The following is a 144,179-nucleotide window of genomic DNA, read 5'->3' on the forward strand; positions in this document are numbered from 1 at the left end:
TTTACAAGAGATATATAAAAGGAAGCAAACTCAATCGTGTCATTTTATGGTTACAAACATACATATATATAGATAATAGAATTGGATTTCAAATTCTGAATTCAAAAGAAAATATAAACAATAAATTACATAATGAAGATATGTCACTTCCACTTCGTGGTGGTATATCACTGCTTGGTGATTGATGATACGTCACTTCTTCAAATAATCTATAGTAGATCGGTCTATCTTGTCATTTGATATTATTTTTTAATGATTCTTTTAATTTTTGAAATATATCGTCAATTGAAAATTCAAGAATATCTTCATATGGAACTTGAGCATCTTACATTTGCATTAATATTGCAAATTGGGTATTATTGTTTTTTAAGTATTGATTTATCAAATTTTGAATCCGAACATCATATGTTTTTATAGAGATATTTCTTCATTTCTTCAATGTATAAATTACTTATTTTTCTTTTGAATATATCTAAGTAAATTTCTGAGTAATGATTTTGAAGGGACTGATAGAATCTTGTCATTTTCTTGTTTTTTGGCAAATTCTTATTTATATAATCATATTTTTTCTTCCAGGTTCTGGAATGTTTCAAAACTATAAAGCTTTCCTGTTTCAGGATCATATCTGAGCATTTTTTCCCATAATTTTATGAGATTATACAAGGAATTCCATTTTCAATATAACCGAATTCTGGTTTCTATTTCCAGATCTATAGAATACCAGATTCTATGAAGAATAAACACAGTTTTACCATCTATCTAACTTTCAGAAAACTGTTTTTGAATAATTGGAGAAAAAGAAATCTATTCCTCCATAAGTTTTTTGAAAGGCTCTAGCAGAATTGTTGTTGAAGCACCAAATATTTTCCACCAAACGAAAAACCAATTTGGAACTGTGTTTTGGAAAAATTTTAAAAACCAAGAATGTTTTATTTTATGATTTTCATAGAATAAAAGTTTTATTAAAACTTTCAATATAATCTCAATAATTGAATTTGAAACTCATTTTATGAGTTTGAAAGTAAATTTTTCTCTGTCAATGGAGATATACAACATTCTTCAATATAAATAATTTTCTTTATAATAAATTTTGATAAGCTATAACTTCTTTGTTGTTGAATATTACTGTAAAAGTGAGTAATTTCTACACTTTTAGTAGATAGTAGATGATTTTTATAAAATCTTCTTTGTTATCTGAACAATATATATATGATGTATTGATTAAGTATATTTCCATAATAATCCATGAAGTTTTTTCTCATTGAATATCTTTTTCTTCTATTTTTCTTCTATACAGAAGAATAATATCTCGATATTTTTTTTCTCTATAAAGGACTGAATCATTTTCTTCATCTTTAGTAATATTGACATATGATCTATAAGAATCATAATTATCATCTTTTTCTATTTTTATTTTAAGAATTCTTGAAATTCCTCATATAAAGGATCATTATTACTGACGGGTGAGCTAGATATGTCATGGGCTATAAGCTTCTGTTTTCCATGTTGTGCTATAATATTACGGGATTTTCTCCTTCCTTTTCTGCCTCTATAAGAAGAATAGTTTCCTCGGCCACGTTGACTCATTTCTGTAAAATTTTCACGAGTCAAGAAATCTGGTAAGTGATTATCTTTATTTTTTTTCCTAAATTATTTCGAAATCGAAAGGGGCTAAATGAGCATGCCAACTATCAAACATTTGTTTAAAAATATCATGCTTAAAATATTTTTGGAACACAAACTTCAAAGATTTGTAATAAGTTTTAATGATAAATTTATGATTGTATAAATAATCTTGAAATTTTAATATACATTTAACAATAGCAAAATCTATTTAGCTACCGTTGAATAATTTTTTTGATCATTATTTCATTTCCCACGATAAAATTTTAATAAATATTCTTGTTTTATTGAATGATCGATTAGTTTTAAAATTCCTCTAAAATCTATATCAGAAGCATCTGTTTCAACAATTTTTTTCCCTGGAGGGATTAGCTACTTTTGACAAGGAAGAGTTTTAACATTTTCTTTAATTATTTTAACAGTCACACTATACTTATTAGTCTAAGGTAAAAGATTTTTTTTAAGTCTGTCATATAAAATAACAGAATCATCATTAAGATTTTTTTTACATAAGGAAATATATAATTTAAACTTTCTAAAAATCTCTGTAACTGAATTTTATCTGTTACGATATCAGGGAATTTAGAACCAAATTTAATACTTTTTGTATATGAATAATTTTTCCTTTATTAATAATATGACCAAGAATTTTAATCCTAGGCTGAAATAAAGACATTTTTGGTTTGTATATAACTAAATCATTCTGAACAATAATTTTTTTAAACATATCTAAATGCTTAAAATGAGCTTCAATATTGTCATAAAAGACCAAAATATCATCGATATAAACGATGATAAAATTACTATAATCATAAAAAGATATCATTAATGATTTGTTGAAATTCTGAAGGAGCATTCTTAAGACCAAAAGGCATAATTGTCCATTCATAATGTCCAATAAGAACATTAAAAGCAGTTTTATATCTATCAAATTCTTTAATTTGAATTTGTCAAAATCCTGATTTTAAATCAAATTTGAGACATGAATAAGCCTATCGAATAGATCTTTTTTTGTTAGGCATATGATGTTTTATCATTTTCAAAACTTTATTAAGAGGTTTATAGTTTATGACTAATCTAGGAACACTATGTTCTCTTTCTGAATGTTTATTAACATAGAAAGCAGTACAAGACTAAGGAGAATTAGAAGGAGCTAATAGCTATTGACTTTTTATTTAACAAAAAATTTATTTCTTATTTACATAATTCTAAATATTCAAAATTCATTTGACATAATTTTGTTAGTGGGAATATTATTTTCATTAAAATTTTCTTCATAAGGAAGAGATATAATATGTTTATTACGATTCCAAAAAGCATTTGAAAGATTACTACATATTTCTAATGAGAATATGTTTTTAATAAATCTGATTTTTACCTATAATTTTAGGATTTAATAATTTTTCCTCAATATTCAGAAACTTAACTTCTTCTTTTAAAGAATTAATATAGAAAATTTTCTCTAGATTTTTTCTTGTAATTCATTTAATATTCTGAAAACATGTTTAGTTATAAAATGGAAAAAATTGGCTTTCCTTCAAATGTTCCAATAATACCTTTTTCATTAACAAATGTCAAATGATAAATTTTATAAATGAAAGAAAGACCGAGTATAAATTGATCTGAAATATCTTTAGCTAATAAAAAGTTAAGTGAAATATAACTTTTATCTTTACAAATATAAACTTTTGGTAACTTATAATTTTACTTCCAAAAGTTTCCTCCAACATGTGTAAGATTGAGTAGTTTTATAAAAATATTTAGTATGAATCATACCTTCTTATATCACATTTAAATCATCACAACTATCAATCATGGCTATAAAATCTTTTCTATAAAAATAATAATTAATAATAACTATCATAATATTATTATTATAACTGCTATTATATTATGATATCAAAAACCTAAAGCCCACTCCTACATGATGAGCGCTCTCCAACATGATATCTTGGGCATGGTCCTACTCGAGCCGCCCACACGACGTAGCACATCAAGCATACTTCTTGCAATAAGCCTCACTTGGAATCTCGACAAGCTGAGTCGACTCGACTTCCACTCATAAGTTTGGCCTCAGCCTCTCCTCCGTCGCGAATTGGCTCAGGCCGGTCACTTCAAACACATGGGTTCGGTCAATTTTAGGACAATCAAATCTTTATTTATTAGCAATCTATTCACATCTCGCATATTGAATCTCACGGTTCTCTACGAAAACAAGCCACCAATGAAAAACTTGAAGGCACAAATTTATTCACTTTTGTATGAATCAAAAGGATCATAAATATTCCAAGAATTCAATCGAAAATCAATCAAGAAATGCCTTTGACTGTATAAAACTTTCTACAATGTTAAGCGAGGACATATTTGCTTGACCGACTCCGAGTTATCGACAAATTTGAATCTTTTAGATAGTTTTTTAGTCCTTATGACAAACATCAAATCCTCCCCGTTACTTAAAACATAGTCCATATTAAGTTCTTCAATCCGGGCAGAAAATGATTCTTTGAAGACAACGTAAAACATATATAGGATGTTAGCCATACATAAAAGTTTACACTATACTCTATCTTACAAGGACATGAATATATTTCTATCCGCAACCATTTGATTTGTGAGGAATTTGACTTGGGGGACGAATTTGAACGGTAAATTGCAAATGAGACCAATCTTGCACACATTTGAAATTCATCACAATTCTTACTGAAATTGTATAACTTGACATGAGTACACTTTAAACGGATTCCAAATCCAGTTTATCTTAAGGTATGCAATTTCAGTTGTAATTGTGGTTGATTTCAAATACGTCCAAAATATATGTAACTTGAAATTCATCTTCCAAATCCAATCTCTCGCCAAATCAAATCCTCTCATTCAACCGCAACCTATAATTATTTGTACTATCAAACTATACCCGTGTGTAAAATTGTAAGTTACATTCCAGTGCAATATTAATTATGTGTAGATAATTTTTAGTTAGAAAGCTACATGTCATAATTTTTCTTACAATGTTTAATCACCTTCTGGTCGACTAAACATTTATCTGGTTGTCTGACGATGTAAATTTGGTCTCCAAATTTGTTGTACATGTCTTGATTCCGGTACCATGTCCACAGGGCGTGTGTCTCATTCTTCACCTGCAATCAAAACATATAAGACATGCGGCTTTCCTTTCCTTTCCTTTCCTTTTTCAAACTAAATCATACCACGAAGTGTAGCATTCAAGTTGCTGGATTTTATCATGGTACTAAGATAACATACATTACGTGGTTGGCCCGCTCTTAAGATCTACATCTAAGAGACGTATATCCTCAGACTGAAACTTATTTTTATCTCTTAACATAAATTATAATAATCACTACAAATATACAAGGTATCCAAAATTTTCAATGGAACTAAAGGATGCATAACGTGCAAATAAGTGAAGGGTTTTTTATGATTTCAGACATAGATGTTTTTACTTCAAGGAATCTATATGGTGTATATATCACTGAATATGACATCCAGCCAGTCGCAGGGATTCAAAACAACTAGATCTTAATAGAGTATAACTATGCATTGATAGGGATATACTGATATTTTGATCAACAAACCTCAAGAACTTTCAACGTTCAACATCCCAGTAAGAAGGTTCGTAGGAAGTTACATTTTTAAATGAAACATATATAAAAACTATTATTATTGTAGTCAAGGTTAAGGCCTGTGTCAATGCTAGGGTTTACCTCTTACACAATACTATACAACAAACACATTGCTGAACTTGAAACGGTATATGTTACTCTATATCTCACCCGAACTATCTAATGGATAGTACTCAAATTTTTTCTCATAATTTTTTTTGGCAGATGCTCATGAGCATAAGAAATGAGGTGAGGGAACAAATACCTCAAGAATGCCATGGCCAAAGCTAGTTTCCCTGTATGCGCTATATTCAGGTTGTCGATCCCAACAGAAATTACCAGCTGCTGGTCCTGATGTAAAATTGTGCGCACAAAATCCACCCATAAATTGGTCAGGCGTGGTGGACGGTTCTGGACAGTTTCCTGGCTCGTCAGCATGCTTGATTGACATTTTCTCTCGATTTCCACCATCGCCGATCACTATATAGATTGGACCGCAAGGATCCAGAGTATAGTTATATACTCTATTTGACCTCTCATAGGCATGAACCTGAATATTTTCACATATTTTACCATTCCAAAATTATAATGGAATGGAAAGAGAAAAAATTATGGCAAGTTGGCAATATATATCGACAATAGCATGTGCTAAAGTTTTGGCAATGGAAATAACAAGGTCCTTGAAGGAACTTGATTTGTTTTCATGTTCATGAATGTAGTGAATTGATAAAGAAGTTCATGGAAAAGTCCATGGTTTTTCATGAGATATTAACAGGTCATAGCATCTACATACCAACTTAGCATATCCTAGAAAGAAACAAGTGTTTGAAAACAATGAGAAGTTAAAATAAATAAACACTTACATGTCCATTAAAGACTATGTCCACTCCATACTCATACAACAAACCTTCCATCGCTACCTTCATACATTCAGCTTCTCGGTAGTGAGCCGTGTATGTGGCATACCAGGGTGGATGCCAAGTAGCTATCAACCATGGAGTAACATCTCGATTAACACTCTCTAGATCTTTGTGCAACCATTTATATTGATCATCTGCAGTCAAGACGTTACAGAAAAAGTCCAGCCAGGTATATTTACCAAACTTGAACAAATGTTTCAGTTTCAAGGTGACCATCTAAGGTTTGTTCATATACCTGATTTATTATAAGCAACATATGCCCCAAGGACTATAAAATGTATGCCCCCTGCATCAAATGAATAGTAGAATGGGGAAGAAAATCTACTTTCTTTTGATGGGAATGCAAATCTAGAGATATAGGATGCAAACGTCTGATTTTTAGCTTGTTCTTCAATTTCATGGTTGCCTTGTACCATCATGATTGGAACTTTAGACACCAAAGGCTTCATAAATCTGAAAAATCATGGAGCCATAACTCATTGATTGCTTCCACACTCGTGAACATGTTCAAAGGAGGACAGGTGCCACAAAAATGGTAGCATGCCACAAATCATAAAGATTTTGGGAAAGAAAAGCTAGAGGAATCTCATGAACACAAGAAAATTTTTCATTTTCATAACTCAAGTTACAATCATCAGGTGGAGGTAAAGAAAGAACAGAGAAAGCAGTAATTTTAGACAAACTTCAATAAACTCACATAAGAGTCACAGACCAAACCTACAGTGTTAGGGCCCTGCAAACAATACGCACCCCAAACGGCATCCCTAGAGATACGTTTTACCTGAAGCAAGTGAAGAATCTAATTGTACTCAAATTTCAGCCGAAGTACGTCTTTGAATTCAAGTGGGCCATCACTAATTGCTTCCTAGTAACAAAATCACAACTAATAAAGATTAACTTAAAGAGAGATGCAGAATACGAGTCATCACCTCCCCCAGTAATCCCACCGAGGTTGATAAGTCTCGTGTATTGGAGTATCGGAAAACGAGCAAGAATAGCAATCAGAACCAGTCCCATTGGTAAGATACAAATTAGCATAACATACATCTCCAACTAACAGAATTAGATCAGGATTATTGCTCCTCAAATGGTCGATAGTGGAAGTGGTGTTGTATGTGAGACCTAAGTCTCCAACCAAAGCTATCCTACTCGGATAACTCCTAGGACCAGAAACCGGCATTGTCTTAAACGAGTGTATAGCACTCATTAACTGTTTTGAAGGATCTCCACACCGATAATAATATAGAGTGTTCGGTTCCAGACCTGCAGAAGATGTTACATACACCATCTATTTGAGTAGAACCACATGCTTCTATCTATAATAATTTGGCATTGCGAAGATTCAGAAAAAACATAATGGATTTGCCTAAACAAAAAGATCTCGGACACGCAAAAATCTCTTCGAATACCTGTTAGACGTACATGATGAATAATTCCCGAAGTGTAATTTTCGAGGCCCTCGAAAGGATAGAGCTGGCTGTACACAAGAGACTCTCCAGTAGCTTTGTGAATCATAGGAAATCTCAACTTGCCATAATGAACAACACTTGCAATGGTTTTCGGATCCAATGGTTTTATATTTCCACCCATTTGGAACTCCCCTGCACCAAGAAATGCCCCTTCTAGATCAGCAAACTACGTTCCGAGAATAACATAGAATCTCATAACAAATTAGAGGGCATAAAATTTTTAGAATCGGCCACAGTATGATTGAATCGAAGCAAATCCCAATAGATTCTTGACAAAAAACCTGTAATCCATGAAATCCAGATAGAATCATGACTGGAAGAAAGGGAGACTGAAATTTGCTCGGGCTCAAACCCTTTGACATCCCTCTTCACTCTGGGATCAGTTTCAGGTAAATCAATTGCATGACCCCTAAAACTCTCATCCAACGGAACAGTTACGGGCTTAAAGGGTCCTTGTAAAGTTGTCGGAATCTCACCAAATACTCGGAATAAATTTAGTAAAAGGAAACCGAACACTGCTACCACTTGAAGAACCATAATTTCAAGAAACCCAGGAAACTGAACAGTGGAAACAATTTGAGGTGCTTTTCAATAACCCTTTTATCAAATCCTCAGGTGGCGAATTGAAAATCCCCATGGCATCGGATTGACAATATGACGTAGGATACTTGAGAGTGGAGAATATACTCCACTGATTCCCTTTCGATCCTCCATCGAAATTGAAATCTGCGTTTATTTAAATCAAATTGAAGTATTTAACCACTATTATTTTGTTTCAATCAAAAAACTAAATATTCACCTTAAAAAGATACAAATAAATACAAATAGAAATATCAACTAACAAACAAATTATGATCAACAATTACAAAAAAAAAAAAAAAAAATTCATGAAAGATCATGTAATCGATTAATTTTGTAAAACAGCTCTCCTACATTAACTCATATAAAAAAATGATAAGTGATTTCGTCGTATATCATAATCTTATGTGATTTGGACAATGTTTGGACAACATAGTAGACGATAAAAATGCTAATTAAAACTTGTTGAATGTTTAGACTGCTAGACAAGCTTGCAAAACAATTAGGCTGGTAGATCTTTCTCAAGCTATCCGAGCTAAATGAGAGCCTGATGAATTGCTTGAAGTCACCCGCCGTCTTGCCAAGCTGATAGATCAATATTTTGAACCTTTACGAATAATAAATATAGACTAGCGGACAAGCTCATGTGTTGAGTATGTAACGTATACCATGAACATTATATATTCCATATGTACAACACATTTTGTTTTAAAGTATTTAATTTAGTTGTGAGAAAAAAAAAAATTGTTAGTCGTTTATTTGAATCGGATTTGACATATAAGTAATAGAATACAACGACAAATTCCTCCTTTGTTTATATGAAAATTTTATTTTATTTGTTTTGAGGTTTATTGTTGATATCTAAGATTGTTTGTTCGAGGTCTAAGATTGATAACTTCTTTTTCAATCTCTGAAGTGAATGATTGACTTGATGGCCTGATATAAGGATCTGGACCATCAATTTTTGTTTGGGCATACTCATCTAAAGACGATATCGACTTAGTACTTGTGTTAGATGGTACTTGAACACCTACTCCATGTATAAAGCTTTATACTCGAAAAAATCTCTTTTTGAGAAGTCGTTGATTTCTCAATAACTTGGAATATAAGCTTTTGTAATACAGATCATAACTGAGTATAAACATGCAAATAACCAGTAATGAGATTAGAGACAGTATTTTATCAACTTGTTGTAGCTTACCCGTAATTTCTGCATTTAGGGCAAGCTTATTTAACTATTTTGAAATATTTCAAGGCGTTCATTCAAATGCCTCTTCATGATGACATCGACATTAGTGTTGTCCATTTCTTATTTGAAAATCTACAAGAATATTTTCATGAGATATAATTATAACAATATCAAAAAATATAATTTTGACATAAATCTTTCCATCTTAATAATCTAGTCTTCTCGAGTTTAGATTCAATTATATTTTTAGATAAAACTTTAACTTATGTATTACCAAATTTAAAAGTAAATTTATTAGCAAATAGAAATAATAGTCATTTTGCAAAAGCTCTTCTTGCAGCATAAAATTATTTTTTCGTTGATGTGTCATTGTATAGCTTATTGAAAAATTTTGTACCTTTTACACAATGTGTTCTTGAAGAATTATTCTGAACTCGTCTATTTATATTCTAAGGTATTCAATTTTCTTTGTAGATATGATTGTCTTCTTTTCAGATATGACAAATCATTCTTGTTTACATTTTAGAGAAAATCTATAAATGTTTAACATATTCATCCATATTTTTAGATGCAATTAAAATATCATCAATATAGACAACACACAAACTCAAGATAATATTTAAATATATTATTCATCTTTCTTTGAAATATCTGAGGTGCGTTAATCAATCTCATTGGTAATACTTCCCTAATATAAGACCTTGTGGTATTGATAAAGTTGTGAATTGATTGTTTTCTTATTTTATCTGAATCTGGTAAAATACAGACTTACATGCAAATTTAGAGAACATTTTAATGTTGTGTATATAACTAATTGAATTATCTATATTAGTTATAAAATACACATCAAACTCCGGAATTTTATTAATTTCTTGATAATTTTTTTACTAACATGAGTTTATTTCTTTTGATCTCACAATAATTTACTACCAAAAAACCTAGACTGCTGTATGATGATATTCTTATTTTGATTAAGCCAAGATCCAAATGTTCCTAGATAATAATCTATATATTCATTCGATCAATTATGTTCATTGTGATATGTTTGCATCTAACGAACTAATATTCTTTGTCTTTCTTAATTTTAAGATTGGTTTGGAATTTATTCCTTTTTCATCATGCCAAATGATTTTCAATGTAGTTTTCTTTGATTGTTCTCTTACATATTCTAAGAATTTTTTTTATTTGAACTCTACATTTTTTGGTTTAAAGTTATCTAGGGGAATTAAATTTCCTCAATTAAAGGTTTTGTGATGTTTTTTTTATTTGGATCATTGTTTCTCAAAACCTTATAAAATATTTCAATTTTAGGTGTAAAAATTTTTCTTCATGACTACGCTTGCTGTGAAACTATATCGACATTTTTATGTAAAATGTTTCTCTTAGTCACTATGACTTGATCGCATGGTATTCTGCACACTAATTTTCTAGTCTCATTTTCTTGTGTATATGATTTTAAAAATTTATAAAAAAAAATTGTTTTTAAAACAAAAATCTACTTCTTAATCATAAAAGTAAATCGGTGGTATTTTCACCTTGTACCAAGGCGTTTTTCCTACACATTCGATTAGTATTTCTTATTTTTTTAATCTTTTAGCATAAGATTAAGATTCATTTTAAGAAATCTCGCAAGCTTTTTGAAAAATTATTCATCCCATTCTTTTGGAAAAACTTCTCGCTTTGAAATACAAATTCCAGCTCCTGAATCAATATAAGAAGCAAAATATTATACTTTATATTGTTTATATAACATCTCCACTATGACATATATCGACAATAGACTTGTGGTCAGTGGATTTTCCACACTCGATCCTCTGCCATGAATTTCATTCCGTTTTCGAGTCGTTTTCAAGGTTTGTGTTCCTCGAGAAATTCTAGTCCAATAATCAATTGATCAGGTTTTTTTCCTGAAATTTCTTTGATATAAACCTCCAATTCTCCAATTTTTATCATTCATTGGTAGGTTCCTATCATAGGTTGCTCCAAATAGTTTATGTATTACAAAAAAATTGATTTTTTTCCTATTATATCAAATACTACTTCGACTTCTCTCAATCTTTTTGGATATCTAAACTTTCCTATTATTGCAAAGATTTTTTGGCGCCGATTGGGTTTATTGGGCAGGTGTTTCACCCATATGTGACTCACGATTCTATATACTTGGAAAGATAGTTTTTTAGGTTTCAATCTAAGACTTTGATTTTTGTAGAATTGGGTTGTCTTAGATCTCAATATCTATTTATTTTTATTAGAGAAAACTCTATTTTTTAGAGAAATTGCCTGAGTAACTTTCTCAAATATTTATGATATTTCAATAAACTCATTTTTAATAAACAATTTTGAATGATGTGTATTAAACATAATATATGAAACGTGATAGGTAATAGAATATGATCTATTACCTGCTTCTTTCATCGGTCTTTTTTCTTTGAAATTTTGATGCAACATCAAGGCTCGACTAAAATATAGGTATGTCAGGTTGATGCTATTATTGGATAAATTACTCTGAAAATTTATCCTACACAGATATTCCCTATGATAATTCTCATTATTGAACCTTGAAGATTAACGATTCATTTACCTCATATAGTAATATCAATTGTTGAATCTATTCATTTTTTAAAAGTAACTTTTATCATTATCTATGCTGCTCCGATGTGAATCCATGACATGGTTCGTGCTACTTCTAGCGTGAAATTTCTGTAATTTTTTTTATTTTTTCAAAAGAAATTAATTGAATCTCTATCTGGATTCATGTAAGTTCAATTGGATTGTCATTTCCCTTCTAGAAACTGTATAGATTAAAGGATGCTTTTTTTTGTTTCTTAGGCCAAGATTTTCTAAGAATTTTTTCACATGACCTGCGGATAATATTTGATATCTCAATAAGCTAGGGTTTTCTCTCATGATATTTTGGACTGTTTTATGAGATATGATTGTCTGGATAAAGAAATCAAACAAATATTCACGTGTTTCATGTCGAAACATTTCGTCTTTAGTCAGATTCTGATTACGTTTATCGAACTCTTCTTGACTCGAGACTTCTTTTTCATCATATATACTCTCTTTTTGACGGATATCTTCAAACTGATATACTTTAACTAGGTCTTTGTAATAAACTGTTTTTTTCAATATCAAGAATTGGTTCAAAGTGCCTTATTATCTTTCTATCATTTTCTGGACAATTTGTCGAAATGAGACCTTTTGCCCCACATGTCTAGCAATTACAATCTTTAAAAATTTCATAAGCTCTCGTGTGAAATATTTGAAAGTTTTAGTGTTGGTATTCGTCCCATGACTCAAGATGAGTTTGATGCCTGAGAATACATCATACTTCTTGATGGTCTACTTCTTTGTTCAGATTTGTAAGACATGGCTTTTGTCTAGACCATATTGTTTTTGTTTTTCAAGAACTTATTTCACTTCTGGCATAAGGAAGAGATATAAAGATCTTCCTTTTCTAACCTTGTGGTTTGCTTCTAATAATTGTTATAATATCATTTTCTCTACAACATAAATGAGTACATTTGTTTATACCCCTTAATATTTTGCATTTTTTTTTTTGCAATGCAGTTAAATGACATAATTGTGTCAATTTTCCTTTTTTAAAAGTGGCTTTTTTGAGTAGAGTATCTAGGTTGTCGGGGATGTATTCTTTTATTAGCATCTATTTTCAGGGACTTGGCATTTTTGCGAAGAAAAATTGCATTGCTGTGCTTTTTCTTGACTCATGAATTTCACATATATTTAATGAATAACATAATGTGAAACGAACAGCTGAAACGACATCGATTTTTTTTAAAATTCATAAACTCGAAAGTATTAATTAAAATAACTTAACATTTTCATAAATCATAATAATTTAACACTTAAATCTCAAGTGTATCAAAATATTCCTAAATCATCGATTAACCAAAAATCCTATGTCGACCTTCAAAAAGATCAATTAACATAAAATTAAAGCATAAAAATATCTCTAATAAAATCATTAACATAAATCTTTTAAATCTTATATTTAACAATCTAGCGTGGAAACATAAAGGTCCATCGGGAGTGTACTGCTGCACTCGATCCACTCAATCGTCAGCGTCTTCCATAAAATCATCAAATCCTGGATCATACAAACTTAGTGAGTCTAATGACTCAGCACGTTCTAAACATGAGTAGCAAATAATACATATACAATCACATGCATAAAAATCATACTTTTATTTAAAAATAATCTTTTGAACATAAATAAATCATTATCATTTAAGCATAAATAAATCATTTAAAAAGCTTTTAAGCATAAATCATGGATCATAAATTATTTTAATCGTAAAGTTTTCAATCATTTATCATTTTAGGTGAAATTTGATCCTTGAAAGTGACTAGCTTTTATCATTTGGTCGACTGACCAGTCTTCAGCTCCACATGGTCAATGGGGGTGGGCACTAGGCTTCACCGTGGAAATACGATCGTCGGGGCTCCCTCGGGGGCCATCTCCCATGGACGGGCTACCTCTGGGGCATTTTTCCCTCACAACATCCCCACAAAATCATATATAATTTGTCACAGTCAGTTCATATTCCTCAAAACATTTTTCATTTTCTTTTAAAAGTATAAAATATCACACTTTCCAAAAATAGTATTTTAAACTATATAAATTGCATAGTTTTACCATAAATCATACAATATCATAATTTCATTAAAATCATCATTTTAAATCATAAATTATCATTTAACATGCGTTATGATCCTTAGGGACGCTGCCAAGCTTTTACATATTTTCCAAATGTAAAATTACCGTTTTGCCCCGAGACGTAAAAATTCTCGATTTTATCTTTTTCTTGCTTTTAATGACATGAGTTTATTCCAAATAATTATTTAACTTTAAATATAATTTTTCATAATTTTATTCGACTTAATTCGAGCCTTTTCAATTAATTCTTTAATTAATTATTCGAGAGGCGATTAAATCCCGGATAAATTCAAAACTCATTATTTTCTTCCCAAATTTTAAAAATAACTTTCTAAATACCTAATATACCTTTGTAAGCCATGAACCACACCCGTGGACCCATGGTTCCAATTTTAGTTCATTAAATTCGAAATATGACCCTCACTCGAACACACCGAGCCATCTCCTTATTTTCTCGAGCCATGGTCGAGCCATGGTCAAGCCACCTCGAGCCAAACCCGAGCCAATCCACCTAGGCACCCTCCTGACCAGCCTGAACCAAAGAACCATACCCTAACTCGCTCAAACCCTTCTGCCCCTCAACCCGATTGCATGCATGTGTGTATGTGTGTATCCTAGTTGCACTAGGACTCCTAGTTAGCCTAGGACTCCTCCAGCCGAGCCACCAGCGAGCCCACCTGACCCTAACCGTCCTTGGACCACGCCCAGACCCAACCAAGCCCAGCACAAGCCACTTAACCCATGCAGCGAGCCACCAGTTCGGGAACCCAGTAGCTGCGCGAAGGTGCTTTCTCACGCTCCAATCGAGCCAATAGCGAACCCAGCCGCACCAACCCCTGGCCCAGACCTTGACCCTCTTCCTTAGATCCTATAGGACCAACCACGAGCCACCCAGCCCTAGCAGCGAGCACCCATGGCCGCTGCTGCCATCATAAGCCGCACGAGGAGTCCTTGCTCTAGGGGATCCCTCCTAGGCTGCAACCAAGGAGTCCTAGCCATGCTAGGACTCTTCCTGATCCTGACCCTGACCCATGTCTAGCCCAGGCCCCAACCCAAGCCTTATCCAAGCCGTGAGCCCCCATGCAAACCCACGAACCAAGGAATCAAGCCAACAAGAAAGTTGCACCTTAGAGCACCCCTCGGTCCTCTCCTAGCCTTCCTTCGGTTTTCCAGCTTGGTTTACCTTTAATTTTATCATGTCTTAATCACAACTCATTCATATAACATCCTACGTTGGCGGCGTGTCCATTGGATTCATAACGCTTTTCATATAAACGTAAAATCGACATGTTTTTGAAAATATACGATCTACCGTTAAAATAATCCCCCAATCATATTTTTCATGCATAAACAGTTAAATCATGCATATTATGATTTGTATGATGTTTTAAAAAGTTTATAGAACGTGCATTTGCGTTTCAAAAGCTCGAATAACCGATCGTTGGCGAGGGTGCGACGTTGGACGATCGGACGACAAAGAATCCTAGCCTTTCCTTCCTTCCTATTTTTCGAAAATTGTGGTGTGTGTTGAGAGTGAATTTTCGGCTGATTTCAAGTGAGTTGTGGTGTTTAAAAGTCCCTGGTAACTTATTTAAAATTTAATCAACATGCTAATGAGCTTTGGCTTTGGGCTTGCAAGATTAAGGGCAATTGAGCCTACTTTAAATAATTAAATTGAGCCCAATATTATTTATTTAATTAAATAATAAAATTTTATAAAATTAGTTTCTCAAAAAGAATATTTTTGATCTTTTAAAACTCATTGTTTGCCCAAAACCGTTTTCGGGTAAAATCCTTCAATTTCGTGAAATCATGTCATATTATCATTTAATCATGCAATCATGCATTTAATCATTTAATAAATGTCATGCAAGCATTTAAAATCAACTAAATAAAACAATTAAGCAATTTAAAAAAAGTTTGCATGCATGTGGTTTACATATGTTTGATTTTTCGGACGTTACATAATGTATACATATACTAAACATATGTTATGTAATTCAAAAGTATACATATATAGCTGATATATTTTCTTTTATTCTCGGTATCTTGACTATTCAAATAATCCACCCTATAAATTGTTCCTTAAATAGGGTTGCTATTCTTCCAAAATATCTCGTTAAGAGATTATCCAACTAAGATTGAATCTTTTATTTCGACCGAAGTCATATCCCAAGCGATTTTAATTGATCCCAGGAAACTCATTTCTAAAAGTTTAATGAATCATTCTCTGTTGAAATAATTTGTTCCTGTTACGATTCTCATTTTCGATGTTCAATCATCTATGAGATCTTCTTTGTTTTTGTAGTCCAGTACATCAAGGTTAAGTATAACCCTGTAAAGATGTATTGGTTCTAAAACAGTCTTCTGTAGGGTGTTTGATGCAAGGGAATTTGATTTCTCCTTGACAATGTTCCAACTGGGAATGATTCTCCACCAACCTGGAAATCTGTTTGGGGTCCTTTCATGTGTGTATCATAGAATCCCACAATTTCATTTGATGGTTCGAGAAGGTACTCTATTAACTAGGGATTGTTCATCCTCAGTTGTGTTCATTTTAATATCTACAACCAAAGTTTGCAAAAGATACAAAGTCTTTAACATCATTGAGATCAATAATTTCTATATTTGTCATCAGATTATTTTCTTTGATAAGAATTTTTTTATATATAAGATTTATCATTTTCTCTTTGTCGGTTTAATGTTTTTGCACTACTTTGATCTTCCTTTTTTGATAACCTTCCTCTGGAGTTCCTATAGCTAGAACTAGGTAGTTGTCATAAGGTTTGGATTCTTGTCTGAATATTCTTCAATGTTCCAATAATTTTTTCTTGTTTTTCAAGGATTTTTTCAATTTTTTCGTGATATATAATATAACTGGTTGTCATAATTTTGTACCTTATTTTGGATTTTTCTAAGATCTACTGATAATTTAAAGGAATCCGAGACTATTTCTAAGAATATAGTATTTTGAATCATATTATACCTTAGTAGTTTGATTCGTTTCTGGTTATTCATGATTTTTTGTTAAATTTCTTTGTTTCACATATTCCAAAATATTGGAATGAAACCTAAAAATAATAAATCTCGAATATACATTCAGATCCATAATTTAAGAAATATCTCATATTCTGCCAGATAAGTTACTTAAGAATAATAATTTTATATGTCTGAAATAAAAACCTAGACTCTGATATCATTTTCGCCCGGGTCCCCAACTCAGAGCCCAAGCTTTTAAAGGCATCTTATGAATTTTCTGTTAGACATGGTTATTTTGGATATTTGTGAAAGACTTTTAGCTTGAAATACTAAATTGGGCATAGTTTGAAAGATTAAGGACTAAATTGGGACGACAAAAATCGAATTGACACTTCAGCTAAATATTATGAATCAAATTGCACTACCCCGTTTATGATCCCTTGAAAAAAAAACAAAGAAACTCGAAATTTTAAATATATGTAGATTTAAAGTATCGAATTCACAACCCTATCATTTAGGATTCTACTTTGGAATAGCTAGTATTAATTATAACAAGAAAATGTATTTTCTTATTCTACAATCAATTTTTCAAAACTTTATAAGGTGAGGTGGTCACGCCTCAGTCCCGTTGAATATTTCTAGCTACTTTTATATGATTACGGATGTATATAATATTTGAATTAGCCAAAATATAATGAGTAAGTCTCTTGTGAGACGGTTTCACGAATCTTTATCTGTGAGACAGATCAACCCTACCGATATTCACAATAAAAAGTAATACTTTAAATAAAAAGTAATATTTTTTCATGGATGACCCAAATAAGATATCCGTCTCACAAAATATGATCCCTGAGACCGTCTTACACAAATTTTTTTGCCTAATATAATATGATACTGATAAAAAATTATAATATGAATCCAAAATTAATGCAAGTTGATGAAAGTCCAACTGGTAATTAATATAATAAAGATGGACAACAAAAAATTAATGGCGTCTTCTTTTAGACTAGCACTAGACAAAAAATTAATGCAGGAAATTGTCTCCATGATCCACAATCTTATTTAAAATATAAAAATTATTTTAAAAAACGTAAGCCACCGTGAGTATTATTGGTATTAAACAGTTTTAAAGTCGAAAAAGCAATCGTAAATCGTTCGGTATGATTCACGCTCTCAATTAAAGATTAAGTATATAAATAAATGAATAAATCGTGATTTTATTTGTGAAAATATTTTCGAAAGGGACCCTTTAAGTATATGTGACCATATTCAAAAACGTTTTCTGATTTATTATCTTTTTTTAATTCTTCTTATTTTCCTTTTTTAAATCCATAACCTTCATATTTTTTTTTTAAAAAACAAGGAACTACATGTAGCATAAATGCATAATGCTTAAAAACTACATGGTTCCATTCATTGCTTATGCTATCACGGGTGCTCCTCAGAAGGCAGCGTGAGATATGTTGGAGTTAGCGGCAGGACCAATTATGAAAGGATGAAGCAAGAAGTTTAAGAAAGCTCTTCAAAGGTTAATGGCAAGCTATCAAGAGCCTTCCAATCAAGTTTGGAGCTAATATAATGTCATTCAAGTGTTGAAGGATAAAAAAATAAGGCATCCAAGTCGAGACAGGTGCGCCAGCGCATATTTCCGCCCGCCCCGACGCCCAGAGCCTAGATAGGCGCGCCCAGCGGAGCTTTTCACCCACCACAACGCCCAGAGCGCACCCCAGCGGAAGAAAGTAGCCGACCCAATGCGCCTTCAGCACAGAATTTGTGAGACCAGGGCGCTCCATCGGCCAAAAATCTCCACCCTAGCGCGCCACAGTGCATGATTAAACATGAAAACCTTAGATTACGAATTTTAGTATATTTTTTTATATAAACAAAAGTTGTAACTTTTAGAAAGTAAATTTTGAAGATATTATCAAATTTTTGAGTTTTTCTCTCAAATTTCAAAGTTTATTTGCTTTGTTCATCCAAAATCAAATTTATCAAAAATTCGATCTTTGTAGCGTTCGTCGATTATTTTCACGTGGATTGTCAAAGACGAGTTCTTTGAAAGTTCATCTGAAATTAGTTGTTTATTCGTGATTATTTGTTGCTAAACTTTTCATAGCTTAGGGGTGAATATCACAACAACAACTTGTTTCAAGAATATCAGGACAACACAACAGTTCTTCATCTCTTTGAATCGAAGGCATGACTTCGTTCTAGATCACGTTTGAAGGATCATATCAATTGCACCGGTGGATTTCTCCAGAATTCGGATCGAACATGCATCATAGATTTAAGTTTTTTTTTCGATTTGTCAACTCTGGATACAATCAATCGCCTTTGATTCACATAATACACATATAAATCAAAATTAATGCATGAAAAGAGATTACCTTGGTCGTGGATGATTTGCCGGTCTTTTCTCACTCTTATCCCAATGATAGACTTTGCTTCGTAAAAATTAGGTCCATCAATCGACTGGATCTATCGGATTTTTAGAAACAAAAATCTTATATTCTCACATCATCAATATATACACAATTTTTTTTTTGAAACATATACACAATTATTTTAGAAACGTCTAATATCTTGTTTAAAAAAAGGAGGTCATTGTAAAATTAATTTTTTTATTATAGTGCCATAAATTACCATTCACAAAGTGTGTGTGTGTGTATATATATATATATGTGTGCGCGCGCGCGCGCTATCTGTACTATATTGTAAAAATGAAGCACCTTAAAGTAACTAACAAAGTATGACCACTTAATAATTATGAGTATCACTGTTATTAATTTGTAATTAATTTATTAATTATTTATTTGATAACTTATCTAACAACAATGAGAATAATATATTTTTATATTAATTAATTAAATAAATAGTTATAAAAATATACTAAAGCACTTGAAAAAAAAGAAGTCGAGAGCTTTCATGAGGAAAAAAAAAAGGATTATATAAACATATATCGTCTAACAAGTAATGATCTTACTTAACTAATTTTTTTTTTTAAAAAATAAAGCAATCGTAATGATTGGTTTAACACATCTTTAACGTCGAAAAAAGACAAATCATTGTCATCTTATTTACTTATTTACTATTACTAAATAAAGAATTAATCGTGATTTGCTGTACTGATAAATTTTTTTTTTTTTTAAAAGTGGTTGGTTGTTTCTCTAAAGTGGACTTGATATTCCCATTTCTATATAAATCACATCGCAATATATTTTGTAAAAGAGAGAGAGTGAGAGAGAGAGAAATGGCGCAAAGCAATGGAAAGTTGGAGAATTCTGTGAAGATACCTGAAATAAAATTTACGAAGCTCTTCATTAACGGAGAGTTCGTTAATTCCATATCAGGTTCTCAAATTATTATTACAGTTAATCTATGTTTCTTTTTCTTATTACAATCTGGGGAGGAGGTTTTTGTTGTTCCAACCTCTAGCTTATCTCCCATGGCTGTGAATGATTTTCGGAAAACTCTAAAATTAGTTAATTAAATCGGTTTATATAAATAAACCTTTGTTTGTTTATATTTATATATATATATAAATAAGTTGTTATTGTTGTTTCTTTTTTCATACTAAATTTGAGTTTTTTCCTTCCCAGAAATCTTAATTTTATCCATACATAAGTTCATTTGTTATGTAGTAGCGATGTATATGCGTATATAATTTACTCTCAAGTTATCGTTTGGTTCACTATATTATTTATCCACACTTTTATCCAATCTAATGTTATGTTTGGTGCACTATATTATTTATACATCTACCAATCATTTAACCCACTTCAATTCAATCATTAAATCAAAATTACAATATTAACCTTAATAAATAATATTATAAATATTTTCAAAAAAACAAAACGATAATATCATGTTATCTCAAATTTAATCAATCAAATCAAAAATTATATCAACTATCATTTTTATATATTTTATTATTAAAAAAAATATTACTCATTTCTATACTGTTTGTCTCATACCACGAACCAAACGATATCTAGCATATTATATTAAGACATCAATATCATATACTATATAGTAAGCATGATGTCCAAATATAATCATAATTTATATTATTATATAAATATATGCTCATCATCATCATGATGATGAAGAAGGGAGAAGCAAAATTCATCTTGTAAAATGGTTTTTGAATGGGTCAAACTTGGTTTCAATTCAATAAATTGGTTTCTTTTGTATTTTTGGTGGTTTTTTTTTTTTTTTTTTTTTTTTTTTTAAAGATAATCGACATGACACATGCTGCCCTAAATATATATAGTGCCAATTATAGATAACACGTAGACAGCATGTCAAAGTTCCAGTGAGAGGTAAAAAGTTAGAAAAAATATCGTTTACTTGCAATTTAGGTTGGGGAAAACCAAACCTGTGAAGTAGACGGACCGACCTATTTGACAGTTTCAAATATTTTTAATATTAATTAATGATCAAGTGATACTATCATATGTGGTCTTATATATTTTATATAAATAATGTATTTGTATTTTTCAAATAATTAGATTAGTTATGATGTTCATATATATAAAAAAATATCCTAAATATTTGATTTAATGATGATTTTTTACTTCTAAAATAATATTTAAATAAATTGAAAAGTTATTTATCCTATATATAATAGTTAGTTGAGAGAATTTAAATATGAAATAATACAATGACAATTTAAAAAAAAAAATTGATATCCTTCCAATAGGCTCAATTATTTTATATATTATAGTATACATATATATATATATATATATAACACGAACAACATGTTGAGCACTCATTTTTCAATTTTTTTTTGTTTTTCTTTTTGTTTTTTGGTTTTTGTTTTTGTTTTTGTTTTGTTTGTTTGTTTGTTTTTTTTTTTTTGTGGTGAAGGGATGTTAGATGTTTGGCTTAAATGTGAGTTTAAAATGAACAGGAAAAACATTCGAAACAATAGATCCAAGGACAGAACAAGTGCTAGCACAAGTCGCAGAAGGGGACAAGGAAGATGTTGATTTAGCTGTGAAGGCTGCCCGTCAGGCTTTCGATGAGGGCCCTTGGCCTCGACTGCCCGGTGCGGTGAGTAATACATATATACTATACTTATTTTCATCTTTCGTGTTATGTCATGAATGTCACATCGATCTCTTATTTGAAGAGCTAATGGTTTGAGTCACCGTCTCGGGCCGATGTTCGAGTCTTCTATCTAGGTGTTTAATAACCTCTTATTTTACTATTTCATCGAAAATTTTAAACATTTTAATTTATTTAATTGAACTATTAAAGTGAATTATAATTATATATATATTACAAATTACATAGTTATTCATTTCATACGAGGAAAGTGAAAACCAATCCATCATAGCCTTTACAATTTAAATTTAAAATGACTAAAAATGGGTATCTTTGCTTTAAAATATGGTCTATCTTTCTAAAGAGACAGCTCTAATAACATATTTTTAGTCATTGAATGATATCCAATATTTGGTGACTGAATTAACTTGAAAATTCTTCGACAAATTTAGAGATAGCGACGAACAATGAGATATGATTTTGATTGTGTAGAAATGAAAAAACAAAATATCACGAAAAAAACAATATAATGTTACACTTATGTATATAACATTTAAGATATTATTTGACTCGTAAGATAACGTTGGTCTCACGTGCGGAATTTGAGATAATAAAATCCGAAAATAAAGAATAAACTGGACACCGAGATTTACGTGAAAAACCCCTAAAAATTATTAGGGTAAAAACCACGGGCAAGATCAAAAGAATTCCACTATAATATTTTATGGTGTACAACTCACTCACTGTATTTCCAAAGAGAACACACACTCTCTTAATACAGGAGAACAAACACCTCACAAATATTATAGAACTAATAGGATGAGAGAAAACTCAAAGAATGGATAATTTCATAATGAAGGGGGGAGCTCTATTTATAGAGCCCCTGTCAGTGTGAAAACGCATATAAAAACGCGTTTTCTCTTCTATTTGAAATTTCCACGAAGCTTCCGTCAACCACTTTCTTTGACTGGATGAGCCGAAATTTCTCCCACTTGGAGATTTGATTGAGAATTAAACACATCTCCACACATCCTTTCAATCTTGTCATTCCTTACTCCTTATGTTTCCGCTAGACCACTTGAGGATCTACACCACTCAAACTTATCAGTGTTCACTGGCTTGGTCAGAAAATCAGCTATGTTGTCCTTCATATGGATCTTCTGCATATCCACGCTTCCTTCTTCTACTACTTCCCGTACAAAGTGAAATTGGACTCTAATGTGTTTCGTCCTGGAATGAAAGGCTGGATTCCTTGCGATGTGCAAGACACTCTGACAGTCACAAAACAAAGGAACATTCTCTTGTTTGTGTCTGATTTCCTCCAAGAACATTTTAATCCATATTGCCTCCTTGCAAGCTTGAGTAGCTGCCATGTATTCTGCCTCTGTTGTAGATAACGCCACAACTGTCTGCAGTTTTGAAACTCAGCTTACTACTCCACCTGCAAGTGTAAAAACATAACCAGTAGTAGATTTCCTCTTATCAGGATCTCCTGCATAATCTGAATCGACATAGCCCCTGAGTGTAAAATCTGATCCTCCGTAACATAATGCAGCATTGGAGGTACCTTTAATGTATCTAAGGATCCTCTTAACAGTGCTCCAAAACTCTTGTCCAGGATTCGCCATATACCGACTAACTGCTCCCACTGCTTGAGCAATGTCCGGTCTTGTACATATCATGGCGAACATCAAACTTCCCACTGCTGATGCATATGGTACTCAAGACATCTCCATCCTCTCTGCTTCACTGCTAGGACACATTTCGGAGGATAACTTGAAGTTAACAGGAAGAGGGGTAGAAATTGGCTTACCATCTTGCATGTTGAAGCGTTACAAGACTTTCTTCAAATAATTTTTCTGGGAAAGCAAAATCTTTCTGTTACTTCTGTCTCGGTAAACTTGCATCCCTAGAATCTTGTTTGTTAGTCCCAAGTCCTTCATATCAAATTCTCTAGCCAAATGTGCCTTCAATCCTTGGACCTGATCTTTGTTGGGGCCTGCTACCAACATGTCGTCCACATACAACATCAAACTAATATAATCATCACCAGACTTCTTGAAATATGTACAAGGATCTGCATTCAATCTGTTGTATCCAAGGCTCATGATATAGGAATCAAATCTCTTGTACCAACACCTCGGCACCTGTTTGAGACCGTACAGAGATTTCTTCAACTTGCAAACCAAGTTCTCTTTGCCTTTTTCCGCAAAATCTTCTGGCTGGAGCATATAGATTTCTTCTTCAAGATCTCCATGAAGAAATGTCGTTTTCACATCTAGCTGTTCTAGATGTAGGTCAAACACCACACACAATGCCAACAATACTCTGACTGTTGTAAGCCGAACCACAGGTGAAAATATTTCATTGAAGTCAATGCCTTCTTTCTGAGCATATCCTTTTACCACCAATCTAGAACGATACCGCTCCACTTGGTTATTGCCATCACGCTTGATCTTATAGACTCATCTGTTTCCAATGGCTTTCCGTCCTCGTGGTAGTGTAACAAGATCCCAAGTTTTATTCCTGTCTAATGCCTCCAACTCTTCTTGCATTGCTATCATCCACAAGGATACATCCGAGCTTTGAGTAGCCTCGTGGAAACTCGATGGCTCACCATCCTCTGATAATAGATAATATGCAATGTTACTTTCAGTGACATAATCTGAAAGCCAATCTGGTGGTCTTCTGTCTCGAGTTGACCGCCTCACATTAGAAACCTCAGACTCAACATGTTCTTGTTCTTCGTGCTCTGGTACTGCTTCACAAGAAACTTGACCTTCGTCCGTCTTATTTTCCACCTGTAATATAGTAGTTTCTGAATTCAATGTGTCTTTGTCTCCCTTTATTTTATCTTTCTCGAAGATAACATCCCTGCTGATGACAAGCTTGTGAACAGTAGGATCCCACAAGCGAAACCCTTTACTCCATCAGCATAACCCAAGAAGATACATTTTCTGGATTTCGAAACCAACTTCGATATTTCTTGATCATTATACAGAACGTAAACTGGACTTCCAAATGTATGCAAATGAGAATAATTTGTCGGCTTCCCAGTCCACATTTCATCGGAGTCTTCAGATCAATCGCCACTGAAGGAAAACAATTGATAATATAACAAGCGGTTTTGACTGCTTCGCCCAAAATGACTTGTCTAGACCCGCAGTCCTCAACATAGATCTTGTTCTGTCCAACAAAATTCTGTTTATCCGCTCCACCACTCCATTTTGTTGAGGTGTGTAAGCCGTCGTGAATTGTCTTTTGATGCCCTCATGTTGACAAAATGCATCAAACTCGTCACTGGTATATTCTCATCAATTGTCAGTCCTCAAACACTTTATTTTCTTTTCAGAATCAAGTTCAACCCTCGCTTTGAAATATTTGAAGATCTAGAAAACATCTGATTTCTTCTTGATTGGGTACACCCAACATCTCCTAAAGAAATCATCAATGAATGAGGCAAAATATCTCGCATCTCCTAGGGATACAACTGGTTCTTGCCAAACATCCGAATGAATCAGTTCCAATATGCTTTCGCTCCTGGCAGTAGATGTGTCAAACTTTAATCTGTGTTGTTTACTGGTAACACAGTGCTCACAAAAGAGTAGTGACACTTTTGTAAGTCGCGGCAGCAGCTTCCGTTCTGAGAGAATTTTCAAACCCCGTTCTGACATATGCCCAAGCTTTTTATGCCATAACACCGTTAATTCTTCTCCTGAACCAATTGATGCAACAGCTAATTGCTGCCTCTTTGTGTGTTTCTCCCAAAAGTACATACAGATTTGCAGCAACTTTTTCCGCCTTCATAACCACAAGCGCACCCTTCACAATTTTCATGATCCCATTCTCGATACGAGTTTTACACCCGATGTCATCCAATTGCCCCAAAGACAAAAGATTCTTCGTCAGTCCTTTCACATGTCGTACATCCTGTATGGTGCGAATGGTGCCATCAAATATTTTAATTTTGATAGTACCGACCCCAGCGATTTCCAAGGCATGATCATTTCCCATGAATACAGATCCTCCTGAGACTGGTTCATAATGATTAAACCATTCTCTTCGAGACGTCATGTGCCACGTCGCTCCTGAATCCATAATCCATGTATCACAAAATTTGTGTCTGCCTTCTACAACTGTTGCCGCTTCGCTAAATAATATTTCACCACCGCCTGAAGTACTAGGCCACATTTCCTTGAGAATTCTTCTCGATACTCGTACACTCTTTCTTGAAGTGTCATTTACCTCCACATTTAAAGCAGTAAATATTTTTCTTCTTATTTCTCGACTTTGATCTACCCTGTCTTTGGCTCCCATTGGAGTCACGGTCCATAAATCTTCCTCTTATCATCGGTAAGCTTCTGCCTGCTTCGATGTTACCAACCTATCTTCCTTATTCTTGCGCCGGCTTTCTTCTCTAAGAACCGCAGTTAAGACATCGTCGAATTTTAGAAAGCCCATAAGAATATTGTTGGTAATGTTGATGATAAGTTGATCGTATGAATCTGGTAGACTTTGAAGTAGAAGCTCCGCACGTTCATTTTCCCCTTTTTATGCCCCATGGAAGTGAGTTGAGCAAATAGAGTATTTAGTGTGTTGATATGGTCGGTCATCGATGAGGATTCCGCTATCCGAAGAGTATAAAGCTTTCTCTTTAGGAAAATTATGTTGTGTAGCGACTTGACCTCGTATATCTTTGTCAGAGTATCCCAGATAACTTTGGCTGCTTTTATCTCAGAGATACTTGACAAAACTTCGTCAGCTATAGCCAAGTGTAAATTGGCAACAGCATTATCATTCATCTCATTCCACTTTTCATCGTCCGTAATTTCCATCGGTCTATCTCCAGTAGCCGCCAAGCAATTTTTCTTTCTTAAAACTGCTTGTATCTTTATTTTCCACAGCATAAAATTGCTTATGTTGAACTTTGCTATCTCGTACATGCCCGCCATTATGTCTACAATAATTTAGTAGACTGAACAAAATAATTACGCCTTAAATAAAAAATCTCAAAAAATCTTTTCTGATGTGGAAGATCAGTCTAGGCTGCAACCACATAGCATACTCATAATTTTAAGAAATTTTAAACCAAGGCTCTGATACCATTTGTTGGTCCCACGTGCGGAATTTGAGATAATAAAACCCGAAAATAAAGAATAAACTGGACACCGAGATTTACGTGGAAAACCCCTAAAAATTATTAGGGTAAAAACCACGGGCAAGATGAAAAGAATTCCACTATAATATTTTATGGTGTACAACTCACTTACTGTGTTTTCAAAGAGAACACACACTCTCTTAATACAGGAGAATAAACATTTCACAAATATTATAGAACTAATAGGATGAGAGAAAACTCGAAGAAGGGATAATTTGATAATGAAGGGGGGAGCTCTATTTATAGAGCCCTTGTCAGTGTGAAAACGCGTATAAAAACGCGTTTTCTCTTCTATTTGAAATTTCCACGAAGCTTCCGCCAACCACTTCTTTCACTGGATGAGCCGACATATGAGATGATGAATGATATAAGGATACGATAAATCAATATATATGGATAAAAAAATGATTTATAATTATATACTTTTGTATAACTTCAGTCAAATGTTAAATGAAACAACTAAACGGTGTCATTATATATAATAACTTTTGAAAACCGGTTTTAAATTTATTGGATTCGAAACGAAGAAACACAATATGTGTATTATTTATCATTCCAGGTGCGTGAAAATGTGTGAGACCTATACTAAATACATGCGGGAACACTATATTTGACGATATATGATCATACACATGGAATATTTCTTTGAAAGTGGCATAGACTAAACTTGAATATGGTATACATGTTAAATATTTATACTGATCTTGGCAGGAAAGGCGACGGATAATGCTGAAATTTGCGGATTTAGTGGACGAAAACGCTGAGGAATTGGCAGCCATAGACACAATGGATGCTGGGAACTTGTACAGTTTTGCGAAAGGCCAGTATATCCATGGTGCAGCTAACCAAATAAGGTACTATGCTGGTGCAGCAGACAAAATTCACGGGGAGACATTAAAAATGTCGAGAGAATTACAAGGGTATACATTGATGGAGCCGATCGGTGTCGTCGGACTCATAACTCCATGGAATTTTCCGAGTACGATGTTCGCAATTAAAGTTGGCCCTGCACTAGCTGCTGGTTGTACTGTGGTTGTCAAGCCTGCTGAGCAAACACCTCTCTCTGCTCTTTATTATGCTCATTTGGCAAAGCAGGTAAACTTATATATTTTATTTGATATTTTCAGACTTGGTCTTCCATCTTTCATTTCTTTGACAATTTTAATCCTTTTTTCCGCATGAGAGCTTACGTGACACTACACAAGTCAGCGTCGTGTCAGTGCCAATACAGAAAAAACTAAAAAGCAAAAAAAAAAAAAACGAATTAAGAAAAAAATTTGATGACAGAGATACAATGACCAAATTGAAAATTTTCATGTATTTTTTTAGTTCGTGTTTTCAGCAGAATTTCTGTGAAAAAATTTGAAACTTTTGGGAGTAATATAATTATGCAACCTTACTGTTTTTCACTTCTTAAATGGCTATCTATATGTAGGCCGGAGTTCCGGACGGGGTGATCAATGTAGTGACAGGAAACGGATCCACGGCCGGCGCAGCCATTAGCTCACACATGGACATAGACATGGTTAGCTTTACGGGATCCACCGTGACAGGGCACCGCATAATGCAAGCCGCTGCAACGAGTAATTTGAAATCCGTATGCCTTGAGCTAGGAGGAAAGTCCCCATTCATTATTTTTAAAGATGCGGACGTTGACAAAATTGTTCCTCTTGCTCTCATTGGATGTCTTTACAACCAGGTGAATTTCAAGCTTTACATATATCGTGACATGAATAAAATCCAAACTCGAAAAATTCCTCACTTGTAACTTTTATAATGCATCAGGGCCAGATTTGTGTTGCTGGTTCTCGGATTTTTGTTCAAGAAGAGATTTATGATACATTTCTCTCCAAGTTGGAGGAGCATGTCAAAAATTGGGTTGTTGGGGATCCTTTCGAGCCAAATGTTCACCAAGGCCCACAAGTACGCTACAACATCTTTATTCATTTCCATCTTTGTTACTTTCTCTACTTTAAGTAGTTCACTATATGTTCATATTCACGTTTTTTTAGTCAAAGACTTCCTTCGACACAAAAACTATTGTGAAATTGTTTTACGGATCAATTTTGTGAGACAGATCTTCAACCCTACTCGATTCATGAAAAAATATTATTTTTTGTGTCAAAAGTGTTACTTTTCTTTGTCAATATGGATCGTGTCGACTCGTCTCATAGATTTAAATTCGTGAGATCGTCTTACAGTACTAGATTTAATTTTAATTCAAAATATACAGAGGTGGTACAGAATTGAAATCCCTTTTGTGTGATTTCTTGTTTACAGGTTGACAAAAAACAATATGATAAAGTTCTGTCATACATCGAACTCGGCAAGAAGCAAGGTGCCACGCTATTTAGTGGTGGCAAGGCTTTAGACAGAAAGGGATATTACATCGAGCCAACAATATTTACTGATGTCACGGTAAGTATTTGATCTAAACAAATATAAAGAAATTCACAAAAATGGTCCCGTAAGTTGATATATTTGGATTTTATCCTTTAATAAGTTGAAATTTAGTTTTTCAATACGTTGGTCTTTTTCTTTTCTTTTTTCCACTTTCAGTTTTTGATGAAATGCTTACATAACATCGAATGCTACCTATATGACGACAATAATTGCCAATATGACGTCAAAAATTACCACAAATAACTTAAGTAAACAAATGGCTAATTTGTTTAACTAAGACCAAATTTCTGAGTACCTGATGTTAAAACCTTAAAATAGACCATCAACTTACAGACTTTTTTGTTGTTGTAAAATCTGCATAGTTAAATAATGTAAACAAGAAGTTTAATTTTATTTTTATTTTTTATATTTTATTTGTAGGATGATATGGCTATTGCTACTGACGAAATATTCGGGCCTGTAATGTCAGTCATGAAATTCAAGTAAGTCCTTATTTTAATTAAATTTCAAATCTAAGAATAAACAATTTATTTTTGTTCTTCTATGATTATCACTTGAACTAGTCATGGATATTATTCAAACCCTTGTTACATCATGCATATCAAATTATCATTGAAAAACAAGTTGATCTTGACCTTATTATCACATTAATTATATATTTTCAGTTCCAAAAGATACTTAGAATAGTTACATTTTTTTCACCTCGATTGTTCGAGGCTAAAATAATTCTGATTTTTTGTTTGTTACGATGTAACAGAAAGGTCTGTCGTAATTATTTTATAATTGAACTAAAAGAAAATGACATTGCAGAACTGTTGAAGAGGTTATAAAGAGAGCTAATGGCACAAAATATGGGCTAGCTGCGGGCGTAATGACGAATGATTTGAACATTGCTAACACGGTTTCAAGATCCATCAAGGCTGGTACAATTTGGATCAATTGCTACTTTGCTTTTGACGATGACTTAACTATTGGAGGCTACAAAATGAGTGGGTTTGGCAAGGATATGGGGATGGATGCTCTTCAAAAATACCTTAAAACCAAATCTGTTGCCACTCCCATATATAATTCACCATGGCTCTGAGTTTGTCCAATTTCTGAGTTTGAAAATATGTTTGTAATAAATTTTACTGCAGTCACTCTGTAATAATTTATCGTTGGTGTTTTGTTTCGAATTTTCTGCGTGCTATGCTTGTATATCACATGTATGTTATAATAATATATTTAAAAAAAATTTATAATTTCGATCTTGTTATAATTATATATTTTTATTGTAGATGATTATCTTATTTAGTTAGATTTGAAAGATTTGTAATCAAGATAAATATGACAAATAATATATGTGAAGGTATCTATGTTGTACTCTTCCCCTATAAATAGGGTGATTGTGTTAAATGAAAATTGCACTTGAGTATTGACTCATTCTCTCTTTTCTTTTAGGAATTATCTCTTCTCATCTATCATTCTTTTATGTTTTATAACAAGTTATCAGCACGATGGTGTAAATAACTGAGAATGAACATATTTCTCGTTCTATTGATGTTATTGGAATATCACAACGGTGTTGTCAATACTAAATTTTATGAGATATTTGTTAGTGCTCTGGAAGTAACACAATTATAATTATTGATATACTTTGCCCATGAAATATCATGATGTTGATGGCTCTAAAATAGCAAAACATGATTTTACATTGAGCGAAATTCATGATTAAGATATGATATAAGATTAAATATATTGATAATCTAAATAGATTCGTGATTATGATATAATATGTTGAGAATATAAAGAAATTCATGATACATATATGATTTATGATTTCATATATTGAGAAACTAAAGATATTCTCGGCTGATATCTGATACCAGATCCAAGATCCATAAGTATTACTGAAAGATATAGATCTATGCCAAAGTATATCAATATTTATGAAGAAATATTGGTCAAAAGATCAAAAATTTGTTGATATTCATTAAGAATATTTATATAAGATCCAAGATTCGACAATATTCTTGAGGAATATTAATTTAATGCTCTCTTGGTTGAATGTTTTTTGAGAATCTTATAAATTGATAAATTTATTAAAATTTCGTTTAAAAAAATCGATATAGGATCTGAAATTGTCTATATTCCTAAAGAGGGTGGTTAAAGCTCTAAGATCTATCAAAAGAAAAGGCATGATATATTATTTGTCACTATTTTATTATGTATAGTGACTTCGTCTTCAATGATGAACTGAATAGGCTATTTGATAAGAAAAATATATATGAATATGTGGCAGTGAAACCACAATGTTTGAAAGAAAATATATGGCAGTGAGACTACAACATCATCAATCGAAAAGAAAATAAATTGTAAACGCAATGAATTGATATCATCGTCTATATTAAATACCGACAATTATGGTAGTCTATACACGATCATGACAGTGAATTAAGCTTTGAACATTCACATATTTCTCATCCATTGTCACCGATTTTCAATTCCATGTATCATTGCATGTCATTCTTATGTTAACTAATATGCTTATATTATGTTTTTTTTCAAGTTATAACACATCAGCATATATAATTCTTATGATAAATTCTTAAAACATGGCATAACCACGTGAATATGAGTAATTATCCATATTTTGTTTTCTTTTAATCTAATGTTATTTAATGAAACTTTATTTATATGGATATTAATGTTTATTTATTGATGAATGTTATAAGATTTTAAGATTTGAAAATATAGCCAAATCACATTAAGAAAATAATTGATTTCCTCATTTTTTTATTGTGGATATAATTTTGACTAGTCTCGAAATTATTTGATTAAAATTATTTTTATTTTAAAGTGCTAATAAATGATAAGATATTGTATTACATATTGTTGTTTTATATGTTTTGCAAATGTAGGAACAAAAATCTAATGTAGAATGACATTCATGAGAGACCGAGTGTCATTATTTAAGGTAAAAGATATACTTGGTACATGTAAGAATTTGAAAAAGTATGTAGAATTTGAAAATGTACGTTCAATTTTTCAATTTCAATATCTTAGTTATAATATTTTGTTTATTCAAAGAGAAATCAAAGAAGACAATTATTCAAAGTTGTCTAATTAATGTGACCCATTCTATAAGATGAATGTGACAGTGTTAATGAACACAATTCATATCAAAGAAAAATATATTATCTCAAATGAGATATAAATTATAAAATTGGCACAAAATATTGAAATATACATCAATCTCGATATAAAGTTTTTGGAAGCCGATGATGTCTACCCAAATTATATTTTCGTCGTATGTTTCTATGAATGTATTAAGGATCTAGAAGCTCGTTTGATTGAAGATGAAAAAAAAGATGATATGCTTGATACAAAGTATATGTATTTGTGACTTCAAGGTCAATATTGATTCGATATAAATAATATATTACAAATTAATAGTTCTAAAAGAGCTAATATTCTCCAAAAATATCGTCGATACAAATATTTTTGGAGTTTAACATAATCGATTGGGTTGAGCATTCAAATTATATAAATAATTAACAAACTATTGATAGTGCACAAAGATGTTAATGATGAAGCCAAAAATTCTTGGAATCGATAAATATGAAGATTTTTTAAATCAAATATCCAGAAAATTTTATGAATTCTTATTTATGGTTTATCAAATTTGATTCCACTATCATAAACTATTTTGGGGATCGATTAAGAGTTTAGAGGAGGGGGGAGTGAATAAAATCGTTCATTTTTTTTGATGTTTTTGCAAAGGTGCTAGAATCCTGTTAGAGATTATAGCTTATCTTGTTCGAATATATTTCCAGCATATCACAATAACTTGTGCGGAAACGATCTGATGGTTTGAGGTGAAAATAATAAAACAATAGGCAGTAGACAGTAGTTGTTTCTGGAAGTTCGAAGATGAAATCTTCTATGTCTCCCTTTTTCTTCTGTTTCCAGAAGGTATCACTAAAAGACTTTGGTTTTTACAATACAGCTCTTGTACACACTCACTTCAGTAGGACTTATCTTTCGTCTACTGAAACTCTTAGTTTCACAACACAATATGAATGAACACAATAAGGTTATGGAAAAGAATCTTTTCCAGATTATAAACTCTTCTCAATAAGTTGTAATAAGGTGAATAGCTTGTGAAGAGATAAAGAAACAACAACACAAGACGATCTCAGGAGATCAGATATCTGCTATAAAGAGTGTGCTGCTTTTCTGCATATTGAGCTTGAAGATAAAGAATAGTTCTTGATTGCTCAAAACAACGTTGGAATGATAGACAAAAAAATGTGTTCATTGTTAATAATAATCGTTGTTTTCTATATTAGATTGATCCTTTAATATATAGAAACCTTGAATCCAATGTCTATAAAAAACGGTTTCTTTGACTTTGAGTGAATCATCTTTACCACCGAAAAAGGGTCCTGCAGAAAGCTTCAGAATAACTAGTCTTTGTTTTATACCAAAACCTAGTAAGGCGTGTTAAATGTCTTCGTTCATCGTTAAATGGTGCAATTAATATTAGTACTATGTAAGGTAACAGTAACATTAAGACTTGTAACGATCAAACGAAAGACTTTAAGTTTTGTTTCTTCTTTAGCTACGTTTTGGTTCTGCTTAGGCTACGTTCTGCTTCTGCTTTAGCGATAGAGTGCTTTTGTTATTTATATTTTTCTCTGTTTTTACTATCACCACCTACTGGTTTTGACTCTCATGACCACAATTAAAGTAAGTCTAACAATTTTTCCCTTTGTGGTGATGCAAAAACATAGATGTTAGTAAATCATCCACCCGGCTAGTAAGGGTATGAATTCCATCATTTAGCATCTCCAGATAAGGTGCTTGGTTGGAAACTCGTTCAGTAAGAGCATGAATATATTTGAGATTGGCACTCAATCTTGACATCAATAAGTTCGAGCTTCGAATCCATAGCTGCAACGTTGTTGGATACTGAGAGAATAGAGGAATCATGGTCGGAGACAGTTTTGGTTATCTCAGCCTGACCGAGGAAAATGTTAATTTGATTTGTGAAAACAGATTTCCAGAAGATACTTGTTTCAACATTCAGCTTGGCCAAAGATTCTGCCGTGCGAGTGACTTCCTTAGAGATATGGTCATAGAAGAATTTAGTAGCACTTACTTCACCAGCATATTCATGAGACAACTGTTTTACTATCTATGAGAGATTGTTAAGATTTCTTTGCAGAACATCTATCTCAAATTCAAGAGCAAATTCTTCTTCTGGGGATGGAGATTTCTCTTGAATACACTGCTTGATGTCTGCAATTTGAGCAATGTGAGCAGTTGAACCAGAGGGAGGGACAATCAATACAGTAGAGGGGACAGCTTCTGGTTGAGCAGTAGATGGAGCTGTTGCTGGTGCTGCAGAAGTTCCTTCAGAAGCAGTAAGTTGTTCAAGTGCTGCATTGTCTTCTAGTTTGTGCGTATCAGTAGCTGTTTTGGTGGTTTCCAGGGGCTCAACAGCTGGATTTGGTTCAGATGGAACATTCAACAGATCTTCCATTTCTGCTTGATGTTCATCAGAAAATTTGTCCACATCTGGTAGTGAAGAAGATGGAGCAGCATCTGATTTTTTCATAGATTTTTCTGTTGGTTGTGCTTCTGGGTTTCCTTCTGGAAGTACCAAGTCGACAACCAGAGATGCTTCTGGTGCAGTAGGAGTTGGAACAATCGATTGAATCACTTCATCAACGGACGCCAGGTCATGAACATAAATTAATGATGAAGATTTAGTAGGCGTCGTCGTAGATGCAAGAGTACTGGAAACTTTAGCTCAGAAAGAGCTGAAGTCTTTTCCTCAACTGGCTTTATCTTGAGAATATATGGGACATGACCTACTCTGTATTGCAGAGGCTGTGAAAAAGCTTGTTCTTGAGCAAGAACTTTCTCATTCAGGAATCTCAACCGGGCAGTCAAAAGTTGGATGACATCTTGATCGTGAGCAGCAGTAGGGTTCATGGAATCAAAATTTGACTTAAGAGTCTTCATAACAGAATCCAGCTTCTGAAGCTTGAGCTGATCAAGAATGTAGTTTCTTCTGTTTATAGCTTCAATGAAATTTCTGGTCTTAGCAGAAGCAAAGACTTGCTTCTCATTCTTCACCATTTTGGCATAAGAACCTGGAGTTCTTAAATATGTGATGGGGTAGAAAACCCGAACCTTGAGCCAGTCATCGAAGAACATCATATCCTCACTGGCAGATTTTTCGATTTCATCCAGGTGAAGATCAAAAGCAGTTTGAACAGATGATTTGACACCATGATTGTGGGGCTCTTAACTCCTAATCGTTATTACAATAAAATTTGATTAGAGTTTGTTAATTACAGCGGAAAACGAGTTATAATTTTCTTTACAATGTAGCCCAAAATGTGTCAACTATAATTATAATACTGAAAATAGTATGTATATATATATATATATATATATATATATATATATATATATTTACATACATATATACAAAGGCAACAACAGCCCTCTCTGGGGTGAGCAAAGCTTAGTATGAAATAACCACAATATATGCCACAAGTATCTAAACAATGATATATGGTATGCAATGCATGTATATCGTGAAGGTATGAGGTTAATTCTCATCCACTGAGCATATATCAGAATCAATCGAATCGCTATCAAATCAATGCTCGAGCTGGAACACTGGCCTCAATCAGGGATACTCGTATGATAGCGTCGGCAAAGCGCCATCAAATCCCAAATCTCAATCAATCATTGGGGCCACTAATGACTATGTTTTAAGGGCCACATAATGTCAAACATAGCATCGTGTTCACAAACCCCAGAATCAAATCCAATCATAATATGTATCCAAGGATCATAGCTCAACGTGTATATCATGTACGCCACATCAACTCAACAAATACGGCATATAGACATATATTCTCAATCAAATCAATCAAACATATATCATATGATACAGATACCTGTCGTATGTTACTCGGTCGCAACATACCTCAATTCTTCATTCTCAATCAATGTAGTTTTAAGATTTCGGTATAGGATTTTTATCTACATCAATAACATATTCATTTCAATCAATAAATTCATTCAAATCAAGTTTCAAAATCCTTTGAAACTTTGAAAATTCATATCAAATTAAAATCATAACATAATTCACTTCCGACTTCAACACTTAGTTTCTTGTTGGTTATTCCATCATATATATAGATCTTGACTTCAAATACATGCTATTCCGGAACTTCAATAAATAAAGGTACTGAAACTAGAAGAAAATTACCTCAAAAGAACGCTCTCCACACGAGGATTCTGAATATATAATTTGTTTCGCGTTTGGATAACGTTTCGAGGTAGATTCGAACGATAGAACATGAATTCCGACTTTTCCCTTTGAAGCTTCAAAGGAAGAAAGTGATATGTACTGAAAAACTCATTTGTATCACTTCTTAAATCATGTGCAACAGCAGTACGCACGCGGTGGCGCCAGAATTCACGCGGCCGCACGCCTAGTGTTGTCCCGCATGTGCGGGTTCTGCGCAGGTGCGCGGCTTGTTCTGTTCGAAACGTTAGTTTAAGTTTCGAATTAGCAAAAGTTGTCAACATGAAAGTTGTAGATCTATATCCTGGCTTTCATTTTCCACCAACCTCACTCAATTTGGATATCGGATGCGATAGTTATGCTCATTCTCCCAAAATATGTCACTGTAGGAAATACAACGCACACAATACACTTCGGGATGATTTTGCCCCTATTTTCAATTGGATTTGGACAAAACTCAATACATGAAAGTTTTAGTACTATGTATTAGCTTTCTAATGAAATCGGTCTCATTTCATTTGGACTAATACTCAGATATTTATGCTAAAAACCGTAACATGTGTCACTTTTCTATCGCGATTTAGCTTACTTTTCAAACACAAATCAATTTCTAATATAATCTTTCATTATCACCACCTATTTTATCACTTTCATGGTCAATTATATACTTCATACACTTAATAGCATAACAATTTCATAAATTATCGATAATCAACATAGTATTTACGATAATATGATACACGGTACTTACAATGATCTTTTGGTTCTTCAACGAGTTTACCTTTGCCTTTGTCTGAGGAGGCAGGTATCAAAGGTCGAAAAACAGAAGACCCTGCAGATATTCTCTAATTACAACTCCAGTAGAGGGTCTGAGGGTTTGAAATGAAGCTGAAGTAGTTTCAGTAGGAATGGCTGCGGGGTTTGAAGAAGGGATAGAGACTGGTTTGGATGAGGTGACGGTTGGAAAAACTTGTCTCAAAGGAACAATATCAAGATCAATAAGGGCTGATGTCTTCTTGATATGGATTGTGGTTCGTGGTTAATTTTTGGTTGGAATGGCTGGAGTGAGGCTTTGGTGGGGGCAGCGGATTCTTCAGATATGGTTTTATAAGAATCAGTCAAGACAACAACTCTTTTCCGCTTGACTTTCTTCTGAGGTTCTTGAGCCTCAGCTTGAGTATCACCAATCTCCTTTTTGATGGCAACAAATTCTGCCATGGTTGGTTTTGGCCTTAATGCGAGCACGTTTTCAGCATCGGCCATGGTAACATACGATCCATCATGTTCTGACGTAAGCGAAAAACCAACATCCTTCAACAACTTGCTGATTTGGACAACAAAACCAGTACCCTTTCTTAAAATCATGTCCTTCATGATTTTGAATAATAAGCGACTCCAATCAACTTTTGCTTCAAAAGTGATGGCCATCATCACTTGGACCTTTTCCTTGGTCAATTTATCGAAAGTGCCAGCTTTTACCAGAATTTCCTTCGCAACAATATCAGCGAGTACTTGGTACTCAATTTTCAGATGCTTCTTAAAACATGAGGGAGAAAGCTCATTTCCAGAAACCGAGAAGGTGGTAGGAGCAACAGACATTTCCTCCTTAGTAATAACAAATCATTCAAAGTTACCTGAGAATGAGTGAAAGAATTTTGATCCCAGAAGTACAGCATCGATGGTTATTGACGCATCTCCGTGAGAGTATACGATCTTTTCATCCTCAATGGTTGCTTTTGCATAGAAATCCAGGAGGGTGGTCTTGTAAATAATTGCGGGTGATTCCAGAAATTTTCCAAGACCAAATTTCTCAATGGCCTTGAACATTTTAACGAGATTTTCATCCTTGATGGTGAGTACCGATGCGAAGTTGACTTGATAAGAATTGAGTGTATAGGCTCCAGCCATTTTCCTGTAAGTGAGAAGGATTCGAAGTAGATTTTGTAGTAGAAAGAAATTCGAGAGAAAGCAGTAGCAAGTATACAACAATCTATAATGTAAAAATGAAATGAAAGAGAGAAGAGGCGGTTAAATTCAAAATGTACAGCCGTCAGTGAAAACATAGGGACACGTGTCAATATGTTTACGGTGAGATTTGAAAAGTTAAAAGATGAGTGTCAGTTGAACCAATGATTTTAAAATTTAAAAATCAATAAAAGACGGGCTGTCCAAAGCGGTTACTAAAAATTCAGAAGAGAATTTGTCGTTTTATGATAATATCTACTGTAGTGATAAAGTACTGAAATATATCCAGCACTTTTGACAAAGTCCAGTAGACACATTGTTCTATCGAAAAAACAAATCTCCTTCTGTTTATGACTTGAAATGGAAATATCAGTACAATTAAACAATGTTCCCCCTAAATTAATGCAAATAGACAAATATTAAATGCGAAGATTGAAGATCGGAGAAAATAACAGATGACCCTTGATATTCTTCCAATAGGAACACGCAGGAGTGGAATAGTGAAGTGACTCTTCAACTAGCCCGAGGATAATTACAAATACCTGCAAAGACACAAACTAAGTCATTTTATTAAAACATTTAACAAATGGATAGTGCAAGCAGTTCATCAAGAGTCTGCTCCGGAGTTGGATAAAGCAAGGGAGTTGCAAAGACAACTTGCGGCGTCCCGTAAGAAGATGTTTGAAGATATCGTTCTTAATGGGATGAAGACTTGAAACAAAATTCTGGATCTGTAGTCTGAATAATCAGTTAGATTATTCTATACTAGTATATTTAAGCTACAGAATTATCCCCTTCACAAACCATGATCATGCAAAGACAGGGGGATGATTCTAGTAGGTTCAAGTTAGGATTTCTACTGTAAATCTCAATACTGTTGATATTAACAATCGTAATTGATTATCTAGTGTAACGCATTTGATTTTATGAATGAAACAGTTCATTTTGTTACACTTCTTGTACTACTTTTACTTACGTTATCTACTGTTTCTACTTAATGCATAAAAATTAGAATGTAGTAATCAGTAGTTACGACAAATCAATTAAACCAAGAACATTTCGAAAATAAGAAAACTTAGTCTCATGAAGAGGTTTTGTAAAGTTATCTGCTGCTTGTTGATCAGTATGGACATATTCCATACGAATGTCATTCTTCTGTACATGATCTCTAATAAAATGGTGTCTGATGTCAATATGCTTCGTTCTGGAATAAAGTACTGGATTGTGTGTAATTGCTATAGCACTGGTATTGTCACAGAATATAGGTGATTCAGAAGCTTGAACTCCATAGTCCTTAAGTTGTTGTTGCAACCAAAGTAATTGAGAGCATCAACTTCCAGCAGCAAGATATTCTGCTTCTGCAGTAGACGTGACTATGGAAGTCTGTTTTTTACTGAACCAGGAGATCAACCTATCACCAAGAAATTGACAAAAACCACTTGTGCTTTTTCTATCCAGTTTGCAACCTGCATAGTCAACATCTGAATATCCAATAAGATTGAAAGATGAATCATTGGGATACCATAGACCGACATATTGAGTACCCTTTAAATATTTCAAAATTCTTTTAGCACTAATAAAATGTGATTGCTTATGATTAGACTGAAATATTGCACAAATACAAACATCAAACATAATATCATGTCTACTGGCAGTAAGATATAACAATGAGCCAATAAGACCATGATACTGAGTTACCTCTACTGAAATTCAACTTTCATCTTTATCAAGTTTAGTAGATGAACTCATTGGATTGGAAGCAGCAGAGCATATTTCTAAATACCCACCGAGTTCCAATAACTACTTGATGAGATGGTCTAGGTACAAGAAACCACACTTCATTTCTTTTAAATTGATTCAGCTCTTCCTGCATAGCTTCAATGCAACTGGGATCCAGAAGAGCTTCTTCAATCTTCTTTGGTTCATCCTGAGAAATAAAAGCAATATGCATATATTCATTTATCATTTGCCTTCTGGTTCTTAATGGAGCTGCTGGATTTCCAATAACAAAAGATGGAGGGTGTGATTTTCTCCAAACAAAAGGGTTTAGAGTGATTTCTTCCTGATTTAATGGATTTGGATCATGCTAAGGTAAAGCAGTAGTAGGTTATGGAATGTCAGCTGCTGGTTCTGTTACATCCTGTGTCTGTACAACTGGTTCTACCATATGAATGTCTAGTTCTGGATTTTGAGCATCTTTGACACTTGGTTCTGCATCATCTTCACTATCCAGTTCCAGATGAATTCTGTCTAATCTGTTATTTAGATTTGACATGTTAGAAATTTCAGGAGCACTGCTATCTTCATCAAAGACGACATGAATAGATTCTTCAATGTTAAGAGTTCTATTATTGAAAATTTTATATACTTCGCTTATTGCTGAATATCCAAGAAAAAGTCCAACATATGATTTTGAATTAAATGCTGATAAATAATTTTTACCATTATTATGCACAAAACATCTAAAACCAAACACATGAAAATATGATACATTAGGCTGATTATCTCATATTGTAAGGCCCGAGATTTTTATTACTGTAATCTGGGATTAATTTGAAATGATTTATTTATTAATTGAGATGATTATAGACGAAACGGATCAGACCGGGAGAGCCGAAAGAAGATTTGACATGAGGTGCAAGAAGAGTCCCCGCGCACATGCGCGACATGTATGGATGCACATGCGCGAGAAATACAGAACCATGCGCGCACATACGCGGCTTGAATGCGCGCACATGCGCGGAACGTCCAGAGAGTTCGGCGCACATGCACGGCTGAAGGCGCGCATATGCGCGAGTATTGAAATGCCGAGACAGTAGGTCTCGCGCATATGCGCGACTTATGTGCGCGCATATGCGCGAGCAGTCTAGCAGCTGATTTCCGGATAGAACTTCCGGCGCATATGCGCGGGCCTTGGGCGCGCATATGCGCGCGACATGCAGAACAAGAACAAGCCATTTGTATTTTTAGGTGCAACGTGTATATATATATATATATATGTATATATGTTACAATTCAGAAAAATTCAGAAAAAGGAATCCGAAGGGAAACGCTGGGAGAATTGATATTTCTTTTGCGACTGTGCAAAATCCGTCCGTTCGATTTTGAATTCGAGTACGGTATCGAGTTCCTGGCGACGACAACTACAACGGGACGTAAGTTTTGTTACGTTTAGATACGATTTGAAATTATGATGTTGTCAAAATTGAATAGGAATCATATATGGTGTTTCTGATACAGTGGACATCGTATAATCGAAGTCAGATTAAAGAACAGACTGGTTATGTAATTGTTATGATTTTTGGAATTGATTGATTGAGAATCGATATCAGATTTATATCATCGTTGAGATTCTGATTTCTACCGATATTAATTATGAGTTCTGGTATTATATCTGTGATGTTGAAATTGACGGGGTTATCGAGATTGTATTATTATGCCGTCGAAACATCAGTTGATTGATATTGAGCAGATTCGGTATTGATTTAGATGGTATTGTGGTATCATATGTCGATTGGCATTGATCCGATTATGTTTTGATTTGAGTATTGATCAGAACAGGTTTTGAACTGTGTTATGTACTGATAGTGTATCTATTCGATTGTCATTATCAGATTGGGTATGGACAGAGTTGAATTCGAGACTTCGTCTTCGTCGGACCGAGAAGATAAAGGTATAAATTAATGTTGAGTTGGGATTGCACAACTCGAGTGAGGTTTGGCTCGAGTTTCCCTAAATCACATGCTTTACTTTATTTGTATTGATTTGATTGATATACTTGTTCTCTTGATTGATAGATAGCAGGTATTAGACGAGTAATCTTGTGACAGAAGCGCCTGATAGTGGCGGGATCGCCACGGGCGCATTGCACGATGTCACAAGATAGTGCATTGGCGATAGTGCCAAAGTCTGTCACCGGATGTTTGGCTATCGATGTGGATAGAAATGTGACTTCTTCTATTACTGGTGATCAGTACCGTATCGATGTGGATAGAATTATAACTTCTTCTATTACTGATGATCGATATTATATCGATGTGGATAGAATCAGAGTTTCTTCTATTACTGGTGATCGATACTATATCGACTGTGGATAGAATCAGAGCTTCTTCTATTACTGGTGATCGATACCATATCGACGTGGATAGAACTGAAGTCTTTTCTATGACTGTTGGTCGATATGGGAATACCCACATCTGGAACCGGGATCCCTAGACTAGGATTGAGTCTAGTCTAAAATGTGGAGTCATGAGTCTAATTGACAGTTTATATTGAGTTACGTTGATTATGTTCCTGAATATGGTGCATGATGAATTATGTTCCTGATGATGGTACATGTTTAGAATATGATTTATTCTTGATATGGATTTATATTCTGATCTGAATACATGTTGGAAATATCTGTTATATGCTTTTATATTATTTTTATGATTGCATGTATACATGATTTATACTGAGAATGTAATTCTCACCGGAGTTATCCGGCTGTTGTCTTGTTTGTATGTGTGCATGGCAACAGGTGGGATGGGATCAGGGTCAAGAAAAGAACGAGGCTGGACTAGATAGCGTGGAGATCCGGGCTCTGAGGCAACTTAGGATTCAACACTGTTATATAGTTGAACCTAGTTGAATTCTTGTAGACAATACAAGATTTGTATGTTTATGTTTAATATGTAATTTGAATTGAATTACATTACGTTTCCGCTTTGTATTTTAAAAAAAAAAATTAGACCCTGTTTATTATAATTGTTTGAATTATTCCTAAAGACGATTAAGGAATGAATTAGCGTCCGGGTCCCCACAACAGGTGGTATCAGAGCATTAGGTTCCAGAACAGTAGGTTCTAGAACTGTATGTCCTTGAGACTGAGATAGAAGAGAATGAGCGGGGGTAGATTGAGTTTTCTTTTCCTGCTTTTGATTGCTAGCATGTGATATATTATACTGTTGACTTACGTTGTGTATGCTAGCATGATATTATGTTTACTCTTTTTAAATACATGTTACCTGAATACCTGAGTTGATTTGGTAATATGTCTGATTTGAAAATGAATCGGAACTAATTCTCGATCAGAGGTAAGCTCATCAGAAAGGGACTGAGATTGATTTATCTCATGTGATGGCTAACTCTTGTGGTAAGCAGATATACCTCCTCGAAGAATTCCTGAAAGAGGTAGTACTTCAATTGATCAGATGGATGAGACAGAAACTTTGATGGAAACACAGATGAAGAGGTTTCAATCGTTTCAACCGCCGATTCTGAAGGGTAATGAGACGTCAGTGGAGTGTGAGAATTGGTTAGATGATATAGAGATACTGTTTGATTCACTTGATTATCCAAATGAACGGAGAATTAAACTGTTGCCCAATCAGTTACACGAGGTAGCTAGGAGTTGGTGGATTACAACCAAAAGAGTATTAGAACAGCGGGGTACGGTGATTACTTGGGAAGTCTTTAAACCTGAATTTTATTGAAGATTCTTATCAGGATCGTACCGAGAGGACAAGAGAGCAGAGTTTGAGAATTTGAAACAGGGCCAACTGAATATTGAAGAATATGTTGCTAAATTCTCTACTTTACTGCATTTTGTTCCTCAGATAGCTGAGAATGATGAAGCTGTAGCTGATCAGTTCATCAATGGATTAAATTCTGAGATAATTGCCTTGATAAAGGTAGAACGACACCATCAGTTTGTTGATGCTTTGAATAAAACAAAAAGAGCTGAGGCGAGTCTGATTAGACAACAAGAAAGGTTGTGTGCAATGCAACCCCAGACACAACAATTCCCTCTCCGATTGGATAGTGGCAGTACGAGTGGGAAGCAAGATTTGCTGAAAACTCGAAAGAAACAGTTCAAGAAGTTAGGGAGCGGTTCATCTAGCTCCAGCGGTTCTAGCCCGAGTTACACCGGAGTTTATTGTAGAACCTGTGGAGGAAGGCATCCAACAGAACAATGCCGAGGTGTACTTGGTAGTTGTCATGTTTGTCGACAACCAGGACACTTTGGTAAAGTCTTTCCACAGAGAGGTTCCCGAAGATTTCAGGGAGCAGAATCATCTGGTGGTAGTGATCGAGGAACAGACCCAGGACACACGTGATGATATAGTGGCAGGTAATAATCTTTTATGATTATGTTGCATATGTATTGATATATACTAATGCATTCCCTACGATTATCTTTGACTGAGTTGTATTGATATATGTTGTACCTGCTGGGTCTGTATCACTGTAGTATTGATCTTTGTACCTTTTGGGGAGAGGAATTGATATCAATGAATTCTGTGATATATTGTGTACTGCAGTAAAAAGAGAATGAGATTGAATTAGATTGTATTGTACTTGTGTTATCTGATTCTGACTACATTATTGATATTAATATGCTAACAAGTACAGAACTATTATAGATTCTTGCCAGGAGATGGTAAGATTCGAACCTGAAATGGCCAATGAACGAATGATATACAGTAAGAATTCTCGATTTTGAATTCCTTGATATCCGTATTATGTATGATTCGATGATTATCGAAAAGAATGGAGTAATTCCTTATGTATTCAGTTGATTACTGAAGTTGAGCCTATCTGGGAATGATTTGGCCGTTAGTGATTTAGTTAAGTTTAGAAGTCGTACGAGAATTTACGGTGCGATGTGCCAAAGTGACTCTCGAAAGAGCGTTTCATGATTTTGGCCTCCATGCACAATTTTCGTGTATTACAGCCCTTGATATATATTTTCCAGTATTTTAGGTGTATTTTAATCATGACTAAACAATGGTTCGATGTTGTTTCGGGTTGGTACGGAGTCATGGTTAGATACTAAGTTTGTTGGGCGTAATTGTCTCGTTTTTGGTTCGGCTATGATATGTTGGTCAAGTTGAGATTATTTGCATGTGTCTCATGCTAGAATTAGGTCGCAGCAAGCCTGGGAACGATCCAACTCCTTCGATATAGAAAATGTGATTTTAATTATAATACGTGCATAAAAATAGAAAATGTTTATTTTTGAGATATATGCGATATGTCTTGTGGCCACCTCGCGCTTATGGGATTCAGCTTATGGGATTATTACTTCACCCGGTGACTTATGACCGGTTCATGTTCATGTATGGGTACGGATATCCAGTCCAAGGGCTGTGATGATCTCTACCGCCCAGTATAATGTGGTTTAGTCTGATCAGACGTGCATGTTATGTTATGGGCCACTTGCGTAGAACATTATCTCAAAAGAAAATTATGATATGCTATTTTATGACAGGGCTCTATCGAGCAAATATTTTACGTACGATTATCAATTATGCACGTATTTATAATTATCCATGACACGATTTTCACCTTACGCTTTACGATACGATATTTTTTTATGTCGCGTGAAATTTTATGATATATTTTACTTGTTATTCACGATATATGCATGCTGAGTCTTTAGACTCACTGGACTTGATTGTTGTAGGTACTGATGAGGTCGGGACCGAGGGCGGGGACCAGTGAGCTAGCTTGGGTCGGCAGTAGTGGGAACCCGAGTACCTCATTTTTATCATTTACTATTTATGCTCAAACTCAGTTTTTACTTTGACGAATTATTTTTAAGTTATGGTTTGAAAACAATATTTGCTTCCGCTGTTACATTAAATATTAAATCTTTTTATCAGTTTATTTTATGAATGAGGCATGTTATTTATTTTTAATAGAAAATTTTAAAAAATTCCGCAAATTTTCAAATACGAAATACGGGCCTCTACAGTTGGTATCAGAGCCTATGTTCTTGTAAAAAGGTTGTACTACTACTGACCTCGAGAAGCTCACGAAGTCACGTCTTCGGTCTGTAAGTTTTACGTTTACGCATTTCGTTTAAAGCATGAAATATTTTAACATCATGTTTTCATGAAATATTTTATGTCAAGATTATGAATATGCAGTATTTATTTAAAATTTAAAGAAATAATAGTAATTATGCATGTTAGTTACGTATGGATAATGTATGGAACAGTATGCCTCCTAGACGCATTCCTGAGCGCGTGAGGGATGATGAACATCGTCATGAGGACGGTGAGGATCATAGGCAGGAGAGAGATTTACCACCACCCCCTCCACCGGACATGAACGCCCAGATGCTAGCCAGAATGACTCAGTTCTTCGCACAGTTTGCGGGGAACAATGCTGGGGTAGCCAGGCAGACGGGGCCTGAGGCTACCTATGAGCGGTTCATGAAGATGAGACCGAAGGAGTTCTCAGGGATGACAGATCCCATGATTGCCGAGGGCTGGATTAAGTCCCTCGAGGTTATCTTCGAGTTCATGGGGCTTGGAGATGAGGACAGAGTTCGTTGTGCGATCTATCTGTTTGGAGGAGACGCCCGCTTATGGTGGGAAGGAGCATCCGTAGCCTTGAATGTGGCTACTCTGAGCTGGACGCGCTTTACAGAGGAATTCTACTCTAAATATTTTACTGACGAGGTGCGTGCCAGGTTGACCAGGGAATTCATGACCATGAGGCAGGGAGACATGACTGTTACGGACTTTATCCGTAAGTTTGAGAGGGGTTGCCATTTTGTGCCCCTAATTGCCAATGATGCGGGAGCCAAGTTGAGACAGTTTCTGGATGGTCTACGGCCGATCTTGCGCCGTGATGTTAGGGTGGCTGGCCCTACTACTTATGACGTCGCTGTCTCCAAAGCTCTAGCTGCAGAGCAGGACCAGAATGATATAGAGAGAGACCGCCAGGGCAAGCAACCAATCCAAGTGCCGCACCGCCCTCCTCAGCAGCAGCATCAGAATAAGAGGCCTTTCCACGGCCCACCCAGAAACAGAGGACAGCAGCAACAGCATGGATGGGCAGTCCCGAGAGCTATTGAGTACCCAGTCTGCGCTAAGTGCGCGCGTCGTCATGCTGGAGCTTGTATGTATGGCTCAGGAAAGTGCTACAAGTGTGGGAGTCCTGACCACTTGCTGAAGAATTGCCCTCAGGGGAGTCTGCCTACTCAAGGCAGAGTTTTTGCTCTCCATGCAGCGGAGACGAACCCAGAGACCATGCTCATGACAGGTATCTTAAAGCTTTAAGTTTGTATTTGAAATTCAATGTTTTGAGAGTCTGGGTTAAGATTTTGAACTTAGAATTGCGATAGGATTGCATGCTATAATCAGTGTTACTTTCGGGAATTAGGTTAGCAGAACCTTAACCTCCGCATGTTTATAAGTTTAGTTCGTGTGATTATTGGGTTCAGCTTGGTATTCCAACCTTTCAGGGAGAATTTTTATAGCTGGTTCAGCTATGAATGGCTTGATAGATTCAGGGGCTACTCATTCGTTCATTTCAGAGGTCTTTGCTAATTTCCTCAAGGTCAAAACCATTGGGCTAGATGTGGCGTATTCAGTAGTACTGCCTTCTGGAGAGAAGCTGACAGCCACTAATGTGATCCGAGACATAGACCTCGAGCTTCATGGCAATCTTGTTTATGCGGATCTTATAGTGCTGCCGATGCCAGAGTTCGACATCATTCTGGGGATGGACTGGCTATTACGGAACAGAGTTTTGATTGACTTCCAGCGGAGATCTGTGCTAGTCCGACCGCCAGGGAGAGAGCAGTTCTTATTCGAGCCAGACAGGTATTTTCCTTTACCGCGCATTATACCTTGTGTCCAGGCTAGGAAGCTCATGCATAGAGGGTGTCGGGCGTTTTTAGCGATTTTTGTATCCGTTCTCGAGACACCCAGTCAGTCAGCCTCCGATGTCCCAATTGTTAGGGATTTTCTAGACGTTTTTCCTGAGGACGTCTCTGGTATGCCACCCGAGTGAGAGGTGGAGTTTTCTATTGAGCTTATGCCAGGTACGGCTCCGATCTCAAAAGCATCATACCGATTAGCACCGACAGAGATGGCAGAACTTAAGAAGCAGATTCAGGAACTTCTTGACAAGGAGTTCATTCGCCCAAGTTTTTCACCATGGGGCGCGCCAGTCTTGTTTGTGAAGAAGAAGGATGGTACGATGAGGCTCTGTATTGATTACCGGGAATTGAACAGGGTTACAATGAAGAACAAATACCCACTTCCGCGGATTGAAGATCTATTTGATCAGTTACAGGAAGCTTCAGTATTCTCTAAGATCGACCTGCGTTCTGGTTATCACCAGTTGAGGGTGAAAGACGCCGATGTTCTCAAGACTGCCTTCCAGACTCGATACGGCCACTTCGAGTTCCTTGTGATGCCGTTCGGTTTGACGAATACACCAGCGATCTTCATGGATCTCATGAATCGCGTATTTCAGTCGTATCTTGATCAGTTCGTGATAGTATTCATAGACGACATTCTCGTGTGAATCACGAGGAGCACAGCAGACATCTGACCGCAGTTTTGCAGACCCTACAGAAGCATAAACTATTCGTGGAGTTCAGTAAATGCGAATTCTGGTTAGAGAAGGTGGCGTTCTTAGGCCACATCGTTTCTAGCAGCGATATTGAGGTAGACCCAGCGAAAGTTGCAGCAGTCAGGGATTGGGTTGTGCCGCAGAATGCATCAGAGATCCGTAGTTTCCTTGGGCTAGCAGGATATTATCGGAAGTTTATTCAGGGATTCTCCTCTATCGCAGTTCCACTCACGTCATTGACAAAGAAGAATGTTAAATTTGTGTTGACCGATGAGTGTCAGAGGAGCTTCGATAATTTGAAGCAAGCTCTTATCTCAGCACCAGTGTTGGTCATGCCGTCAGGGCCCGGAGACTTTGTCTTGTACACCGATGCTTCGAAGCTCGGTTTAGGCGCAGTATTGATGCAGCATGGGAAGGTGATAGCGTATGCTTCTCGTCAGTTGAAAATCCATGAGAAGAATTACCCTACCCACAATCTAGAGTTGGCAGCCGTAGTTTTTTCCTTGAAGATTTGGAGGCATTATTTGTACGGAGAGAAGTGCCAGATCTTTACCGACCATAAGAGCCTCAAGTACTTCTTTACGCTGAAAGAGCTGAATATGCATCAGAGACGTTGGTTGGAGTTAGTGAAGGACTATGACTGTGACATTAGCTACCACCCTGGCAAAACTAATGTAGTTGCAGATGCATTGAGCAGAAAAGTCGCAGTGATGGCTCATTTGGTGATTTCGAGACCCCTTCAGTTTGAGATACAGAGGTTTGATCTAGAGACATATCCTCGAGGTAGAGTTCCCCGTCTATCTACTTTGACGATTCAGTCTTCTCTTCTAGACCGTATTCGCAGTGGACAGTCAGCAGATGAGCAGTTGGAAAAGTGGAGGCAGAGAGATGAGGCCAAGGGCAGTATCTTGTATACAGTTAGCGACGGTATTGTGAGATATCGAGACTAGAATGTGGGTTCCGAGCAGCGATTCTATTCGAGCAGATATTTTATCAGAGGCCCATATGTCACCGTACTCTATTCATCCTGGGAGTACGAAGATGTACAAAGACCTGCAGTTGTTGTATTGGTGGCCCGGAATGAAGAAGGATATCAGACGTTTTGTATCCGAGTGTCTGACGTGTCAGCTAGTGAAAGCGGAGCATCAGAGACCAGCAGGTATGCTCAAGCCTCTTCCTATTCCTGAGTGGAAGTGGGAGAATGTTACCATAGACTTCGTTGTCGGTTTGCCGAAGTCAGTCAGAGGATCAAATGCTATCTGGGTGATTGTTGACCGTCTTACCAAATCAGCGCACTTCTTGCCCATTAAGACGACTTTCACCATGATTCATTATGCAGAGTTGTATATCCGATAGATAGTCAGACTTCATGGTATTCCTGTTTCTATCGTGTCTGACCGAGATCCTAGATTCACTTCCTCATTTTGAAAGAGTTTGCATTCGACTATGGATACTGAAGTTGTTGTTTAGCACAGCTTTCCACCCTCAGACCGATGGGCCGTCAGAGAGAGTTATCCAGATTTTGGAAGATCTTCTCCGTGCTTGTGTCATTGATTTCTCAGGGAGTTGGGAGTCGAAGTTGCCATTGGAAGAGTTCACCTATAACAACAATTTTCAGTCGTCTATAGGTATGGCTCCGTATGAAGCACTGTACGGTCGTAAGTGTAGATCTCATATTCATTGGGATGAAGTAGGGGAGAGATCAGAATTGGGTCCGGAGATTATTCAGCAGACTACCGAGGTAGTAGTCAAGATTCGTGACAGGTTGAGGACTGCTCAGAGTCGACAGAAGAGTTATGCGGATCAGAGGAGGAGAGATCTAGAGTTTGCTGTTGGCGACCATGTTTTCGTGAAGATAGCACCTATGAAGGGTGTCATGCGGTTCGGGAAGAAATGAACGCTTAGTCCGAGATTCATCGGACCATTTGAGATTCTCGGCAGGGTTGGGACGCTAGCTTATCGTGTTGCTCTTCCGCCGAATCTGTCCGGAGTACACAATGTGTTCCACGTCTCTATGCTGAGGAAGTATATGGCGAATCCTTCGCATGTCATGAATTTTGAACCGTTGCAGCTCACTCCGAACCTGTCTTATGAAGAAAGACCACTGCAAATCTTAGGCAGACAGGAGAAGAAGCTTCGGAACAAACTGGTTAAGCTAGTGAAGATCAAATGGCTTAATAATTCGGAGGAGGAAGCTACGTGGAAATCTGAGCTAGAAATGAATAGTCGGTATCCCGAGTTATTCGGTAAGTTTTAATTTCGGAGACGAAATTTCTTTTAAGGGGAGAGAGTTGTAGAACCCGTTAAATCAGACTATGTATTAGCCATGCATAATTACTAATATTTAAAAATTAAAATGATTTCTTTTATATTTAAAGCATTTTAAAATTTGTTTATTCATGATCATTTATTTTAATCGCAGAAGTTTAGTTCTTGTCTTTTCGGTTAAATAAGAGAGGTCGGACTGGAGTTGGAGTATTGAGATAAAATTTAATGATAAGAAAATATTCTTAAATTTAATTTAAGTCAAAGAATAAGTTATTTTAATGTAAAAGAATGTTTAAGGATTTATTTAATTAATTAGAGATAAGTAGTAAATAAATTCTTTTATGTCCAATAATTTAATTAAAAGCCTAATTTAAATGTGTAACCAATTGGGATAAATTAATTTAGGCCTATTTTAATTAAGAACTTCCAACTTAATATGTTAGTAATTTATTTTAAGCATTAGCCATGCATGCAAGATAATTACCATCCTAAATTAATTTACTATTTCACTAAAATACATAATTAGTGTTTAAAACTTTAAGGAGATAAAATTCAAATAATTAGCAATATTTTTCCCTCCATTATCTAGCAAAATTCAGCCACCACATTTAAAAGATTTGTTATAGTTGGCAACTCTCCATCTTTGGTTTTTTTCCTTATCCCTTCATGGTAGAATAATTCACTCACATTTAATCATCAATAATTAAGAATTAAGCAATATTCCTACTCCATTTTGAAAGATAAAATCGGCCACACCTCACCATTAAATCTCCCTCAATCAAATCATTACCTTGTCTCTCAAACTTAAGGATAGAAAAGTTTGTATCTTGCCATTCAAATCTCCAATTATCTTGCAACATTCCCATTCATTTCCTAGCCCTCCCTCACCATTCAACCGAAATTCAGAAGAAAACCTGCAAGAAAAAAAATCGTGAGCCATCAAGGAAAATAAGAGGGAAAAACAAGAAAGAAAAGAGAACTCCGTCTCCGCCGCGCCGCGTTCGTCATAATCGTTTATTTTCTTCCAAAACAAATTCAAGGCATGTATATATCATTCTTTTCTCTTCAATAAAGTTATATAAATACTTTAAAACATTATATGTACATGAATCATGAAGCAAAAAACGAATTTTTGGACAGCAACATCTCGAACAAAACATGCAGTATTTTCGGCCCTTTCATTTGTGCCTCACGGTTGTTGCTTGTTTTTGTGGTTTCAGAGTTTGGCTCGATTCCAGACACTCAAGGCTGTATTTAGACACGATATAGGGTGTGTTAGAAAGGTGTTAGTCCATTGGTTTCAGTCCCTTCCCCCCCCAGCAACGAGTTTTGACAGCAACTCTCCATGGTGCAATTTCGTGTCTCGATTTGCATGGTTTATGGGCTAAGGTGAGGGTTCGGATCTTGGCTGTCCTAGGGGCTGTAGCCATGGTTCGAACCCCTCCTTGTCATGTCTAGAGGGTGACCAAGATGAACTTTCATGGCTTGGTTCATAGTCCCATCGGTTTTAAAACAAAACAAGACAAGCGCCCCCCTTCGATCCCCTTTCTTTTCCTACGTGTGTGGTTTCGACTTTTGGGGTTTGTGTGGATCTTGGTTGGCTTTTTAGCCCTTAGCCATGGTTCACACAATACCTCATGATGTCTAGATTGAGCCATGGTCAATCGTATGGCCACTAGAACGATGAAAGACAGCAAGCAAACCAATGCATCACAGTACAGATTTTTGGTGTTCTCCATTTCAAGTTTCGGTTGCCTTGGGTGTTTGCTTGGACTGTTGTTGGCCTAGGGCCCTTAGCCATGGTTCAAGCCACACCTTAGGATGTTGGTAAGAGGTTCTGGCCGGTGGTTCAAGCCCCAATGGCCAATAGCCTCGTAAACAAAGCAAGGAAGCACAGCAGCTGCTGCTGCATTTTTTTTACAGCAGCTTGGGCTTTGGTTCAGAGGCTTGTTTCGAGTTCTTGGTTGGCTTTTAGCCTATGGCCTTGGACTGGACAGTACCTCATTGAGTTAGAAAGGTCATGTTTTTGGCCGTTTGTGATTTGGTTAAGTTTAGAAGTCGTACGAGAATTTACGGTGCGATGTGCCAAAGTGACTCTCGAAAGAGCGTTTCATGATTTTGGCCTCCATGCACAATTTTCGTGTATTACAGCCCTTGATATATATTTTCCAGTATTTTAGGTATATTTTAATCATGACTAAATGATGGTTCGATGTTGGTTTGGGTTGTTACGGAGTCATGGTTAGATACTAAGTTTGTTGGGCGTAATTGTCTCGTTTTTTGTTCGGCTATGATATGTTGGTCAAGTTGAGATTATTTGCATGTGTCTCATGCTAGAATTAGGTCGCAGCGAGCCTGGGAACGATCCAACTCCTTTGATATAGAAAATGTGATTTTAATTATATTACGTGCATAAAAATAGAAATTGTTTATTTTTGAGATATATGCGATATGTCTTGTGGCCACCTCGCGCTTATGGGATTCAGCTTATGGGATTATTACTTCACTCGGTGACTTACGACCGGTTCATGTTCATGTATGGGTATAGATATCCAGTCCAAGGGCTATGATGATCTCTACCGCCCAGTATACTGTGGTTTAGTCTGATCAGACGTGCATGTTATGTTATGTTATGTTATGGGCCACTTTCGTGGAACATTATCTCAACAGAAAATTATGATATGCTATTTTATGACAGGGCTCTATCGAGCAAATATTTTACGTACGATTATCAGTTATGCACGTATTTATAATTATCCATGACACGATTTTCACCTTACGCTTTACGATACGATATTTTTTTATGTCACGTGAAACTTTATGATATATTTTACTTGTTATTCACGATATATGCATGCTGAGTCTTTAGACTCACTAGACTTGATTGTTGTAGGTACTGATGAGGTCGGGACCGAGGGCGGGGACCAGTGAGCTAGCTTGGGTCGGTAGTAGTGGGAACCCGAGGACCTCATTTTTATCATTTACTATTTATGCTCAAACTAAGTTTTTACTTTGACGAATTATTTTTAAGTTGTGGTTTGAAAACAATATTTGCTTCCGCTGTTACATTAAACATTAAATCTTTTTATCAGTTTATTTTATGAATGAGACATGTTATTTATTTTTAATAGAAAAATTTTAAATAATTCTGCAAATTTTCAAATACGAAATACGAGCCTCTACAAAACAAGTCCTTATGCAATAATTACAAACATCTTGATGTTGATTTACTACCTTTATTCTTAAAGCTAGATCTAACTTGTTTGCCAAGTTGACATGTAGAAATACATGATTCTTAACGAAACTAATATCAGGTAAACCATCACTATATTCTGCTTCTTGAAATTATTGATTGACTTGAAGTTAAGATGATTCAATCTCTTGTGCCATAACCAATGTTTATCAGTTAGGGAGGCAACTAAACATGTAGGAATATTAACATGATCTTTGTTCCATGATACTTTGTAAGTGTTGTCTTCTCTCTTTCAGGTTAATACTATATACTCATTAGCATCTTTAACTGTGCAGGTGTGCTTCTTAAAAGCTACTGAGTATCCATTATCGCATAGTTGACTAATACTAATTAAATTATTACAGAGATTTTCAACTAAGAGCACATCATTTATAGTGATATTACCATGGATAATCTTACCCTTACACACAGTTTTACCTTTCGAGTTGTCCCCAAAAGTTATCTTTGGTCCATTACAACTCATTATTTATGAAAGTAGACTATTTTGCCCAGTCATATGTCTGGAACATCCACTGTCCAGATACCATGTAGAGCTGCTTATCTTGGCTTTCCTCTCTTGTTCCTGCAAACACAAGTTTTAGTAACTGGTATCCAATCTATTTGGGTCCAAGCCTTATCAGTCCTTTAGGAACCCACATTTGTACAATTTTAGGTGATCTTGTACTTCGGTATCCCCAGAGGTGCGTGCAACAGAAGGTCTATTAATTTTATTTCTAACAAAATGCATTTTAGGATGTTGTTCTTCCCTTCTATTTTTATCGTCTGGTCTGTATCTCTTCTGAACTGGTCTACAATTATAGTACTGGTAGTTTCTAACCTTCACAGAGGGTTGTCCTCCTGAGTTGAATCATCTACTGGATCCAGGACTCCACTCTTAGGTTCAACGTAACCTAGACCATAATGTTTACTTCTGTTTGTCTGGTCTACAAACATCTTCAATTTGAACAGTTGATACTTCTGGTTTATGTACCATATTAAATTTAACAAAGTGAATGTATTTCCCTTTGCACATGTCCAGTTTTGGCTTTGTATTTGTTTCATAAGTGCTTTCATCATTACTGAATCCGAGACCACTCATGTCTCCAGATTGCTTCTGTAATTCTTGCATCTTTTCTAATGAAACAGAAGACTTATTCCATGCATTCACCTAGTACCGATAGCTTCTGATTTTCAGACATCATCGTATGGTAATATGAATTTACTCTGTCATTCTCAGCTATCAATTTACTTATATTAACTTCTAGATCACTGGAGCTGTTTTCTTGCAAGCAAGTGAATTTACTGATTTGATCTTTCAAGTTTTGATTTTCAATTTTAATTTCTTCGAATGACTGAGAAAGTCTTGAGTACTCGTCTACCATATCATGCAATGCTTTAATTAAATCATTTCGGATAAATTCATCAAAATCAAAATCAAAATCAAATATCTGGTCGAGGATGATTCAGTGTTCGCCATGAGACACTTGATTTCTTTTTCATCACTATCGCTGTAATGGTCATCTGAGTCAGAAGACTCAGAGCTAGAGTCTGCCCATTTGGATTTATTTTCTTCAGCAATCATTGCTTTGCGGTCTCTTCTAGATTTCTTATCATTTCGCTTGTACCCCTTCTTCTTTTGGTCATCTTTCTTAGGTTTCGAGCAGTCAGCAATAAAATGTCCATTTTTCCACAGTTGAAGTATGCCATATCACCAAGTGGTGATTCCTTTTTGAAGTTTCGATTTGGACTTTGGTATGCTCGGTGATTCTTCTTCAAGAATCTTGAAAATTTCTTATCGAACAGGGACATTGCATCATTGCTGTTTGTTCAGGAGTCTTGTCAGATGTACTTTCAATAGCAGTAGCAGGTGATACACTTGAAACAATTGCAGCAGTAGCAGTAGCTGCAAGAGCTTTGGTAGATGGATTCGACAAAGGGTTCTTCTCCATTTGTTACTTCCAATTCAAACTCATAAGCTTTCAAATATGCAAATAAGTCATGTAGTTCCAACTTGTTCAGATCTTTTGAGACTCTCATAGTCATTGTCTTAACATTCCATTCCCTGGGTAAAGCTCTCATCACTTTGAGTGCCACTTCTTTATTGCCAAGTTCCTTTCCCAAAGCCGCTAGTACATTTACTAAGCTGTTGAATCGGTCATCAAATTCGCTTAGAGTTTCTCCAGCTTTCATCTTAAGATTTTCAAACTTTTTCATTGCCACAAACAGCTTGTTTTCCTTTGTCTGTTCATTTTCTTCACAAATTTGGATGAGTTTCTCCCAGATCTCTTTTGTTGTAGGACACATTTTGATTTTGCTGAAGGTAGTCTTGTCAAGTGTTTTGTAAAGAATATCCTTAGCAACATTGTCTAGATTTGCTTTCTTCTTGTCCTCGCTTTTACCATTCACTTCTTTGTTTTTCAACCATTTGTGGTGCACCTTCGGTAATAACAATAGTTGTATTAGGCTTTAGAATTTTCAAGGGACCATTTGTGATGATAAACCACATAACATCGTCTTGGGCTGCAAGATGGGCTTGCATCCTAATATTCCAATCATCGAAATCCTCCTTTGATAAACATAGGGACTTTGCTGAAATGTGCCAATTCTGTTGTAGATTTTCAGAACAAGAATAACCAGCTCCGATACCACTTGTTGGGGATCGATTAAGAGTTTAGAGGGGGTGAATAAACACTTTCCTTTCTTTGACGTTTTTGTAAAGGTGCTAAAATCTTGTTAGAGATTATTTATTATCTTGTTCAAATATATTTGTAGCATATCACAATAACTTGTGCGGAAACGATCTGATGGTTTGAGGTGAAAACAATAAAACAGTAGGCAGTAGGCAGTAGTTGTTTCTGGAAGTTCGAAGATGAAATTTTCTACGTATCCCTTTCTCCTGTTTCCAGAAGGTATCACTAAAAGACTTTGGTTTTTACAGTACTACTCTTGTACACACCCACTTCAGTAGGACTTACCATTCGCCTACTGCAACTCTTAGTTTCACAACAAATATAATGAATACAACAAGGTTCTGGAAAATACTCTTTTCCATATTACAAACTCTTCTCAATAATATGTAATAAGGTGAATAGCTTGTGAAGATATAAAGAAACAGCAGCACAAGAAGATCTCAGGAGATCAGATATATGTTATAAAGAGTGTGCTGCTTTTTTGTATATTGAGTTTGAAGATAAAGAATAGTTCTTGATTGCATAGACAGAGAATGTGTTCTTTGTTAATAATAGTCGTTGTTTTCTATATTAGATTGACCGTTTAATATATAGAAACCTTGAATCCAACGTCTATAAAAAACGGCTTCTTTGACTCTGAGTGAATCTGCTTTATCACCGAAAAAGAGTCCCGCAAAAAGCTTCAGAATAATCAGTCTTTATTTTATACCAAAACTAGTAAGGCGTGTTAAATATCTTCGTACAACATTAAATGATGCAATTAATACTAATACTATGTAAGGTAACGGTAACATTAAGACTTTTAATGATCAAACGAAAGACGTTAAGTTCTGCTTCTGCTTTAGCTACGTTATGGTTCTACTTAGGCTACGATATGCTTCTGCTTTAGCGATACGAGTGCTTCAGATATTTATATTTTCCTCTGTTTTTACTATCACCACCTACTGGTTTTCACTCTCATCACCACAATTAAAGTAAGTCTAACAAACTATAGTTGGCAGAAATTCTAGAATTATCTGGAATAAATAAATAATATGGGCCCATGAATAACAGCTTGATGTTTGCGAAAACATACGTTTTGAGAAAAATTTCGAGAATATATAATCAAGACAAGCTTGATTAAAAGAAAGAATATGAAAATCAATTTTATGATTATAAATACGTTGTTTTAGTTGATTTATTCTGCCTCCAATCAACTATTGAAACCATTTGATTTTGATAATAAATACATCATATTTTGGGGATATCTGAAATATATGTTGTATATATTATGCCAACTGATAATGTATTATGTGCGACATATACACTATAGTAAATCTCTTGAAGTGATTGTAGATATGTTGGAAATAATTTGAATCTTATGATCAAATATTTTTTGAGCAATGAGATTTTTATGACGCAATTTCTCATTTTGTTACTATTGTAAAACAATATTTCCAACATTAAGGGGAGAAAATAGAAGCTAAAAGAATATTTTTGAGATCGGTTCCAAATGTAATATAAAGTGAACATGAAGTTCCGAGTTTAAATCTCAAAATGTGTTATTTGATCTTGTGTATAAGATCGATTATACTATTTAGCTTTATTAATGTTATAGTTGAACAATGTATACAATTCGTCTAAAGTGACGAAGAACCCCTTTAAAAAAATGAATAAATATCTCAATGTCAAAAGAATAATGGAGATTAGTCGTTAATAAATTGATCTCCTGCAAGACATATCTTATGTTACTTGAAAGTAAACATAAAAAACGCTAAAAACGTGATAGATCAAATATTTTAATTAATTCAATTTGGATGATGTTATTCATGAAGAATAATAAATATATAAAAAGATGAGATTTCACAAGTTATTTGATATCAAAATGATATAATTATTAATGTGTTTTTGCTATAACACAAAATAATGATTATCTTGAAATACAATTTGTAATGATTGTCAATAAAAGTGATTGACAAATTATATGTGAAATATGAAAACACTTTAGCTCAGAGTTTCTGACTCAAAGTCGGTTATGAGAAAATATTTTCAGGTTCCATGGATTGGTTAATTTGACATTGATATATATAGAAAATCCTCTTAGAATTTTGAGATATCAAATGGATTTAGATTCAACGTCAAAAAATATTATTTCAATATAACATGTCATTATACAAATTAAATGATCATGGTACATGTGAGACTTTCAACTTAGTACTTTTGAAGAGTTTACTAAAATGGACAAGTAATTGAAATATAAATTTGCGATGAAATATTTGAAAAAGACAAAATTTTGTCTACGATTATAGATTAAATATTTTCAAGAAGAATATATGTACATAAGTTATAGTACATAGAAAATATATGAAAATACTTTTATAAATTGCATCAATTTGTGGTTTGTTTGATCATTTGATGGTCAAAATATCCTTTTCGCCAACTTGAAAGATGAAGAAAAGATATTTGGTCTCGAAGCATCACATATAGGAATTTATACCTCATCATATATCACAAATTACACTAGTGATGTATATCTTTTCTCCAAAGAAGATAGTGACAACCAGAAAGACACATGACTGGTTTTCTTTGCAATATCATGCAGACTATTGATTTACATAAAGGGATTATCAACAAATGAATATAATATGATATATCTTTTTACAAAATTATCACTCACGTCAACTTTTGGCCAATCAATGTACAAGTTCGGAATACAAAGATTTGATGATTTCAAGTTATGCTTGCAATCGAGAGAGCAGTCAAAGTTGTACGCTTTTTTCCTCATCTATTATATTTCCCATGCGGCTTTTCATGACAAGGTTTATAATGAGGCCATTAACAATTAGCGAGAGATGCCGTAATCTTTTTCATTACTAAGATTTAGTCATACTGAGTTTTTCCTAACAAGATTTTAACGAGGCACATCTATCATCGGGAAGACATCCAAAGAAAATATTTATTGATATACTATTTTTCTTTCGTTCGAAGTTTTCTCAATGAGTTTTACTGACAAGGTTTTAATGAGACAACATTGAGTCCCGATGAAGTTTCTAATCATCCATCTTGCCAAATGGATATTTGATGAATCGATTGTTTGTGCAAATAATCATCTAAGAGGGAGTGTTATAAATATATTTTTATTGCAGATGATTATCTTATTTAGTTAGATTTGAAATATTTGTAATCAAGATAAATATGACAAGATAATATCTATAAATATTTGTATGTTATAATCTTCTTTACTTATCTCTATTTCTTTTATGGTTTATAACATATCTTGAAATTTTTCATCTTGAGTCGTATTGAATAAAAACCACCTAATATTTCGCTTACGATTTTGGTAATGTATTGTAAGTTTATTCGGTTCAATGGTTTAATTTTCTTGCATCCATTGTTGAACTCTGTTTAGTTTCTCAGGTGATTCGATGGTATGAATTCATGCAATAGAAATAACAAATGCTCAAGAAGATTGAGTGGTACACAGCTTACGTCCACGAGAAAAGTTAGCCAATAACAAACGCTCAAGAAGATTGAGTGGTTTGCCTGGTATACAGCCTACGTCCACGAGAAAAGTTAGCCGCCTTGTTTATTCAATGATCAAGAAGAAAAAAATTACAATACAAGCATTATTACACCCATAAAAATTCACAATCAAGTTTTTTGCTTCCTTGATTCTCTCCAATCTTTATGCGATCCCTTGTATTCTTTTTCTCTAAGACTCTTGATTATCTCCGATAAGATCCCTTGTATCCTTCACATATTTATATATTTTCCTAATGAATCAAGTCACCTAATCTATCAGCCCATTAGTGTTATTTTTTGGCCCACTAACTATTCGATCAAAGTTCTTTTTTCCATGGAATGACCATGCTTTAAGATACTTTCCTAACATCTATGTTTCTTGATATAGTTTAGTTCTTTAATTTTTGATTTTTTTAACATAAAAAAATTATGTTAAAGTTTTATTTTGATACAAAAAATTTTATTATAATATATTATTATGATAAAAATATTTTATAAAAAAACTTTATTTCATATAAAATTATAATTTATGTTAAAAATTTAAGTTAGTTTTTTTAGATGGTTTTACGGATATATCTTTCATATTATTTAAAAATATTTTTTAAACATTGAGTTTTTATGTAATATATGAGTACGTCTCTTATGATACGATCTCATGAATCTTTATCTGAGAGATGAGTCAACCCCACCGATATTCACAATAAAAAGTAATACTCTTAGCATAAAAAATAATATTTTTTATGGATGACCCAAATAAGAGACCCGTCTCACAAAATACGACCCATGAGACCGTTTCACATAAGTTTTTGCCATAATATACATATATATATGTATGTATGTATGTAGGGATGTAAATGAACTAAACCGTTTGCGAGTTATTCGAAGATCGGTTCGATAAAAAGGTCGTTTGAGTTCGTTTGTTAATCATATCAAGCCAAGCTCAAGCTCGATTATTAACTCGAAAATTTAATCAAACCAAGCTCAAGACTAAAGATATTCGGCTCATGAGCTCGCAAACATGTTTGATAATAGGCTCGCGAGCTCGAGCTCGAGATCGGCTCGTTTAGTTGGCTCGTAAGCTTGAGCTTGACTCATTTGTTGAGTTGACAAATAAAAATATTAGTACTAACGTCAATGGAAGGAATTGAACACAAGACAAAAAAATATTAGTACTAATGTTATTATGAACTTTGCAGAGTAGTTGTTATTGGAGATGATTTTGTAATTCCTGATTTTAATGGATTTTCTTTGACGTCTTCCCTACTTTCTCACCAAACTTAATTGAAGTATTAAAGGGGTGAAATTATTTCATTGTTATTTATATGGTGATATCAGTGTATGATGAATATTCTAGATGTATTATTTTGGAATGTTCAATAATATAATGATTTATATTTTTTTAGCTCTTATTTGTATCGTTTTGGTTATTTACGAATGAATTTACATTTTTATGTCTTATTTAAAATTGGTTTATAGATATATTTAATTTTTTAACAGGTTCGAATCAAGCTCAAACTCGAGCTCAATTCTATGCTTTACGAGCTCGAAAACGAGCCGAGCTCAAGCCAGACTTGTTAAACATGCTAAACGAACTATTAATGAATCAAGCTCGAGCTTGGCTTGATTAACATGCTAAACGAGTTTTTCCCGAGCTTGGTAATTTCTAGACAAACCAAACTCGAGCTTGATAATAAAAGCTCGAATCGAGCTCGAACTCTTGTTTGATTTAATTTGGATAATTTACATCTCTGAATTTATTAATGTATGTGAGTTGGGGAATTGGGGGAGAGAGAAACGGACTCAGTGGTTAAAACACGAGAAATCCTTTTCCACTCTACTATCTCTGTTCTCTGTGCTAAAAAAGTTGCAGTAATCTTCAATTGATTTATTAATCCAAAAGTGGTCGATCTTCATTCGATAACGATTTCTCGGTAGATCCATCAAGATCGACGATGGATCAGCGGAAGGATTCCGAAACCCTAGCCTCAACATCGAAGCTCAATGCGAAGGCTCCTGAATTTGTCCCGCGGTCCGCTGTATCCAACCCAGCGCTGCGGGTGTTGCAGATTTACGCGCCTCCGCCGCCGCCGCTCCTGCCGCCGCCTTACTATGCATACGATAACCACTTATCTGTCCAGAACTTTAACCAGAAAAATACCGTCCCCTTTTATGGAAACGTTCGCCCAGTGAGTTTCACCGAGTCGAGGGAAGATCGCAATGTTGCTGCAACTTCCACGAAAAATGGATTGCCAGATTCTCATCAGAAAGTTCTCAATCAGGTGAAATTTTGTTTTTGTTTTTATTTTTAATATTACGGTATGAACCTTTTTGGGTGATCGGTAGACTAGATTCATTATTGGACTAGTGTGTTTATTTACTCACGTACTGACTCGGGTGCTATTAAGTGTCTTCTATTGGTGGTTTGAAAGAGTTTGTAATTAGCTCGGTGTTTTTGTTTACGTATGATTTTTTCTATGGCAACTTTGGGTTTGCTTCAAATTAACTTGTTGAATTTAAATGGTGTGTACGGATCATGCTAGACCATAAATATCACTAAAGAATTTTCATTTTGAGAATAGATGGAAGAGACAATTTCATGTAATTAAGATCAAATTTGTTCGAAGTTTAATGAAATTTGCTTTATGTTTTGCAGGTGGAATTTTATTTCAGTGATATCAATCTGGCCACAACTGATCAGTTATTTAGGCTTATGTGCAAAGATCAGGAAGCATATGGTATGATATTTATGTTCAAGGTTTTTTCTCTGTTACCAGTAAATTGATTCCCGAAATTAATTCATTAGACTCTAATTAAGAAACTTAAGGCTTTCTGGTTGTTTTAATAATGAAAGTGGGTGCCCCAATGGATGAGTCATCTACTGTAAAGAGTTGTTCTATACAGAAATATAGATTGCTGCGAGTTTGCGTGTCTTTGTTTGGTCGTGCATTTCTGAAAGAGATACGTGTAACAAGTGATAGTATGCTAGCGAGGTTTTAAATTAGGGACACATATTCCTTGGATTTGTGAGTCCTATTCATGGCTTACTAAATGGATGCTCCAAACTCTGGAAGATCTAACTTTTAGGTGATATGGACTTGAGTTGGGTGATTGATTGCAATAATTGGTTCTCTTGAACTTTTGTTTTACTAAAATGAATGATTGACTGTAAGTTGAAAGTTGTCCCTTTCTGTTAAGAGAGATCTTGGTTTTCCGTAGCGGAGGGTGGTCCGTGGGATTTGGAAAGGGAAGGAGAAGAAAGTAAGGAGGAGGTTGAGATCTGAATTAGCTATCCACCAATTGATTGTTTTCACTGCATAATTGGTTGGTGACTGCCAGGCTGGATCTGTAGTTGTTGATCTTCTGATCAAAGTTTTATTTCTTATCACTGTTATGCTTTTGATCGGGCAAAAATTATATGGGATTCAGTTATTGATATTGATTTTCAAGTGAATGGGGCCTCAATAGATAAATGAAAACGTGGGAATATGATGCCTTTCTTATGTACTTAAGTCAAAATCAGCTCAGATACTTTTGACATATGATTTCTTTACTGATTTTAAATGTTTCTCATAACTTCAGATTAATGACCTTTTATTTTTTTTTGCCATCCTCTAATGCTGCAGTACCACTGTCATTTGTTGCGTCTTTCAAGAAGATAAAAAATGGAATCAGTGGTAGCTCTCAGCTTGCTAGTATATTGAGGAATTCCAAAAAACTGGTACTATTTTGTCTTAAGGTCATTTTTTATAATGTCTATTTGGCTGCCTTGCTAGTTTTTGCTATCTTCCCTCCTGGTTGATATTTTCCTCTAGGTGGTTAGTGAAGATGGCAAAAAGGTTAAACGCCAGCATCCACTAACTGAGCTTGATATGGAAGAGCTTCAAGTAAGTCATACGCTATATGTCTTTGTGCATTTTCATGTGTGATAAACCCAATTCCTTTGCAATTAATTTTTATGTTGAGACGGTTTACATGTGTGCCTCTTAAAGATATAATTTTGTTGACCTAGCCTAAACTTTTGTCCTGGATCGGTATCTTCTACCTGTAGTCCCGCATAGTCATTGCTGAAAATTTACCCGAGGAACATTCTCATCAAAACCTCATGAAGATTTTCTCATCTGTGGGGAGGTACATATTATTCATCTTGTTGAAATCAAATGGAATTATTTTTATGGCATGAGATGTGCTTTTGCTGCTTCTATACTCACCTGAATGATTATTCTACCAGTGTGAAATCAATTCGTACCTGTCCTCCTCTGCATCCTAATGGTGGCGCGTCTTCTGCCTCTAGAATAGGAAAAGGGGATGCCATGCATTTCAGCAGCAAGGTATGCTCTCAAATGGCAAATTTTACCTTTGGAACTGAAGCTACCTAAGAGTTGTGGATATGCTTTGGAACTAAAGCAACTGATTTCATTTTGGTCTTAGGAATCTCTTGTGTGCGAAACATTTTTGCTTTCTTCTAACTCTTTCATCGCTCCATTGTGATATGCTTCGTGGCTCATGTTGTTTATGTCTTTAGTATGTTCGCTATCAAATTAAACTATTGTTTTACTGTTGTAATTTATTCTGTGTGCTACTGACGACTTTCTCTTCGGTACAATCTGCTGTAATCTTAAACCTCTGTTCATTTGGATGGTTGTTTGGCTTTCCTCATATTCCCAGAAGTGAGACCATTTTGAATGAGTTCAAAAGTGATATTTGTCGATGAATTGATTAACATTGTTTTCTGGTTCTGTATATATCTCAGAGAATAACTTCTGTGTGGTTGAGGAAAATCCCAGATTGTTTTTGGGATGGTTGTTTTGATGAGAGGTGTGCTGTTGTATGTCATGTGTGACTTGTTGAATCTATATATATATATATATATATATATATATATATATATATATAATATGTGTGTGTGTGTGTGTATTTATATTTGGTTTCAACTTTCAACTTTTCTATCATGTGATTGTTTTTTTCCTGGCTCAGATAAATGTCTTAAGCTTATTAGGTTATCTTTCATTCTGATCCTCATGGAAGTATTAATGAGTACCTAGAAAAGGAAAATGGGATCTGCAGACTTACAACATAATGAGGCCGTCGTCTTCAGAACAGAGTAGAATTCTTCTGAATTGTAATCAACTGTAATTTCACCTTTTGCTTTCTGATGGTGTCATCCAAAGGGAAAAAGGACAGGGGAGAGTTTTATCTAGGTGGTTACGGAGTACAAGCAGTAGGTTTTCTTTCACCAAAGAGATGGATGAAATGAATGGTTTTGTTTGTATCTAGCCATCAGAGAAAAGCTACAAGGAAACGTGAATCTTTTTCATGCTTGTTGTCTTTATTATCTTGCATGCTCTGTATTAGAGAATCTACCAAGTAGAGATTTCTGGACTGTTAATGACATGATTGTTTTACTGGATGTCCTGTATGAAAATAAATATGCAATACTATTTGTTTGACCTATGTTGCAGTTCCCTTGTTAGTGATTGAATGATATTCCAAATGTATTTTGTTCAAATTTCGTCATCACTACAATTTATGGTGTTATTTTTATTTCTTGCTTATTATGTGCAAGATAACATCCATAACCAGTGAATTAATTATTTTCTTGTAGTTTCATGCTTTTGTGGAGTACGAATCTACTGAAGTAGCAGAAAAAGCGGTAACGTCTTTACCATCTTTACATTTGAGATCATCTTACTTTTATCCCCTCTATTTTGCAAACCTTGTCTTGTTTTCATTTCATCACATTACTGTTGGTTCTTGGTTTCCGGCAGGTAGTTGAATTGACAGACGAGGGGAATTGGAGGAATGGTCTTAAAATTCGTTTGTTAAAAAATGTGGTATGTAGTATGCAAAATTTTGTGTCTCAAATACAAACATGCACACTCACTCGTTTATACTTAGGCAGAAAAAAGAAAGATTTGGTTGTCTTTGTATTATGGATGGAGCCGTGGTTGATCTTTTACGAGGATCCGTTGTCATTATTTGTGAACGACGGTGCTACACACGATCATGTTCTAGTTATTCGGAGCTTTTTAAACTAAATTTGTTTGATCTTTTGCATTATTTTCGTTCAGAACCATTATAGGGGTCTGACTGTATGTTCAAAAGAAAAAAATTCATGGAAATTATGGAGGTCAGTTGTACTGGGAAGCATGTGGACAATATGCGGAGATAGGCTAATGTTTTGAAATGCTAGAAGTCTATAATGTTGAAAATATGAATTTTGGGATATTATATGGAGATAGCTGGATCGAAACTTCAAAGGAATCGCGTTTAGTACATTAATTATTGAATGCAAACCTACATTAGGAAAAATAAATCTAATATCAATTTTTTATGACAAGGATGTCAACGAAATGTGTAGGTGATTTTTAAATAATGTGTAGTTGTGTCAAAAATGCATCTTCACCAGCACTTGTTTTCTTATTGTCATGAATGAATATCGTTCTTTGCAAAAAAGAAAGCATTGATTGTGTTAATTGTCAAGTATGTATTTTGATGTTTCCTATTAACTTTGCCATTTACAGCTAAAATCTGTTCAGGTGCGAGCTAGGAGAGTTGGTCATGATGTTCAACCCATTGCTAAGAAAGATGAAGAAGAAGTGCCTGAGATACAGCAGTTGGAGGAAAATAATTTGGAAGATTCTTTGCAACAATCTGATGCCCAATTTACCGAGCTTCAAGTAAGGACTTCTGGTTTCCTTTTTTAGTACTAATTTTAAAATAAAATTCTTTAGTGAGTTCATCAAACATAATCAATTATTCAATTTGAGTACAAATTTTGAATGAACTTGTTTTTGGTAATTTGGTTCTCTTCTGCACCATCATCTAGGAAATTGCGAGCATTATATATGTGGCTTTGGCTTAACAAATAAGAACAATCCCAAAGGTTTGCACACCATTTGTCGCAATTGTGGAACATCACTAATAGGACTATACCCATTTCCAGTAATTGATTATTATTAGCCTTTACAGCTGCTGAATTTTATGTAATAAGTAAATCCTACCGTGGTCACATATTGTGATTTCAAAAACCTTTCATTTTCAGACTTTGTTATAGTAATTGTGTTGGACAACAAATTCCAGACTTTCTTGCTTAGATTAAGTTAATCCCCAAATTGGGCCAATCGAAACTCCACATGTGATTGAATGGCTAATTTTTAGACCTGTACATGAAATCTCAATCACTTTTTTTTAATTGCCTAAACATTAGGAAACGACCTCCTTTAATTGGAGTCTCATCTGAAATACTCCTTTGACATCCCAAACTTTTTCAGTCTTGAAGGACTAGTTTCATGAGTTATGGTGTTTTATTCACTGAACAGGGCGAGGATAATATTTGCGGTAATCCTCATGGGAAAGGGCCAAATAGTGTTGGTGGCAAAGGCAAGGGAAAGGGGATGGGACGTGGGCGTGCTCATCATCCCATGAATTGTGGTAGCCTATCCGGACCTCCACCTCCACCTCCACCTCCACCTTTGGAAATGTCCATTCCAACTGAGAGGCTTGTTGTAGCTAAAGTATCTCCTGTTCCCCGGATGCCTGATGGTACTAGAGGATTTTCTATGGGTCGAGGAAAGGCAGTAGCTATTAATGTACTGTAGGTATATCCTGTTTCCTCTAAGCCGGAATGCAAATCTAGCAGCAAAAATGGTCTCAAAATATCTGCACTGCAGAGGGTGTTAAAAAAACGTCTATAAAAAATATCAGGCACTATGGAAAGTCCGGTAAATTTCCATCTGGAAAATCCTTTTTGTTGAGTAATTAAAGAGTGGAACTTGGGATAACCTCTCAAGAACTATTGTAGCATGTTGCTATTTCCTTACTCAATATAGAGGCACCTCATTGTAGATATTAAACTTTACAACTAGATTCTTATTCATCTATATTACACCTAAAAGAAGAAAAATAATTCTAGTATGAGTTGTGTATCTGATTGAACTGAGTTGTGTTATCTGATTTTTTCCCATATATGTTGATGTTTTATGTATGCGAGTGATTATGTACGCGAGTATGTGATGGTTCGCTAATGGCTCCGGCTTTTGAATAGTATTGGTAGCTTTCACCTGATTATACATGTGCATTTTACTTGCAATTTTGCTAAGTAAATTTACTGGTAAAGCACCAAAGGGGATTGTCTGTATGGGGTCAATAAAATATTAGCAGGTGCAACAGAATTCTGAATATATGAAATTAAAGGTGGAAAGACTACTGCATAAAGATCAAATCGGAGTACAACCGATTTTAAAATCCAGTGGTTGATATTTGAAATTTAGAATAAAAAAGTGGGTGAAATAGGAGGGCAACCATCCTTCTTGAGGAAAGCACATCTCCGTTGCTTCGTTTTCTATCTGTTTGGGGGTTTGGCAATGTTTACCAATTTTTATTTGGTTAAGTACTATGGTAGCTTCTTTTAATTTACCAAAATAGGTTTATTATCATATCAAATTACATAGATATCTCCTATCATTTAAACTTTATTCACCATCAATTTCTTTATCTCAAACTCTTTATTTGATTTTCGTAATTTTTCGAATAATCTTATGAATTCCATGCAATTGGACATAGAGTGGTGATAATTTGAGATAATTCTTTTGTCGAGTATCATTATATGCATTTTATTTTTTTGAAGGTTCATTGTGCATAGTCATGAACTGTTAGCATGAAATAAAATAGTGACTTAATTGAGATCATCAGATTTTTTGTTTATATTTGTATAAACTCACATTGATGTAATTATTATGTTTCATAACCATGGTGATTGGTGATTTTGTTTATATTATTTTAGATGAATAACAATCGTAATTAAAACAATATAACATTGATGGTTTCGTATGCACTAATTCAAATTAACAATTCATAATTTTATTAAAATATTTATTAAAATATTTTTATTGATATAAGTAAGTAGTATTAAAAAAATTAATAAATTATAAATTAAATAAAACAAAACAAATGTTAAATCAAGTCTTAAAAAGAAATAATATATAATTAAAAAAATGAATCACGAAAATGGAACATGTGTGTTCATAGATAAATGGTATTTTATATTTTTTTAATTAAATAAGACATAATGCAAAATATGTAATAAAGAAGGCTATTTTTGAAATTATGGCTTTGAAATAGAACAGAATAATCAATTTCCCAAACTTTTATCATCTATATGTCATCTATGTTGCCAAGAAGACTGCGTTCCGAACGCCTGTTGTGTGAAATGATGAAGATGAGAAGATTTATGGTTAAATGGACAATGCATAAAAAAATCCCTCTAGTTTAGACATATTCCCGGATTAGTCACTCAATTTCCTTGTGCGGCTAATTTAATCCCTCAAACTTCAATGTACATTAAGTTGCCTAGGCCACGTCCCCATGTTAACTTCCCCATCAATAATTATAGATTGAACACCCACGTGTCATCTGTCACTGTAGTGGTTGAGGTGGAGTTGGACTATTTTTGTTTCTTTCTCTGTTTTTCACTGTTTTTTTCCAGTTTTGGCCGTGGAGATTATTTTGTGGTCGGAGATGAAAGTCAAGCAAAAATTGAAAACATTGTGTATAAAATCTCAACAACAGATTGCATGCAAGCAAGACAAGGAGCCAATCTCATTTGTGCAACAATGGGATTCGATCGAGATGGCCGAAATTCATGAACATCTCTTTCCAGGTACAGTTTCCTATGACATATTGTCACTTACTGAAGGCAGAGCTCGATTCAAGAAAGTTCACGAATGTATGAGCCGTTCCATGACCATTTTCACCACTGTTGGAGCATCAACTGTAACCGCAACCTTCACCATTGGTTTATCACACCATTCTGTAACTTCTTCAAACCTTGTTCCATGTAGGAAGTTAGACGTATGAGTTCCATCAAATCCAACAATAAAAAAATCATTTCCATGTGCGTCATTTTGTATCAATGAACTTTGATTACCATTAATTATTTCACCAAATGCTAAATTCTCTCATCGGTAATTTTCACAATCTCCCACAGTTGCACTCATCCGGACCATCCAAAAATGTTTTCCAGGTGCTAGAATTTAACAAAATGGAAATATAATTTCGGGTATATGGTTGCTGAAATTATAATTTGCCTCAACCTTGAACCCCTCGCTCACTTACAGTCCATCCAAATTTGTTTATTAAGTGATGAAACTAAAATGAAAAAAGAAAATATATGATGGCAACTAGTTGCTAAGAAAATCATTTGCACCAGCAGGATCTACCTTTTCTGTCTATTGTAAAATAATGTTAAACCCCTTGTGATGCCAATCGTCTGGACACGGACAACTCCTTCTGTGTAGGTGAAGAGTGAAGGATCAACAGCAGCAAGAAGAGCTGTTGGGTCGTGTAGGTAAACACCTACACAAGATTTAGGTTAAAAAGAGACATTAACAAACAATGATTACATTTTCATGTAAATTGTCATCGGTCTGGCTAACAGACCTTTATTGCTGTAGGCTTCATGATGATAAGAAAAATAAACATCTAAAATCTTGCACAGATACTTGGCGAATTTTGCATTCGTTTCTGCCAGCATATCTCGATCAGAATCTGCAAAAGAAATATACAAAACCATCTATCAATAGTTAAAAAAAGTTACAATTAAAGATCAATGTCAATTGTCAAGTGGCATGATTGGTAATGGCAAACAAGAATGGATACCAAACAACTATTAACTTGTATCAGAGTAATGAACTAGTAAATATAACAGTTAATATGACATTCCAGGGTAGCAAGGAGCCAAGGACATACAACCATAGTTTCCCTCATCCAGTAATGTGTCCAAGACACTGCTAATACACGTAGGGTGGCCAAAAGTTGGCCTTTAAAGCACGAAATGTTGCAAACACAAGAATTACCAGTTAAAATAACTTGATGGGTGACATTAATCCCCACAGCTAAGACATCAGCTCCACTTGTGAATACAACATCTGCAGCGTCGGGATCTCCAAAAATCTTGGAGACCAGTAAAACCATGATAATGATAACTGCTTAACTGAAATTCAGGTGAACAACTAAATAACTTACATTTGCCTCAGCTGCTGGGTTAACATTCCCATTTACTGCAAATGCACCACCAAGAAGAACTATTTGCCCAATATTTTTTACAAAGGCAGGATCTGATTGAATAGCCTGCATAGACCAATTAATCTTGGAAAGCATGATCAAGTAACATCTTAAAACTGTTTGCAGCTAGAAACGAACCAATGCAATATTTGTTAGTGGACCCAAGGCCACCACGGTGACTTGCCCAGGATAAAGACTAGCTTTTTGAACAAGGAATTCTGTCGCAGACTGCTCAGTTGGCTTTCCTTTAGGTGGAGGAAAGTTTTGATTGCCCAATCCATCAGTGCCATGGACGAAATCAGCAATTCGAAGTTTTGTACCTTTCTTTAATGAAAAATGTTTAGAAATCATACCTACCCAAAATCTGGTTAATATCAGTTCAACAAACAGCATCACTAAAATTTAAACAAGCAAAAGAAGAAGATTGGCCAAGTATTAAGCAAGCAGGTAGCCAAACAGTCACAACACCCGACTTTAGCAGATCAAAGTTGATACTTTAACTCCAACCGTTCAGAGTTTATCAATTTAAATATTAATGCACAATATCCTACCAACTCCCGATTGACTAAAAGTTTTCTAATCTGTCTAAAGTCAATCAGTTTTTTCAGAAGCTAAGAGCTAAAAATCCCAAAAGCAAATAAACATTAAATAAACTTTTAATGATGTGTACGATGATCCCGACTATATTAAATGCGTGAGGGCTTAAACATCAGTATTGATGGATGAAAGCTTCCAGGCATGGTTATTAGAATTAATGTTTTGAAGTTCTGCTCACATGATTATGAAGGTGATTTAAGGAATAACGATTGTCAGAAAGTGACTTAATGTATCAATTAGTTTCCTCAACCACAATATGATAGCTGCACGTAGTAGCCATAAGTTTTTTGTTGCAACAAAAATGAAATTCATGATGAGTATATTGTTTTCTATCATGTCTGTCAACGTCCACTAAATCTCAGACAAGTTTTAGCCGACTAAGTGCCACGACATTGGCAACTCAGTTTTGTCAGTAAACATACATGAGTTCTAACAAATTCATCAGGTAGAATGAATTCCACCCTTAAATATTAAAATAACACACTGTGTTAAAAGTTCCTGAACCGATTTTATATTGGATAAATGTGTTCCTCATTCCTGCAAAACGTTCATGAGCTGGGCTCATAATTATACATACATAACTTGATGTTTCTGGAGCATATTTTTTATTACTTAAGAGGAAAACAGATTATACTGGAATGGGCAGGGGAATAAAACTAACAGGACATATCATAGTGCATAACACTTCCGTGATTGAACTAAAACCTTCTCGTATATTATAATATAGAACTTACAGTTAGCGTCACATGAGATCCTTCAGAAACAGGAATATCTGTCCTCCCCGCAATCTCCAACTGTATTAGGAAATATAAGTTACAAAAATCGTCAATAAGAAACTAATGAACTGCACTGAATTACAAAACTAAGGCATTGCAGCAGTGATCACTTTAACCTATTAATACAATTCCTTTCTTAAGAGTAAACATCATTCAAACCAAATTATTTAGCCAGACATTTGCGGATTTCAGCCCATCAGAATCGGGTTACATTTAGTTTGAATGAAGCATACTAACTGATGTGCTACTCTCCAGTCTCTTCATCAGTATTATTATCTTATTCACAATCACATTAAGGAAAGACATACATCAAACCACAGCAATTGAACTGATAAATCATAACACTTGAATGATCCCATCCTCTCTCCATCCCCTTTTACCTTCCCTACAGGGTAATTTAGGCTTCATAACAGAAAATTGGAAAAAAAACTTGAAATAATATACCACATAAGCAACTATATAACTCAATAATTAGCAAACCCAACCTAGAATCAAGATTCGGACGCCCTTTCATTCATGTTTCCCAGTAAACATTCCGGATTTACTTTCCTCAACAAGATCCAATATCCACAGAGCAAAAAAAATAAAAAAAGGCGAGAGATTTATATATTTACCAAATGCAAAGCATTTCTGGTAGCCAGAGTGGTGTACACGTTGCCATAAATAGTAGTTAGCCCAATCACTTCAATTTCCGGTGATTGCAACGCTAAAAATATCGCCATAGCATCATCTAATGAAACAAAGTTCATCAAAATATCAATCGAAAAGGGAAAGAATTGGAGCATCGCAAATAAAAAATCTGAAAATAATTTCTCGAGCAGAATTAAACTGAAAAAGTACCGATTCCTGGATCCGTGTCAATGATGATCTTCTTGCGTTGCTCCATATCTGAAACTATGATGATCTCGTCTCCTTTTCAGTTCTGAGTCAAAATCAAGAGCTCAGCCAAATTTAGGGAAAAGGGAGTGAGTTAGAAGTATTCAAAAAAAAGTACGCAAATCGACGTAACGATTAACAACAACAATAATATGATAATATTAATATTTATTTCGATTTATTGTTTATTTTTGTTTGTCGATCGATTTGTTGATGAAGAAAATTTCGACCACGCCAAAAAACAGTAGCTTACTCACGCGGTAGACCGAACAATGGTTGACCAAAGCTTTGGTCGACCAAATAATGATCGACCATTGCTTGGTCGACCAATTCTTGAATTGGTCGATCAAAGTTGGTCGACTAATTTGGTCGACCATTGATTGTTGGACATTGTATTGTTCTTTATAATTATTGGACATTGTAATATGTTTGATAATCATTCGACATTGTATTGATCTTTTAATTATTGGACATTGTATTGATCTTTTTTATTTCGATTTAAGTATTTATAGTGGAATTTTGTTGTTTGTCAGTTTTTGGGTCGACCCATGTTGATATTTGGGTCGGCCTTGTTGATCCATGTTGATCCATGTTGATCTTTGGGTCGACCATGTTGATCTCTGGGTCGACCCATGTTGATTTTGAGTCGATCAAGGTTGCTTTTGAGTCGACCCTTTTTCTAACAAATGAATCCATATATTTGACAAATTTAATAATTTTGACGGATAATTACACAATTTTAACCAATGTTACGTGTTTTTAATATATGAATCACATAATTTCACAAGTATGTTCTATAATGTTACATGATTATGTTACATGTTATGACATATGAGTCACAATTTCACAACTATGTTACATGTGTTTTGACCTATGAGCCACAATTTCACAATTATGTTATATGTTTTAACATATGAATCATAATTTCACAACTATGTTACATGTTTTAACATATGAATCACAATTTCACAATTATGTTATATGTTTTAACATATGAATCATAATTTCACAATTATGTTATATTTTTTAACACATGAATCACAATTTCACAACTATGTTACCTGTTTTAACATATGAATCACAATTTCACAACCAACTATGTTACATGTTATTTTAACATATGAATCACAATTTTACAACTATGTTACATGTTTTTAACATATGAATCACAAGTATGTTATATAATATTACATGTTTTAACATATGAATCACATATTTAGCTGGGTCGACACAAAGTAGACCTTGTTGCTTTGCTTTTGGGTCGACCCAAAGATATATCCTACAAAATTCAATAAAAATTAAGAGAATAAGATAATTAGAATAGACAAAAATTAATAATAAAAATAATTAAAAAATAAACAAACATGGCAGGTTTCTTCTTGGTCAACCAAAATTATGTTGGTTGACCAAGAAGAGACCAAGAAAATTAATATTGGTTGACCCATAATACTTGGTCGACCAACTTAATTTTGGTCGACCAATTTTTTTGGATGGACTCTTAGATTTTCTCAAAATAGATTTTGTGTCGACCGACCGAGAAGAAAAAGAAAAGGAGAATTAATTAAGTTAAAGAGTTTAATTGATAATCAAAAGTCAACTCTTCGTTTCTTAAAAAAAATCAGAGTCATTTTTCTTTTAAAAAAGTCAGAATCCTTATTTTTTAAATACTTTATCTCTCACTTCTACTTTTTTAATTGGCCCGCCAAATTTATGCTATGAAATTTTTATTTTATAAATTGTCGGGTTTTTTCGAATGGCTTTCTTAATTTTTTGGTTTTTAATGAAAAAAAGTCGGTAACTTCGGTTTGCTCGTAATAAAAAAGATTTGATTTTTCAATATTGTAAAATTTGGTGCGGTTAGCAATGGAATTAATCAAATATATACTTTATTTTATTTTAGAAAATTAAAATACTAATCAATATATGTTACAATACTAACTATATTTTATAATATTATTAATGAAATATATGTTGTACTAAATAACAAATAAAAAAAAATCAAAATCTGATTTTTTTAAATGATTAGCACCAAAAAACGAAAAACAGGACGGAGAATATCTTTTTTGAAAGAGAAGTCGCGCCAAATCGGGAAAAAAAAACTGTTACCGTAAATGATGCTAAGTATGTCTCATTTGAGAACGAGTTCATGTGTGTATATAATCGTGAAATATGTCGACTCAATTCATATCAACATTGAAATGTAATATTTTTTATATAAGTAATAATATTTTTCATTTGTCGGGTAGGGTCAAAAATCTCTCTCATAAAATTAATGAATGAGAGTTTTTGTGTAAATTCAATTTGCATGCATGAAAGACTGTTTCTCTCTGTATTGTCTACTTCGTTTATTTATTAGAATCTATTCCTTGTATTTAAATACCAAATGAATTCTAAAATATACATTATGTGATCCACAAGTTATGTTACACATTTGATTACTTTTTCTTTAATTTTATGTCACTCATTTCACTTGTTCATGCAACTATCCAGCTAGCTGCGTTTTGTTAACACCCAGAGTAAACAAGCTCCAGATGAAAGTCAACAACTCATTCTTTCCAGTGGCAGAACTGAACTTTTGCCCGAAACTAAAGCTTTGAACTTTAAAATATTTTCGAAGTACGAAATCATGTTCTCGTAAATATATAATAATTAAAACATTAATTTGATTTATAAATAATAAAAATATTAAAATATACGGGGCGATTGCTCCGCCACCCTATAAAAATGGACCACTGATTGCCACAAACCTGTAACCAAACATGTTAAAACTTATTATTCTTGATAAAAGAAGAGGTTGGACTCTAAACAATAGGCTTCTGTACATACATAACAGATGTAGTCAAAGGCAAGGACATGGTTTCTTCATGTAGTTGCACTAAACTGTATTAAAAAGCTATACTTTCATTGCTAATGTTCAAAGAGCAATAATCCCCCTCTTCTGCATGGGTCCTGCTATGCTTCCTTCGGTGTTCGAATTCCTAGACATGATATATCATACCGACTTCAATAAGACTAATATGAGGAATGTGAAGTGCCACTGCCGGACCTCTGCAATTCTTGCGTAGAAATGAGTAACCAAAGTCGATAACTAGCTTCTTCAAGAAAGATGATGACCTCCTGGCTTTTATGTAAGAGTGCCCCATGATGTACGCAACACCCGCTTCTTTTGCTTGGATCAAGTCTAGGAGCTCTTCTCTTACAGAAGGATCCATCACAGGATTTTGAGGTATTTGAAATCTCAGTTGACGCCTTCTAATCTGTGGGTTCTCATCTTCATATGATAATCTTAAACTCTGCAGCGTTAAAGTCTTGCTGCTTTGGATGGAACTACTCGTGCCAAATTCCTCCTCCTCAGATACGATGAGGCTCGATCCAGATTGAAAAGATCGGGAGCTTATGACCGCCATCCTACCATCATAAGACACTGAGTCAGGGCTTGAGATCTGTTGCTCTACAGCTTCCATTTGAATAAATTCCGCTATACTCTGAATCAGCTGGTCCTCAAAGTGCAAGTCGTCTCCCTGCAAATCCTTGTACCCATATCTTACAATGCATCGGTACATTCGATATGGTCTCGGACAAATGCGACCAATGAGGAAGCGTTCTTCAGAAGTAACATAGGGAACTGGAACGTACTTTACACAGACGAATACCAAAACATCATGGAATGCAGGGAGATTTGTTACAAAGTGTGAGAAGATCGAGGGCACTCCTGTTGCCAGCTCAGAATATATGAGACCTATACCAGGCACACGGACAATACCAAGACTTGGACCTAGGCCAAGGATCCATTTCAGAGGCACCTTATTATGCAAATCAAAGTTGTACTTCTTGAGGGTTCCATAGTGCCAGACAAACATGATAAACATAAAGATGACAGCAAGTACAAGTGAAACCCATCCTCCCTGGGGAACTTTTACGCATGCAGCTGACAGATATGATGCTTCAATGATCCAAAAGAAAAGAAGGAAAACAACTGCAAGTATTATACTTCTCTGCCAGACAAACACCATGACAAGTGCCATGAGAAAAGTTGTGATGAACATCACTGACATGACAGCTAGGCCTGGCAAAAAAAAATGATGGAAAAAAACGCAACTCAAAACGTAATCTAAGTAAAAGTGATAAGTAAGATCTAAGTTGAAGTGATAAGTAATGATTGAAATGGATGAAACATAAAATAAAAATGGATAAAAATAGAAAACGTGAAATTGTTGATTAATATTCTCCCTATCCAGCCTTGTTATTGATAAAATAATTAAAAGTGTTGTTCTAGCACCAGCTATGCAAATTCCACTTTATTAGGTGGTGACATTAGTAGATATGTGCTGAAAAATACACAAACCCTTTCAGAAGTTTCTCCATTTGTCATATAAAGTATGCTATGCAGAGAAATTTTTCATTTAGGATACAGGTGCTTTTCTTCGAGGAGTGCAATCAAGTAAATTCAGTCCTTGCACATCAGCTTGAAGAGCCTTGATGTGCTTGACTTCTAATATAATAACAAAGGAACTTCAAACTTTAATCACCAACTCCTCCTAAACATATGTGAAACAATCTCTTCTACAGTTATCAACTCTCTACAATACCAGCAACAACAAACATAGCTACTGAGGGTGAATGATAGTTTATAATTCCAAATCAATCTGCTAGTAACCTTTTTTTGCCTCAAGCCTCTAATAATTGAGTTCGAAAACATCTCTCAGCGAGACTGCAAAACTTATGTACTCTGCAGAGAAAAGGACAAGCAAAGCCCAATATCTTTAAACCTCAATCATTACAGACTTGAAAGAAAGTAAACATTGCCAATTGATTGGTTAGATAAAATCAACTACCCAAAAATTTAAGTAGTTAACTTCATGTTGATGTTCCGGTGATTGGTGAATGTTAAAGAAGAGGGGTTCCTGATCGTAGTGCATAAATTGGAATGAGTTCTCTAACCATATTAATCCACAAGCTATGTTATACCCCATGTAAAGGGTGGCAATTGCATACATAAATTCTGACAAAAAAAGTTTTGGCACTTGGGTATTTGCTCGTGAATATTGATTTTTTGACCAGATCATGTAAACCATATGCTGTGTATTTCACTCATCGCTATTTTCCTACCATTCAAAATGTGACATAAAGTAAGAAACACTAAGCTTCTTTTATGTGGCCCAAAAAATGTACACGTCTTCACACTCTAGCCGTCATGCTTACTTCCTATTCACTATTTCATATCCATTTAACAGTAATTATGCACACAGAACACATCAAGTCGCCAAAGGACTGAGGCTCAAAAGCAAAGACTAAAAAATTACGACATGTCTCAAAGAAAATCAACTGTTATATCATGAACGAGTTTCTGTCCATGCATATTGAATTCAGACAAGATTACAGTAGTGCAGCAGCTACACCATCATGTCATTTGGAATGTGTTAGGATTAAGCGCTTACCATTAGATCAAAAGCTATAATTGTTATTCAAGGCGCAACTTTATTTCCTTATACTTGTGGCAGTGCAGAGTGCACCTACTTGGGTGCTAATGGGTTGGGCTGCTAGACTCATTAGTCAAGAGAGGTGCGTGTCTATCTGCTCGTACCGTCTCATATCCCTTAGAGATCAGTCTTACCCTTTCCCTAGCAGAGACAGTATTACCCGTTCAGATTTGGTGTCACTCTTTTACGGCTCACTCAGCCAACCAGATCAAGCGGCGTAACGTCAGCATCTTGACATATGAGAACTTCCCAGGAGGTCACCCATCCCAGTACTATTCTCACTCATGCATGCTTAACCCAACATAATGGTTGCCCCTTCTTCATTCGCTTGTCATTTTTCCTAATTCATATCTTTGTTGAAATAATTTATTTTGTAATTTCTTACATAAGGATTATGAAAATATTGGATCCCCGCCTACACAACCAAATCGTTGATAAAACTCAACGATAGCAATTTCTTTTGATCCAATTTTTCTCTTCATCCAAAATAGACAAAAAGATTTCAGGATAATAAACAATGCCTATAGATTCGAACCCATAGCATATGATAGAACTAGAATAGAGATCTTTCATTTCCCACTCAAGCGAGCACATATCCTTATCCGCATCATTTTCATGAAGAAATTGGTTTCACAAGTATGAGTCAATCACGTGCATGAGGGTAAAAACTCAACTTAATTCTTAAACCTGGTCTACTACCAAAAATTCAAACTGGTTTCGAAATAAAGTTTAACTATATTCATTGTGCAATAGTTTGGAACTAATGTTAAACCACAAACAAAAGGGATTCACGAGTTCGTAAGATTTCAAATAAACACATCTCAAGTTCTTTCTTCATCCATTGCTTGAGTGAACAGAGTCGGAGAACATAGCAGGACAACACACAAATCAAGCATTGTAATCTTCTTGCATGACGCATTAGAGAATGAAGTAGAGAATAAACATCACAATTGATATAATTGAAATACTGTATATTTCATCTAGACTACCATAAAACTACATACTTGTAAAGAAACGATACTGCCTATCTTTGTATTTGAGACGTGTATAGTTAAAAAATTTGAAACCTTCATTTATTCAAAATGATAATTTCTTCATGATGGCATACCATTTAATAAAAACAATACGGAAGCTCATGACCATTATAATTAAAATGATAGTTTATTGGACCAAATTCAAGATGCTAAAAAGAGAAATTAAAGTTTAGATTGAAGGATTTGGATTTGAGGAAGTATTTAAAAGGAGAATTTGAAATGAGTCCATGTTGAGAGAGATTTGAAATCCATCACAATGAGTTTAAAAATAATTATTTGGGACTTTAATCTATTGTCAAGTGGATTTGCTCAGACAGACAAATAGATTTGTTCTTATGAATTTGAAATTTCATCAATCCAAATACAACATAATTATTAGTGTAGATTCAATTACAAGATCCAAGTCCATGACAATTAAAGAGGCTCTTAATTGTCTAACTCAATTTAATCAGCAAGAATTAAAGTGAATCAACTTGATTGAAGCCCAAGCTAGAAGGCTTCATTAATGGGCTATTCAAGAGCTGAAGGGCAAAGCAAGCAACATGCGCTAAATTTATGAGCATGGCTTGAAGTGAAACAACTTGATTGAAGGCCAAGATAGAAGGCTTAAATTGTTAGGTTGATTCGATTTAAATTAATTATTTAAGACTTATTGGTGTTCATGTGCTGATAGTTTATTTATATATGTTTTTTGTGATTTTCATATTTTTGGTTGGTAACTTTTAGTGGCCAATATATATATTAGTTTAGACCCATATTACATTATCCAAGTATAATATAATCTATGTATTTATACGTAATAATAAGTTTTGACAGACTTTGATGAATATTTCTTATTTATATATATATTTGTTACTAAATATTTTAGTCTAGAAAATAAAAGAACTTATCAAGTTACATAGCTCAGCCTAATTAATGTTCATGGGATGATAATTTATTTATTACATTATTTAGGGTTGATCTATGCATTTATATGTAGGAGATTTCCTTTCAACATATGTCCACTGATCCTTTAATTTTGCATAATAATTTGTGAGAAAATTCTTGAGTGCCCACCAAACAAAATAACTTATCAAGCTCTTGATATAGTGGCTTTCAACTACAGTTACCATTTTCAATTTGTTGGAGAAGTGGCATCATTCATTTTCAAATTTTGATGAAATTTGGTTCACAATTGATACATATCGTTGGGTTGATTTTCCAAGTAAAATATAGGACTAGTTTCCGAGATCTATGTGCGGTATTGTGGTGATTGTGTTAGTTGAAGATGCCCCGAAAACTTGGTAAGATTATGACACAGGAACCCTATAGTATATTGTTGGGTTCTCATCACTTCGGAGGTGAAATCACTTGTGGGCTAGGATGCTAAATTTCAATATCTTTTGGCAATATAAATATCAAACAGGAGTTTCTAATCAATATAGTATATGGTGGTTAAATGGAAAACTATTTTATTGTGCCACTGGGATACAAGATACTGAGACGCATAATCTTTTCCCACTGATCATATTGAAAGATATAAAAGGATACAAAATAAAAGCTTTTCACATTCATCAACTTACCGTATGCATTCCCTATGGTAGTTGTTTCTTGAAAGCCAACAGCAATAGCAAGAGTAAGGATCATCAGGATCCAGTTGATCTCTGGTATATAGATCTGCCCATGGATTTGCTTTGAGGTATGCACAACCTTCACACGCGGGAAGCAACCAAGAGCATGGCATTGCTTCACAATAGAGAAAGTGGCAGAAATTATAGCCTGACTGGCAACTATAGCTGCAAGGATTGCAATCACAAAGACAGGCCAGAAAACACCACCTGCAGGATAAGCAGAATAGGACTAGTTTTTCAACCACCATAAATCTCATAGAGATATCATGTACACAGAAGCGATACTAACCAGGAATGGAGTCATAGAAACTATTCGGAATCGAAGAAATATTTTTTGACAGATAAGCAGCTTGCCCCATGTATTGTACTACCAAGCAAGGATATACAAGGCATATAAATGCAAGCTGCAAAACAAAAGGGAAAGATTCGTGTTAAAAGAAGCACAAATGAAAATTTTCTTGTATGGAGAGAACCATGATTGATGACTAATACTGTAGGAGTCCACAATCTATCTTATTATTTTTTTTTTTTTTGATAAGAAACTTACTTATATTAATTTGAAATAGTTTTTCAGTTACATGAAGTGGACTAGTGGTCCACTAATAGGAAATTATAAAACTCAAAATTAGCAATACACATAAGTCCAATCCCTTAAAAGATCTAGTGTTGATAAACCCTGAAAATCTTTATTAATTCCAATCCAGTTGACTATCTTGAATTTGATCTTCTCCCAACACTCTTCTGCACTGGCTTCCACATCTTCAAAGATTTTTCTATTTCTTTCTAGCCAGATGCCCCAGCATATGCCATGGATCACCACCCTCCAAAAAACTCTTCCTCTTTTACCAACCCATTGGCCGAGATCCGTATTGAACAAATCAGCGGTTGTCTATCTTATAATAGACATGATATAACAAATATTCTATGGATCAATGAGGGCTGTGTGAATCCACAATTCACCCTAATAGCTGTCATTATGTTGTTTCAATGATTTTTTTTGCCTCAAAAGACATATGTTTGTGTATGTATCGCTTCTGATTGGATAAAAATTGAGAACTACAGATACAACTATAGAAACATGCCAGTTGTCTCACAAAATCAAGCATCAACCTTCAATTATGGAGTCACTATCATCCTATCCGAATAATGGGAATTCTACTACCCACCTTTTAAATATGAAATCCTCATCTGAATGTTAACAAAATCTTACTTACCCTAATCGAAAATGAAGTGAAATGGCCAAGATCTGCATACATCGCCTCAGTACCTGCATCAGTAACTAAGCTTAATTTGTGTTGATTTTATGTGATCATTATTGAACTAAATAAAAACATTAAATTGTTGCAGGTAATATAAAATCATTGGTACTTCACTCCTCCTCATTTGCAGATGAAAGATATAAAAATAGTAAGATGCAGGGTACTACGTACATGTGGGTGTGATATACAAGAAAAATAGCATGTTGCTTGAGTGACATTGCGGAAAAGATTAAAGAAACAAACTTAATTAGAGAACACTTTCATGATAAATAGACGGACTTTAAGACTAACAGAAGACTTTGGCTACAAGAATGCGGTCCTTGTTAGGATCATATATCATGAAAGGCGAAATCCCGTCTTGGGGCAGCTCTATTTATGATTCCTAACGCCAATAATACTCTTCGGCAAGCTATACTCGCTTGATGGTCGGCTCCATACTGGGTACAAGCTACCAGTATGTTACAGATTCATACAACTTAGCTCAGCAGCTAGCTCTTTGTTTTACTGTTTCCTTGTTATTTAGCTCAAACAGGCAATGATTAGCTCAATCAACGGGCTCCTCACCTGAGGATCCCTTCTGATCTCGTTTAGCTACTAGCCGTAGGATGTTTAGCTGTTGTTTGTTATGAAATCTTGTTGCATACTGGTTCCCAAGAGGTGAGATCGGAAGGAGAGGCAGCCCTTGCCCCAAGGGGCTGCTACATTCCCGTACATACAAGGTATTCTATACCATTAATAGATGTCCTTAAGAAGGGTTCATGAAACTTGGAATATTCTAAAATCGATAGTTGAATGGAATTTGGAATTAAAAATCCCATTACGAGCATTTGATAAAATGGGATTTAATGGGATTGATATCTTTTGGAATTCGATATAATCGAGTTAATTAAATGAGATTCTTGCCAAATTGAAAGCATTTCATGGTCGGTGCTGGGTCCAATTCTTCAGGCTCCAGCAGCGGGACATAAACTTCTGATGGATCAAAACCTCCTTCAAACATCGCCCTCTTCAATACATCCCTTCAAAACACGATTCACAAATTAAACGGATGAAATTACTTTGAATGGGCACAATCTGTCCGTCTAGTGATAGATGGCAAAGGCAAATTAGGTTACCCGAATGGCGAAGTGAAAGCACCATCATCAACCAATGCAAAATATAAAAAATAACGATCTGAAAATTCTATGGTCACTGCGTTGTTGATTAATTCAATGGAACCTACAATCCGTAAGCCCTTCATGTTCCTACCAACTGCACATGACATTTGGGAGGCGGTTAGGGAAATATATGTCCGACATGCAGAACTATTCTCAATTATATGAGTTAAAACACTCGTATGTGCTGGATGCAGCAGGGAAATCGAGATATGACAGCCTATTACAATGCATTGATGGTTGTTTGGCAAGAATTAGACCTCTTTGAAGTGGAGGAATGGGAGAGCAGCAAGGATAGCGCCTGATACAAGAAGGCAAAAGAACACAGCCTTGTGTTTGTGTTCCTTGCTGGTTTAAATATATATCTAGATGAGGTTCAGGGTCATATACTTGGACGCAACCCTTTTCCGAGTATTAGTGAAATGTTCTCTGAGGTCCACCACGAAGAATCTAGACGACAAGTGATGATGAAACGTGACTAACACAACCGGGACGTTGAAGGTTCAGCCCTTGTTAGCAGGGAAATTTTTTTGAGGCTGAAAACAGGGATGGGAAGTCAAAACCTTGGTGTGAATAATGCAAAAAGTTGTGGCACACCATTGAAACATGCTGGAGAATTCATGGCAAATCAGCCCACCTCAAGAAAAAAATCAGAAACTACAATAGAACTAGCGCCCGTGGTCGAGCTTTCAAGCAAGCAGTGATGAATCTGGAACACAATCTTCTTCCTCAGACTCTCTTCCTTTCACAGAGGACCAGCTAGAGAAATTGTTCAAACTGTTTGATTCTCGTGTGGAAAAGTCCAATCCTTCGTATTCTTTAGCCCAGATAGGGATCTCTTCATTTGCAAATTTTGCAAATTCAATTTCTAACAGCTCTTGGAGTTTAGATTCAGACGCAACAAACCAAATGACGGAATCATCGCGATTTTTTTCTTTCTACGAACCTTGCTCAGAGATCAAGAAAGTTAAAATTGTTGATGTTTTTTTTGCTTCTATTGTTGGGAAAGGAACTGTTATTATTTCTTCTTTCTAGGCACTTAAGAATGTCTTGCATGTTCCTCTCTTGCCAAATAATCTCCTGTTTGTTAGCAAAATAACCCTTGATCTTAATTGCCGTGACATTTTTTTGTCTTCTCGGGAAGATGATTGGCAATGTCATTTTCTACCGTGGCTAAACTTATACAATTCGAGTTATTCTGTCAGCTGCAACAAACTTAGATTGCCCACTCAATCAGCTCGATAAGAAGAATGTCTTTCTAAAATTTAGAAGATGAAGTATATATGGAACCACCTCGATTTACTTATCAATATGGATAATAGGTATGGTATGCGGGTTAAGGAAATCACTTTATGGACTAAAACAATCTCCCAAAGCATGGTTTGAAAGATTCACCCGATTTGTTAAAGGCTAGCGCTACCTTCAAGGATACTCTGATCATACCCTTTTTCACAAAAGATCAAATATAGAAAAGATCTTCGTACTAATTATCTATGTTGACGACATAATATTGATAGAAGATGATTTAGAAGAAACGGGCAGATTTAAGAAAACTTGGCAAGAGAATTCAAGATGAAAATCTAGGCCAGTTAAAGTATTTTCTTAGAATGGAGGTGGCAAAATAAAAAAGGCTAATCATGGTTTCCCAAAGAAAATATATCCTCGATATCTTGAAAGAAACTAAATTGAGTGGTTGCAAACCATCAAAAACTCCTATAGAGGCAAATGCTAAGCTAGGAGATATCAAAGATGGTGTCAAGGTGATTACAGGGATATGTCAAAGACCAGTTGGAGACAAATTTATTTGTCTCACACTCCCTGACATTCTTTTTGCAGTAAGTGTGGTTAGTCAATTTATGCATTCATCATGTGTTGAACATCTTGAAGTTGTGTATCGGATTTTGTGATATTTGAAAGGAACCCTAGGGAAGGGATTATTCTTTGAAAGAAATGAGAAGAAAGGGATTGAAGTTTACATTGATGTTGATTGGGCTGGATTTTTCACTGATCGAAGATCGACATCTGGTTATTGCACATTTGTATGGTGCAACTTAGTAACTTGGAGAAGTAAAAAACAAGGCGTGGTCGCTAGAAGTAGTGATGAAGCTCAGATCCATGGCTCAAGGGGTGTGCAAAGCATATTGGCTAAAATAGTTATGGATGAGCTAAAAATGACAGTAACTTGCCTATCTTCTGTGATAACAATGCAGCTACTAGTATTGTTCACAATCAGGTTTCTGCATGAGAAAACCAAACACGTCGAAATTGACAAGCATTTCATAAAGGAGAAACTTGATGAAAGAGTAACATGTATGCCATTTGTTCCAAGCACGTTGAAAATTGCAGATATCTGAACAAAGGGCCTATCAAAACAAACTTTCGAACAACAAGTTGAGCATGATAAATATCTTTGCACCAACTTGAGGGGGAACGTTGATATGATAGGAACAACATTTGGTTGGATATAATATTTTCCACATGTTTCCCAGATTTGTTGGGATGTGATTTGTGCTTTTTTATCTAATTCAAGTGCCATGTTCTTACTTTTCAGCAATTAGTTTATTTGGTTTACTGAATATTGTTCTTGAAATCAATGGGTTTTTGTCACGGCCCTGTGTTATGGATAATTTTATGGGACGATGGATCGGAGAGTCCTAAATATCGAGAGTCCTTTCTTTCTTTTTGGATATCCTCTACTACTAAAGATAAACCCAAATCAAAAGATCCTCAATATAAAATACCTCGCTTAATCCTAGCAATTATCCAATGTTTATTGAACACACGGGATATTGACAATAATTTTTATTTGAAAAAATAAACAAGTAGTAACTAGAGTCCTGAAGAATTGATGTTTACCATCGTCTGAGATGTTGCAAAAAAGGTTCTCTTCTTGTTCTCTTTGTCTAAATTGGTGTGTATTATGAGACTCATGATCAATTGATCATACATTGTCCTTTTTCAAGTTGTCTTTGGTTTAAAGCTTTGGCGGAGTTTGGCTTGATTTTGGTATCTCCGAGATCAACTTTGGATCTATTCGAGGCGGATCTTGGATGAGATTTGGGGAGGAAAGGCATAATATTTTGGAATATGGTGGTTCTCTCTTTGAGTTGGTCTGTGTGGATGGAAAGAAATAAAAGAGAACCTCACGATCTTGTTAACGGTTCAAGTCTTGTTAAAGAGAACATGTCGGTCTCTTGCAACATTTTTTTGAATGAACTTAAGTAAGCTGTCGTTGTATTCCAAATTTTCCATTGTAAGTACATGAGTGGTTCCTATCTTAATAACTAGAAATCCGTAGACATAAATTTCCAAATCCTAATCTTAATAATTATCTCACACGAGATAATATAACCAACTAGATGATAGGAGGATAGAGTTCCATGGAAATTGATGACTAAGATTCTATCTTGGCTTTGAACTTCCCATGAACCTCACGATCTTGTTAACGTTCAAGTCTCGTTAAAGAGAACATGTCGGTCTCTTGCAACATTTTTTTGAATGAACTTAAGTAAGCTGTTGTTGTATTCCAAATCTTCCATTGTAAGTACACGAGTGGTTCCTATTTTAATAACTAGATGTAATGAGCCAAAAACTCTTGGACCAATGGAATCCAAATAAATCACATCAGAAGATTCCCGCATGGAAAGTTCAAAGCCAAGGAATATAATCTTGGCTATCAATTTTCATAGGACTCCGGCCTCTTTTGGCTTTGAGAACAAACACGATTAGCCAGGGGGAAGTGATGTATTGGAGGGAACTATTTTGATATTTTTAATGGAAAATTTGCAATACGAGCTTCAGTCCAACCCAAAAAAATATCACAAAGAGATGTTCTCTTTAACGAGCCTTGAATTGCCAATTAGCTCGTGAGGTTCTTTCCTAAAACGAGCCTTGAATTGCCAATTAGCTCGTGAGGTTCTTTCCTAAAACGAGCCTCAATTTCCACCATAAACTCATTACATGTCTCATAACACGATCAAAACTCGGGATCATAACAAAAGCCAACCCCACCTTGTCTTAGGTATGTGCAGGTTTCAAAAGAAAGATTAACACCGATTTAGCCATCTCGGTGGATCAAACTGCCCATCATAATGGGGAAATCCAACTTCGTGTTTAGGTACGTAGGAATGCCTATCTCCAACATCACCTCCAAGATTGTCCGGAAGGCCCCTCAATTACTGCTGCCGCTTTCTTCGTTTCAGTTTGCATCCAGAATGTTGAATGATAATTTTTCTAACTGTGCGTTCAATTCTAGCTGCCTTCATCCATTAACAATCTTATCTTCTTGGTACATCTTTATGAACAACTCAAACCGCTGTTGTAAAACCTGAATAGCCCCCATAACAACCAGATCTAATACCAATTTTTCACGGCCATGTGTTATGGATTTTCTCATGGATGGATTGGAGAGTCCTCAGCATGGGGAATGCTGTTTTTTTCTTTCCGGATCTCCTCTTTTGAACCATTTTTCTTTCTTGCCTGGCGGTCATTAGAGAACCTCTCAATCTCTTTACGTACACCTTTGTCTTTAGAAAACTTCATATTGATCTTTTATTCCAAATAAGTGCCTTATACATACTAGAGTCCTTCAAAGCTCTATTGCTGAAGATAAATTCAAATAAAATAGAACGAAATCTAGATTTTAAATTAATGATTTAGCAAAGATAAAAATTTGGTTATATGGTGAAATTGGTTTCTCAAGTTCAAATTATATTTTGAGGTTTCTCCAAGTGAATTATAGATCTGCATGCTAGTTAATTTAATGTTTTGCATTAGAGTTATTTACTAAACTCCATTAAAAATCACTTCTGATATAATTTTCTTATTTCAATTATTGCTTCTAATTTTAATATTTTCTTAATTCGGTTAACTAATTTAAAATATTAATCATTAGATCTAAGTTGAATAGAGGTCTAAAATTAATACATCAATCATCACAAGAAAGCCACCAAAATTCAAAATTCAAATTTCACATGCAAGCATCCAGTTATGACTCACGAGAAAGAAAAAATTTCAGAATCTATTTACCTGTTATTGCAAGTAGGACTCCCCCAAGTGACATGAACCCATCTCTACCAGTTTGACCAAAGAATCTGACAATATAATGTGGAGAAAGAGCAAGCACGATTTTTGGGTTCCAGTGTATTGTATTGTACAGCCCAATAGCGAAAATTGATATCAACCAGAGAATAACTATTGGTGCAAACAGAAAACCGACCTTATGCGTACCACAATGCTGTAAAGCAAATAGGCCAACCAATACGATACAAGAAATGAAAAGTATTACACCTACATAAAAAAAACTTTCATATTCATGAGTAACTCAAGCAAGATATTATTACTTTAGCAAAGCCATGAGGAACAAGAGTAGAATAATGCATACCGTGGTCCAACCGTGTATCAGCTGTTTCTAGAGCTGATAATGATGATAGTACTGCAATAAAATGTTTATATCGAGGAAATTAGTTGGGCCAATTGAATTAGATTTCAACACAAGACTAGAAAATATGCATGCGTGACTAGAAACCTGGTCACCTTGCAACTGACACTGCTACTGTGCCATCAAACAATAATTCACTTTTATTTTTATTTGAATATAGCCACTGATTCCTTAGTTGGAAGGACGACAAGTATACTCATAAGCAATCCTTTGTACTTGAGGACAAAGTTGAACATATGTGCCTAACTCTAACAAAAAGATGGATAAAAGCCACTCAAGGTGATCTTACAACATGAATTGAAGTTACTAATGATGGATCTTACACCATAAAATATATGACTACGTCTCATTTCAACAATACCTGACATTGCAGGTGTAATCACACCATCACCTATTACCATGCCAGCACCCAGTAAGACTACAACCAGCAGTCCAGTCCTAAGCTTTTTGTGCTTCTCAAGAAATCTCTTTAATATTAATGATGCTGAAGACTGTCCCAGAGGACCATATTTGTATGCTGAAAGTTCCTCATCCGCTGCTTGTTGATTGGGAAGTAAACCAAGCTTTCCGTGTCTACAAAGCAACGAGTAAAGAGCAAATGTCCCACCTGGAATGATTGAATAGTTAGGTCAATTATGACAGAAAATTTGGATCAGTAATCTTCGAATTGAGCATATTTAGCACACCTTCACCATTATCATCAGCATTTAGTAGGACCATTACATATTTGAGCAACGGAATGAGTGTTAATGTCCAAAAGATTAATGAGAATGCACCAAATATTGTATCAGGATTCTGATAATCCTGTAACTTCCCAACAAATATGCTTCTGTAAACATATAGTGGTGAAGTGCTCAGATCCCCATAAACGACCCCAAAGCTTTGGTATGCTAGCACAAGCGAGGTAGAAAGGTTCACCAAGCAAAACTGCAGAGACACAAACAAGCACTTCAGTTCATGTCTGTTAATCATTAACACCATCTCCATTATTCAGTTCTCTTTATTGAGCACATTTATACCAAGAAAGGTACTTGTGCATTTGGTTCTTCCAACTTCGTTAGAATTTCACCAGAAACAAATTTTAAGATTTCATTGAGCGAAAGAATAGAAAATCTGGTTTTCTTTTCCCATTTCAGGATCACATAAAAAACTTGAGGAGAAATAATCAGTATGACAGTGTGATCTCCATTGGGCTGGTTACATGGCCAACACACAGAGGCAGCCAGAAATATTGGGCTTACCCGGACAAGAATTTTAAACTAAATCCAAAATTTTCTAAAAATTAATATATAAATTTTTTTTTAAAAAATTGGGTGGCAACATACATAGCTCCGCCATTGCAGACAGCTAACCAAGGTAAATTGAAGTTCTCTACCTTCGACATCAACTTTGTTCCGTTTTTATCTGTCTGGGCTTTGTCACCTTGCCGATCTTGTTGACATGAATGCTTTGATTCTGGGGCTGTGCCAACTGCCCGTGGAGGTGGGTTTCTGTCTCCCTCGGATTCATTGTCAATGACAACGTGATTCATCTACTAGCCTACCAAAATTTTCGAATATTTTTTTTCTTGAGAGCCCAAAGAAATCTGAATTATATCCAAATGACAGGCGAAATGAAAATGGGAAGCCCGAAATCAATACAGCTTATTTATTATACAATCATTTACAATTAAATGGTTCGCGAGACGTGTCTGGTACGCGTAATCAGACGCATCATAAAACAATAAAAATTATATTCTCAGCAAAAACAGTGGAAAATTGAGAGAATCGGAATATGAAACCTGACCTTTTTCCCCCTCCAAAGGCGATGGCGATATGAGCGTACATTCCACGAAATGACAGTTAAATCATTGGCGCACATTTATGTAGTGGCATATGGGTCATGACAGCGTGGCATTTTTAATCATATCTTATATTTGTCGGAAAGGCACAACTCCGACCCAAAATCCCTCTGTTGGGTCGGATTTAGATTTTCAAAAGTAATTAGCAAAATTATATTAGTTAAATATTTTAAAAAAATATTCAAATATACTTAGAAATAGTTATTTTAAAAAAACAAAGTTTGACAAAGTTATTTCCCATTTTCAAGTGTCCAAGTACAAGTGGCTAGGAGTGTCAAAATCGGACACGACTCATCAACCGGATACGGTTCAACTCCAAAAAAATCAAGTTTGGGTTTGAGGTTTTCGGAAAATGATCGGGTTGGGTTGAATTATGTTTGAGTTGACCCGAAAATTTTAATTTTTTTAAAAATATAATTAATAAATATTGCCTATATTTTTATATATTGTATGTCTGAAAAAATATTTATTGTATATTTATATCATAAATTTTCATAATTTAATATTTATTTTGAACATTTTTTATTTTTTAAACAATTATTTATTTGATTTAGTAAATATATTTTATTTTTGTATAATTAGACTTTCAAATTTTAATCATATACATGACGGAGATTTTGTTTTTATGTGTCTAAATTAAAATATTATTATTATTATTATTTTTGAATTTTATTTAATTTTCTTTAAAAAAAATTCAAAATCGAGTTAATCGGATTGATCGGGTTGAGAGTTTTCGGGTTGACTCGGGTTCAGGTTCGGGTTGAGGAAATGTTTGTATAGTACTATTACTCAACCTGAGCCAACACATCCAACCCACCGGAACTGACGGCCTCATCTGTGGTGAGGCCAACACTACGTAATCTTGGGTTCGGATTATACTTATATGAATAAATAAGTATATTAGATTTAGAGTAGATAGAAATCTCCCACTCCTCTGTTCGTCGGCCTAGGGATGTTATCATAATAAACCCAAAATTGAAAAACCAATATGAAGCATAAAATTTTGGTTTCATTAGCATTTTGTAAGTTGTGTAACATGTGGTTAGACCAAGACTGAAACAAATATTTTGATTCAGTTTATGAATATATTAATATTAATTTGGGTTGAGTTCGAAAAATTCTTAAACTCAGACATATGATTTTGATTTTCATGAAACAAAAATGGGTTCAGTTAAACCAATGTTGATTCTTTTCATTATTGTAATGCTGAAATTGACGAGAAACAAACCTCAATATGTACACTGGCTCGATTTCCAAAAATTAGTCGAAAAACTTGGTAATTCACTTTATTTATAGGAAGTAACACTTGATATGTTTTCGTATATTTTTATTTTAAATTTAGATGGTTAATGAACATGTTGAATTAAAACATATAATGATTGTTACTATCCGTGTGTACAGTATAAACTAATTCTATTATGCACTTGGGCGTTTATGTTGGAAAAAAAAAGTTTCTAACTTTTATCATAAAACCAATAATAGATCCTGAAACGTCTACTACTTAAAATACTATTAGAATTTTTTTTAAAGCTAATTTTCGAAAATAACTCAACACATGCATCTAAAAAAATAGTCATGCACTATTTAATAAAAATACTGAATTTAAATATCTTAAAACATGACAAATTCATAAACTACTGTTTAAAAGAGTTCACACGAATAACGTGCCAAGTCCTGACAGCCATCAACATATAAAAACGAAAGTGTATAAACATATACATGGTTCTTCCTAATTCATAAACGTAATGTGCGGAAGAAATATGGTCCTCAGGTTAGCGTACGCACATCCAATCCCGTCTACTCAGTTTTCGGCGCATCCAGTCTCCTCATCAATATGCTCACCTGAATCATTCACACTTAATGAGTCTAAAGACTCAACACACCTTAATCGTTGTAACAAGTACATATACAAAAACATGCAACAGTGAAAAATACTGTAATCAACATACATTTCATGATTTTAAAAGCATAAACTTAAACATATCGTGTCAAAGCATAACGTGCCCAAATCATGTCTCAACATATCAGCATATACATATTCATTTTTCTTTATTTGAATTCCGTTCATTAGTTGTGACTTTCATATCATCGTATTAGTCGATGGATCCATCTACATATAACCGCGGTACCCGGCAGCGGGGACATCAGTGACATTATTACCCATCTACTGAGCCTTGGCCTTAAATGTCATCTTATTATCGCATCATCATATTAGTCACAACCAATTCCCTTCCTTCAAAAACATGTCATCGTATTCATCACTTATAAAAATCATGCATATACATAAATTTTCTTAAAATCATGCATGCAGCGTATTTTTCATATTTCCATAGAGAGTCATGTTCGTGATATCATAAACATTTAAAACATGAATTTTTTTGTGATCAGGGTACTGCAAGGACTGTTAACTCGGTCTGCGGGCAAAATGCCTATTTTGCCCTTGGAAACCCTAATTGACCATTTTACCCCTGGACCTCTAAATCTCGACCCGAAGCCAACCAAACACCTTGAAACACCTCAAAACATATTTATAATCGTTTCTTATATGTAAAATCGAGCTCATTTCATAATTTATACGATTTGTTTTAAAACTTGAATCGGGGTTCCGGTTTTAACTCGGATTAACCCGAAACTCAACCAAATATTTCCAAACTTAAACCTCAACTTAAACACACCCTACCAGTCCCCAACAAACCATATTCAAGCTATTTTGAACCCCCTAAGCTCGGCTGCGACCTACAGCCTACAGCCCCATGCACGCGAGTTGCTCGGCTTGTCCGAAATTCGCCCTAACCTTCCACATACCCTTCGCATCATCCCTAGCCACACGACCTTCAGCCCATGAACCCCTCCCAGCCTTGAAAAAGACCAACCAGGGTCTTAACCATGGCCTGGACCGAGCCCCTGGATGCTGCTCCCATCCCTTTCCCTCGTTCTAGCCATAACGAGCCTTACCCTACCCCAAACCCATCTGCCTTCACCTTATCTCGACTTCGGCCCTTAGATACCCTAACCTTCGACATGTTCAGCCCCCTAGAATAACAAATCGGAAGCCCCTTTCATGACAACAACAAAAACCGTGAGTTACATGTCAACAAATGTATCTTTCGTGACAAAACGATGCACAAACGATACAACATAAAAGATTTAAAGACTCCTCATGCAAACACTCACACATCAGCGTGTATTAGCGTTAATGATGAGAAAAAGAAAGATTTTATGGCGTGCCTTTGCGAATATACGCTTGAAACCTTTGTGTAGAATGTGCACCGAAGAGACGGAGAGGGGTCTCTTGAAAAATTGGAGAGAAAAACGGAGGAGCTGATGAAAAATCTCGAAAAGCTGCTGCTGGAGAGGGATGGCCACGTGTTTGAGAGGGAGCGTAGGTAGGTTTAGGATTTTTAAAATATAGTGTTTAAGTTGCATAATTATGCACTAATGGGCCCTTACATAAAAATTAAAGGGGTTAAAAGGATTTTAGGCTCATTATGTAATAAAATAATCTCATCAAGCCCAATAACACTCCCGAAAAATATTTCATTTAGGTATGTTTTTGAAAATATTGTCCGTACCCTCAAAAAGTCTTCCAACTCGCTAAAATTTGTGTTTCGGTTAAAAATATGACCCGGCAAGTAAAAATACCCAACCAATGCCCATTTTCAAAAATCACACTTAATTACACCATATATTAAATAATTAAAAATAATTATTGAATAAAATATTTTTCCCTAAATATCCCCTGTCTCCGTTCCTCGTTCGAGCGCGAAATACAACTTAAAACTCTAATGCATGAAACTTTAAATAAATCAGGAACTAAACCACATATCATGCAATAAAATAATTAAACACATTTTTTAGTAAAACCCTAGATAGTATGTAGTCAGGTTACATAGCTCAAATTTTCTAGACATTAAAGATCCAACTCCTATATTTTATCCTATGCATTAGAATTTATTTTATTAATTGGAATTCTTACACAAGTTTGCTTAATATGATATATCATGTAGAGCCAATCTATGTATAAGTGAGCCAAATGCAGATACCTTCGATTAATATGAAATACTATATAAATATACAAGAGATGAATATGATGTTTATTATCTTATTTTTCTAAAACGAAAAAATACATTTGAAATACATCTATCCAAATGCAACCTAAGATATATTTATAAAATATGTCCTTCATGATCTCATCATCACATACGTCAGCGAAGATCTAGACTATCTAAGGACCTCGACTGCAATGAACTATCCAAGCATGATTTAAGTAGAAGTTGGGGAGTCTATCAAGCGCACATCCTCTAGCATTCCTGCCTAGCTCAAGTGGTCGGCAAACTACAAGCCTTGTTTCCCTAAAGAGGGCTGATCTAAGCATTTCGATTTAGGAATTCTATGGTGATATGTGAGTCTAAGTGTTAACCCGTCATAATATAAGATATCAATATATAAATTAAGAAGTTTTTGATTATTTAGGATGAGTTGCTCCTATTTGATGGATCCTCATATTGTGTTGTGTGTCTTTTAACCTCTTGGTTTCAAGTTCGGGATCATGGATTAGTTAAACATACATATTTTTTATTCTAAGGTAGTTCTTCCAGTTCATTATTGAAACGTCTGCTATTCGTTTTCTTAAAACGTACTATAATTTTTTTAAAAAAACCCTTACTAGCATCGGCCGAACACTTGCATAAATAATTAAAGTATTTTTGACGTCATTTTAAAATAACCCAACCCACTGACATTTAAAAATCTCAAAAATCACTCATAAACATAAATAAAAGTCATAAAATATCTTTAACATAATCTTAAAATCATATTTTATAACTAGTGCGGAAAACTAGCGTCGGTCCTCGGGTTATGTGCACCTTCAGTCCAACAAAGTCAACCATCAAGACCTTCATAAACATTATTATCATAATCACCTGTATCAATCACACCTAGTGAGTCTAAAGACTCAACACACCATAATCTTGATAACAAATAATACGTATACATATCACATGCAACAGAGAAAATACTTTACTTAAAATATCCTTTCGTGAAGATGCATAAACTTTAAACATGAACATTTTCGTAAACTTTTCTTAAACATTTTCATAAACTTTTTCATAAACATAAACATACTCATATTCATCATAAACATATTCATATTCATATCATCATTAACATATACGTATTCTTTTTTCCTTTCGTTGAATTCAGATCGTTAATTGTGACTTTCGTGTTCATCTATGTCTACGTGTTGGGCGATGGATCTATCTACATGTAACCACAGTACTGAGCGACAGGGACATCAGCAATACTCTCACCGGTCAACTGAGCCTTGGCCTTACGTATTAACATATCATCATATACATATTCATATCCGTGTCCAAGAAAACACGATCGTCGGGCTCCCAATGAGACCATAACCCTAACGAAATTTCCATCATATCATCGTATTAGTCACAATTACTCCACTTCCTTCAACATTTCATATTCTCATCACTTTATAAAATTTAAACATGCATATAACGTTTTTCTTTTAAACCAAGCATGCAACATGTCTCTTAAATGTCCACGTTAACTCATGAAATCCATAAACATTTTAAAAATAACATTTTAACATATACATATCCATGAACATTTAAAATAACATTTTGACATATTAAATCATAACAATTTCATAAACATTTAAAATCAAAGTTTTAACATATAAATATCCATAAAAATTTTAAATAAACATCTTGACATCATAAAATTCAAAAAATTTGAAATAATTATATTAGCATATAAAACAGAATTCAGGACACTGCCACGACGTTTACTAATTTTCGGGTGTAAAATTACCGGTTTACCCCTAGACGTCAAAGTCCACGTTTTTGACTTTTTCTTAATTCTAGTGACTCTAACATGTACCAAATAATTATTTAAGCTTACAAGAATTTTTTCATATTTTTATTTAGCATAATTCGATGACTTTTAATTTATTCTTTAAATATAGCATATTACGGCGTTTTAATCCCTAATTAAATCAAAACTTAATAAAAAATTCTCAAATTAAAAACTTAGACTTTTAATAATTATTTGAGCTTAAATATAATTTTTCATATTTTTATTAAGCATAAATCTAGGCGTTTCGATTAATTTTTTAAATAATGTTTCGTGCGGCGATTAAATCCCGGATAAATCGAAAACTCATTATTTTGATACCAAATTTTAAACATAATATTTTTATTATTTATTCTACCCTTGGGAGCCATGAACCACACCCGTGAACCCATGTTTTTATTTTAATTCTTAAATTTTTGTTTTTGGCACCTAATCGAACACACCGAACCAACTCCAAAAATACTCGAGCCATGGCCCAATCCATCTCGAGCCAAACCCCTGCCAACCCACCTAGGAACCCTCCTGACCAAGCCCAAGCCCCTGAACCAAGCTCTGGCTCACTCAAACCCTCCTGAAACTGTGACCATGTACTGCATGTGTGTGTGTGTGTGAGTTCCCTTGAGCAAAAAAACTCCTAACTAGTCTAGGACTTCTCCCAACCCTTAACCACCGAGCCACCCTGACCCTAACTGACCTTGGACCACGCCCAGACCATACCTAGACCAGCCCAAGCCCTGGAGCCCACGCACAAGCCTCCTGGATCAGAAGCACAACCTGCGCGTACAAGGCCTCCCTCACGTTCTCATGTTTTTGCTCGGCCCTCCATGAACCAAACCATACCAGCCCCTGTCCCAACCCTGGCTCGCCTTCTCTAGACCCTAAAGGACCTACCTTAGCCCAGGCTGAGCCCCTGGCCGAGCCCCATGAACCCTGCGCGACAGCAACACCCTTCGCGTGAATTCCCTTGGCTCTCAGGTGGAGTCCTAGCTTGCTAGGACTCCTCCCCAGCCCCTGGTCTCGAGTCCTAGCATGGCTAGGACTCCTCCCCTGACCCAAACCGAGACCCAGCTGTGACCCAAGCTAGGCCATGCAAAGCTTTCCCTTGAAGCCAAGCCTATACACCCCAAATCATGCATGCTAGTTCCAGGTTGTTTATATTTCTTGTGCAGCTTATAGGGGTGTTATAGGACCCCTTAAACTTGTGTAAAACATGACCCTAACATTTCCTAATCATGGCAGCCCCTCAGATACATGAAATTCATGGTTTTTGGATCAAAACACATGTATTAAAAATCACATAATATGCATATCCGAAAATCTTCAAAGTTGCAACTTGTTTTCATGCAATTTCAAACATAAATGCATAATATGGTGTGATGATGAGTAAAAGAAAGAGTATAGCGTGCCTTTGCGTATTTAACGCACGAATTCTCATTGATGATTGCGAAGAACGATAACGACGGGACCTTGGCTTGAAACCCTTGAAGCTTTGAATCTTTTTCTCTCAATTCTCTCTTGTGTGTGCCGTGTAAAATTGAGGAGAATTGGTGTGTGCGCAAATCTGAAAGTGGGCGTGTAGTATGTAGGTTTGGGGTGGGGTTTTGTGCATTAATAGTTAATCAAGTTACTAATAAGGCTTAAGCCCACTAAATAGGTAATTTAGCACCTTAGTGCTTAATTAAATTTTAAAAATAATTTTGTTTAATAAAGTTTGTGAATTTATTAGTCGGGTTGTCAAAACGTTCGTATTTTTGTTGAAAAACCAACACCGATAAAATTTACGTCTCGGCGTATAAAATCACCTCAAAACCCTTTATTTTCAAAAATATGAAAAAGCATCAATCATATTTTAAATAATTTAAAACAACTATTTAATAAAATCATTTTCTATTTTTCAGCCTCGGTCTCTGTTCCCCGATCGCAACTCGAATAAACTTTAAAAATATATTTTAATGCAACCATATAGAAAAGTATATTTTAAACATGTAAATATGCATAACATAATTAATTAATGCAATTAAAACATTTAATTGAAATACACAAAGAATTTAATAACTCGTATGCATGTGGTTCGCGTGGACCTTCGAATTTTTGGGACGTTACAATCATGGTTTAGTTAGTGGAATTATTTTGTTGGCTCACATAATTTAATTAAATGTACATAGAATAGCTATCTAATAAAAAATCCAATAAGGTGATATAATTAATTATGAGTTTTCAAAGTATTAAATAAATTGACATGATACACTTTATGTGTAGAAACACAGTCAAATTAAGTCTACTATTATGGGTCGAAGACTGCTAAGATTATGGTCCTCGAGACACAAAAAATAACACAATATATATACGGCACACATATTCTAGATCTCTCCTTCTCCATGCAAGAATAAGGTGGTCATTTCTTTGTTGTCTTGGAAGATCCATAATTTCGACGCTAGATCAATTGATGGATTCTGGTACGGGTTTACTGTTATTTATATTTTCTTATAATTCGACATGAATTCCTGACGCATTGTGATAAATGGATTTAATTACATGATTTATAGATTTATTTTATTAAATTTCCAACTAGTAGTATCAGAGTCATATTCATGTTGAATTATGAGAAATTTTGTTTATTGATTTATCATGGAAATTTGAATTATTCGAGATCTGAAAATTTATTTTTTTCTGAATAATTCAAATTAATTTTGTGGGAAAATCAAAATCTAAAAAATATGACCAAAATTCAAAAATCCCCAAATCGAATTGTTCGAACCCTAGCGTTGAAATTGATCACCATAAGGAATCCAATTCTAGAAATTGAAGCTTCAGGCCGATCCACCATGTCAGGATGACCACCAAGCCACCGCTGGATGCCGAAAATCGCCCGCGAAATGGTCGGAAAATCGCGATTAAGTCGCACGGTTTCCGTCCGATTTTAGAATATTTCGATCGAATTCAGGCAGCTTGGTGGTCGGAGGTGATATGGAGGTGGTCGGCCGTGGTAAGGCGACGTCTGGTCATGGTCGCCGCCGAGTGGTATCGCCGGAGGAGGTGGCAGCGCCGCTTTTTGCGTTTAAGGATAGGGTTTGGAGTTGGGATTTTTTAGTTAAATTTAAGGCCTTGTTTCGTTATTTAATTTTGAACCAGATTTTGAAATCCAGAATTTTGACCTTTTATTAAATTTGAATTCTACAATTCTGATTTGTGAAATTAAATTCGACCATTTCAAAATTTGCATGAAATAAAATTATTATGGAATTATTCATTATTTTATCGTCTTTGTTTATTTCGATAAAATATTTGTGGATGAATAATTATAAGGTGCAAATATTTGATTTCTGGCATATTCGGTCTCTATATTGTTTATCTGACCTAATTAAGATAAAGTAAATTTTCTTTTGAAAATGTTAAGTTAAATTAATATCATGTATATCAAATTTGGTTAAATTTAAATTTTATGTTAATAAAGTGATTTTTGAAAATGTAGATATTTTTAAAGTTCAAAATAAATTGTGTTTCAATTTATATGAAAAATAGCCGGCCCAAAGAAAGACTATTTTTTTGGCCAAATTTCAAACACAATAGATGGTTTTAAAGTGCATCTAGATCTATGTTGAAAATAATCGGCCCAAAGAAAATTATTTTTTGGCCAGATTTTAGGTATAATATATCTTCTTCAAGTGCATTTATATCTATGCAAAAAATAGTCGGTCCAAAGGAAGACTATTTTTTGCCATATTGCAGATTTAATTAGTGACCAAAAAATTGTGTTTATATCTATGTAGAAAATAATCAGCTCAAAGGAATATTATTTTTTGGCCAGATTATAAGCACATAATTATGTAGTCTTAAAGCGTGTTCAAACTATACAGAAATTAATCGGCCCAAAAGAAGACGATTTTCTTGCTAGATTGTAGACACATTATATGATATTAATTGTGTTAAATTTATTGTGAGTTTTTGTTCTATTTTATTATAGCATCTTCTATATATGTCAATCTGAACAACATTCTTGTACTTAATAGCTCAAACTTCAAGAAATATAAAGAGCATGTTATAGTAGTGCTCGGCTGCATGGATTTGGACTATGCGTTAAGTGAAGATCGCCCCGCACCTTTGACCAGTTCAGGAACTGCTGATCAAAATGGTTCTTTGGAAAAGTGGGAGTTATCAAATTGCATGAGTCCGATGATTATGAAACATTTCATCACAGATATTACGAGGGGTGCAATTCCTGAAGAAAATGATGCCAAAAAGTTCCTTACTCAAATAGCAGATTGCTTCGCTGCAAATGAAAAGGTCGAGACAAGTACTATTCTGACTAAACTTGTCTCGATACGATACAAAGAGAAAGGGACATAAAAGAGTACATAACGGAAATGTCAAATCTTGTGACTCGACTAAAAACATTCAAGTTGGAATGTCGGAAGATATAGTCGTGCATTTAGTCTCGATCTCTCTGCATGTGCAATTTAATCAATTCAAAATAGATTATAATATCCATAAGGAAAAGTGGACTTTGAATGAGCTATTGCGCAGTGAGTTCAGGAGGATGAGAGAATGAAACAAGATGTAATTGAAAGTGTTCACTTGGCATCTAACTATCAAGGTAATTGCATCAATAAGAAAATGAAATGGAGCAATAAGAAAGCAAACTCTGGGACTTCACAGTATATGGAGAAAGAGAAACCAGATAAAGTGATCACTTGTTTCTTTGGTAAAAGGACTGATGGGCATGTGAAGAAGGATTGTCTCAAATACGCCAATTGAGGTGCAAAGAAATGGTTGCCTAAGGAGCTATTGCCAACTGACGGTGAAATAAACATCATATGGAAAATGACAATAAGACCGTTGGTGTTTTTTAAAATCTTTATTTAGAAACTGATTTTGAAACATCTGCTTATTAAAATGAGGAATATATATATATATATATTTAAAAGGCTCACATTTGAAAATCACATTCAAATATTTTGCATGCACTCCACTGAAAAATATATCATTTAAAAATAATCGTAAATATTTGACAGTAAGACTAGAGCAATTTAAAATGACCAAGCTCATCCAACAAAATATGCATAAACATAAACGAGTAAAAAATATAAAAATTCAATAGCGTATAAAAAAACCACGCGTATAAAAATGCTGATGCCCTCTCAAAACTCATAAAAACATCATGTGCGGAAGAAATGTGGTCCTCGGGTCGGGCACGCACATCCAGTCCTGTCGACTCAGAGCTCGGCACCTCCTGTCCCCTCAAAAACATGCTCACCCGCATCACACACGCCTAGTGAGTCTAAATACTCAACACACATGTACCAGAAATAACAAGTATGTATACATATCACGCAACACACAAGTACGTATACATAGCACGCAACACTGAAAATATACTGTAATCAACATACCTTTCATGAACTTTAAAAGCGTAAAGTAACCGTGTCATACGAAATCGTAACATGTCAAAACAGCTTATCATTATCATCATATCCTTATACATCATTTCCTTTAATGAATTCAATTCATTAGTTGTGATTGTCGTACATCATTCATCATTTACGATTGATCCATCATACATAGAACCGTGGCACCCGGCGGCTATCAGACATCAGTGACAATATTACCCATCCACTTTACCTAGGCCTCATAATCAGCATTTACATATACATCGATAGCCACAACTATTTCTCATCTTTCAAAACATCATCATTTTCATCACTTATCAAAATAATGCACATGCATAAATTTTAAAATCAAGCATGCAACATATATTTCATAATTTCATAAAAATCATGATCATGATGCATAATAAACATTTAAAAATATGATAAATTTGTGCTCAGGGCGCTGCTAGGATTAAAAACTCACCCCGGGTGCAAAATGACCTTTTTGCCCATGGAAACCCAAAATGACTGTTTTACCTTTGGACCTCTAAATTTCGACCTGAAGCTTACCAGACTCCTTAAATCATCCCAAAACATATTAAAAGTGTTTCTTAGATGTGAACTCAATCCTGTTTCAAAACTTAATCGATTCGTTTTAAAACTTGGACCGGAGTCCCGGTTTTAACCCGAATCGAACTGAAACTCTCTCAACTTTTTACCATACCTTATGAACACATTAACATCCCTAAAACAATCAAGACCAGCCTTCTAAACTTTCGGACAGCCCCTACAAGATGCTGGAAATTCTCCTACTCGTTCAAGTCGAACCCTAGCCGTGGCCCTAACTCACATACATCGACCCTACACCAAAACCACTAGGACCAGTCACAAACCAGCCTCTCCTAGACCACCATAGGATCCCTCTGAGCCTCTAAACCCACGGCCACAGCCCCATGCAAGCGCACCTCTCGAATCATCAAGGAATCGCACGGCCGAGCCTCCCTTGAAGCGCACCAATTCCTAACTTAGGGACCCTCCTTCCACTCTAGACCAGCTATGTTGGGACCTCTCTTGGACCTCGGTTGGACCCTCATGGATCGCACCTCAGTCTGGTTTAGCCCCATTTCAGCCGAGGCTACCCTAACTTGCACTAAAACCCCTCAAAACCCTAGCCGCCTAGGACACCACTCTCGGCCTTCACCTAATACCTGCATTTCATCGGCTCCAGCCTAGTGATAGCATGTTCCTCGACATATTCAGCCCCTAAAGTCCCTTGCTCGGCAGCCCCTTGCACCAAGGTAAGCAAAATCGTGAGTTGGTGAAAGATTAAGCGTGCATCGTGGAAAAACCGAGACTATAAATCATAGTTCATGTAAAAATCGATCATATCATAAAAATATCAAACATGACAGGTTAATATCGACGTGAATGATGTGTAAAAGGAAATACATGGCATGCCTTGAAGATTTAAGAGCGAAAACGTGAAGGAATGCGCGTCGAGAGGCACCAGAGGAGCGGGGATGAACTTTTCTTGAAGAATAATGGAGGAGACGATTTTTTTTTTCTTATTTGCTGCTGGTGTCTGCTGTTGGACGAGGGTGGAGGCTGCTGAATGGGGAGGGAGGGCAGCCAATATGTATACATTAGGGTTAGGGTTTAGGTAATTAGTTTTAAGTAGGAACTTAATACACTAATGGTCCCTTATTAAAAATTAAAAGGTTTTTGGGCCCAATTAGCAATAAAACAAACCCAAAAACAACCCCAAAAAATATTTCGTTTTGGTACGCTTTTGAAAATATTGCCCGAGCCCTCATAAAGTCCTTCGAATCGTTAAAATTTACGTACCGATTAAAAATATGCTGTGGCGAGTAAAAATACCCAACAAAGCTCATTTCTTGAAAACTATACTTAAAACGCCTTATATTAATTAATAAATATTAAACATGTAATAAAAATAATTTCCTGAAAATTCTCTGGTCTCCATTTTTCGATCGAGCGCGAAATGCATCGAAAACCCTAATGCGTGAACTTTTAAAATGATCGTGAAATGAACCCTATCATGCAGTAAATTTGCATTAAATGCATAAAAACAAATAAAAACATCATTGAAATAAAATCCTAAATTGCACGCATTCAGGTTACGTAAATTTAATTCCTGGACCTTACAACTCTCACCCCCTTAAATAAATTTTCGTCCTCGAAATTAAAACATACCGAATAACTCCGGGTAGCGACTCTTCATCTCGGTCTCTATTTCCCATGTGGCTTCTTCCTCGGAATGATTCAGCCACTTAACTTTGACCATGTGGATCACCTTGTTCCGGAGTCTCTTCACCTGTCTGTCCAGTATTTGAGTGGGTTTCTCCTCGAATGAAAGATGCAGTGTGAGCTGAAGTGTCTCATAGTTCAGCACATGCAAAGGATTCGACATGTACTTCCGCAGTATAGAGACGTGAAACACATTATGAACTCCCGCCAGATTCGGCGGAAAAGTAACTCTGTATGTGAGTGTTCAACTCTCTCTAGGATCTCAAATGGTCCAATGAATCTAGATCTCGGTGTGACTTTTACAAACACATGATCCCCTACTGCGAACTCAAGATCTCGGTGTCTCTGATCCGCATAACTCTTCTGACTGCCCTGAGCGGTCCTCATCATGTCTCGAATCCTGATCACTAACTCTGTCGTCTGCCTGATGACATCCGGACCCAAATATGCTCTCTCTCCTACCTCATCCCAATACACTGGTGGCCTACACTTCCTCCCTTACAGTACCTCGTATGGAGCCATACCGATCGATGCCTGATAACTGTTGTTGTACGTGAACTCCACAAGAGATAACTTCGGCTCCCAGCTGCCCTGGAAGTCAATTATGCAAGCTCGGAGTAGGTCCTTCAGAATCTGAATCACCCTCTCTGACTGTCAGTCTGCCTGAGGGTGGAAAGCAGTGCTGAACAGTTACTTGGTACCCAACGCCTGATGTAGACTCTTCCAGAACACAGACGTGAACCTCGGATCCCTGTCTGACATGATGGACACTGAAATCCCGTGCAGTCTGACTATCTCTCAGACGTACAACTCTGTGTATTGAGTCATGGTGAAAGTCTTCTTGATCGGTAGAAAATGAGCTGATTTAGTGAGCCGATCAACAATCACCCAGATGACATTAAATCCTCTAGTAGTCCTAGGAAGCCCTGTCACAAAATCCATGGTGATGTTCTCTCACTTACACTCAGGAATAGGGAGTGGCCTCAGCTTCCCTGCAGGTCTATGATGCTCTGCCTTGACCTGCTGACAAGTCAAACACTTGGAAACGAATCGCAGAATATCCCGCTTCATGCCTGGCCACCAATAAAGAGTCTGCAAATCCTTATACATCTTCGTACTCCCTAGATGGATGGAGTACGGGGTGTTGTGGGCCTCGCTCAAGATATCTGCTCTCAGGGAATCACTGTCAGGAACCCATAGACGATCCCTATATCTGACTATGCCGTCCACAACTGCATACAGTCTCTGGCCCTTAGCCTCGTCCTTCTGTCTCCACTTCTACAACTGCTCATCAGAAGTCTGCCCTGCCCGAATTCTGTCCCTCAATGTCGGCTTTATTGTCAGAGTAGCAAGATTCGGGACATTGCCCCTGGCATAAACTGCAAGCTCAAATCTCTGAATCTCCGCCTGCAACGGTCTCTTTACCGAAAAATGGGCAATCACTGCGTGCTTCCTGCTCAGATCATCTGCAACAACATTGGCCTTACCCTGATGGTAGCTAATGTCACGGTCATAATCCTTCACTAGCTCTAGCCATCTTCTCTGTCTCATATTCAGCTCTTTCTGTGTGAAGAAGTACTTCAGGCTCTTGTGATCACTAAAAATCCCGCACTTCTCCCCATACAGATAGTGTCTCCATATATTCAGGGCAAATACCACTGCTTCTAGCTCGAGTTAATGAGTTGGATAATTCTTCTCATGGACCTTCAGCTGTCAGGACGCGTATGCTATAACTCTATCATGCTGCATCAGAACCGCACCCAAACCGAGCTTCGATGCATTTGTATAAACCACGAACTCTTCATGTCCTGATGACATAGCTAAAATTGGTGCAGTGGTCAACGCTAGTTTCAATCTATCAAAGCTCTCCTGACACTCTGATCCCCACATAAAATTGGCATTCTTCTTCATCAGGGCTGTCATAGGCACTGCAATATAAGAGAAGCCCTGAATGAACTTCCTGTAGCAACCAGCTAATCCCAAGAAGCTACGGATCTCTGTCACGCTCTTAGGTGCTGGCCAATCTCTGACAGCCTCGAACTTACTAGGGTCGACCTCAATACCATCCCGAGATAAAATGTGGCCCAAGAATTCCACTCTGTCAAGCCAGAACCCGCACTTACTGAACTTGCCATACAATCGCATGTCCTGTAATGTCTGCAGTACTGTCCTCAGATGCTGGCTATGCTCCACTCTGCTCCTCGAATAGATCAGGATATCGTCAATGAAAACTATGAAGAACTAATCCAAGTATGGCTGAAACACACGATTCATAAGATCCATGAAGATTGCTGGCGCGTTCGTCAAATCGAAGTGCATCACCATTAACTCATAGTGGCCATAACGCGTTCAGGAAGGCTGTCTTATGCACGTCAGACTCTCTCACCTTCAGCTGATGGTATTCGGATCGGAGGTCTATCTTCGAGAACACTGATGCTCCCTTAAGCTGAACAAAAAATCAACGATCCTCAGTAACGGATACTTGTTCTTGACTGTAACTCTGTTCAGCTCTCGGTAGTCAATGCATAGTCGCATTCTGCCATCCTTCTTCTTGACAAACAGAACAGGTGCGCCCCATGGAGAAAATTTAGGGCTGAATGAAACACTTATCTAGCAAATCTTGTATCTGGTTTTTCAGTTCTTTCATCTTGGCAGGTGCTAGATGGTAGGGTGCCTTAGAGATCGATACTGTACCTGGCATGAGCTCAATCGAGAAGTCCACCTCTCTGTATGGTGGAATGCCTGAAACATCGTCAAGGAAAACACTGAAGAACTCACTGACCACATCCACGTCCTCGAGCCTCTAACTGACTGGCTCTGCCACATATACAATGTTGGCTAAGAATGCCTGGCAGGCTTTCTTGATAAGCTTCCTTGCACACATGCAGGAAATGACGTGCGGTAACTGCTGGTGTATGGCTGGATAAAAAATAAACGGCTTCCATCTGGGTAGTCGGACAGACACTTACCTCTGTCAAAATTCTATGACAGCTCCGTTCAATGAAAGCCAATCCATACCCAGAATAATCTCGAACTCCGGCAATGGTAGCACTATCAAATCTGCCTGCATCGTATATTTATGTAGTCGAAGCTCCAATCTCTTCGCTATCTGCGAAGTGAACATTTGATCCCCGGATGGGATCGGTACTCTGAACCCCGAATCCATCGCTACTGGTATGATTCCTAGTCGCTTGACGAAAGATTTGTATATAAACAAAAGTGTAGCCCCTGAATCTGGCAATGCGTGCGTGGCTATATCTGAAATATATATTTTCCCTGCGACAAAACATACCATCAAATCTAATCGTGTTGAAACTTAAGAAATTTCTTATCGGCAATTAACCCAAAATCCTCAAAAATTAACCCAATTATTCTTCAAAATCTCGAAATTAATCCTTAGAAAAATAAAAAATTGCCAACTAGACCCTTAACTTTTCGAATATTACACTTCGGTCCCCCAACTTTTCGAAATATGCAAAGTGACCCCATAAAAATTATCGGTTAATATAATTGGTTCCTAAAATTCTCAAATTAAACAATTACATTCTTAGTCCCAACTAGCTAGAGCATGCGCGTCCTAATTCTTCTAAGTTATCAATCCCAATAATTAATTCCTCATACAAGCATAAATCACATGCAATCATGCGATAAATTAAAATCTTGAACAAAAGTGTTACCAGTCATTAGTGTCGAATCCGGCTATGCATCATCCTCCTCGGCGTGCATCACATAAGCTCGACCAGTAGTGGGGCCCGTGTTCTTAGGACAGTCCGCTGCTTTGTGACCCTCATGTCTGCAAACGAAGCACCTGTAGGTCCCCCACAAACACTTGCCGACATTGAACTTGTTGCACTGCGAGCACGACTGTCTATCATCTGGCTTAGGCACCCCTGGCCCCTGATGAGGTCTCTGCTGCTGGGGCCTCCTAACTAGTTCCTGGGGCTTCTGCTGCCTCGGTGGCCCTGAGAACTGTTTATTCTGTGGCTGGAAGCTGGACTGAGTCTGATGTCGCTTCCTCTGCATCTCAAAGTCTATGTCTCACAGCGCCTGCTCCACCTGAAAGCGCAGGCGGTGGCCTCATCATAACCTGCCGGCCTCATCAGCATGACGTCCTGGCGAAGGGTGGGTCTCAGTTCGTCCAATAAATGCCTCAGCTTCTGGGCGGAATCTCTAGATATCATGGACACAAAATGGCAGCCCCTGTCGAACTTGCAGATAAACTCCGCCACAAATGAGTCCCCCTGACGGAGACTCATAAAATTCCTCGTCAGGCGGCCCCTGACATCAGCTGGAAAGTACTTCCCATAGAAAAACTCCTTGAACCTGTCCCAGGTGAGGGTAGCCAAGTCCACTACATGTGCGGCCCCTTCCCACCAAAGTAATGCATCATTTCTCAACATATAGATGGCGCACCTGGCCCGATCACCACTTCTTATCTGAAGGTACTCGAAATGCAGCTCCAGTGATCGAATCCATCCATCTGCTAAGAATGGATCAGTAATGCCCCAACTGAAACATCTGCTTATATATATATATATATATATATTAAAAAGCTCACATTCGAATATCTCATTCAAATATTTTTCATGCATGCACTCCACTGAAAAATATATAATTTAAAAATAATTGTAAATATTTGACAGTAAAACTAGAGCAATTTAAAATGACCAAGCTCATCCAAAAAAATAAACGTAAACACAAACGAGTAAAAATTCTAAAAATTCAACATCGTATAAAAAAAACCAGTTTATAAAAATGCTCATGCCCTCTCAAAACTCATAAAAACATCATCTGCATAAGAAATGTGGTCCTCGGGTTGTGCACGCACATCCAGTCCGGTCGACTCAGAGTTTGGCACCTCCAATCCCCTCAAAAACATGCTCACCTGCATCATACACGCTTAGTGAGTCAAAAGACTCAACACACCTGTACCAAAAATAAAAAGTATGTATACATAGCACACAACAGTGAAAATATACTGTAATCAACATACGTTTCATGCATTTATAAAGCGTAAATGCAGACGTGTCATATGAAATCATTACGTCAAAATATCTCATCATTAGCATCATTCATCATTATACATCATTCCTTTGGTGAATTCAGTTCATTAGTTGTGACTGTCGTACATAATTCATCATTTACGATGGATCCATCATACATAGAACCGCAGTACCCGACGGCTATCGAATATCAGTGACAATATTACCCATCCACTGCGCCTAGGCCTCATCATCAGGATTTACATATAAATCTTAAGCATTTATATATACATCGATAGCCACAACTAATTCTCATCCTTCAAAACATCATCATTTTCATCACTTATAAAAATCATACACATGCGTAAATTTTTCTTAAAATCAAGCATGCAACGTATATTTCCTAATTTCATAAAAATCATGATTATGATGCATAAACATTTAAAAACATGATAAATTTTTGCTCAGGGCGCTTCCAGGACTAAAAACTCACCACGGGTGCAAAATGACTATTTTTCCCATGGAAACCCAAAATGACTGTTTTACCCCTGGACCTCTAAATTTCGACTCGAAGCTTACCAGACTCCTTAAATCATCCCAAAACATATTAAAAGTGTTTATTAGACGTAAAACCCAAGCCCATTTCAAAACTTAATCAATTCATTTTACAACGTGGACCGGAGTCCCGGTTTTAATCCGAATGAAACTGAAACTTAACCAATTTTCTCCCAACTCTTTACCACATCTTATGAACACATTAACAGCCCTAATAACATCAATACCAGCCTTCTAAACTTTCGTACAGCCACTAGAAGTTGCTGGAAATTCTCCTACTCGTCCAAGTCGAACCCTAGCCGTGGCCCTAACTCACATAAACCGACCCTACACCAAAACCACTAGGACGAATCACCAACCAACCTCTCCTAGACAACCCTAGGACCACTCAGAGCCTACTGAACCATGGCCACAGCCCCATGCAAGCGCACCTCTCGAATCATCAAGGAAGCACACAACCAAGCCTCCCTTGAAGCGCACCAATTCCTAACTTAGGGACCCTCCTTCCACTCGAGATTAGCTGTGTTGGGACCTCTCCTAGACCTCGGTTGGACCCTCATGGATCGTACCTCAATCTGGTTCAGCCCCCTTTCAGCCGAGGCTACCTTACCTTGCACCAAAACCCCTCAAAACCCTAGCCTCCTAGGACACCACTCTCTGCCTTCACCTAATACCTGCCCTCCATCGGCTCCAGCCTAGTGACAGCATGTTCATCGAAATATTCAGCCCCTAAAGTCCCTTTCTCGGCAGCCCCTTGCACCAACGTAATCAAAATAGTGAGTTGGTGAAAGATTAAGCGTGCATCGTGGAAAAACCGAGACTATAAACCATAGTTCATGCAAAAATCGATCATATCATAAACATTTCACATGACAGCTTACTATCGACGTGAATGAAGCGTAAAAGGAAATACATGGCGTGCCTTGAAGATTTAAGAGCCAAAACGTAAAGGAATGCGCGTCGGGAGGCACCAGAGGAGCGGTGATGAACTTTTCTTGAAGAATAATGGAGGAGACGATTTTTTTTTCTTATTTGCTGCTGGTGGCTGCTGCTGGACGAGGGTGGAGGCTGCTGAATGGGGAGGGAGGGCGGCCAATATGTATAAATTAGGGTTAGGGTTTAGGTAATTAGGTTTAAGTAGGAATTTAAAACACTAATGGTCGCTAATTAAAAATTAAAGGTTTTTGGGTCCAATTAGCAATAAAACAAACCCAAAAAATATTTCGTTTTGGTACGTTTTTGAAAATATTGCCCGAGCCCTCATAAAGTTCTCCGAATCGTTAAAATTTGCGTACCGATTAAAAATATGTTTTGGCGAGTAAAAATCCCAACAAAGCCCATTCTTTAAAACTATTCTTAAAATGCCTTATATTAATTAATAAATATTAAAAATTGTAATAAAAATAATTTCCTGAAAATTTTCCGATCTCAATTCCTCGATCGATTGCGAAATGCATCTAGAAACCCAAATGCGTGAACTTTTAAAATTAGCGTGAAATGAACACTATCATGCAGTAATTGTGCATTAAATTACTAAATATAAATAAACACACCATTTAAATAAAACTCTATATTGCATGCATTCAGGTTGCGTAAATTTAATTCCTGGACCTTACAGATTTTTTTTATTTTCTGATATTTGAATTTGGAAAACACTTTTGTTGCACAGTTTTTTTTTGACGAAATTTGATTTTAGTTTCATGCTTGGACAAATGAAGTTTTTCCTTTATCCACGTGTTAATGAAACTTTTCAAATTTTCAAAATTCAAATATATTTGGTATGAGTTCTTTGATTGATAAGCTCGATAAAAAAAACATCAATATTTTAAATGACATCGATATTATACATGCATGAAATTATGAAATTAAATGCAAATTAATTCCATATGTTGACTTTAGTGAGAGTGAGTAAATTGGAAAGTCAACATTGATAAGAATATATTGATGTTTATGTCCACATATGTGGTAGTGTAAATTTTATCAGGTGGTAATCTCATTCGGTTTTATAGTGAACACCGTTTAGATATTGTGTACATCACTGGAATGTTGGGCAGATATTTAAGAAACCCGACATTGGATCATTAATCAGGTTATGCGATATATAAAGTGAACTATGGATTTTATGCTCATATATCGGAGATCTAACATCTTGAAATAGTTAGATATTTAGACTCCGAATAAAGTTGCGTAGTTTTATCCCCGAAAATGATAATTCGTCTAAGAAACCATTGAGGATCAATTGTGATAATAAAGCCGCTATATTATATTTAAAGAACAATCGAAGCTTGTCCAAGTCAAAATATATTGACATGGAGTTTTTATTTGGAATGAAATAATTTATAGTGATTGTGTGTCAATTGACATGTTATTGCAAATTCTATAATTGCTGAGGTGAGACTGAATTTTTTCCCCTTAGGGAGGAAGGTCACTATTATCAGTGATACTCACTAGAAATATGGGATTCGATTCAAGACTAGCTCAAATTCGGACATTGGACCTAGTTTGGACCTGAAATCACAAAGGAGACTGTTAGAAGAGGGCCGGGAGGGTGTCCCGGCGTAGTCCCTCAGACGCTCAAGTCCGGTACTGAGGACAAAAAGAGAGAACAGCTAAGGATGCTGTTGAAAGTCAATATAGTGAATGAATAACTAGACTCTCAAACTTGATATTTATAGGAGAGTACTTTATATCCATAATGGGCCGCATACCTCACTTAGAAATGGGCCGGGGGTCCATGGTTTGGTTTGGGTCTGATCTTGGTTGGCCCATTCATGAGGAATCATCAGTCTCCCCCTCCCAAGTCGAACTGAATCGCAGGTTCGAAATTTGATTAATTGCGCTGACCTTGGCTTACCATATGTGAACCGTGCATTCTTCCCCTGCTGTCCATTAATCTCCAAAAACTTTGGAATGAGATGAAAAAATGTTATGAGTTGAATCACCTTCCCATATCCCTAGACGCTACATCCATCAATTATCCTTCATTTCATATTTTTTTGTTTATCCTCTAAATAGATGTCCCCTTCTCACTTCATTATCTTCTCCTCACTCAATATTTTCTCCTCCCCTCATTCACTAACTCTACCTTTCGCTTCTCTCCCTAATGTGTTTTCCCTCCCACACACACATGCCCATGCCACACGCTCCGCGCTTGGCCCCTAGTTTTTCTCTAGCCTCGCCTTCATCCATATCACCCTCGCCTACCTTGCCATCACCTCGCCTCGCCTCCTCCCCCATCCTCGCCCTCGCCCTCGCCCTCGCCCTCACCACTCCATAGCTTTGCCCCTCCTCGCTTACTCACCTTGCGCCACAGCCCCTCGCCCTCGCTCGCCCATCCGCGCCTCTCGCAGCCCCTCACCCTTTGCCTCCTAGCCTCACCTCACAAGCCCCGCCTCGCCAAGATCTCACCCCTCTCGCATCACCCATCACCTTGCAGCCTTGCCACGGCCCCGCCTTCTCCCTCCCGCAGCCTCGCCTCGCCTGCCCTCGCTCGCCCTCGCCTCCATTCACTACACTCATGCCCGAGCCCACCCTCACAGCCTCGCCCATCGCCCGCCTTACCTCGACAGACCCTCGCCCTTCTCGCTTCGCCCATCGCCTAGCCCTGAGCCCACACATAACCTCGCCCTCGCCTCCCTCTCTCTTCACCAGCCTCCCTTCACCCCCGTCGCCTTTCTCGCCCCATACTCTCCACGTTCCCCTTCGCCAACCACTCATCACCGGCCTCACAACCTCGCCTCACCCATCGCCAGCCTCCCCATAGTCTCACCCACTGTTGTTTCGATAGCCTACCAGTGACGTCGATATGGGTTGCTCTCTTTCTGGGTCAATATTTTGTCCTACTTCAATAGTTCATTCGCTCGTTCCCCTAGTCTTTTACTTCAAGTATTTTCCTACGCTCATTCCGTGTAACTTTTTCTCCCCTATTTGCATAGTTACCCTTAAAATCCATGTCTTCCTCCGATTCTGAATTTAATTCCTCGAGTGATTCCGAGAGGTATAATGAGTCTAATGAGACTAGGACTTCCTTTGAAGATCCCGAATTTCCCCCCGATTCCCATGAGGAGGAGATCGTAATCCATAATTGTCTTGGTAAGGAAATCTGTCACATGAACCAACAAATGGATATAGCCAATGCCGATATACTATGGTATGGTCACCTATCATGCACATCTCCCCTACTAATGAGTCAGACCTTAGGGCTCTATGACACATTCCATCTTCCCACAAAATCGTCATTCTGACATCCGAAGACCGACTTTATCTAGCTCCTAAGGGTTGATATACATTTTTATAACATCAGTTAGATGTAGGTCTCCGCTTCCTCTACCTGAGTTCTTCCAAGAGCTGAGCAGTTATTACCAGGTGCACCTAGGTCAACTAACCCTCAATGCCTTCCATTCGATATGTAGCTTTGTGGTATCACTTCGAACTCTAGACCTTTCTCTATATTGTACCACTTTCTCTTACTTTTTGGTCTTGGCCAAATTGAAGGAAGGGCCTTTCCATGTAACCTCTCGATTTGTTGTATGTGTTCTCCCACTTCCTCTCCTTCCGTCTTGCTCAAATTTCTCACTGACGACACCAAGTGAAGGGACGGCGACCTCAGAGCTCTGCCATATCAGCCAAGCTGAGCTATTCTAGTCGGATACCCGTCTAAGCTCGTTGAGTTTGGGCCTCTTGGGCTGTGCCGACCTCACCTAAAGGGTCAGCTTACATATGCAGTTGATGAAGAGCTGTGTCTTTTTCATTCACTAAATGAATTCACGTAGAAACTTTTTCTATTATTATTATATAATCGTATTTAATTTATAGCACAAAGTTCAAACTTGGTTTGACATTTTGCTCTCACCGACCACTTTAATTTTTAAATAGCATGTTGAAATGGTTCAAGAAGGCGTAGAGTGTTCATCTCAGATCAAGAAGGCGTGCATCTTTGACATGCTTGGAAATTTTTTTTTTTTGGCACTCATTTAGATTCAATGGTTTTCTAAGATAATCTTTTCACGTGGGTACACTCAAAATTCTTGCTTTTAATTTTACTCTAATAAATAATTATATATATTGAATCAAACTAATTATGTGATATTTTAAGGGTAAATTGTTGATAAATCCCCAAACCCCAACTCAAATTTATTTTAATTCCATACACCTAAAAATATTTGTCCAAACTCCCTGAAAAGATAAAAATGACGAAAATATCCTTATATGTGTAAAATATAAATGATTGATTTTATGGGGCCATAAAATAGTATCAGAGCTTATAAAGAGCCCCGAGCCTTTATCGTGTGATCTGACACGCAACGCGACTCTCCGTAGGGGACGACCTAGGCTCTTAAAAAGAGTTTGAGGTTAGCAAACTGATAGGTACCCTTTTGTATGTCACCCTCCGAATGATCACATGATCGCCCATCTCCTTTAGCTTGGAGCTCTGGGTTGGGTACTGAGCAAAAATGGTATCAGAACCCTAAGGTAAACTTATGATTCAAAATAACAGGTTCTTAGAAATAGTACCGGATTCCTCTAAACTCTCCAGAGATCTTAGAGAAATTCAGAAAACAATACAAAACTATGGCAATATGCTATATTATGTACCACAAAATGTGGAGAAAATCCTTGAAAACCAGGAAGAAATTCTTGGAATATTAAAGGAAATTCGAACAAGAATTCAAAACCTATACCAACAACCAAGTTCTAGTAAAAGAACTTCAGAAGGAAGGTTACCATCATCATTTGGTATTGAACCCTTATTACATCAAAAAGGGAAGTCCAAAGTGATATCAAAACCTTTAACTGAAGAAGAAAAAATGATCAATCTAATCAAAACAGTCTCAGAAAAAAATTAATGTGATGACAAATTTATAAAGGATTGGTCTAGAGGATCTCCAAGAGCTTGCAGAATCTTTTGCAAATCTCAAGGTTGTAGATCTAAAGATGAACACAACTGAGGGTGAACAACCAACCATAACCTGGTCATCTTCAGAACCACCAAGAGAAAGTGTGGGATCTCAGAATATAAATATGAGAGAATCCCAATCGGACTTTTACACGTGTGGAGAAGCACACCCAGCGGGGGAACAAGGTCAAGCAAGAATCAAATTCCTTTGCACCAAACACCATATGAAAAATATGTTTTAGAACCAATACATCCTTATGTGGTTATGCTCAACCTAGATGTATTAGATTTCAAAAACAGGGAAGGTCTCATAGATGATTGGACATCCTCTATGTGAATTGCAGCAGGTACACTCGATCTCAATAGAGAAGGATTCATTAAACTTATGGAAATGAGTCTTATGGAATCAGTTAAAATTTCTTGCGACAAGACTTCGGTGGAAACCAAATAATCAGTCATAACCGGAGAATCTCGTAGCGAGATAGCCGAAAGAATGGCTACCTTTTTTAAAGAACAATTTATAGGGCTAGATTATTTTAACAGTCAAGATATAGAGAATAAAAAGAAATACAAGCTCTGTATAGTCTTGAATTAAATAATATATGTTTAATGGATGAATATATTATGTTATCACTAAATATAGATGAATTCAGGAGTTGAAGAAGATATAACAATGCAACTCTTCTTCGCCAAAATGCCAAGTCCATGGAGAGAAATTCTCATAAGGGAGTATGTTCTTGGCAATCCAGATACATTGGCACGAAGAACCTCTTTTCTCAAAGGAAAATTGACAGAATGGTGTCATTTGGCAACATTACCAAAGAATTACAAACGATTAAAGAGTATTAACAAACAAACTCCTTTGTGTTGTAAGGAAAATGATCTTCCAACAGTTATTGAAAGTAAACCACATATGCATAAGAGGAAAAGTTTTAGAACTCATCCTTATGCTAAAAGTGGAAGAAGTTCTTGGAGACCAAGAACAGTATGGTCTAGACAGAAAGCCAGATCCTACAATACTGGACAAAGAAGTGGACCATTAAGAAGTAGAATATCATCCTAAGTATCGAGCACATCTCAAAGCACTGGAAGAACACCTACAAAGAAAACTTTCACAAGAGTTCATACTCGAGCTAATGAAAGTTTTAAAGATTTTAATTGCTGGACATGTGGAGCAAGAGGCCATATCTCAACTAAATGTCCAGAAAATGAAAAATAGGTATTAAACATTTCGATCCAACTTCAGATATAGATTAAGCAGTTTATTACAGGGAACTTATTCAAGTATACCAGTTTGAGGATATTGCCTCAAACAAAAGTATATATGAAGAAGAAGAAATTTTAAGTCATGAAGAATCTGATGGAACAGAATCGGAATCTGACTGAATACGAGGTGTTTCGACACGTAACACATTAAGATTTGTCTGGTTTCTTTAGCTAGACAACGATATCCCATAACATGGTCCAAAGGATCATGAAAGAAAATCCTAGTCTACAAAGATATCATGGATTCTCTGCAAGACAAGTAGAAAAGTTCTTATGAAATCTTGGCCTAAAAAACAGAAAACATCATCTAATCTATAAAGTTTTCAAAAGGGAAATGACAATTCCAATGGAACTTACAGGAAATATAATGGAGATGCAACCAATTCTTTCTGAAGAGATAAAGGAGGAATTACAAAAACTCAAGATAGAAGTAGCGCGGACCATGTCCTAGATTCATATTGGAGCAATCCAAATTATGATAAAAGCTAGTTTCAAAGAAGAAATATATTCATCTATTGATATTGCTATATGCGATAAAAGAATGAGGAACCTTCAAGACTCAGTACTGGGAACTATCTCAGGAAATCTCTGCGCAGGAAAAATTGTAGGAGTAATCTATCCAAGAATACCCTACAACCTGGCAGATCGAGATTTCAGCCGAGCTTTGACATTACCTCAGAACTTCAAAGAAAAGAGGCTGATGAAAGAAGGTAATAGATCATATTCGATTACCTATCAAATTTCATATGCTCTATCTAATACATATCATTCAGAATTGTTTATTAGAAATGAGTTTATTGAAATATCTAACATATTTGGAAAATTTGCCCAGGTAATTTATCCAGAAAGAGTTGAGTTTCCTTTAATACATGGAACATATATCCTAATACAAGACAAACCGATTTTATCGAGGAATCAAAGTCTTAGATTGAAATGAAGAAGACAATGTATTCAAGGAGATAGAATTACAAGTTAGAGGTGGGGAAAAATCACTTGTCCAAGAAACCCAACAGGAGCTAGAAAGCTTTTCCACAATCGAAAAGCTCGGATGCCCAGAAAGGTGGAAGGAAGTAGAAATAGTATTTGATATTACAAAACAAAAGAATCAATTTCCTTGCAATACCATATACTATTTAGAACAACTTATGATATGAACTTACAAATGGATGATCAATATATGAGAATTGGAAGTTCAAAATGAAGGAATTTTAGGGAAAGAACCAGATCGATTGGTTCTTGGACTATAATTTCTCGAGAAACATAAACCTTGGAAACGTCTAAAATATAGAATGTAGTTTATGGCTGAAGATAGGATGTGGAAAATCCAATGACTACAAGCCCATTCTCGATATGCATTCTAGTAGGAATGTTATACGAACAATATAAGACATAATATTTTGTTGCTTATATTGATTCAGGCACTGGAATCAGTACTGCAAAAAGAGGGGTTTTTTCCAAATAATTTGGAAGAAGAACTATGTAAAGACCGTGTATTGTATTATCGTAAATCCTATATGATTATCGATAATTCATGAATTTGATATGTGATTATACATTTGATGTATATTATGACAATGAAATTGAGAAATGAATATTGAATATGAATTGACGTTGCAAGAGCTCGAGTGGAGAAGCCGGACGCCAATATAGTACAAAAGTTAACATTTGTACAGAATGTGTGGCGCCCGGGCGGTAGAAAATGACCGCCCGAGCGCCAGGATATGTAAAATGAGTATGCGGGCAGAACACTTCGCGCCCGAGCAGTAGTTTGTGACCGCCCGAGCGCGATGTAAATAATGTTCTCGGACAGAACATGCCGCGCCCGAGCGGTAGTTTGTGACCGCCCGAGCGCGGTACAAGTGGAGGCCGGGGGCAGAATGTCTCGCGCTCGGGCGCGAGAATTCTACCGCCCGAGCGCCGAAGCGGTGAAGTTAAGAGCAACTTTTCTTCTCTTTCTTTCTTCATTTCTTATACGATAACTTCGAGGGAATTCGAGAGATTTCGATTTTCTTTCTTCCAAATCGACTTCGAGACGCTGTCTAAACGCGAAACAAATTATATATTTGTGATCGTCGCGTTGAGGGCTTCTGACTAAGGTAATTTTCTTCTAGTTCCAGCAGCTCTAAATATCAAAGTGCTGGAATAGCATGTATTTGAAGTTGAATTTCCTATATGTAGCAGAATAACCGACAAGAAACTCATATGCGAAGTCGCAATTGAATTATGATATGATTTGGATTTGATATGAATTTTTGAAGTTTCAAATGATATTTGAAACTCATATTAATAATTTTGGAATATGTTATTGATTGGAATGAGTATGTTATTGATGTAGATAAAGTGTAATATCAATATCTTCAGACTACATCAACTGGAAACGAAGAATTGAGGTATGTTGCGACCGGGTAACATACGACAGGTATCTGTATTATATGATATATGTCGGATTGATTTGATTGATTGGAATGAGATTATGTGCCTATATGCCTTATTTGTTGATTGACGTGGCATACATGACATTGAGATTGAGATATCGATGTATAAAATAAATGTTTTGTTAACACACATCATTTTATGCATACATCGATACATGACATGCACGTTGAACTATGATCCTTGGATACCATGATATGATTGGATTGGATTCCGGGGTTTGTGAACACAATCGCTATGTCGGTATTATATGACCTGTAAAGCATAGACAATTGTGGCCCCATATGATTGGATATGAGATTTGGGATTTGATGGCGCTTTGCCGACGCTATCATACGAGTATCCCATATTGGCCGGTGTGCCAGCTCGAGCATTGATTTGATAGCGATTCGATTGGTTCTGACATATGCTCAGTGGATGGGCATTTGACCCGATACCTCCACGACATACATGCATTGCATACCATATATCATTGTTTAGATATCTGTGGTATATATGATTGGTTGTTCCATACGGAGCTTTGCTCACCCCCAAGGGGTGCTGTTGTTGTCTTTGTGTGTGGACAATGGCAGGTACTCCAAGATTTCAGGAGGCCAGAGAGGGTAATTCTAGAGGGAGCCACAGCTTGGGCTGAGGTTTTTGGTTATGTCTTGTTCCCAGTATATATGTATATGTATCTATATACTGGGGCATGTCCCGAGGATATGAGATGTTTGTATGTGATTGGTTGTGATTACGTATGGGACGTGTTTTATGATTTAAGATTAAATACTATTTTTAGTATTATAAATCTAGAAGAGATGTTTTGGGCTCGTCGTAAAAGAAATTTTAAACCCGTTTTCCGCTGTGATTAATTAAACCCTAATCAAATTGCATTGTAATAACGATTAGGAGCCTAAGGGCCCCACACTATATGGTATCAGAGCATGGCTGGGAATGCTCGATTGAGTTTTGTGTACACTTGAATAGGCACAAATGAATTGTGCGATTGTGTTTGATTTATTTGTATTACTTGCTCTTACTTGATTTGATTTGAGTAAGTATCTGATGAGATTGATGATATGAGATGATGACATTATGAATTGATATGAAATTGTGATATTCATCTTTTGATTTGTAGATGGATCCTACAAATGAAACTGCGAGTAGCAGTACTGAGAGGATTGTTGGGCAATTTGAAGGATTGTCCATGGATGTAGTGATGGCTCGATTCCAGGATCTGAAACCACCGAGGTTCTTTGGCACTGAGAGTGCTGAAAGAGCTGAGGCCTGGCTAAAAGATATCGAGCACTTGTTCAATATTGTTGAGTATTCTAAGGCTCGAAGACTGAAACTTGCTTTGTATCAGCTGAAAGACCGAGCTAAATCTTGGTGGGAAGCCGCTGATATTGGATTGAAAGAGGCCGGGATTGAAGTCACTTGGGATGTCTTCAAGGCCCAGTTTTTGGAGCAGTACTCTCCTCCTTCTTATTATACTGCACAGGAGAATGAATTCAATAATCTGCAGCAGGGAACGATGTCTGTTGCAGTGTATGCTTCAAAATTTTCTACGTTGTTGAAGTATGCACCTCACGTAGCTGGGAATGCGAGGGCAAAATATAACAGGTTTGTAAATGGATTACATCCTGTCTACCGAGGAATCAAAGTCTTTGATTGAAATTATGAAGACTATTTGTTCTTGGACAATAGTTTCTCGAGGAACATAAACATTGGAAACATCTAAAATATGGAATGAAGTTTATGGCCGAAAATAGGATGTGGAAAATCCAATGACCACAAGCTCATTCTCGATATACATTCCAGTAGGAATGTTATACGAACAATATAAGACATAATATTTTTTTGCCTATATTGATTCAGGCGCTGGAATCTGTATCGCAAAAAGAGGGGTTTTTCCAAATAATTTGGAAGAAGAACTACCAAAAATTGTTGGAAGAGATTTCTCCATAAGAATATCAATCTTATGTAAGGGGATTAAGATGACCGAAATCGTAATCGGAAGTACGAGACAAACGCCTTGGTATAAGGTAAAAACACCACCGATTTATTTTCATGATACAGGAGCTGACATTCTGCTAGGAAATAGTTTCCTACAAATGTTTAAATCCTATATGCAAGAAAATGAGACTAGACGATTATTGTTCACAACACCTTGTGATCAAAAAATCATAGTCCAGCGATTAATAGATGCATTTTACAGAAACTGCCCATTCAAAATTTCACAGCAACCAGTGGTGATGAAGGAAAACTTCTGAACCTAAAAATGAAAGAATCTAGATGTTTGGAGAAACAATGCTCCAATTATGAGCAAATAAACAGCTCCAACATGAAGAAATAAAATGCCATAAGATAGCCCTATATCAGAATGAGTTAGGGTTCGAATCAAAGGTGTCACTTCAAGATGTCAAGAAAAGGATCAAAGTAAATTACAATGAAGATCTCTTGGAATGGTGGGATAAAAATCAGCTTAAAGCATGTCTTAAAATTAAAGAAAGCAAAGAGAATGAATTTGTCCGATGAAAACACATCCCAATGAACATAATTGATCAAAGGGATATGCAGGATTATAATCAAGGAATATTTGAACCTTGGTTTGATCAAAGCAGGAATTTCACCATACAACAGTCTCGGATTTCTGGCAAAAAATCACGGTGAGATAAAAAGAAACAAACCCAGATTAGTTATTAACTATCAAGAAATTAATAAAATTATGGAGTTTGATGGATATTTTGATAACTAGCAGAGAATATCTAATCAGTTGCATACGCAATGCGAAGATATTCTCTAAATTCGACTGTAAATTCGATTTTTATCAAATTCGGATGCAGGAAGAAAGCAAGAAATTCACAGCTTTCTCAACACCACAAGTACATTATATCTGAGAAGTATTACCAATGAGATTGGCTAATTCACCTCAGATATTTCAAAGGAAAATGGATAATTTATTTAAAGATTATTTTAAATTTATGTTTGTCTATATTAATGATGTTTTTTTTAATCGCATCTAAAAATATGGAAGAACATATTAAGCATTTAGAGATTTTCTCTGATGTTTGGGAAAAAGAAGGACTGATTCTATCAGAAAAAAAAGCAGTAATTGCCACAAAAAATATTGAATTTCTCGGAATAAAAATCGATGAGTCTGGAATAATTTTTCAAGATCATATAGTAGAAAATGTGCAAAAATTTCCAAAAGAGCTAAAAGAAAAGAAACAACTTCAAAGTTTTCTAGGAGTTGTTAATTTTGCTGTGATGTTTATTAAAAACCTAGAAAAACACAGAAAAATGTTTAGTCTATTACTGAAAAAAGATGCAAAATTTATATGGATAGAAGAACACACACATGGACTTAGTCAATTGAAAGAGATTTGTAAAAATCTTCCAAAAATGGCTATTCCTCAGGATGAAGATGATCTGATATTATATATAGATGTCAGTGATCATTGGTGGGCAGCAGTCTTAACAAAACTCACACCAGAAGGAGAACAGCCATGCAGATATTGCAGTGGAATCTTCTCAGATGCAGAAGCCATAAGATGACACATCAACGAAAAACAATGTTATGCAGTAAAAAAGACTTTTGAAAAATGACTATTATTTTTACTTACAAAGAAATTTACTTAGAATAATACATATGTAAAACTTTCTTGAGAAATATGATAGAATCTAAACATGAGAAGGCGAGATTATTAAGATGGCAAGCGTTATGTCAAAATTATATTTTTGATATTATGATCATTAAATCTCATTAAAATATTATTGCAGATTTTTTTACAAGAAATGGACAGCGGTGATATCGATGTCATCATAAAAATGCAGAGACTTTTGAGGGAACGTATTTTGAACTACTTATATTTGCGAAAAAATAAAAATTTTCTTAAATAAGAAAATCATCTTTCAAAATGCATCACAAATAAAATGTTTGACAAAATATTTGGAATGTAAACGAGCTTGCAAAAGTACTTGTTTTAAACAACATAAAATGTTTTTCCAAAACATCAGAGTAAATGAGTTTAAAATGCATAAACAAATTCTTGAAACATAGGTTGTCCTCGGGTTTAGCCTCTGCGTAGTCCGAGCCGGCTCACTGGTCCCCACCTCTCATCTCCTCAACCTCGTCCTCACCTGCACCGATCAAGTCTAGTGAGTCTAAAGACTCGACATGTATAAACTGAGAATAACAAGTAATACATAATAAAATCACATGCATTTTAAAGTAGGAAATACATACTTGAACATTAACGTACTTATATAAACGTAGACGTGCCATCATATCATAAAACTTTACATTAATATACTTGCATCATACATACTTGAACATGCATAACATCATTTTGCGTACAGATATGTTTCAAAGCAAGTGACCCATACATAAATGCTCCTGATCAGACTAAACCACAGTACTGGGCTGGCAGAGATGTCCACTACCACATACATAAGATCCTCGGTCATACTTTACCGGGTGGATTGGTCCCTGGTCATATTTTACCGCTTTTCAATCCTGATCAAACCCAGTCATACTTTACCGGGATGGAGAGGTCCTCGGCCACGTTCACCGACTTCCAAACCCGTTCATATTTGGTCACAAGTCATTTAGCATACCTCGAAAATAAAACATTTTCTTTTGCACGTCGAACATACTTAATAACGTCGATGGCTTCATTGGAATGCTCTGGACATGCTGCCCTAACCAAAGCAGCAAAGATTCAGAAGATCCCAATGAAGCCTGCAGCCAAAAATTGAGAAAACGAGGAGAACATGCACAAATTTTCGCATCTTGAGCGATGTCACGGTAAAATCATATCTCCCTCATTTCTTATCAGAAAAATACGAATTTACTGTCAAATCGAAGATAACACGATGTACTACAAATCATAAGTTGAAAACATTTCCAGAAAAACATCCTATAAGTCGCAGAATTCTAAATAACATAGGGTGATGGATCTTATGACACAAAAATTTCACAGCTTATGCAGTTCTATGAAAATGATCATAACTCACTCGTTTCGTATCCAAAAATTACGAATTTACTGTCAAATCGAAGGTATCAAAAAGTCCTACGTTTTCTATGTTGAAAGTTTTTCCAGAAAATCTACCGAAAATTCCCAGTATTCAAAAATACAGAAGACTCGGTTTTTGAGATCGAAAATTTTGTTCCAAAATCGTTTCAAACATTTTGCTCAAACTTTTGCATAACATATACATGTTTTCATACAATATACATCAAAATAATTACTATGACAAGATCAATGCAAAAACGAAAGAATATACATGCCTTTTATCTTTAAAACTCACGATACGGCGAATAACGAAACGACGCGGTGCAGGAAGCGATCTGAGCGACTTGAGGCACGATTTTTCTACTAAAATCAACGTGTGATTGCTGAAATTTTGAAGGAGAAATGTGGAGATGGGGTTGCTGAAGAAAGAGCCTAAAAATCCTCCAAATTCTATCCAAAAAGAAATGAAAGGGGCAAGAGATGTGTGTGTGTGCAAAGGCCAAGTGTGTGTGTGTATATGTGCATGTGTGTGTGAGTGTAACGTGTATGTGTGTGTGTGAGTTAGTGGGTTAGTGGGGACTAAGGGCTTTAATTAATAATTAACTTGCTATTAAGACTACTAATCCACTATTAACTTTACTAAAAATCTCATAATTTAGAATAAAATACTCAAGTGATAAACTTTGAAATTTTAAAAATCTTAAAATCATCTAATACTTAAATTAGGCTTTTAAAATACTAAAAACTTAATAAATCATTTAAATGTCATTTTCTTGGCTTTAAATAAAATATCGCATTTTAAAATTTCCTAAATCGTCGCCAATCTCCTTTCCTCGATCACGTATCGAATAATCGCCTAAAACATGAACTCAGAAAAATATTTTAACATGCATCACATAAACATAAATAATTTAAAATAATACAAATAAATAAATCATACATTGCTAAAAATCATTTTAAACTTAAATAAATAATTTAACAATTTGAATAAATACATGTATTTTACGTGTACTGATTTCGGGTTCTACGGCTTCAAAACGAGTTCAACAAGCTGGCCTTGAACGTAGAAGTTGTGGGAAGGCTACAACAAGCCGATAAGAGAATTGTCTCTGATCGAATCACGGGATATTTACAAACTTATACTCGGGTATGGTCTGTAATACAAAGGCCTCTCATCCAAGGCATTGAGAAGCCACTGGTTTCCCAAATGGAGAGTTTTCGAGTACATGACTCTATACCTGGAGTAGGAGATTCAAATACCCCTATCACAAGTGTTAAGTCGAGATCATCTTCAGATGAGTCGGCTGAGACAAAAATTGAGACTCCAGATCTCTATCTCGAGTCCTCAAGTCAACCCTTCACCTTGGGATTGAAGAGGGAAAGATCAACCTTAGACCTAATACTGACAAGGGTAAATCTAAGGTTGGTACTAATGAAGTTACAATTTCTCCATTCCAGGTGTATCAACAAAACTGGGAGAAATTAAAAACAAGAGTGTGCATTAACACAGCTACAATCAGGGTTGATGTTTCAGGGAAATATCCTAGGGTATGGATGAAACTAAATTCATATCTAGAGGAAGTCAAAGCATGGTATGAATTCGGGGCGCTTGCCTCAGTTTATGCCACCTCACCTAGCTTCCCAGAAATTTCAGGATTACCCAAATGGATCCAGGAAGTTGTTCATGAAACTTGGGCAAATAACGACTATTTGTCCGGAGGAGACATTCTGGAGTTGTACTTTTTCAGTACAGCCCCAGAACCAGCAGGAAAAGGATCACACGAAGTCTTTCATTTCATCAAGCTAAGGAGGTCAGATACAAATGTCCATAAATGTATTAAGGATCCTCCGTTAGAAAAGACACCCCTTGTTGCTTCAATAACTGAAGACGACATTTCTACCAGAAGAGTATGGGGTTTATGGGTCTCTCTCACTGAGATGGACAAAGTCAAGTTTTCATTTAAATTTTATCATAATTCTTTAAATGGATCTATAAGGAATAATGTCTGACATATATGTGTAAAATAAATCAACAATAGTGTAAATTGTAAATTTGTGTTTTATCAGAATTAAGTATTGTATCAAAATGTTACAACATTTAAGACAACATGCAGCGGAATATTATATTTTGTAAAATAAATTCACTTTAAATAAATAGATAGACAAGATTAAATTTGCAGAAGTATAAATACTTGTGCGGTGCCTCAGGGTAAAAACTAATCACTAAAAACCAATTGTTTACAAAAACTTATCACTAGTGATTTTCACAAAAATCAATTTCCTCAACACGTTGAGAAAATAAACGCTTTCTAAAACCAAATAATCAGAATAAAACTTACTCAAGAAAGCAAACAAAAACGTGAGCCAAAAACTTGAAACAACAAAACCCGATCTTCAGCCAACTTCGTCAGGGATATTGTCTGCAGATGTCCCTAACATTCAACGCAACACGCGGTATCTGCACTCTTCACAACAACATGTTCTTTGGAGAATATTTTTCCCTGAAAGCTCACAACGTGCACAATGCGAGAATGATTAATAGAGAGGCAGCCCCAACAATGTCCTTGTTTCCCTTATTTATAGACATGGACTTTATCTCCATGAGGAAACATATTTCACAAGGAAAGTGAGAGTTTAATTAGAAAAATAAACTCCTTTTAAACATTGATAACATATCTCATTAAATCATTATCATAAATATCATATCTAGAAGATCTTTGTCATAAAGATAATGTCTAGAAAGGTAAAATCTAACATTTCACATAATCTTATCAAGAAGGAAATTAAATTTAAGGAAGATATTATATCATAATAAAATCTTAACATAATTATCTAGAAAGGTAAAACCATAATTAAATATTAAATATCATATCAATAAGGAAGAATATATCTTGAGAAATAAATTTAATATGAAAATTATATTTTCCTTCAATCTCCCACTTTTTGTCCTTTCTGGACAAAATCAAATAAAACTCAATTTCTCCGTTAAACTCCAGTTAACTCCCCCTCAATATGTGAATTTTTCTCCCCCTGAATAAAAACAAGTTAGTACAGGTGTTGTTAGTTGTGTTGACAACACATGAGACAACACCTGCAAAATATCATTAACAGCAAGGGAATCAGATAAGATAGACCGTATCATTTGATCATTTCAATTCACAGTCCCTTGAGTTTGAGTCGCATCTTCTCCCCCTTTTTGTCCAGAATGGACACCTACCTCCATCTCCATAGTCAGTTGATAGTCAGAAACTAAGTTATCGTAGGAGACCAGATCAGCTTTGGCCCGTAATCACTTACCAAAATTACTGAGATAATTACGTCCAAAATCATTTCAAAATAATTTCCAAAATTGAAACTCACATCGAATTAACACAACCAAAACATCAAAGATCACACATATTCAATTTTTCGTAAAATCTGGATTTTCATCAAATTTTCTTTGTCGAAATACTCATGTCCTCGTGACACAACAATATTCACAATGTTATGTTTATGCATGACCTATTTATGCCTAATAACAGAATGTAACAGAAATAGAAACATGAAAGAAAATATAAGATATGTTCACAAATGAAGTGTTTTCGCAAATGTTGGCAATATCTTCTGACAACACGTCCAATTTCACAATTTATTTCGATTTTTCTGTACACTTAGAGACTTATCAATTTTCTGATCATAGAAATGGTAGCTCCCACACTAGAAGAACGGTCTTCTTTAGGACTCCTCTAGGTAGCTTTTTCCAACTTCTTATGTTTTCCTTTCTGTATTAAACTCAGAAGAGATAGCTCCCACACTAAAAGCACAATCTTCATTGGACTCTTTTAGGTAGCTTTTTCCCATCTTTTCTTCTGATACAGAGCATATGCAATATGCAGAATTGATTCGTCTTTTTACTCCATTTTGAGTCACTTTTCGTATGGGACAATGTCATGGTGTACATGATCATCCATAAACTACTTTGTGATTAAATCAGATCGTTAAGCATATCCAAGTGTGTTAAGATTAGATAGAACAAGAAATTGTAAGTGCACCAGAAGATTATTCAACATTGTGATAACACATCATATAACAGTATGTATGCAAATGCAGTATGTCTAAGTCCTAGAAATGCACATGCATGTTAGATGTTGTCCGAGATGTTGTAACATCTATGGATGTTTATGCAGAGCACATGCTGAGAGATTTCCTAATGTTGGATAATCTCTCAAAATCTAATACTTTTGTGAATATGTCAGCCAGTTGGTTATTTGTACCAACAAATTCAATTCGAATCAATCTTTTTTCTACTAAATCTAGAATAAAGTGATGTCTAATGTCAATGTGTTTTGTTCGAGAGTGTTGTACTGAAATTTCTGAAATATCAATTGCACTAGAATTATCACAGTATCCGATTTCTCCCCAATGAAACTAACCCATGAAAATCGTGAGAAATCATCAACACATATAAAAGAATACTTCTTACCTCCAAAGCTTTCAACTTCCATAGGACTCATAAGATCCATATGTAGTAACTACAGACAGCGTGTTGTCCCAGATGATGACAACACTGGGTGTGACACGTGAGTCTGCTTACCCTTTTGACAATCTCCGCATACATATGTTATAACAGAAAGAGATTAGGCATACCTCATACTACATCATACTTACCTAAGTTCTTCAGGGTCTTGAAATTCACATGTCCAAGTTTCTGATGCCATATATCAAGTCCACTAACTTGTGCATGATTGCATGAAGGTTCTTCACTGATTTGGTAGCAATTATCCGATGACCTTGTACCTGTCATAATGCATATATTAGTTTCATCAAAAACTTCACATGTATGTTTATCAAACTTGACAAGCAAATTATCATCACACAATTGGCTTATGCTTATCAAATTTGAATTTAATCCTTCAACATGAAGCACATTTTGGAGCTTTGGTAGTCCTTCAACATTCAACGTACCATTTCCAACAATTTTTCCTTTAGCTCACCCTCCATAGGTTACTCTACCACATTTTTGTTCAATATAATCGATGAGATATTCTCGTAATCCTGTCATATGGGGTGAGCTTCCACTATCAAAGTACCGATTACCAGTTTTTAAAAAAGTATAGACAACATTACAGTGAGTTTTTACCTTTGGTACCCAAATTTGTCTTACTGTAGGTCGATGGTGGGAGGTGTTGCGGGAAGTGTTGGACAACATTCGGGGCAACATCCGACTCGGCTTTTGATTCATGCGGTCATCCCTGAGTTTATAACAGTAGGGTCTGATATGTCCAGGCTTAAAACAATAATGACATACATACCTGCGTTTTCTTTTCTTAGGAACGGGTGCAGCAGGTTGTCTTTTTGGTGGAGAGCTCCTGATTGGAGATGTAGGTCGTGTTGACGTAACAGTTTTTTCTTTCACAAAGATAGTCGACTTGGATGATTCACCAATCTCAAACACACTTTCTTTGAAGCATAAGCCTTTTTTATCATCTCTTCCCATCAAAAGTATGGAATCAAGCTTGGATGTGCTCGAATTGAACTTGGATAAGGTTTCAGTTGCCTTTTGAACCTCTTCTTTGGTATTACCCAGTTCTATGTCCTTTTTGCTCAGAATTACTTCAAGTTTGGCAACCACGGCTTTTAGATCGGTGTTTTTTTTCATAAGAGTTGAGTTAAGCTTGTTTCTTTTGGTCCAATCCTCAAACAACTCTTCATAAAGCTTTTGAACACTCTCAAGAGTCATCTCTTCATCATCAGCTTCCAATTCATCATCTACACTCGAATTTCTAGAAGCTGTAGATTTTAAACAAACTTATTTTTTGCAGATGTTGCGGCCAGGAGTGGCCACACCTAGGGCAACACCTAAAGGATTCACCTGCAGCCATCGATTTTCTGTCAATAATGCAGTCAAGGAGGTGTGATTATCTTCATCATTGGATTTCTCTTCCTCATCAGATTCTTCATCGCTTAGAGACGCATTGTAGCCTTTGTTCTTGCGTAATTTATTAGCACATTCATTGGCATAGTGACCAAAGCCATTTCATTCTCTACACTAGCACTGAGTCATACCTTTTCGAATTAAATTGACACTTGCCTTCATTTCCTTGATCGAAACTGTTGTTGGACAGGAAACTTTTGCGATCTCTCGGGTGCTGGAAGACTAGGAAATTTCGACGGTTGTGCGTCATTTTTCTTATCTCTGATTCTTTTCAAGTATTCTCCAAACTTCTCCGTGATATATAAAATAGAGTCTTCACAAAGGTCCGACTCATTTACTTCTTGTGACAATTTAAGGAAATCATTATAGGAGTCATTTGATACCTGGAAAGCGATAGTTTTACCTTTGTCCTTCTTCTGCATATCCATGTTCATCTCGAAGGTGCGGAGTGAACTGATAAGATCTTCCAAAGCCATCTGAGTCATGTCCTTAGCCTCATCTATCGCACAAATTTTTATGTTGAATCTTTCGGGCAAAGAACGGAGAACCTTACTAACTAATCGTTCATTGGAGATGGGGTCTCCAAGGCTGAACGCCTCATTAGCAATTTCCCGTAGGTGATGATCATAATCCAGTATGTTCTCAGATTCTTCCATCATCATCATCTCGAACTTGGAAGTAAGCATCCTCAGTCTTGTTCGTCGCACGCTCTCAGAACCTTCACAATGTCTTTGGAGAGTATCCCATGCATTCTTAGCAAAAGTACAGTTTGTGATCAAACTGAACATATTCATATCGACTGAAATGAATATTGCATTCAAGGCCTTTGAGTTGTAATTCGAATTCTGCACTTCATCAATAGTCCACTCATTTTCATGCTTTATCAGGATATCACCATCTTCGTCTATCCCTTTTGGTGGACTCCAACCGCTGACAACACACTGCCAGGCTCGTTCATCTATGGATTTAATATATATTCTAATCTTCACCTTCCATAGACTGTAGTTAGATTCATTCAAAATTGGTGGTCGAAGTACTGTATTTACGAGTGACACGTCCATTTAAATATTTCTGTCAAAACAAAAACAAAACCAGAATCAGCACTTAGTATATCAATAGTAGGCTCTGATACCACTTGTAAGAAATAATGCCTGACAGATATGTGTAAAATAAATCAACAGTAGTGTAAATTTTAAATTTGTGTTTTATCAGAATTAGATGTTGTGTCAAATGTTATAACATTTAAGACAACATGCAGCGGAATATTATATTTTGTAACATAAATTCACTTTAAATAAATAGATAGACAAGATTAAATTTGCACAAGTAGTGCCTCAGGGCAAAAATTAACCAATAAAAACCAATCGTTTACAAAAATATATCACTAGTGATTTTCACAAAAATCAATTTCCTCAACACGTTGAGAAAATAAACGATTTCTAAAACCAAATAATCAGAATAAAACTTATTCAAGAAAGCAAACAAAAACGTGAGCCAAAAACTTGAAACAACAAAACCCGATCTTCAGCCAACTTCGTCACGGATGTTGTCTGCAGATGTCCCCAACATTCAAAGCATCTGCAGACAACACGCGGTATCTGCACTCTTCACAACAGCATGTTCTTTGGAAAATATTTTTCCCTGAAAGCTCACGATGTGCACAATGGGAGAATGATTAATAGAGAAGCAGCCCCAACAATATCCTTGTTTCCCTTATTTATAGACATAGACTTTATCTCCATAAGGAAACATATTTCACAAGGAAAGTGAGAGTTTAATTAGAAGTAAACTCCTTTTAAACATTGATAACATATATCATTAAATCATTATCATAAATATCATATCTAGAAGATCTTTATCATAAAGATAATACTAGAAAGGTAAAATCTAACATTTCACATAATCTTATCAAGAAGGAAATTAAATTTAAGGAAGATATTATATCACAATAAAATCTTAACATAATTATCTAGAAAGGCAAAATCATAATTAAATATTAAATATCATATCAACAAGGAAGAATATATCTTGAGAAATAAATTTAATATGAAAATTATATTTTTCTTCAGGATCATTCCTGTTAAATACCATGACAGAAAAAACAACAAGTTTTGCAGAAGATTTATTCGAAAAGAAAAGAAATCTTCTATGGAATAGCAAGCTTCCAGGGAGTAAAGAAACTCGTCGAAAATTCTGTAATATGGCTCATGTGGGAAGATGGTCGGAGAATATCTGCCCAGAGTGCCCTAATCAGAAGGAGCTAGAATTTGGCAAGGGTTTCAGACCTCGGTCAGATAAGAAGTATCTTGCTGAGACAGGACCAAGTGGTGAAGGACCACAATCACGTTTTTCTCGTTTAAATCAAAAGTTTAATATTCCTTGACAAATATAAGTGGACATATGAATACCATCACTTTTCTTTGGGGATTACAAAAGTCAAAAGATTGCCCGACAGGAGATAGTGGGCATGTGATAAACCCACTAAATAACCAAGAAAACTTGGACCCAAACAACTATAAATAAAGAATAATGGGAACAAGAAAATCACACAAGATTTAAATCGAAATTTAGAACCAAAGAAAATGTATGCTACATATCTTAAGGTTTCTAAAAGATGGATTAAAGCATTAAGAAAGCAGCTGATGAATTTTAAAGATCTCTACAAACTGTTAAAAGAAAAAAGAAACGAGATCTCAGCTAATATGATACAAACACATATCTATTGGTTATGCCAAGAGATAAGATCAGAAGAACAAACTATTTCTAGATTAATGATATAGAAAGGAGACAAATCAAGAAAAGGTGGAGGGACCATTCAACCACTCACTCAACCCACTCAAGAGATAATGCCAAATGCAGCTTGATGGCAATAAAGAAAAGTTATGGCAAGAATTTGAAGTCCGAAAATCAAATCCGAAGGGCTTCTACAAATAAGAAGGCAGAATGAAGATGAAGGCATCATTCAACATCTTCATTTCTTTCAAAAAAAACATTCTAATATTTCTCTTTCTAGTTTATGTGTGTTTTAACTTCGGCTACAATAAGTAGCTAAACAAGTTTATCCTCCTCTACAGGGGGTTATTATGTAATAATATTTGGTATGTTTGAATAAAAAAACCAAGACTTTTGCCCCTCTCATGTATTAGTTTCAAATTGAACTATTTTGCTATACACCCTGAGGTAGGAAACAAAACAGGGTTGTGCTAGGTGCTGTTGAAGGAATCTGCATCAGGAACCATATGTTGCGACTGCGTGGTTAGGCTGTGAGGAGCAGTCTGTAAAACTCGGTGGATATAACCCGACGGTACTCAAGTCAAAGAGGTAGATAGTTCAATTTATTATATGGAAGCGTGATGGGCCATCTATTAAAAAAATCGATCATTTGATAAGGATATATATTCTAGAAATCTTGCGTAGCTGTATATCTTGAGGCTATATGTCTTTAAGAACAGGATCGATAGGTCAAACAATGCCACGTACCATAAGTATGAATAGTAAGGGTAATTTGGGAAATTTTAGAAAACTAGAGAGTTAAAACAAAGAATTGTAGGGATATGGAGTAAGGAGAAAATTGACAAGGGGAGTAGGGAGTTATTATAAGTTTGCCCATATTTTAATGCCCAATTAAATTGATTCAATCAATTCTCTTTATATATATGTGTGCGCGCGTGCGTGTGTGTTCCTTACACAAATATATTCAATTTTAAATATAATTTTAATAATTATATTAGATTTATATATAAAATATAGTTATGTTGGCATTATTGTTTTTAAATACATTTGGAGTTTTGATTTTGTTATATTTAATTTTTGAGAGGATCAGTTAATTATCAGTGAAGGGAAAAATAAAAACCTACATTCGGTGACCCTAACGTGTGGTATTCTATATTCATAGTCACAAAATATATATTTCCTATTTTGTCCGTCACTAATAATTGTTGATTAAATTAATTTTTTATTTACTCAAAAATAAAATATAATAAAATCAAAAATAAAAAAGTTAGCACAAAAACTCATATGAAATCGTCTCACACATTAATTTTTTGAGACAAAATTATTTTTTATGTAAAAAATATTTTTTTTATAAATATAAATCAGATCAAATCAGTCTTCCAAATATAAATTCATAAGATCTCATACATGAGACTTACTCTGTTACTCACCAAAAATAATATCCAAAAATTTCTACTTACTAATATCACCTCCCCCACTTTGTACTTAAAAAAAATTTTATTGTTTCATCTAATCAAAACCCACAATATATTATTTCAAAAAAAAAAAAAAAACCACAATATACATATATATATATATATATATATATATTGTGTCTAGAGGGGAAGAACCTTGGGCATTGGCTCTTTCATATTAAAATCCACAGAATTCCCACAAATCCATGTCAGAAGTTTGTTTCTTGTCAGCATCTTCTCTCCTATTTTTTGCTGATTCAATGAATCTAACACCCTCTGTGTTTGTTCTTTAATTTTATATATAAATTATCATATAATTTATTATAGCAACAACTCTATCCCATTTTTAAATCTTTTTTTCATTAATTATTATTACTCCAACACTATACATGTATTTTATATTTTTTTAGGCAAACCACGTAAAATTTTATAATATAGTAATAATAACTAATAAATTGACAACTTAACTTTATTCAAGATACCATAGTTTATAGTCGTGGTTTATCCAAGAAATCCTCCTCATATCATATTTGACGAATAATAAAATAAAAAAAACCGTCCTTAAAATAATATTTCCATTCACATAAATAAATGTATAAAAATTATTAAATACTGTTTACAAAAAAAATAGAGTATTTGCAAAACGATCTGACTAATTTCTTTCCATAAGACGGGTTAATACAATCTATATTTAAAATAAAAATTAGTATTTTTTACTAATAATAAAATAAGAAATCGTCCTTAAAATAATATTTTCACTCACATAAATGCATAAAAAAATATTAAAAGACGATTTATAAAAAAATTAGCGTTTTTATGAGATTATCTCACATATCTCTTTGAGACGAATTAATTCGATTTATATTTAAAATAAAAATTAATATTTTTAACATAATTTTTGTATATTAAGCAGATATTTATGTCCATGGATGGACGTACTAGTTACAACATCCAAACGAAGGAAAAAATCTTATTTATCAAAATACAAACCCCTCACCAAGCCTGACCCACCCCACAGCAAATTCATGATTCAACAGCACAATATATAAATATTTCCCATACACTCCGAATTTCTATTGGAACCAAATTTCTTCAACCTTAATACATTTGTTTGAGTTTTCTTGTACAATATAATATATTTTGTGTTGATTTCTTTTCCCATCGTTCTTTCTTCGGAAGCCAGAAAAGAAGAAAGGAAGAAAAAAAAAATCAAGAAATCAGCCACAGATCTAGGAGGAAAAATATCAATGTTTGAGGGTGAGTTGAAACGCATGAAAATGTGACTGCGAATTTATGCGTCCATAGTATATCCCCAAGTCCGTCTAGGTAATATATATTTTGCACAAGTGCATAAAAAAATAATCGATTTTTTCACCTGTTTTATGTCATATCAATTCCGGGATTTTGTTTATTTTTCTGCTAGTATTTAATTTTTTGCTCATTTTTTCGTGTTAGAATGGAAGGTCGATCATGGAGTTCATAATGTTACTTAAAGTCTTACGTGGGAAAGTGGAATTTTGAGGAAGAAAATCGCTTTTTGGAAACCAAAATATATCATGTACACTCATAATATTATGGATTTCCCCCCCGATTTTGCTCCAAGATTCTAGTTTTATGTCGTGGGATTATATGGAAATTTTTGACTCGTTTTTTGATGTTAGAATAGAAAGTCGATTTTATCTTTTGGTAAACATGGTTGACTTTCGTTCTTTTACATTATGAACGAATCCTTATTTGGTTATAATGTTTTGTTTATGGTAGATTTAGCTATGAATATGGATTGGAATGGAAATTGTGTTAAAATTCATACATCAAAGAACTTTTCTGGTACATCACAGACAATAGAAACAAAAACGGTTTGTCCCCATTTTCTCCTCCTTTTTTTTGAATCCTTGTGCGTCAACTTTCAAGTTATTGATCTTCGAAAAAATTTCTTGGTTCTGCTCTTCATAGCCTGGAAACATTCCCTGCCATTTGTTTTCTTAAATCAATCTCTATTTTGGTTGCAGTTAGATTCCAGTGAACTTCGAGTTATAAAGTCCCAAAGAATAGCCATTGGCATAGCATTGTTGTCAATTCTCCTGTGACTTGGTCGACTGCGGATGAGCCTAAATGGAGACCCGCATTTCCGAAACGAATCAACGTGTGGGAGATGAGTACTTAAGGCGCAAACTGGATAGAAAGACTGCAAAAAATCCGACCCTTACGAGGAAGAGCAGCATCCCCAAGAAACTGGAGCGTTCTTGGTCTTTTTCGCAGGGGCATGGTGGTAGGATGGTCCGTTGCTTCACACAAGAATCGCTGTTCATGCTGGTTTGTCTGACGGCCTCGTTACTGATCCTGCCACTGATACTTCCCCCGCTGCCGCCTCCGCCTTTTATGCTACTTATGATTCCCATCTGCATTTTGGGACTACTCATGATCTTGGCTTTCAATCCCTCCTAAGAAAATTCTGGCTTGAGATTGGGTAAGAAAGGAGATTTGTAAATATTTAGAGACTAAAGCGACTATGGAGAGCAATTTTTGTTTTGTTTCACCGAAATGTTATGTTAAATATAGAACAAATTCTTCATCAAGACTCAACTGATTTGGATATGTTCTGAACAAATAACATATTATTACACGATATATTTTAAATAAAATATTCAATTAAATGTTATAATAGGTGTCCAACGAACCAACTTATAATTTGAGTTTTATTGATTCTTATGTAAAAACAATCTTTATTTTAATAATATTTTACGGTTTTATTCCAATTATAACATTTACTTTATCTGTATACACATACAAGCTACATAGATAATGTTATTGAATATATTATAGTTACAATGATGTCTGTCTCTCAACGTAAGATTATGAAATCCATTAGGAAGAAAATCTTATATTCTAAACATGATCTTAGTCGATTCAGCAGCCTAAAATGAGGATAAAGGTCGTTTGAGATTGAGACTAGCTTATGTGATGTAAACGTCATGTTCATTAGTAAGTAAATGAATATGTCTATTCACACATATTACTGATTATTTGATGATGCACTGAACAACATTTCCTCGGACTTTCCAGGTGGTATCATTTATCGAGTGGAATAGTCCGCGATTATAGTTGTACATCATTAGTCATATTGACTCGAAACAACGTAGAGACTCTACGTACTAGCATGCATTTTAATCCGTTTATTGACTCCATTGAAAGTCATCAGATGGCGAGTTTGGGTGTACTTTCAAAATACGTATGAACAAATGTATTATAGTCGGGGATTCACCGTTCGCTTACGATTGAAAATATCCTCTATAATCTGATGAGTTAATAGTGCAAAGAATCTCTTGCTAAAGTAAGACATGTGCATTTTGAAAATGTGTTTCCTCATTTGTACATATCATGTCACTATTATTACTTAAAAATACATCACATCATTATTGAATTCATTTGCAACTCTCGATATATCAATTATTGCAGATTCGATCGAGATATGTGCATTGAATGGACTATGATGTATGTTAACCATAACTTAAGGTTTTTTGCTGACACTACCAGTGATACCTACGGGATTATAGGGCAATGATACTTGACTCTATTACCATGATCAGATGAGTACAATCAGACTTGAGTTACGACATTCTTGATCAAGGAGTTAATGAAAAGAATGTGACTAATTAGGGTAAGTCCGAATAAGAATAAATGTTATTCTTGATCACATGAAGTTATGAACCACAGCTAGCTGTATCTCTAAACCATTGATGGTCACACAAACATTAGATTTTGTGTTCCCGTTGAGATAATCAAGTTCAAGAAGTAGAATTTGGTTTTGATGAAAATCAAAATGATTTCTTATAAAATAGTTTATAAGATGATTCCACGTTATGGAATATGTGGAAGTTAGCTCAACATCTAATTAAGTGAGGAGAGTGAAACTGTCTGTTTTAGTTGAAAAGTTTACAAAATTGATAGTTACAAAAAATGGATCAATGAAAAATTTTGATTTCATTATATGAACGATATTTGTACAATTGATATATCGTCGCTGTTTGATATTCGATTGGGGTTATAACGAGTTCACAATTATTTATTTTGTAAATTTATAATCTACTAATTATATAATAATAATATTTGTAGTTGTGACTACTATGTACATGATTCTCATAGAATATTCTGCATGAGCCTAGAATTGATTAATTAATAGAAAATTAAGAAATTAAATAAGTTTTATTTAATTTTATACATGTTTGTGTGTGTGTGTGTATAGATTATATATATGCCTTATCAAGAGTGGACAACGTGTGATATTTTAAGAAATGAAAATACATACATGAGAGGTTTTAGATTAGTATCCTAATTCAAGTAGGATGTCTGATCTGATCATGAATTAAAACTTATAAATATTTCATTAGGAGATATGAAATAATATACTTTTTGCACAATTTTGTCAACAAAATTTCTCTACCTCTATCACAACTTTCAGCCACCTTCCACCACCACAACATTGATGGATTTCTGAAATTCTGGCGATCCAATATCGATGCAAACTTCATTTAGATCTCTAGTGCGATCTATATGAGGAACACATTTTCTGATCGTGTACTTGATTAGGAGATTGAAGAAAGTTCATAAAGAAATACAATGATTATCTATGCTTAAAATCCAGAATAGTTTAGTGTCCAGTCTTTAGAATATAAAGGTAAATATTCTGGATGTCCTAGGAATTATTTTAAATTATAAGACACCCAAGGAACGTTTTGAAAGTCAATACTAAAATTTTAAAACTTCCGATACCCTTTGAGTGCGAGAAGATGAAACATCAACATTAAAGATATGAAATTTCGTCAAATTTGAAATTGTGTGGATGATATACAAAGATAAGAAAGTATGTCGTGTTTTATAAATAAATTTTTGGGGTGTTTAGATCAGGGGATACTATTTATTTAGGACGATTAGTTGAGATTATTTATTTGTTTGTTTTGAAAGTTGTTTAGGTGCGATATTTTCATGTGTTGATTAGTGAAGATATTGTACTCTTTTTCTAAGAGTAGGTTGGATCCTTTTGTGGTGTTAAATTAAATTTACACGATGAGGATATATGAACAACGAAATCGATAAACGAATAGAGGCTTGAATGATATTCATACAATATATAAATGTAGAACTAAATCGAATTTGTTTTTAATCGAGTCCCACCTGATATTGATGAACAACAGGGACATTGAAACTAATCTAAACATTTGAACTTGAAACAAAAAACAAAAACTAGCCGAGGCAAGTAAAAACTTAACATTTTTTAAAAAAATTCGCCCCTTCCATTAATGTGCTTTAAGAATCACGATGGATGTCTGTTTCTCATGATACAATGGTTAAAAAACCAATAACAATTAAGTACACACTTAATTGTGTTTTTCTTCACAAATTGAGATACTTATTTATAGAATTTCTTTGAAAATAATCCAAAAATAAATACATGATTACATACATCATCACACAATAATTTTCAATATTTACAACTCTTATTTTCAACATTCAATTATTTCAACTCTTATTTTCAACACTCCCCCTTGTGCTGATAATCATGATACAATGATTGTCTTCATTACGTGTTTCTATACTGCCTCCTTAAAAACCTTACTAGGAAAAACTCATTAGGATAAAAATCATAGTAAAGGAAAAAAATGCAGTCACATAAACTATCCCTCATGTTAACATGAACGATTCTTCACAAATTTCGTAGATTGCGCATCCCAATGTTATATGTATGTTTTCTGAATATTGTAGTATGAAGTGCCTTTGTGAAGAGATTTGATGAGTTTTCACTTGATTAAATGTAACGAATATCAATATCTTTATTCTTCTCAAACTCTTGGGTGAATCCGAAGAACTTAGGGGGATATGTTTAGTTCTGTCGTTTTTTATGTATCCTTCTTTCATTTGAGCAACACATGCATCATTATCTTCATATAGTGTCACAGGCTTCTTGTCGAATGATAATGAAACGTACCGTACTTTTACTACTTCAAAATTTGCGGAAAAATTAAAAATTTTCTTAAACATAAAATTCATACAGTCGTTACTTAACATTCAACATAATAATATTTAAAATCAACATCCCATACTCAAATTTTCCAACAAAGTACTTATTCCAAATTATCTCACAACCAACATAAAAACATAATATTTTAAAGTTTTCATAAAACATAAACATAGTGGTCCTCGGGTTTAGCCTTCCGCTCAGTCCAAGCCTGCCCCTTGGTCGCCACCTCCTGTCTCCTCATCAACATACTCACCTGCATCGATCAAGTCTAGTGAGTCTAAAAACTCAACACGTATAAACTGGAATAACGAGTACTACATAATAAAATCGCATGCAACTTAAAAATAGAACATACATAACTTCAAACTTGAACTTGCATAATAAACTTGAAACTTGCATAATAAATTTAAAACTTTCATAATAACCTTAAAACTTGAACATACATACTTTGAAACTTGAACTTGAATAATAGCTTGAACTTTGCATAATAACTTTGAATTTTGCATAATGACTTTGAACATACGTACATACATACTCTGACGTGCCATCATCATAAACTTTCATAAACATACTGCATACTTGAACATAATTGAACATACGTAACTTCATCATTTTCGTAGAGGATGTTTCAAAGCAAGTGACCCTTAACATAATAAATATCTGATAAGACAAACCACAGTACTGGGCTGACAGGGACGTATCCACTGCCACATACATGAGATCCCTGTTCATAATTTAACAGGCCAGTTGATCCACGTTCATAATTTAACGCTTCACAACCACGATCTAACCCGTTCATAATTTAACGGGCGGATTGGTCCCCGTTCATAATTTAACGCTTTCCAATCCTAACTTCAAACCCGTTCATAATTTAACGGGGTGGAGAGGTCCTCGGCCACGTTCACCGACTTCCAAACCCATTTACTTTTGGTCACAAGACATTTAGCATACCTCAAAAACTTCAAATATTTTCTTTGCACGTCATACATACTTACTTAGCGCTGAGGGATTCGTTGGATGTCAATCGTGTCGTTGCTGCAACATACTAACATGAATTCATAAGCTTAACGTGTACAACTTAAACGTAAAAGTCATGCTTAATCTCAAGCTAAATAATTTCTTAGAACATTCTATAATTTCTCACCACTTGACCTTGTAAAACATTAATGTTAAATAATACCATAACACCTCAAACCAAACCTTAAGTGATAAAATATTTATCCCAAAAACTGAAGCTACACGGACCCCGTACCAAGGTCAGGCCCCGGGTCCGTGTAGGTACTGCCTCATATGTGTCATGTAAAAGAAGGAGCACGGACCCCGTCCCTAGGTCCGTGTACGGGTCCGTGTCTGTGCGTTTAAATATGTGTCGAAGAAATGAAAAGGCACGAACCCCGTGCTAACCTCCGTCTCCGGGTCCGTGTCCGTCTGCCCAACGAATTATTTGATGAAAATTTTATGACATGTCTATTCTCCCAATTAACACATAATGCATCAAGATTCCACACTATGAGACCATTCTAGGACACCATAACAATGAACTAAACTTTTATAATCACCCTACAATTTATACGACCCAAAAATACTGTCATTTATATTAAAGTTTATTTCTTACGACTTCTTAATAATTCAAGCTTTTAACGACATGAATCGAAACCTCAAAAATACTCTAAACATCATTACTAACTTTCTTATATGCAGCAACGATCACCCATCGATCCCCAACAAAGCCTGCAACATAAAAACTTCAAGAACACATTAAAATTCATAACTTTCTTGAAACACGATTTGAGCAGTCATACGAAAAACATCATAACTCACTCGTTTTTAATCCAAATAACTCAAATTTTATATCAAATCGAACGTATCGAAAAGATCTACGTTTTTGTAGTTGAAAGTTTTCTCAAAATATGTACCGAAAAATTGCAGTTTTCGAAATAACATCAAAACAGAAATTTTCGGATCTAATTTGAGCAGTCATACTAAAAACACCATAACTCACTCGTTTTTAATTTAAATAACTCGAATTTTATATCAAATCGAAAAGATCTACGTTTTTGTTGTTGAAAGTTTTCTCAAAATATGTACAGAAAAATTGCAGTTTTCGAAAGACCATCATAACACGAAATTTCAACTCCAAAAATACTTCCAAATACATTCGGTAGATTTTTCTGCTCAAACTTCTACATCATACATACATTTTTATGCTTAAAAACAACTTAATACATAATATGACATGATCGATGCAGCAAGAACAGATTATACGTGCCTTTTGATATTTAAAAATACCGTAACGACGAT

General features: G+C 35.3%; 5 protein-coding genes and 1 long non-coding RNA gene across 8 annotated transcripts; 3 read left to right on the forward strand and 3 right to left on the reverse strand.

Moving 5' to 3' along the window:
* Window positions 1–4,140: 4,140 nt before the first annotated feature.
* LOC142547462 (purple acid phosphatase 15) lies at window positions 4,141–8,409 on the reverse strand. Of its 2 annotated transcripts, none has more exons than XM_075655777.1 (7): window positions 7,911–8,409; window positions 7,570–7,761; window positions 7,090–7,423; window positions 6,396–6,613; window positions 6,104–6,294; window positions 5,506–5,790; window positions 4,141–4,757 (listed from the first exon to the last, which is right to left on the reverse strand). In XM_075655777.1, the coding sequence occupies exons 1-7, from the start codon at window positions 8,164–8,166 to the stop codon at window positions 4,605–4,607; spliced, it is 1,629 nt and encodes a 542-aa protein (XP_075511892.1). In that variant the 5' UTR covers window positions 8,167–8,409; the 3' UTR covers window positions 4,141–4,604. The 2 variants fall into 2 exon arrangements, with proteins under 2 accessions (XP_075511892.1, XP_075511893.1); XM_075655778.1 differs by having other exon boundaries at window positions 7,583–7,761; window positions 7,911–8,148.
* Window positions 8,410–20,239: 11,830 nt separating this feature from the next.
* Window positions 20,240–30,845, forward strand: LOC142547463 (aldehyde dehydrogenase family 2 member C4-like). The gene is made up of 8 exons (XM_075655779.1): window positions 20,240–20,407; window positions 21,973–22,115; window positions 27,979–28,362; window positions 28,703–28,966; window positions 29,053–29,190; window positions 29,548–29,685; window positions 30,091–30,152; window positions 30,481–30,845. Exons 1-8 carry the CDS (start codon window positions 20,308–20,310, stop codon window positions 30,752–30,754), a joined length of 1,503 nt encoding a protein of 500 aa, XP_075511894.1. The 5' UTR covers window positions 20,240–20,307; the 3' UTR covers window positions 30,755–30,845.
* Window positions 30,846–62,771: 31,926 nt separating this feature from the next.
* LOC142547464 (la-related protein 6B) lies at window positions 62,772–68,911 on the forward strand. Of its 2 annotated transcripts, none has more exons than XM_075655780.1 (10): window positions 62,772–63,276; window positions 63,651–63,732; window positions 64,621–64,715; window positions 64,810–64,881; window positions 65,046–65,125; window positions 65,226–65,325; window positions 66,600–66,647; window positions 66,763–66,828; window positions 67,519–67,674; window positions 68,317–68,911. In XM_075655780.1, exons 1-10 carry the CDS (start codon window positions 62,950–62,952, stop codon window positions 68,593–68,595), a joined length of 1,305 nt encoding a protein of 434 aa, XP_075511895.1. In that variant the 5' UTR covers window positions 62,772–62,949; the 3' UTR covers window positions 68,596–68,911. The 2 variants fall into 2 exon arrangements, with proteins under 2 accessions (XP_075511895.1, XP_075511897.1); XM_075655782.1 differs by having other exon boundaries at window positions 67,534–67,674.
* Window positions 68,912–70,520: 1,609 nt separating this feature from the next.
* LOC142547465 (putative uridine nucleosidase 2) lies at window positions 70,521–74,429 on the reverse strand. The gene is made up of 9 exons (XM_075655783.1): window positions 74,272–74,429; window positions 74,046–74,161; window positions 73,390–73,449; window positions 72,197–72,382; window positions 72,020–72,124; window positions 71,851–71,947; window positions 71,435–71,542; window positions 71,215–71,350; window positions 70,521–70,822 (listed from the first exon to the last, which is right to left on the reverse strand). Exons 1-9 carry the CDS (start codon window positions 74,315–74,317, stop codon window positions 70,714–70,716), a joined length of 963 nt encoding a protein of 320 aa, XP_075511898.1. The 5' UTR covers window positions 74,318–74,429; the 3' UTR covers window positions 70,521–70,713.
* Window positions 74,430–77,069: 2,640 nt separating this feature from the next.
* Window positions 77,070–92,139, reverse strand: LOC142547466 (potassium transporter 4-like). Its single transcript, XM_075655784.1, has 10 exons — window positions 92,070–92,139; window positions 91,660–91,869; window positions 90,971–91,211; window positions 90,646–90,891; window positions 90,228–90,278; window positions 89,873–90,133; window positions 83,646–83,698; window positions 82,721–82,835; window positions 82,384–82,638; window positions 77,070–78,373 (listed from the first exon to the last, which is right to left on the reverse strand). The coding sequence occupies exons 2-10, from the start codon at window positions 91,813–91,815 to the stop codon at window positions 77,286–77,288; spliced, it is 2,466 nt and encodes an 821-aa protein (XP_075511899.1). The 5' UTR covers window positions 91,816–91,869; window positions 92,070–92,139; the 3' UTR covers window positions 77,070–77,285.
* A 44,689-nt stretch (window positions 92,140–136,828) lies between these two features.
* Window positions 136,829–138,526, forward strand: LOC142547467 (uncharacterized). Its single transcript, XR_012820677.1, has 2 exons — window positions 136,829–137,188; window positions 137,872–138,526. It is a non-coding gene; the product is annotated as an uncharacterized LOC142547467 (long non-coding RNA).
* The last annotated feature ends 5,653 nt before the right edge of the window (window positions 138,527–144,179 follow it).

This window comes from Primulina tabacum, chromosome 5, assembly GCF_025594145.1.
Source record: "Primulina tabacum isolate GXHZ01 chromosome 5, ASM2559414v2, whole genome shotgun sequence".
NCBI lineage: Eukaryota > Viridiplantae > Streptophyta > Magnoliopsida > Lamiales > Gesneriaceae > Primulina > Primulina tabacum.

Coding starts and splice junctions, on each gene's coding strand:
- LOC142547464 (XM_075655780.1), top strand. CDS start 62,950: ATGGATCAGCGGAAGGATTCCGAAACCCTAGCCTCAACATCGAAGCTC. Junction 65,126..65,225: donor ATTTTCTCATCTGTGGGGAG/GTACATATTATT, acceptor TTATTCTACCAG/TGTGAAATCAATTCGTACCT. Junction 66,648..66,762: donor CTGAAGTAGCAGAAAAAGCG/GTAACGTCTTTA, acceptor GGTTTCCGGCAG/GTAGTTGAATTGACAGACGA.
- LOC142547465 (XM_075655783.1), bottom strand. CDS start 74,317: ATGGAGCAACGCAAGAAGATCATCATTGACACGGATCCAGGAATCG. Junction 73,450..74,045: donor CCAGAAATGCTTTGCATTTG/GTAAATATATAA, acceptor TTCCTAATACAG/TTGGAGATTGCGGGGAGGAC. Junction 72,125..72,196: donor CACTAACAAATATTGCATTG/GTTCGTTTCTAG, acceptor TGGTCTATGCAG/GCTATTCAATCAGATCCTGC.
- LOC142547462 (XM_075655777.1), bottom strand. CDS start 8,166: ATGGTTCTTCAAGTGGTAGCAGTGTTCGGTTTCCTTTTACTAAATTTA. Junction 7,424..7,569: donor TCATCATGTACGTCTAACAG/GTATTCGAAGAG, acceptor CATCTTCTGCAG/GTCTGGAACCGAACACTCTA. Junction 6,295..6,395: donor TGTTGCTTATAATAAATCAG/GTATATGAACAA, acceptor TCTTGACTGCAG/ATGATCAATATAAATGGTTG.
- LOC142547466 (XM_075655784.1), bottom strand. CDS start 91,815: ATGAATCACGTTGTCATTGACAATGAATCCGAGGGAGACAGAAACCCA. Junction 90,892..90,970: donor TGCTGATGATAATGGTGAAG/GTGTGCTAAATA, acceptor CAATCATTCCAG/GTGGGACATTTGCTCTTTAC. Junction 82,639..82,720: donor TTTCTATGACTCCATTCCTG/GTTAGTATCGCT, acceptor CTTATCCTGCAG/GTGGTGTTTTCTGGCCTGTC.
- LOC142547463 (XM_075655779.1), top strand. CDS start 20,308: ATGGCGCAAAGCAATGGAAAGTTGGAGAATTCTGTGAAGATACCTGAA. Junction 28,363..28,702: donor ATGCTCATTTGGCAAAGCAG/GTAAACTTATAT, acceptor ATCTATATGTAG/GCCGGAGTTCCGGACGGGGT. Junction 29,686..30,090: donor CAATATTTACTGATGTCACG/GTAAGTATTTGA, acceptor TTTTATTTGTAG/GATGATATGGCTATTGCTAC.